The sequence below is a fragment of the Oncorhynchus mykiss genome, chromosome 7 (genome assembly GCF_013265735.2).
Source record: "Oncorhynchus mykiss isolate Arlee chromosome 7, USDA_OmykA_1.1, whole genome shotgun sequence".
NCBI lineage: Eukaryota > Metazoa > Chordata > Actinopteri > Salmoniformes > Salmonidae > Oncorhynchus > Oncorhynchus mykiss.
In genome coordinates, this window is record NC_048571.1 from 34,130,917 (window position 1) to 34,275,095 (window position 144,179).

A 144,179-nucleotide genomic window follows, 5' to 3' on the forward strand; every position below is an offset into this window, starting at 1 on the left:
GAAGTTTAAGCACCGCACTTTTTCACTCCATCCTTGCTGTGTGTGTGTGAGAGAGCTTTTCTTTGACATCTGTTGGGAGAAATGACTGATTTACAGTTCAGGAGGGTTACCTAGTCACACATATGAAGTTTTGGAGAGATGTGACTTTTTTAACCCTACAAAACAGACAGTATGACCCAATTAAAGGCACTTCCGGTTGGCACAGGAAGCTATAAGTAAACACATGTCTTGACTGAGGTAGCCTCTTACAGAATCCTGAGTTTTAAGTCTTTAACCTCTTTGATCTCTAGGGGCGCTATTTCATTTTTGGATAAAAAACGTTCCCGTTTTAAGCGCGATATTTTGTCACGAAAAGATGCTCGACTATGCATATTCTTGACAGTTTTTGAAAGAAAACACTCTGAAGTTTCAGAATCTGCAAAGATATTGTCTGTAAGTGCCCCAGAACTCATTCTACAGGCGAAACCAAGATGATGCGTCAACCAGGAAATGAGCAGATTTCTGAAGCTCTGTTTTCCATTGTCTCCTTATATGGCTGTGATTGCGCAAGGAATGAGCCTACACTTTCTGTCGTTCCCCCAAAGTGTTAGCAGCATTGTGACGTATTTGTAGGCATATCATTGGAAGATTGACCATAAGAGACTACATTTTCCAAGTGTCCGCCTGGTGTCCTGCGTGGAATTCGGTGCGCAATTGCCAGCTGCTTGTACTTTTCCATTTGATTGAGGGGAGAAACCATGCTTCCAAGAACGATATATCAATGAAGAGATATGTGAAAAACACCTTGAGGATTGATTCTAAACAACGTTTGCCATGTTTTCAGTCGATATTATGGAGTTAATTTGGAAAAAAGTTTGCGTTTTGAGGACTGAATTTTCGGTTTTTTTTGGTAGCCGAATGTGATGTATAAAACGGAGCTATTTCTAATACACAAAGAATCTTTTTGGAAAAACTGAGCATCTGCTATCTAACTGAGAGTATCCTCATTGAAAACATCAGAAGTTCTTCAAAGGTAAATGATTTTATTTGAAGGCTTCTATGTTTTTGTTGAAATGTTGCGTGCTAATGCTAACGCAAAATGCTACGCTAGCTAGCTACTTTTACACAAATTATTGTTTTCCTATGGTTGAGAAGCATATTTTGAAAATCTGAGATGACAGTGTTGTTTACAAAAGGCTAAGCTTGAGAGATGGCATATTTATTTCATTTCATTTGCGATTTTCATGAATAGTTAACGTTGCGTTATGGTAATGAGCTTGAGTCTGTATTCCTGATACCGGATCCGGGATGGGGAGATCAGAGAGGTTAAGTTAAGAATTGACTGATCTACACAGGGTTGAATGCAGTGATTTTCATAATGACATTTTATGCGTTTCAAAACACTTTCAGGGTGAATTTAACCACTTCCTGTTGGTCCAGGAAGCTTAGAATCGACACAGGTAGACCTCATAGTGGCCTGATGGACTGTCATCGATGACAGGTTCATACGGCATTCATAACCCACATAGGCTTCAGGTTGAATTTCGGGGTGCAGGCAATGTATTCCTATGGGGAGAGAAGTCAATGCAAACTGTTTAGGGTTAATGCCACACGGTCGAGGTTAGGCTTGCACGGATCGGGAGGACCTTAGGAACGTACCTGAGGTCGAATTGTGCTTCTCACCCTAACGGTTCTCTCACTGTCACCCAAAAGCAAATGACATTGAGGGCCAGGCTTCATTTTGGCCTTCTTTTTTTCAAGGTCGCTGCACTCAGAGCGAGCTACTGTAAAGCGGGGCGTCTCGTTGAACTCGGCACAGTCTGGAGTCTATGGTGATGCCATTTTTTGTGTTGATTTCAGAATGCCATTTTGGGGATGGTCCCTCTCCGTTTAAACATATTGCAAATGTACAAAAGTCAACTAGCAAGTCAGTGTCCATCAGTCAATTAGATGTCATTCTGACACCAAACTGATATCAATTGACACCAAACCCACTTTTTCCAACTCATTTAGAAGCCAACTATCACATATGTCAGAGCAGGCCCATAATTCACAGCGCCTTCAGTTTAAAACATAATAAAAACGTAAAACACATAGTTACGTTCTAGCTGCGGGTCCAGTTCGAACATTATGTGTAGGCCTATGTGAGGCGACCCCGAATCCCGAGTTTTGGCTCGATAGGTCCTTCGGTGCCCAAGCAAAACCCTAATTGGTGCTGAAAATCCACTTTTTTCCATGCCTTGCTATGGGGTCCTTGAATGAGCTATCGGACAGAAACATTGGGGTCCGTCTCTATGGGCCGAGCCGGTTTCAATGCACCTAGTCTTGCGTCTCTGAGACTTTTCTAAATGTCGTCATTTTCGTAATGGTCAAAATGAATTGAAGTCATTGCAAATGTACGAGGCTGTTTCTCGGTCTGAGAACCTTCTAGAGCCACGTAACTCACCACGCACTATCGACCTGAGGTCTAGAACAGGTTTCTAACGTTTCAGAACTCTAGGTCGGACGGTACTTTTTTAGCTCGAACAAAGCTAACTATTGCAGGCACTGTCTGTCTCTACGCACCCCAATACGTCCCTCCTTCCAAGTTGTGTGTCTGTGTGATTTAGTTTTCCTTTGAAATGTTATGGGAAAAATGACTGATTTACAGTTCATGGGGGTTGCCTAATCACACATATGAAGTTTTGGAAAGATGTGACTTTTTTAACCCTTCGAAACAGCCCCTGTGACACCAATTATGGCACTTCCGGTTGGCACAGGAAGCTATAAGTCAACACATATCCTCATTGGGGTATGCTTTTACAGAATCCTGAGTTTTAAGTCCTTACGTTAAGAACTGACTGATTTACACAGGGTTGAATGCACTATGTCTATCAAACTGCAGGCATTGTACGGATATACACTTTTAGGGTGATTTTAACCACTTGCGGAATCGACACAGGTAGACCTCATAGTGGCCTGATGGACTGTCATCGATGACAGGTTCATACGGCATTCATAACCCACATAGGCTTCAGGTTGAATTTCGGGGTGCAGGCAATGTATTCCTATGGGGAGAGAAGTCATTGTAATCTGTGAGATCAAAAAAACCTGTTTTACTGTTAAGGGTTAATGCAACACGGTCAAGGTTAGGCTTACACGGATCAGGAGGACCTTAGGAACGTACCTGAGGTCGAATTGTGCTTCTCACCCTAACGGTTCTCTCACTGTCACCCAAAAGCAAATGACGTTGTGGGGCAGGCTTCATTTTGGGCCTACTTTTCTAATGGTCGCTGCGCTTAGACCGAGCGAGCTACGGTCAAGCGGGATATCTCGATGAACTCTGCACGGCCTAGGGATTATGGTAATGCCATTGCCTGCTCTCTGTGTCTTTAAGCACCGCACTTTTTTCACTCCATCCTTGCTGTGTGTGTGTGAGAGAGCTTTTCTTTGACATCTGTTGCGAGAAATTACTGATTTACAGTTCAGGAGGGTTACCTAGTCACACATATGAAGTTTTGGAGAGATGTGACTTTTTTAACCCTACAAAACAGACAGTGTGACCCAATTAAAGGCACTTCCGGTTGGCACAGGAAGCTATAGGTAAACACATGTCTTGACTGAGGAAGCCTCTTACAGAATCCTGAGTTTTAAGTCTTTAAGTTAAGAATTGACTGATCTACACAGGGTTGAATGCAGTGATTTTCATAATGACATTTTATGTGTTTCAAAACACTTTTAGGGTGAATTTAAACACTTCCGGTTGGTCCAGGAAGCTTAGAATCGACACAGGTAGACCTCATAGTGGCCTGATGGACTTTCATCAATGACAGGTTCATACAGCATTCATAACCCACATAGGCTTCCGGTTGAATTTAGGGGTGCAGGCAATGTATTCCTATGGGGAGAGAAGTCAATGCAAACTGTTTGAAGTAAACACCTACTTTTAACTGTTAAGGGTTAATGCCACACGGTCGAGGTTAGGCTTGCACGGATCGGGAGGACCTTAGGAACGTACCTGAGGTCGAATTGTGCTTCTCACCCTAACGGTTCTCTCACTGTCACCCAAAAGCAAATGACATTGAGGGCCAGGCTTCATTTTGGCCTTCTTTTTTTCAAGGTCGCTGCACTCAGAGCGAGCTACGGTCAAGCGGGGCGTCTCGTTGAACTCGGCACAGTCTGGAGTCTATGGTGATGCCATTTTTTGTGTTGATTTCAGAATGCCATTTTGGGGATGGTCCCTCTCCGTTTAAACATATTGCAAATGTACAAAAGTCAACTAGCAAGTCAGTGTCCATCAGTCAATTAGATGTCATTCTGACACCAAACTGATATCAATTGACACCAAACCCACTTTTTCCAACTCATTTAGAAGCCAACTATCACATATGTCAGAGCAGGCCCATAATTCACAGCGCCTTCAGTTTAAAACATAATAAAAACGTAAAACACATAGTTACGTTCTAGCTGCGGGTCCACATTATGTGTAGGCCTATGTGAGGCGACCCCGAATCCCGAGTTTTGGCTCGATAGGTCCTTCGGTGCCCAAGCAAAACCCTAATTGGTGCTGAAAATCCACTTTTTTCCATGCCTTGCTATGGGGTCCTTGAATGAGCTATCGGACAGAAACGTTGGGGTCCGTCTCTATGGGCCGAGCCGGTTTCAATGCACCTAGTCTTGCGTCTCTGAGACTTTTCTAAATGTCGTCATTTTCGTAATGGTCAAAATGAATTGAAGTCATTGCAAATGTACGAGGCTGTTTCTCGGTCCGAGAACCTTCTAGAGCCACGTAACTCACCACGCACTATCGACCTGAGGTCTAGAACAGGTTTCTAACGTTTCAGAACTCTAGGTCGGACGGTTCTTTTTTAGCTCGAACAAAGCTAACTATTGCAGGCACTGTCTGTCTCTACGCACCCCAATACGTCCCTCCTTCCAAGTTGTGTGTCTGTGTGATTTAGTTTTCCTTTGAAATTTTATGGGAAAAATGACTGATTTACAGTTCATGGTGGTTGAATAATCACACATATGAAGTTTTGGAAAGATGTGACTTTTTTAACCCTTTCGAAACAGCCCCTGTGACACCAATTATGGCACTTCCGGTTGGCACAGGAAGCTATAAGTCAACACATATCCTCATTGGGGTATGCTTTTACAGAATCCTGAGTTTTAAGTCCTTACGTTAAGAACTGACTGATTTACACAGGGTTGAATGAGCTATGTCTATCAAACTGCAGGCATTGTATGGATATACACTTTTAGGGTGATTTTAACCACTTCCGGTTGGTCCAGGAAGCTTAGAATCGACACAGGTAGACCTCATAGTGGCCTGATGGACTGTCATCGATGACAGGTTCATACGGCATTCATAACCCACATAGGCTTCAGGTTGAATTTCGGGGTGCAGGCAATGTATTCCTATGGGGAGAGAAGTCATTGTAATCTGTGAGATCAAAAAACCCTGTTTTACTGTTAAGGGTTAATGCAACACGGTCAAGGTTAGGCTTACACGGATCAGGAGGACCTTAGGAACGTACCTGAGGTCGAATTGTGCTTCTCACCCTAACGGTTCTCTCACTGTCACCCAAAAGCAAATGACGTTGTGGGGCAGGCTTCATTTTGGGCCTACTTTTCTAATGGTCGCTGCGCTTAGACCGAGCGAGCTACGGTCAAGCGGGATATCTCGATGAACTCTGCACGGCCTAGGGATTATGGTAATGCCATTGCCTGCTCTCTGTGTCTTTAAGCACCGCACTTTTTTCACTCCATCCTTGCTGTGTGTGTGTGAGAGAGCTTTTCTTTGACATCTGTTGCGAGAAATTACTGATTTACAGTTCAGGAGGGTTACCTAGTCACACATATGAAGTTTTGGAGAGATGTGACTTTTTTAACCCTACAAAACAGACAGTGTGACCCAATTAAAGGCACTTCCGGTTGGCACAGGAAGCTATAGGTAAACACATGTCTTGACTGAGGAAGCCTCTTACAGAATCCTGAGTTTTAAGTCTTTAAGTTAAGAATTGACTGATCTACACAGGGTTGAATGCAGTGATTTTCATAATGACATTTTATGTGTTTCAAAACACTTTTAGGGTGAATTTAAACACTTCCGGTTGGTCCAGGAAGCTTAGAATCGACACAGGTAGACCTCATAGTGGCCTGATGGACTTTCATCAATGACAGGTTCATACAGCATTCATAACCCACATAGGCTTCCGGTTGAATTTAGGGGTGCAGGCAATGTATTCCTATGGGGAGAGAAGTCAATGCAAACTGTTTGAAGTAAACACCTACTTTTAACTGTTAAGGGTTAATGCCACACGGTCGAGGTTAGGCTTGCACGGATCGGGAGGACCTTAGGAACGTACCTGAGGTCGAATTGTGCTTCTCACCCTAACGGTTCTCTCACTGTCACCCAAAAGCAAATGACATTGAGGGCCAGGCTTCATTTTGGCCTTCTTTTTTTCAAGGTCGCTGCACTCAGAGCGAGCTACGGTCAAGCGGGGCGTCTCGTTGAACTCGGCACAGTCTGGAGTCTATGGTGATGCCATTTTTTGTGTTGATTTCAGAATGCCATTTTGGGGATGGTCCCTCTCCGTTTAAACATATTGCAAATGTACAAAAGTCAACTAGCAAGTCAGTGTCCATCAGTCAATTAGATGTCATTCTGACACCAAACTGATATCAATTGACACCAAACCCACTTTTTCCAACTCATTTAGAAGCCAACTATCACATATGTCAGAGCAGGCCCATAATTCACAGCGCCTTCAGTTTAAAACATAATAAAAACGTAAAACACATAGTTACGTTCTAGCTGCGGGTCCACATTATGTGTAGGCCTATGTGAGGCGACCCCGAATCCCGAGTTTTGGCTCGATAGGTCCTTCGGTGCCCAAGCAAAACCCTAATTGGTGCTGAAAATCCACTTTTTTCCATGCCTTGCTATGGGGTCCTTGAATGAGCTATCGGACAGAAACGTTGGGGTCCGTCTCTATGGGCCGAGCCGGTTTCAATGCACCTAGTCTTGCGTCTCTGAGACTTTTCTAAATGTCGTCATTTTCGTAATGGTCAAAATGAATTGAAGTCATTGCAAATGTACGAGGCTGTTTCTCGGTCCGAGAACCTTCTAGAGCCACGTAACTCACCACGCACTATCGACCTGAGGTCTAGAACAGGTTTCTAACGTTTCAGAACTCTAGGTCGGACGGTTCTTTTTTAGCTCGAACAAAGCTAACTATTGCAGGCACTGTCTGTCTCTACGCACCCCAATACGTCCCTCCTTCCAAGTTGTGTGTCTGTGTGATTTAGTTTTCCTTTGAAATTTTATGGGAAAAATGACTGATTTACAGTTCATGGTGGTTGAATAATCACACATATGAAGTTTTGGAAAGATGTGACTTTTTTAACCCTTTCGAAACAGCCCCTGTGACACCAATTATGGCACTTCCGGTTGGCACAGGAAGCTATAAGTCAACACATATCCTCATTGGGGTATGCTTTTACAGAATCCTGAGTTTTAAGTCCTTACGTTAAGAACTGACTGATTTACACAGGGTTGAATGAGCTATGTCTATCAAACTGCAGGCATTGTATGGATATACACTTTTAGGGTGATTTTAACCACTTCCGGTTGGTCCAGGAAGCTTAGAATCGACACAGGTAGACCTCATAGTGGCCTGATGGACTGTCATCGATGACAGGTTCATACGGCATTCATAACCCACATAGGCTTCAGGTTGAATTTCGGGGTGCAGGCAATGTATTCCTATGGGGAGAGAAGTCATTGTAATCTGTGAGATCAAAAAACCCTGTTTTACTGTTAAGGGTTAATGCAACACGGTCAAGGTTAGGCTTACACGGATCAGGAGGACCTTAGGAACGTACCTGAGGTCGAATTGTGCTTCTCACCCTAACGGTTCTCTCACTGTCACCCAAAAGCAAATGACGTTGTGGGGCAGGCTTCATTTTGGGCCTACTTTTCTAATGGTCGCTGCGCTTAGACCGAGCGAGCCACGGTCAAGCGGGATATCTCGATGAACTCTGCACGGCCTAGGGATTATGGTAATGCCATTGCCTGCTCTCTGTGTCTTTAAGCACCGCACTTTTTCACTCCATCCTTGCTGTGTGTGTGTGAGAGAGCTTTTCTTTGACATCTGTTGGGAGAAATGACTGATTTACAGTTCAGGAGGGTTACCTAGTCACACATATGAAGTTTTGGAGAGATGTGACTTTTTTAACCCTACAAAACAGACAGTGTGACCCAATTAAAGGCACTTCCGGTTGGCACAGGAAGCTATAAGTAAACACATGTCTTGACTGAGGTAGCCTCTTACAGAATCCTGAGTTTTAAGTCTTTAAGTTAAGAATTGACTGATCTACACAGGGTTGAATGCAGTGATTTTCATAATGACATTTTATGTGTTTCAAAACACTTTTAGGGTGAATTTAACCACTTCCGGTTGGTCCAGGAAGCTTAGAATCGACACAGGTAGACCTCATAGTGGCCTGATGGACTGTCATCGATGACAGGTTCATACAGCATTCATAACCCACATAGGCTTCCGGTTGAATTTAGGGGTGCAGGCAATGTATTCCTATGGGGAGAGAAGTCAATGCAAACTGTTTAGGGTTAATGCCACACGGTCGAGGTTAGGCTTGCACGGATCGGGAGGACCTTAGGAACGTACCTGAGGTCGAATTGTGCTTCTCACCCTAACGGTTCTCTCACTGTCACCCAAAAGCAAATGACATTGAGGGCCAGGCTTCATTTTGGCCTTCTTTTTTTCAAGGTCGCTGCACTCAGAGCGAGCTACGGTCAAGCGGGGCGTCTCCTTGAACTCGGCACAGTCTGGAGTCTATGGTGATGCCATTTTTTGTGTTGATTTCAGAATGCCATTTTGGGGATGGTCCCTCTCCGTTTAAACATATTGCAAATGAACAAAAGTCAACTAGCAAGTCAGTGTCCATCAGTCAATTAGATGTCATTCTGACACCAAACTGATATCAATTGACACCAAACCCACTTTTTCCAACTCATTTAGAAGCCAACTATCACATATGTCAGAGCAGGCCCATAATTCACAGCGCCTTCAGTTTAAAACATAATAAAAACGTAAAACACATAGTTACGTTCTAGCTGCGGGTCCAGTTCGAACATTATGTGTAGGCCTATGTGAGGCGACCCCGAATCCCGAGTTTTGGCTCGATAGGTCCTTCGGTGCCCAAGCAAAACCCTAATTGGTGCTGAAAATCCACTTTTTTCCATGCCTTGCTATGGGGTCCTTGAATGAGCTATCGGACAGAAACATTGGGGTCCGTCTCTATGGGCCGAGCCGGTTTCAATGCACCTAGTCTTGCGTCTCTGAGACTTTTCTAAATGTCGTCATTTTCGTAATGGTCAAAATGAATTGAAGTCATTGCAAATGTACGAGGCTGTTTCTCGGTCTGAGAACCTTCTAGAGCCACGTAACTCACCACGCACTATCGACCTGAGGTCTAGAACAGGTTTCTAACGTTTCAGAACTCTAGGTCGGACGGTACTTTTTTAGCTCGAACAAAGCTAACTATTGCAGGCACTGTCTGTCTCTACGCACCCCAATACGTCCCTCCTTCCAAGTTGTGTGTCTGTGTGATTTAGTTTTCCTTTGAAATGTTATGGGAAAAATGACTGATTTACAGTTCATGGGGGTTGCCTAATCACACATATGAAGTTTTGGAAAGATGTGACTTTTTTAACCCTTCGAAACAGCCCCTGTGACACCAATTATGGCACTTCCGGTTGGCACAGGAAGCTATAAGTCAACACATATCCTCATTGGGGTATGCTTTTACAGAATCCTGAGTTTTAAGTCCTTACGTTAAGAACTGACTGATTTACACAGGGTTGAATGCACTATGTCTATCAAACTGCAGGCATTGTACGGATATACACTTTTAGGGTGATTTTAACCACTTGCGGAATCGACACAGGTAGACCTCATAGTGGCCTGATGGACTGTCATCGATGACAGGTTCATACGGCATTCATAACCCACATAGGCTTCAGGTTGAATTTCGGGGTGCAGGCAATGTATTCCTATGGGGAGAGAAGTCATTGTAATCTGTGAGATCAAAAAAACCTGTTTTACTGTTAAGGGTTAATGCAACACGGTCAAGGTTAGGCTTACACGGATCAGGAGGACCTTAGGAACGTACCTGAGGTCGAATTGTGCTTCTCACCCTAACGGTTCTCTCACTGTCACCCAAAAGCAAATGACGTTGTGGGGCAGGCTTCATTTTGGGCCTACTTTTCTAATGGTCGCTGCGCTTAGACCGAGCGAGCTACGGTCAAGCGGGATATCTCGATGAACTCTGCACGGCCTAGGGATTATGGTAATGCCATTGCCTGCTCTCTGTGTCTTTAAGCACCGCACTTTTTTCACTCCATCCTTGCTGTGTGTGTGTGAGAGAGCTTTTCTTTGACATCTGTTGCGAGAAATTACTGATTTACAGTTCAGGAGGGTTACCTAGTCACACATATGAAGTTTTGGAGAGATGTGACTTTTTTAACCCTACAAAACAGACAGTGTGACCCAATTAAAGGCACTTCCGGTTGGCACAGGAAGCTATAGGTAAACACATGTCTTGACTGAGGTAGCCTCTTACAGAATCCTGAGTTTTAAGTCTTTAAGTTAAGAATTGACTGATCTACACAGGGTTGAATGCAGTGATTTTCATAATGACATTTTATGTGTTTCAAAACACTTTTAGGGTGAATTTAAACACTTCCGGTTGGTCCAGGAAGCTTAGAATCGACACAGGTAGACCTCATAGTGGCCTGATGGACTTTCATCAATGACAGGTTCATACAGCATTCATAACCCACATAGGCTTCCGGTTGAATTTAGAGGTGCAGGCAATGTATTCCTATGGGGAGAGAAGTCAATGCAAACTGTTTGAAGTAAACACCTACTTTTAACTGTTAAGGGTTAATGCCACACGGTCGAGGTTAGGCTTGCACGGATCGGGAGGACCTTAGGAACGTACCTGAGGTCGAATTGTGCTTCTCACCCTAACGGTTCTCTCACTGTCACCCAAAAGCAAATGACATTGAGGGCCAGGCTTCATTTTGGCCTTCTTTTTTTCAAGGTCGCTGCACTCAGAGCGAGCTACGGTCAAGCGGGGCGTCTCGTTGAACTCGGCACAGTCTGGAGTCTATGGTGATGCCATTTTTTGTGTTGATTTCAGAATGCCATTTTGGGGATGGTCCCTCTCCGTTTAAACATATTGCAAATGTACAAAAGTCAACTAGCAAGTCAGTGTCCATCAGTCAATTAGATGTCATTCTGACACCAAACTGATATCAATTGACACCAAACCCACTTTTTCCAACTCATTTAGAAGCCAACTATCACATATGTCAGAGCAGGCCCATAATTCACAGCGCCTTCAGTTTAAAACATAATAAAAACGTAAAACACATAGTTACGTTCTAGCTGCGGGTCCACATTATGTGTAGGCCTATGTGAGGCGACCCCGAATCCCGAGTTTTGGCTCGATCGGTCCTTCGGTGCCCGAGCAAAACCCTAATTGGTGCTGAAAATCCACTTTTTTCCATGCCTTGCTATGGGGTCCTTGAATGAGCTATCGGACAGAAACGTTGGGGTCCGTCTCTATGGGCCGAGCCGGTTTCAATGCACCTAGTCTTGCGTCTCTGAGACTTTTCTAAATGTCGTCTTTTTCGTAATGGTCAAAATGAATTGAAGTCATTGCAAATGTACGAGGCTGTTTCTCGGTCCGAGAACCTTCTAGAGCCACGTAACTCACCACGCACTATCGACCTGAGGTCTAGAACAGGTTTCTAACGTTTCAGAACTCTAGGTCGGACGGTTCTTTTTTAGCTCGAACAAAGCTAACTATTGCAGGCACTGTCTGTCTCTACGCACCCCAATACGTCCCTCCTTCCAAGTTGTGTGTCTGTGTGATTTAGTTTTCCTTTGAAATTTTATGGGAAAAATGACTGATTTACAGTTCATGGGGGTTGCCTAATCACACATATGAAGTTTTGGAAAGATGTGACTTTTTTAACCCTTCGAAACAGCCCGTGACACCAATTATGGCACTTCCGGTTGGCAGAGGAAGCTATAAGTCAACACATATCCTCATTGGGGTATGCTTTTACAGAATCCTGAGTTTTAAGTCCTTACGTTAAGAACTGACTGATTTACACAGGGTTGAATGCACTATGTCTATCAAACTGCAGGCATTGTATGGTTATACACTTTTAGGGTGATTTTAACCACTTCCGGTTGGTCCAGGAAGCTTAGAATCGACACAGGTAGACCTCATAGTGGCCTGATGGACTGTCATCGATGACAGGTTCATACGGCATTCATAACCCACATAGGCTTCAGGTTGAATTTCGGGGTGCAGGCAATGTATTCCTATGGGGAGAGAAGTCATTGTAATCTGTGAGATCAAAAAACCATGTTTTACTGTTAAGGGTTAATGCCACACGGTCAAGGTTAGGCTTGCACGGATCAGGAGGACCTTAGGAACGTACCTGAGGTCGAATTGTGCTTCTCACCCTAACGGTTCTCTCACTGTCACCCAAAAGCAAATGACGTTGTGGGGCAGGCTTCATTTTGGGCCTACTTTTCTAATGGTCGCTGCGCTTAGACCGAGCGAGCTACGGTCAAGCGGGATATCTCGATGAACTCTGCACGGCCTAGGGATTATGGTAATGCCATTGCCTGCTCTCTGTGTCTTTAAGCACCGCACTTTTTTCACTCCATCCTTGCTGTGTGTGTGTGAGAGAGCTTTTCTTTGACATCTGTTGGGAGAAATGACTGATTTACAGTTCAGGAGGGTTACCTAGTCACACATATGAAGTTTTGGAGAGATGTGACTTTTTTAACCCTACAAAACAGACAGTGTGACCCAATTAAAGGCACTTCCGGTTGGCACAGGAAGCTATAAGTAAACACATGTCTTGACTGAGGTAGCCTCTTACAGAATCCTGAGTTTTAAGTCTTTAAGTTAAGAATTGACTGATCTACACAGGGTTGAATGCAGTGGTTTTCATAATGACATTTTATGCGTTTCAAAACACTTTTAGGGTGAATTTAACCACTTCCGGTTGGTCCAGGAAGCTTAGAATCGACACAGGTAGACCTCATAGTGGCCTGATGGACTGTCATCGATGACAGGTTCATACAGCATTCATAACCCACATAGGCTTCCGGTTGAATTTAGGGGTGCAGGCAATGTATTCCTATGGGGAGAGAAGTCAATGCAAACTGTTTGAAGTAAACACCTACTTTTAACTGTTAAGGGTTAATGCCACACGGTCGAGGTTAGGCTTGCACGGATCGGGAGGACCTTAGGAACGTACCTGAGGTCGAATTGTGCTTCTCACCCTAACGGTTCTCTCACTGTCACCCAAAAGCAAATGACGTTGTGGGGCAGGCTTAATTTTGGGCCTACTTTTCTAATGGTCGCTGCGCTTAGACCGAGCGAGCTACGGTCAAGCGGGATATCTCGATGAACTCTGCACGGCCTAGGGATTATGGTAATGCCATTGCCTGCTCTCTGTGTCTTTAAGCACCGCACTTTTTTCACTCCATCCTTGCTGTGTGTGTGTGAGAGAGCTTTTCTTTGACATCTGTTGGGAGAAATGACTGATTTACAGTTCAGGAGGGTTACCTAGTCACACATATGAAGTTTTGGAGAGATGTGACTTTTTTAACCCTACAAAACAGACAGTATGACCCAATTAAAGGCACTTCCGGTTGGCACAGGAAGCTATAAGTAAACACATGTCTTGACTGAGGTAGCCTCTTACAGAATCCTGAGTTTTAAGTCTTTAACCTCTTTGATCTCTAGGGGCGCTATTTCATTTTTGGATAAAAAACGTTCCCGTTTTAAGCGCGATATTTTGTCACGAAAAGATGCTCGACTATGCATATTCTTGACAGTTTTTGAAAGAAAACACTCTGAAGTTTCAGAATCTGCAAAGATATTGTCTGTATGTGCCCCAGAACTCATTCTACAGGCGAAACCAAGATGATGCGTCAACCAGGAAATGAGCAGATTTCTGAAGCTCTGTTTTCCATTGTCTCCTTATATGGCTGTGATTGCGCAAGGAATGAGCCTACACTTTCTGTCGTTCCCCCAAAGTGTTAGCAGCATTGTGACGTATTTGTAGGCATATCATTGGAAGATTGACCATAAGAGACTACATTTTCCAAGTGTCCGCCTGGTGTCCTGCGTGGAATTCGGTGCGCAATTGCCAGCTGCTTGTACTTTTCCATTTGATTGAGGGGAGAAACCATGCTTCCAAGAACGATATATCAATGAAGAGATATGTGAAAAACACCTTGAGGATTGATTCTAAACAACGTTTGCCATGTTTTCAGTCGATATTATGGAGTTAATTTGGAAAAAAGTTTGCGTTTTGAGGACTGAATTTTCGGGTTTTTTTGGTAGCCGAATGTGATGTATAAAACGGAGCTATTTCTAATACACAAAGAATCTTTTTGGAAAAACTGAGCATCTGCTATCTAACTGAGAGTATCCTCATTGAAAACATCAGAAGTTCTTCAAAGGTAAATTATTTTATTTGAAGGCTTTTATGTTTTTGTTGAAATGTTGCGTGCTGGATGCTAACGCTAATGCTAATGCTAAATGCTACGCTAGCTAGCTACTTTTACACAAATTATTGTTTTTCTATGGTTGAGAAGCATATTTTGAAAATCTGAGATGACAGTGTTGTTTACAAAAGGCTAAGCTTGAGAGATTGCATATTTATTTCATTTCATTTGCGATTTTCATGAATAGTTAACGTTGCGTTATGGTAATGAGCTTGAGTCTGTATTCCTGATACCGGATCCGGGATGGGGAGATCAGAGAGGTTAAGTTAAGAATTGACTGATCTACACAGGGTTGAATGCAGTGATTTTCATAATGACATTTTATGCGTTTCAAAACACTTTTAGAGTGAATTTAACCACTTCCGGTTGGTCCAGGAAGCTTAGAATCGACACAGGTAGACCATAGTGGCCTGATGGACTGTCATCGATGACAGGTTCATACGGCATTCATAACCCACATAGGCTTCAGGTTGAATTTCGGGGTGCAGGCAATGTATTCCTATGGGGAGAGAAGTCAATGCAAACTGTTTGAAGTAAACACCTACTTTTAACTGTTTAGGGTTAATGCCACATGGTCAAGGTTAGGCTTGCACGGATCGGGAGGACCTTAGGAACGTACATGAGGTCGAATTGTGCTTCTCACCCTAACGGTTATCTCACTGTCACCCAAAAGCAGAAGGTGAACAGCAAGCGAAATCCCAAGAAAAACCTGGTCACAAAAACCACAGAAAAGTATTAATCCGCCAGTCTCTGAGTTGTTTATTGCAAGCAAAAATATATAGCAGGGAGCTTGCAGTTCCTACAACTTCCACACGATGTCGCCAAAAACGTCATTTTCATTGACAAAAATTCTTTGTGTAATGACAAATAGATCCTTCATTTCGTCCAGCATACAGGAATCGATTTTTGAAGAGACAAAGGACAACGTTTTCTTGAGTAGCTGCTATTGAATACAGATCGCCCAGTGATCAATTTGATCGATTATTAACGTTTACAAATACCTAAAGTTGGGTTACAAAAGTAGGTTGAAGTGTTTTGTCAAAGAATATAGGCAACTTATATAATTTTAAAAAATGACGTTGCGTTTTGGAACGGAGCTTTTCCTGAACCAGACAGGCTATACAAATGGATATTTTGGGCATACATGGACGGATTTAATCGGGAAAAAGACCCAATTGTGATGTTTATGGAACATATAGGAGTGCCAACAAAGAATATCATCAAAGGTAATGAATGTTTTATATTTTATTTCTGCGTTTTGTGTAGCGCCGGCTACGCTAATTCTTTCGTTTACGTCCCCTTCAGGTATTTTGGGGTGTTGCATGCTATCAGATAATAGCTTCTCATGCTTTCGCCGAAAATCATTTAAAAAATCTGACTTGTTGGCTAGATTCACAATGAGTGTAGCTTTAATTCAATACCCTGCATGTGTGTTTTAATGAACGTTTGAGTTTTAACGAGTACATTTAGCATTTAGCGTAGCGCATTTGCATTTCCAGGTGTCTAGATGAGACATCTGCTTCGCAGGTAGGAGCAAGAAGTTTAAGAATTTTTTCACTCCATCCTTGCTGTGTGTGTGTGAGAGAGCTTTTCTTTGACATCTGTTGGGAGAAATGACTGATTTACAGTTCAGGAGGGTTACCTAGTCACACATATGCAGTTTTGGAGAGATGTGACTTTTTTAACCCTTCAAAACAGACAGTGTGACCCAATTAAAGGCACTTCGGGTTGGCACAGGAAGCTATAAGTAAACACATGTCTTGACTGAGGTAGCCTCTTACAGAATCCTGAGTTTTAAGTCTTTAAGTTAAGAATTGACTGATCTACACAGGGTTGAATGCAGTGATTTTCATAATGACAGGTTATGTGTTTCAAAACACTTTTAGGGTGAATTTAACCACTTCCGGTTGGTCCAGAAAGCTTAGAATCGACACAGGTAGACCTCATAGTGGCCTGATGGACTGTCATCGATGACAGGTTCATACAGCATTCATAACCCACATAGGCTTCCGGTTGAATTTCGGGGTGCAGGCAATGTATTCCTATGGGGAGAGAAGTCAATGCAAACTGTTTGAAGTAAACACCTACTTTTAACTGTTTAGGGTTAATGCCACACGGTCGAGGTTAGGCTTGCACGGATCGGGAGGACCTTAGGAACGTACCTGAGGTCGAATTGTGCTTCTCACCCTAACGGTTCTCTCACTGTCACCCAAAAGCAAATGACATTGAGGGCCAGGCTTCATTTTGGCCTTCTTTTTTTCAAGGTCGCTGCACTCAGAGCGAGCTACGGTCAAGCGGGGCGTCTCGTTGAACTCGGCACAGTCTGGAGTCTATGGTGATGCCATTTTTTGTGTTGATTTCAGAATGCCATTTTGGGGATGGTCCCTCTCCGTTTAAACATATTGCAAATGTACAAAAGTCAACTAGCAAGTCAGTGTCCATCAGTCAATTAGATGTCATTCTGACACCAAACTGATATCAATTGACACCAAACCCACTTTTTCCAACTCATTTAGAAGCCAACTATCACATATGTCAGAGCAGGCCCATAATTCACAGCGCCTTCAGTTTAAAACATAATAAAAACGTAAAACACATAGTTACGTTCTAGCTGCGGGTCCAGTTCGAACGTTATGTGTAGGCCTATGTGAGGCGACCCCGAATCCCGGCTCGATAGGTCCTTCGGTGCCCGAGCAAAACCCTAATTGGTGCTGAAAATCCACTTTTTTCCATGCCTTGCTATGGGGTCCTTGAATGAGCTATCGGACAGAAACGTTGGGGTCCGTCTCTATGGGCCGAGCCGGTTTCAATGCACCTAGTCTTGCGTCTCTGAGACTTTTCTAAATGTCGTCTTTTTCGTAATGGTCAAAATGAATTGAAGTCATTGCAAATGTACGAGGCTGTTTCTCGGTCCGAGAACCTTCTAGAGCCACGTAACTCACCACGCACTATCGACCTGAGGTCTAGAACAGGTTTCTAACGTTTCAGAACTCTAGGTCGGACGGTTCTTTTTTAGCTCGAACAAAGCTAACTATTGCAGGAACTGTCTGTCTCTACGCACCCCAATACGTCCCTCCTTCCAAGTTGTGTGTCTGTGTGATTTAGTTTTCCTTTGAAATTTTATGGGAAAAATGACTGATTTACAGTTCATGGGGGTTGCCTAATCACACATATGAAGTTTTGGAAAGATGTTACTTTTTTAACCCTTCGAAACAGCCCCTGTGACACCAATTATGGCACTTCCGGTTGGCAGAGGAAGCTATAAGTCAACACATATCCTCATTGGGGTATGCTTTTACAGAATCCTGAGTTTTAAGTCCTTACGTTAAGAACTGACTGATTTACACAGGGTTGAATGCACTATGTCTATCAAACTGCAGGCATTGTATGGTTATACACTTTTAGGGTGATTTTAACCACTTCCGGTTGGTCCAGGAAGCTTAGAATCGACACAGGTAGACCTCATAGTGGCCTGATGGACTGTCATCGATGACAGGTTCATACGGCATTCATAACCCACATAGGCTTCAGGTTGAATTTCGGGGTGCAGGCAATGTATTCCTATGGGGAGAGAAGTCATTGTAATCTGTGAGATCAAAAAACCATGTTTTACTGTTAAGGGTTAATGCCACACGGTCAAGGTTAGGCTTGCACGGATCAGGAGGACCTTAGGAACGTACCTGAGGTCGAATTGTGCTTCTCACCCTAACGGTTCTCTCACTGTCACCCAAAAGCAAATGACGTTGTGGGGCAGGCTTCATTTTGGGCCTACTTTTCTAATGGTCGCTGCGCTTAGACCGAGCGAGCTACGGTCAAGCGGGATATCTCGATGAACTCTGCACGGCCTAGGGATTATGGTAATGCCATTGCCTGCTCTCTGTGTCTTTAAGCACCGCACTTTTTTAACTCCATCCTTGCTGTGTGTGTGTGAGAGAGCTTTTCTTTGACATCTGTTGGGAGAAATGACTGATTTACAGTTCAGGAGGGTTACCTAGTCACACATATGAAGTTTTGGAAAGATGTGACTTTTTTTAACCCTTCGAAACAGCCCCTGTGACACCAATTATGGCACTTCCGGTTGGCACAGGAAGCTATAAGTCAACACATATCCTCATTGGGGTATGCTTTTACAGAATCCTGAGTTTTAAGTCCTTACATACATAAGGGAACATTTCGGCATTTCGTGTATGATCAGTGAGAAAGTCCATATTGCAAATGTACGGTCCCTTACCCGACGTCCGAAATCGTTTGTAAAATTCGCGGTCGGCGTCGGGACGTGCGGTAGGGCCGGACCTACCGGGAAGTCGTCGAATGAACTTTGTCGGACTTTCGGTTCCCGTTTTTAAAAAAAAACAAGTTTCGGACCGTTTTTTCCGCCGTCCCGGACACTCCCACCAGATGGCATACGGAATCATATGGCAATTTGGCAAAACATCACGAATCGCGACGGGGCCTTATCTCAAAAACTGAAAATATTTCGAAGCCGAAACTTGGCGAGCGTAGGTTTGGCTCAAGGGGCAGTTGGCCCCGAACGGGATGGCGTCTAGGCCTCGACGGTTTTTGAGCTACGGCCATTTTTCTGGGATTAAAGGCTTAAAATGGAAGTAGAGAAATTATTTTTCCACTTCGGGTCAAAGCCAAGGAGCCTCCGGTGTCAATAAAAAAAGAACCAGCCATTTATCTATCGTCATTTAAGAGAAACGGAACAATGACAAATTGGTGATGGTCACAAATAGGCGTTTTTTTTTTTCAACGGTTACAGATCCAGTTGCAGGGTGTTCATACAAATCTTTTTAAAGTGTGCTGCGGAGCTCTGCGACATTTCTGTGATTTTCTATGATTTTCTGAAATAACACAATAACCGACCATTAGAATAGTAGGCCCAAAATGAAGCCTGCCCCACAATGTCATTTGCTTTTGAGTGACAGTGAGAGAACCGTTAGGGTGAGAAGAAAAATTCCACCACATGAATGTTCCTAAGGTCCTCCCGATCTCAACAAGCCTAACCTTGACCGTGTGGCATTAACCCTTCACAGTAAAACAGGGTTTTTTGATCTCACAGATTACAGTTTCATCTCTCCCCATAGGAATACATTGCCTGCACCCCTAATTTCAACCTGAGGCCTATGTGGGTTATGAATGCCGTATGAACCTGTCTTCGGTACCAGTCCATCAGGCCACTATGAGGTCTACCTGTGTTGATTCTAAGCTTCGTGGACCAACCGGAAGTGGTTCAAATGCCCCTAAAAGTGTTTACCCATACACTGCATGCAGTTTGATAGACATAGTGCATTCAACCCTGTGTAGATCAGTCAATTCTAAACGTAAGGACTTAAAACTCAGGATTCTGTAACAGCATACCCCAATGAGGATATGTGGTGACTTATAGCTTCCTGTGCCAACCGGAAGTGCCATAATTGGTGTCTCAGGGGCTGTTTCGAAGGGTTAAAAAATTCAGATCTGTCCAAAACTTCATATATGTGATTAGGCAACCCCCATGAACTGTAAATCAGTCATTTTTCCCAAAAAAAATCAAAGGAAAAAAAAATTGCACTAAAACACAACTTGGATGGAGGGACGTATTGGGGTGCGTAGAGACAGACAGTGGCTGCAATAGTTAGCTTTGTTCGAGCTAAAAAAGAACGGTCGGACCTAGAGTTCCGAAACTTTAGAAACCTGTTCTAGACCTCCGGGCCATGGTGCGTGGCGAGTTACGTGGCTCTAGACGGTTCTCGGACCGAGAAACAGCCTCGTACATTCGCAATAACTTCAATTCATTTTTGCATCACGAAAATGACGACGTTTAGAAAAGTCTCAGAGACGCAAGGCTAGGTGCGTTGAAACCGGCTCGGCCCATAGAGACGGACCCCAAAGTTTCTGTCCGATAGCTCGTTCAAGGACCCCGTAGCAAGGCATGGAAATAAGTGGATTTTCAGCACCAATTAGGGTTTTTCTCGGACACCAAATGACCTATCGAGCCGAAACTCGGGATTCGGGGTCGCCTCACATAGGACTTCACATAATGTCCGAACTGGACCCGCAGCTAGAACGTAACTATGTGTTTTACCTTTTTATTAGGTTTTCAACTGAAGGCGCTGTGAATTATGGGACTGCTCTGACATATGTGATAGTTGGCTACTAAATGAGTAGGAAAAAGTGGGTTTGGTGTCAATTGATATCCATTTGGTGTCATAATGACATCTAATTGACTGATGGACACTGACATGCTAGTTGACTTTTGTACATTTGCAATATGTTTAAACGGAGAGGGACCATCCCCAAAATGGCATTCTGAAATCAACACAAAAAATGGCATCACCATAGTCTCCAGACTGTTCTGAGTTCAACGAGCTATCCCGCTTGACCGTAGCTCGCTCGGTCTAGGCGCAGCGACCATTACAATAGTAGGCCCAAAATGAAGCCTGCACCACAATGTCATTTGCTTTTGGGTGACAGTGAGAGAACCGTTAGAGTGAGAAGAAAAATTCCACCACATGAATGTTCCTAAGGTCCTCCCGATCTGAACAAGCCTAACCTTGACCGTGTGGCATTAACCCTTCACAGTAAAACAGTGTTTTTTGATCTCACAGATTACAGTGTCATCTCTCCCCATAGGAATACATTGCCTGCACCCCTAATTTCAACCTGAGGCCTATGTGGGTTATGAATGCCGTATGAACCTGTCTTCGGTACCAGTCCATCAGGCCACTATGAGGTCTACCTGTGTTGATTCTAAGCTTCCTGGACCAACCGGAAGTGGTTAAAATGCCCCTAAAAGTGTTTACCCATACACTGCATGCAGTTTGATAGACATAGTGCATTCAACCCTGTGTAGATCAGTCAATTCTTAACGTAAGGACTTAAAACTCAGGATTCTGTAACAGCATACCCCAATGAGGATATGTGTTGATTTATAACTTCCTGTGCCAACCGGAAGTGCCATAATTGGTGTCTCAGGGGCTGTTTCGAAGGGTTAAAAAAATCTGATCTTTCCAAAACTTCATATGTGTGATTAGGCAACCCCCATGAACTGTAAATCAGTCATTTTTCCCAAAAAAAATCAAAGGAAAAAAAAATTGCACTAAAACACAACTTGGATGGAGGGACGTATTGGGGTGCGTAGAGACAGACAGTGGCTCCAATAGTTAGCTTTGTTGGAGCTAAAAAAGAACCGTCGGACCTAGAGTTCCGAAACTTTAGAAACCTGTTCTAGACCTCCCGTAGATGGTGCGTGGTGAGTTACGTGGCTCTAGAAGGTTCTCGGACCGAGAAACAGCCTCGTACATTTGAAATAACTTCAATTCATTTTTGCATCACGAAAATGACGACATTTAGAAATGTCCCAGAGTCGCAAGACTAGGTGCATTGCGAACGTCTCGGCCCATATAGACAGACCCCAACGTTTCTGTCCGATATCTCATTCAAGGACCCCGTAGCAAGTCATGGAAAATAGTGGATTTTCAGCACCAATTAGGGTTTTTCTCGGACACCAAATGACCTATCGAGCCGAAACTTGGGATTCGGGGTCTCCTCAGCTAGGCCAACACATAACATAAGAAATGGACCCGCAGCTAGAACGTAACTACGTGTTTTATGGTTTTTTTATGGTTTGTACCGAAGGCGTTGTGAATTTTGGGCCAGCTCTGAAGTATGTAATAGTTGGCTACTAAACGAGTTGGAAAAAGTGGGTTTGGTGTCAGTTTGTATCAGTTTGGTGGTCAGAATGATATCAAATTGACTGATGGACTCTTGTCCACTTGACTCTTGTACATTTGCAATATGATTCTATAGTGAAAAAACATCACCAAAAGCGACATTCTGAAATCAACCCAAACGAGCGATTGAGATGACCCAGAATCACTGCAAAGCCATCCCGAGTTCATCGGGCCAGTCAATTTCACATTCCTGCAGGATTTTTATAGCATGACAAATTCGTGATGGTACCTGCCCATTAAAACATATTCCAAATGCACAGTGACTTTGAAAAAGTAAGAAACAAAAAAAAATACATCTAAAATTTTTTGAGCATGACAAATTCGTGATGGTACCTGCCCATTGAAACATATTGCAAATGCACAGTGACTTTGAAAAAGTAAGGAAACATAAACAAATTCGATAAACAAATTCGTGATGGTACCTGCCCATTAAAACATATTCCAAATGCACAGTGACTTTGAAAAAGTAAGAAACAAAAAAAAATACATCTAAAAAATTTTGAGCATGACAAATTCGTGATGGTACCTGCCCATTGAAACATATTGCAAATGCACAGTGACTTTGAAAAAGTAAGGAAACATAAACAAATTCGATAAACAAATTCGTGATGGTACCTGCCCATTAAAACATATTCCAAATGCACAGTGACTTTGAAAAAGTAAGGAAACAAAAAAAAATACATCTAAAAAATTTTGAGCATGACAAATTCGTGATGGTACCTGCCCATTGAAACATATTGCAAATGCACAGTGACTTTGAAAAAGTAAGGAAACATAAACAAATTCGATAAAAAAATTCGTGATGGTACCTGCCCATTAAAACATATTCCAAATGCACAGTGACTTTGAAAAAGTAAGAAACAAAAAAAAATACATCTAAAAAATTTTGAGCATGACAAATTCGTGATGGTACCTGCCCATTGAAACATATTGCAAATGCACAGTGACTTTGAAAAAGTAAGGAAACAAAAAAAAATACATCTAAAAAATTTTGAGCATGACAAATTCGTGATGGTACCTGCCCATTGAAACATATTGCAAATGCACAGTGACTTTGAAAAAGTAAGGAAACATAAACAAATTCGATAAACAAATTCGTGATGGTACCTGCCCATTAAAACATATTGCAAATGCACAGTGACTTTGAAAAAGTAAGGAAACAAAAAAAAATACATCTAAAAAATTTTGAGCATGACAAATTCGTGATGGTACCTGCCCATTGAAACATATTGCAAATGCACAGTGACTTTGAAAAAGTAAGGAAACAAAAAAAAATACATCTAAAAAATTTTGAGCATGACAAATTCGTGATGGTACCTGCCCATTGAAACATATTGCAAATGCACAGTGACTTTGAAAAAGTAAGGAAACATAAACAAATTCGATAAACAAATTCGTGATGGTACCTGCCCATTAAAACATATTCCAAATGCACAGTGACTTTGAAAAAGTAAGAAACAAAAAAAATACATCTAAAAAATTTTGAGCATGACAAATTCGTGATGGTACCTGCCCATTGAAACATATTGCAAATGCACAGTGACTTTGAAAAAGTAAGGAAACATAAACAAATTCGATAAACAAATTCGTGATGGTACCTGCCCATTAAAACATATTCCAAATGCACAGTGACTTTGAAAAAGTAAGAAACAAAAAAAAATACATCTAAAAAATTTTGAGCATGACAAATTCGTGATGGTACCTGCCCATTGAAACATATTGCAAATGCACAGTGACTTTGAAAAAGTAAGGAAACATAAACAAATTCGATAAACAAATTCGTGATGGTACCTGCCCATTAAAACATATTGCAAATGCACAGTGACTTTGAAAAAGTAAGGAAACATAAACAAAAAAACATCCCAAAAAATGTTGGGTAACCAGCTGCATGTTTTAGATCACAAGCTTGAATTTTGAGCATGACAAATTCGTGATGGTACCTGCCCATTAAAACATATTGCAAATGCACAGTGACTTTGAAAAAGTAAGGAAACATAAACAAAAAAACATCCCAAAAATTTTTTGGGGGGTTACCAGTTGCATATTTTAGATCACCAGGTGCACATTTCAGGTCACCAGGTGCACATTTCAGATCACCAGGTGCACGGAGGAAAATATTTACTTTTGACTTTGACTTTTGACTTCCTATGACATCATATTGCAAATGGAGAAAACATATGCCTTATGCACAAGTAAAACAAAAATAAATATGTAATACAAGTTGACCAAGGTATAGTTTGAGCAAAGTAAAGTTTGAATTTTGAGCATGACAAATTCGTGATGGTACCTGCCCATTAAAACATATTGCAAATGCACAGTGACTTTGAAAAAGTAAGGAAACATAAACAAAAAAACATCCCAAAATTTTTTTTTTGGGTTACCAGTTGCATATTTTAGATCACCAGGTGCACATTTCAGGTCACCAGGTGCACATTTCAGATCACCAGGTGCACGGAGGAAAATATTTACTTTTGACTTTGACTTTTGACTTCCTATGACATCATATTGCAAATGGAGAAAACATATGCCTTATGCACAAGTAAAACAAAAATAAATATGTAATACAAGTTGACCAAGGTATAGTTTGAGCAAAGTAAAGTTTGAATTTTGAGCATGACAAATTCGTGATGGTACCTGCCCATTAAAACATATTGCAAATGCACAGTGACTTTGAAAAAGTAAGGAAACATAAACAAAAAAACATCCCAAAATTTTTTTTTTGGGTTACCAGTTGCATATTTTAGATCACCAGGTGCACATTTCAGGTCACCAGGTGCACATTTCAGATCACCAGGTGCACGGAGGAAAATATTTACTTTTGACTTTGACTTTTGACTTCCTATGACATCATATTGCAAATGGAGAAAACATATGCCTTATGCACAAGTAAAACAAAAAGAAATATGTAATACAAGTTGACCAAGGTATAGTTTGAGCAAAGTAAAGTTTGAATTTTGAGCATGACAAATTCGTGATGGTATCTGCCCATTAAAACATATTGCAAATGCACAGTGACTTTGAAAAAGTAAGGAAACATAAACAAAAAAAATCAAAAACATTTTGTTGCACATTTTAGATCATCAGTTGCACGGAGGAAAATCGTTACTTTTGACTTTGACTTTTGACTTCCTATGACATCATATTGCAAATGGAGAAAACATATGCCTTATGCACAAGTAAAAAAAATATGATAATAAAGCATGACTAAAGTATGTTGATAAAGTTCTTATACATGTGTTATTGACACAAAAATCGAAAGAATTTTGAAAAAAGGTCCAGAAAGCACTTTTTTAAGGATGTATGAAGTTTTTTACCAAATTTTGACATTTTTGACTTTTGACTTTTGACTTCCTATGAAATCATATTCCAAATGGAGAAAACATATGCCTTATGCACAAGTAAAAAAAAATATATATATATATGATAATAAAGTATGACTAAAGTATGTTGATAAAGTTCTTATACATGTGTAATTGACACAAAAATCGAAAGAATTTTGAAAAAAGGTCCAGAAAGCACTTTTTTAAGGATGTGTGAAGTTTTTTACCAAATTTTGACATTTTTGACTTTTGACTTTTGACTTCCTATGAAATCATATTGCAAATGGACAAAACATATGCCTTATGCGCATGTACTTAAAAAATATATATATATGATGACAAAAGTATACTCATACAGTTCTTACACATGTGTAATTGACAAAAAACTCGAAAGAATTTCGAAAAAAGGTCCAGAAAGCACTTTTTTAAGGGTTTTTAAGTTTTTTTTAAAAAATGTCATTTTTCAAAATTTGGCTTTTGGATGTTGACTTGGGTGCCATTTGCAATATGAAATGCCCCGGTGGAACGCACACGCCCCCTATTGGAATTTTGAAGTGTTACAATTGGCAATTGCCATATGGCATTTGCAATATACTTTGCATGAATCAACGCCAAATTGGGTGGTATTGGCCATCGTGTACATGGTTTGTCCAATGCCAATATACCGCCATTTGATTTTGTCCAAATCAGGGGGGTATTCCCTTACTTTAAAACCTGTTAAGGATATGGCAGATTTATGCCCCCTTTGGAGGAATTGGGTACCCCTAGTAAACTGAAAAAAAAATCTGTCAAAGATTGCTAATATATGCATATAATAATAATTATTGGATAGAAAACACTCTAAAGCTTCTAAAACGGTTGGAATTATGTCTGTAAGTATAGCAGAACTCACAGGGCAGGCATTCTTCCAAACTAGTTTTTGTGGTCATGAAAGTTGGAGCAACTTTGACGTCATCGTCCCCACCCTTCCCAACCAGTTATGATTCTGGGGAGACTTTCTATGTCTTCCACTAGATGTCCTCATTCAGTAGAGCTTTTAATCGTTCAAATCCCGCGAGAATTGGCCATATGGGAGTGATTTGAGTAAGTGCCGCGAGAAAAAACCTGTGCGTTAGGGCGCAAATTGGTCACAGCCATTCCTTTGTTCCAGTACTCAGAAAAAGGACCAGACGATGACCGGTTGAATTGAAATTTGTTTTGTGTGTTTAAAACATCATAAAGCTTGCTTCTGCACTTAGTTTGACCTGTTTAGTCGACATATAATATGTAATTTGGAAGTTTTGATGCGCAACTTTTCCGGACCAGAGGACATTTTGGGTGCATTTCAGCTGATGTTATTAGCAGTAGCTAATACAAAGACGCAAGACTTGAAACCAAACGATGTATTGGGTAAGTATGAAGCCTTCCAGAACATTCTGAACGAAGACCATCGAAGGTAAGGGAATATTTATGCTGAAATCTGTGTTTCTGTTGACTCCAACATTACGGAGAAATGTAGCTTGTATCTGAGCGCCGTCTCAGAATATTGAATAGTGTGCGATTTCTGTAACGTTAAAAAGAAATGTAACAAAGCGACTGCATAAAGAAGCAGTGTATCTTTCTAACTATATGTAGAACATGTATATTTAGTCAAAGTTTATGATGTCTATTTACGTTATCTTGCCGCGCTACCTAGATTTCCTGCGGACATTTTTGAGTAATTTCTGAACATGAACTCAATGTAAATTGACATTTATGGATATAAATGGCATATTATTGAAAAAAAAAAATGTACTGTGTAACATGTCCTATTACTGTCATCTGATGAAGATTTTCAAAAGGTTAGTGAATGATTTATTTTTTAATCCTGCGTTTGTTGATTGCATGTTTTGGCTATTCAAATGAGCTGTGTCTGGTGGTGGTTTGACATATATATGTGCTATGTTTTCGCCGTAAAACATTTTAGAAATCTGACTTGCTGGCTAGATGAACAAGGTGTTTATCTTTCATTTGAGCTATTGGACTTGTTAATGTGTGGAGGTTAAATATTTCTAAGAATATTTTTGCGTTCCATGCGCCACCGTTCCAGCTGAACGTGGGAGGGTAGAGTCCCAAATGGGAACCAATATCTTTAAGACTGACTGACTAACTGACTGATTTACAAAGGGTTGAATGCACTATGTCTATCAAACTGCAGGCATTGTATGGATATACACTTTTAGGGTGATTTTAACCACTTCCGGTTGGTCCAGGAAGCTTAGAATCGACACAGGTAGACCTCATAGTGGCCTGATGGACTGTCATCGATGACAGGTTCATACGGCATTCATAACCCACATAGGCTTCAGGTTGAATTTCGGGGTGCAGGCAATGTATTCCTATGGGGAGAGAAGTCATTGTAATCTGTGAGATCAAAAAACCCTGTTTTACTGTTAAGGGTTAATGCCACACGGTCAAGGTTAGGCTTGCACGGATCAGGAGGACCTTAGGAACGTACCTGAGGTCGAATTGTGCTTCTCACCCTAACGGTTCTCTCACTGTCACCCAAAAGCAAATGACGTTGTGGGGCAGGCTTAATTTTGGGCCTACTTTGCTAATGGTCGCTGCGCTTAGACCGAGCGAGCTACGGTCAAGCGGGATATCTCGATGAACTCTGCACGGCCTAGGGATTATGGTAATGCCATTGCCTGCTCTCTGTGTCTTTAAGCACCGCACTTTTTTCACTCCATCCTTGCTGTGTGTGTGTGTGTGAGAGAGCTTTTCTTTGACATCTGTTGGGAGAAATGACTGATTTACAGTTCAGGAGGGTTACCTAGTCACACATATGAAGTTTTGGAGAGATGTGACTTTTTTAACCCTTCAAAACAGACAGTGTGACCCAAATAAAGGCACTTCCGGTTGGCACAGGAAGCTATAAGTAAACACATGTCTTGACTGAGGTAGCCTCTTACAGAATCCTGAGTTTTAAGTCTTTAAGTTAAGAATTGACTGATCTACATAGGGTTGAATGCAGTGATTTTCATAATGACAGGTTATGTGTTTCAAAACACTTTTAGGGTGAATTTAACCACTTCCGGTTGGTCCAGGAAGCTTAGAATCGACACAGGTAGACCTCATAGTGGCCTAATGGACTGTCATCGATGACAGGTTCATACAGCATTCATAACCCACATAGGCTTCCGGTTGAATTTAGGGGTGCAGGCAATGTATTCCTATGGGGAGAGAAGTCAATGCAAACTGTTTGAAGTAAACACCTACTTTTAACTGTTACGGGTTAATGCCACACGGTCGAGGTTAGGCTTGCACGGATCGGGAGGACCTTAGGAACGTACCTGAGGTCGAATTGTGCTTCTCACCCTAACGGTTCTCTCACTGTCACCCAAAAGCAAATGACATTGAGGGCCAGGCTTCATTTTGGCCTTCTTTTTTTCAAGGTCGCTGCACTCAGAGCGAGCTACGGTCAAGCGGGGCGTCTCGTTGAACTCGGCACAGTCTGGAGTCTATGGTGATGCCATTTTTTGTGTTGATTTCAGAATGCCATTTTGGGGATGGTCCCTCTCCGTTTAAACATATTGCAAATGTACAAAAGTCAACTAGCAAGTCAGTGTCCATCAGTCAATTAGATGTCATTCTGACACCAAACTGATATCAATTGACACCAAACCCACTTTTTCCAACTCATTTAGAAGCCAACTATCACATATGTCAGAGCAGGCCCATAATTCACAGCGCCTTCAGTTTAAAACATAATAAAAACGTAAAACACAGTTACGTTCTAGCTGCGGGTCCAGTTCGAACATTATGTGTAGGCCTATGTGAGGCGACCCCGAATCCCGAGTTTTGGCTCGATCGGTCCTTCGGTGCCCGAGCAAAACCCTAATTGGTGCTGAAAATCCACTTTTTTCCATGCCTTGCTATGGGGTCCTTGAATGAGCTATCGGACAGAAACGTTGGGGTCCGTCTCTATGGGCCGAGCCGGTTTCAATGCACCTAGTCTTGCGTCTCTGAGACTTTTCTAAATGTCGTCATTTTCGTAATGGTCAAAATGAATTGAAGTCACTTTGACGTCATCGCCCCCACCCTTCCCAACCAGTTATGATTCTGGGGAGACTTTCTATGTCTTCCACTAGATTTCCTCATTCAGTAGAGCTTTTAATCGTTCAAATCCCGCGAGAATTGGCCATATGGGAGTGATTTGAGTAAGTGCCGCGAGAAAAAACCTGTGCGTTAGGGCGCAAATTGGTCACAGCCATTCCTTTGTTCCAGTACTCAGAAAAAGGACCAGACGATGACCGGTTGAATTGAAATTTGTTTTGTGTGTTTAAAACATCATAAAGCTTGCTTCTGCACTTAGTTTGACCTGTTTAGTCGACATATAATATGTAATTTTCATTGTAATCTGTGAGATCAAAAAACCCTGTTTTACTGTTAAGGGTTAATGCCACACGGTCAAGGTTAGGCTTGCACGGATCAGGAGGACCTTAGGAACGTACCTGAGGTCGAATTGTGCTTCTCACCCTAACGGTTCTCTCACTGTCACCCAAAAGCAAATGACGTTGTGGGGCAGGCTTAATTTTGGGCCTACTTTGCTAATGGTCGCTGCGCTTAGACCGAGCGAGCTACGGTCAAGCGGGATATCTCAATGAACTCTGCACGGCCTAGGGATTATGGTAATGCCATTGCCTGCTCTCTGTGTCTTTAAGCACCACACTTTTTTCACTCCATCCTTGCTGTGTGTGTGTGTGAGTGTATGGAGAGCACAGCAGAAGGATGCTGCCATCATGGCGATCCACAAGAGTCTGTCTGAAGAAGACTCCAAGAGTCGCTTCAATGATAAGTATAGCATAATTCAGGATAAAGTGTATCGAAAAACTCCAAGATGGCCACTCATGGGATTGGCATGATAAGCTTGGATTATCTGGTCACACAATGTAGAGGGAATGAAGACGCGATAATGGGTGCTGTGTATTCCATCCCCTCTTGGAGTTTTTCGATACACTTTATCCTGAATTATGCTATACTTATCATTGAAGCGACTCTTGGAGTCTTCTTCAGACAGACTCTTGTGGATCGCCATGATGGCAGCATCCTTCTGCTGTGCTCTCCATACACTCTCATCATCCAGAGGAAAGGAATCATCCAGACATTTAGCGGTAGTATAGGTACTGCACAAGGGAGGACAAACATTGGCAGTCTCTGTAATCCGAGAAAGGGCATCTGGTACAACGTTCAGTTTTCCTTTGCGATACTCAATGATGAAGTCAAACTTCTGCAGTCTGATAGACCAGCGAATAAGACGGCTGTTGGTCTTGCCTGATGCCAGAACCCACTGCAGAGCAGCGTGGTCTGTGACAACGGTGAAGATCTTTGCCTCCAAGTAGTAGCTCCATTTCTCCAAAGCCCAGACCACAGCGAGGCATTCCCTTTCAGTCGTTGAATAATTCCTCTCGGCTGAATTAAGGGTGCGACTTGCATAGGCAAGAACTTCTTCTGTTCCAAGTCCTGTTTGTTGAGCCAAGACTGCTCCAAGTCCTGTTTGACTTGCATCCGTGTACACAATGAAATGAGCATTCAGGTTAGGATGTCCAAGCACTGGAGGAGTAATTAGACTGTTTTTGAGTGCTTCAAATGCACCTTGGCATGCAGGGGTCCATTGGAATTTCACACCTTTCTTCTTAAGGTGATTGAGGGGTTCGGCTATCTTTGAAAAGTCAGGCACAAACCTGTGGTACCATCCAGCCATACCCAGAAACCGCTGAACAGCCTTGAGGGATGTGGGAATTGGGAATTCCTGCACGGCTGCAACTTTGGCTGGATCTGCATGGATACCTTCAGCATTAACCACATGACCAAGGAACTTGAGTTCTGGCAGACAGAAACGACACTTCTTCAAGTTCAAGGTCAAACCTGCAGCCTTTAGTCTGTCGAAGACGGACTGAATGTCTTGCAGATGTTCCGCGACAGAGGAGGAGTAGATTATGATGTCATCCAGATACACAAGACAATTTCTACCCCTCAGATCTCCCAGGACAGTCTCCATCAACCTTTGGAAGGTTGCTGGAGCATTCTTCAAACCAAAAGGCATGACTTTGAAGGAGTACAAACCAGCAGGGGTGACAAAGGCAGTCTTGTCCTGACTAGCGGGATCCATTGACACCTGCCAATAGCCACTGTTCAGATCCAGATTACTAAAGATGGATGCTCCTGCCAGAGATTCCAGTATGTCATTTATGTTTGGTAGAGGGTAGGCATCACTTTCTGTTATGGCATTCGGCTTCCTGTAGTCCACACAGAATCGATATCCACCATCTTTCTTAGGAATCAGGACAACCGGAGAAGCCCATCCGGAAAAAGAAGGTTCCACAATTCCATTCTCCAACATGCTTTTGAGCTGTTCATTGAGAATGGCCAGTTTGGCGGGGGACAGCCTGTAGGGACGCTGCTTAATAGGGACCTCATGCCGGGTATAGATTTTGTGTTTGAAGACGGTTGTACGGCCGAGTGTAAGAGTACAGACCTCACTGTTCACGTACAACATCTGGGATAGCTGCCACCTTTCATCATCCGAAAGACATGCCTGTTGCACTGCTTGTTTGATGTAGAAATCAGCATCAGGTTTGCTTTTGCTCTCTGATAGAAGGCGGTAATCAGGGTGATAGTTGGGTTCTCAGACTTCACTGATGGAACATGTTTTTGTCTTTGTCTCTTTATATTTTCTCTGTCTCTGACTTGACCTTGTCCGGACTCTGCATAATGTAGCAGGCTCCAACCTGAAATCAGTGCATTACCAGGTTGAAATGGATGAGGCTGAGAATAGTCAGAGTGCAGCCGATAGGAGGGTTCGGACATCGAGATGGTCAGTCCACTGAAGAACAGGAAGTCTAGGCCAAGGACTACAGCAAATGCAAGGCTTGAATCTGCAAGAATTGCCACAGGAAGGTTAATAGTCTCTCCATGCAGTTGTATTATTATACTAATCCAGCCCAAGGGAGTGGTAGGTTCTCCATTGGCCAAGTACAATGGTCCCTCCTCCCATGTTCGTAGCTCCTCATGAGGTAATGCCATGTTCTGCCACAGGGCCTCTTGCATCAGGGTGTAAGATGCCCCTGTGTCGATTATGGCCTTCCCTCTCCAGTTCCTAACAGTCAGAGGAACCAATAGTTGTTGCGGAATAGGAATAAGACCGCTAGCTGTGCTGTCTAAAGGCTTCATGGTGGGCATTAAGGCTGACCCAATTGTATGCAAGCCACCACACCTGTCTAGACTTTCAGTCTTCGGTCCTTTCCGACCTTTTCCTGAATCCTGACGCTGGACATAGAGCGGGCAAGAATCTGGAGGATGTTGAACTTTACACCTCCAACACATAACTGGACTTTTGTCCTGGATCTTGGGTACAAATATCTGAGACGGTTTAGCCCCAGGAGAGTTATTGGTATACTGGGATGAGGGAACCGGGTTTTTAGTTTGGAGGTGGCGCTTCCAGTCCTTCTCAAACTGAGTCCCAAGACGCACCAGATCATCCACATTTTGCACACGTTCTCGAAGTTGACTAGCAAGGCGGGGAACCATGTTCTTAAGAAGGAGTTTGACCATCTCCTGCTCAGTAATGTCAGCCTTCCATCTTCTACATAGAACTCGATAGGAGAAGGCAAAGTCCCGTATTGGCTCTGCTTCACCCTGGACTCTGTTACGAACACATTCCGCCAGTTCATCCCCATAGTCCTCTGAGAGGAAGGCTAAGAGGAATATTTTTTGAAACTCCTCCCAGGTTGACACATGTTCACGGGCTATCTCCCACCAGTCTCTTGCTGTACCATGGAGAACACTGCGGAGGGTGGCCAGAACCTCCAAGTCAGTAAGGGGCCGGATAGAAAGAAAATCATTACACTTAGATAAGAAAAACAGTGGATCAACATCATCTTCTGGGCTGCCAAAAGTGGGGAAAAGTAGTTTGATAGGGAGGGAGCGCTCTAGAGGAGGCATGACAGTGGCAGCGGGAGTTCTGTTGTTTAACAGTATCTTCAGAGGGGTTTTTGTAGTACTACCTGTTCCTATTACCTTACTGGCCAAGCCAGTGGCAGAGGTAAAACCTGAGGGCGGTGCAGAAGATTTGTCCAGAAGGGAAAAGCACTGCATTACCTCCTGGTGCAGCCCTTCCAGTTGAAGGTCTGTGGCCTTCTGTGCTTTTTCCATCTCATTAACGGTGTCCTTTTGAGTCTGTTCAATCAAAAATCGTAGTTCCCCTGTGAGAGAGTTCTTCATGTCCTCCATAACTTCCTTCAGATAAGAACACACTCCCTTCACAACAGAGGCTGACTCCTCTGCTCTCCGTTTTTGTTCGTCCTCAAGAAAGAGTATGACTTGATGATGGTTAGTTTCCATTTGTGTTTTGAACCGGTGCAGTTTTCCTTGAATATCCTGCTTCAGAGAATCTTGTAAATATTTCTGTCTCTGAACAATTTGTTGTTGGTTTTCCTCCATTTGACAGGGAAGGTAATCCAACCTCCTCTGCATATCTGTCTGATGAGCCTCCACACATTCACTGAGTTTGCGAATGGCATTCTCCTGCATTGTCAAACTATGATTGGTGTGTGTCCATTGATGTTCCAGTTGTCCAGGGATCACAGAGACACCTCTCCCAGTCTCTCTGGACAGGGTAACCGGAAGGGTTTGAGGGGAGGGTAATGGTGGAGATGTTATAGGTGAGCCAGAAACCTGGGGATTAGGGTCAGTGCTATCCAACTCCATTAGTTCATTAAGTCCTTCCACAATGAAAGAATCCCGAACATGATTACCATCAGGTGTGTCCACATTGACACAGTATGGGGTTCCAACAAAAGACATGATTCAACCTTGTGTGGATGGTGTCATGGGTGTTTCTCTTCAAGTCCCTGTTTGGGCGCCAATTCTGTAGCGGTATTTATTAGAGAGGGGTAAATAAAGCTTTTGTTCGGGCGCCAGGCAGGTATTAACCATGCCGAAAGGAAAAGAGTAGAATAGAGAGAACCACTACCAGACCCACACACATCAGCAGAAGAGACTGCCTAGAGTGTAGCCTGTTTACCAGATAGCCAGTGGAGAGAAAAGAGAATACACACCATATAAAACCCACATCACAGCACAGGGGTAACCCAAACACGAATACCTCATACAATAATACTAATACTAATAATGGCAGAGCAATTCAACAGCAACTTCATACAAGAACGAACCCAGTCATCAACATAGGATTTGCAATAATCTGTATTATTGTCTAGTGGATGAGTGCAGAGGGTATGAATGTGGGGGGGGTGTTCATCGACACAACAAAGGCCTTAAAAATGTCCAGTCTTCTCGGCCACATGTCATTAGTACATCTCAATACAGTTTACATAACAATACCCAACTTGCAAGCAACCTCCCTTTTAACTAAAATGTCCAAATACTTCTGGCAGGGCAATAATAGTCCAGCTCTAATGAACTTCAATAGGAAGTGCATTGGAAAAATAGAGAGTCTGTTTCAGGGTAAAGCACTGGAACGATAGAGGGAAGAGAAAAAGAGAAAGAGAACAAGAGAGGTCTTAGCTGTGGTCTTCAGGCGTGCAGGTGTACTGTCTGACTGTCCGATGGTTTGTATGTTAAAGCTTCGCAACAATGTTGCTACTAATCCATGCGATCCATAACGGGCGTGGTCCCAAACAAAAACAACCACGACCTAGAGCGATTACACCGATGATTGAGTTAAATACTCTATAAACTACACACGCTGAAAACAAACAAAACTTCTGCAGCACAGCACACACAATCAAACTGTCGCGCCACCAAAGAGCCCCTCCCCAAAGAGCTGAACGAGCTCTCTTTATATTCTTCTTCCTTACTGCTCATGCGCTCTTAAAGTGGCAGTGCACGGTGAAGGCTCTGTGCAGATTTCGCCACAACACACACACACACAGCAAGGATGGAGTGAAAAAAGTGTGGTGCTTAAAGACACAGAGAGCAGGCAATGGCATTACCATAATCCCTAGGCCGTGCAGAGTTCATCGAGATATCCCGCTTGACCGTAGCTCGCTCGGTCTAAGCGCAGCGACCATTAGCAAAGTAGGCCCAAAATTAAGCCTGCCCCACAACGTCATTTGCTTTTGGGTGACAGTGAGAGAACCGTTAGGGTGAGAAGCACAATTCGACCTCAGGTACATTCCTAAGGTCCTCCTGATCCGTGCAAGCCTAACCTTGACCGTGTGGCATTAACCCTTAACAGTAAAACAGGGTTTTTTGATCTCACAGATTACAATGACTTCTCTCCCCATAGGAATACATTGCCTGCACCCCGAAATTCAACCTGAAGCCTATGTGGGTTATGAATGCCGTATGAACCTGTCATCGATGACAGTCCATCAGGCCACTATGAGGTCTACCTGTGTCGATTCTAAGCTTCCTGGACCAACCGGAAGTGGTTAAAATCACCCTAAAAGTGTATATCCATACAATGCCTGCAGTTTGATAGACATAGTGCATTCAACCCTGTGTAAATCAGTCAGTTAGTCAGTCAGTCTTAAAGATATTGGTTCCCATTTGGGACTCTACCCTCCCACGTTCAGCTGGAACGGTGGCGCATGGAAAGCAAAAATATTCTTAGAAATATTTAACCTCCACACATTAACAAGTCCAATAGCTCAAATTAAAGATAAACACCTTGTTCATCTAGCCAGTCAGATTTCTAAAATGTTTTACGGCGAAAACATAGCACATATATATGTCAAACCACCACCAGACACAGCTCATTTGAATAGCCAAAACATGCAATCAACAAACGCAGGATTAAAAAATAAATCATTCACTAACCTTTTGAAAATCTTCATCAGATGACAGTAATAGGACATGTTACACAGTACATTTTTTTTCTCAATAATATGCCATTTATATCCATAAATGTCAATTTACATTGAGTTCATGTTCAGAAATTACTCAAAAATGTCCGCAGGAAATCTAGGTAGCGCGGCAAGATAACGTAAATAGACATCATAAACTTTGACTAAATATACATGTTCTACATATAGTTAGAAAGATACACTGCTTCTTTATGCAGTCGCTTTGTTACATTTCTTTTTAACGTTACAGAAATCGCACACTATTCAATATTCTGAGACGGCGCTCAGATACAAGCTACATTTCTCCGTAATGTTGGAGTCAACAGAAACACAGATTTCAGCATAAATATTCCCTTACCTTCGATGGTCTTCGTTCAGAATGTTCTGGAAGGCTTCATACTTACCCAATACATCGTTTGGTTTCAAGTCTTGCGTCTTTGTATTAGCTACTGCTAATAACATCAGCTGAAATGCACCCAAAATGTCCTCTGGTCCGGAAAAGTTGCGCATCAAAACTTCCAAATTACATATTATATGTCGACTAAACAGGTCAAACTAAGTGCAGAAGCAAGCTTTATGATGTTTTAAACACACAAAACAAATTTCAATTCAACCGGTCATCGTCTGGTCCTTTTTCTGAGTACTGGAACAAAGGAATGGCTGTGACCAATTTGCGCCCTAACGCACAGGTTTTTTCTCGCGGCACTTACTCAAATCACTCCCATATGGCCAATTCTCGCGGGATTTGAACGATTAAAAGCTCTACTGAATGAGGACATCTAGTGGAAGACATAGAAAGTCTCCCCAGAATCATAACTGGTTGGGAAGAGTGGGGGCGACGACGTCAAAGTTGCTCCAACTTTCATGACCACAAAAACTAGTTTGGAAGAATGCCTGCCCTGTGAGTTCTGCTATACTTACAGACATAATTCCAACGGTTTTAGAAGCTTTAGAGTGTTTTCTATCCAATAATTATTATTATTATATGCATATATTAGCAATTTTTGACAGATTTTTTTTTCAGTTTACTAGGGGTACCCAATTCCTCCAAAGGGGGCATAAATCTGCCATATCCTTAACAGGTTTTAACGTAAGGACTTAAAACTCAGGATTCTGTAAAAGCATACCCCAATGAGGATATGTGTTGACTTATAGCTTCCTGTGCCAACCGGAAGTGCCATAATTGGTGTCACAGGGGCTGTTTCGAAGGGTTAAAAAAGTCACATATTTCCAAAACTTCATATGTGTGATTAGGCAACCCCCATGAACTGTAAATCAGCCATTTTTCCCCTCCTATCGGCTGCACTCTGACTATTCTCAGCCTCATCCATTTCAACCTGGTAATGCACTGATTTCAGGTTGGAGCCTGCTACATTATGCAGAGTCCGGACAAGGTCAAGTCAGAGACAGAGAAAATATAAAGAGACAAAGACAAAAACATGTTCCATCAGTGAAGTCTGAGAACCCAACTATCACCCTGATTACCGCCGTACCCCCCCTTCTATCAGAGAGCAAAAGCAAACCTGATGCTGATTTCTACATCAAACAAGCGGTGCAACAGGCATGTCTGTCGGATGATGAAAGGTGGCAGCTATCCCAGATGTTGGACGTGAACAGTGAGGTCTGTACTCTTACACTCGGCCGTACAACCGTCTTCAAACACAAAATCTATACCCGGCATGAGGTCCCTATTAAGCAGCGTCCCTACAGGCTGTCCCCCGCCAAACTGGCCATTCTCAATGAACAGCTCAAAAGCATGTTGGAGAATGGAATTGTGGAACCTTCTTTTTCCGGATGGGCTTCTCCGGTTGTCCTGATTCCTAAGAAAGATGGTGGATATCGATTCTGTGTGGACTACAGGAAGCCGAATGCCATAACAGAAAGTGATGCCTACCCTCTACCAAACATAAATGACATACTGGAATCTCTGGCAGGAGCATCCATCTTTAGTAATCTGGATCTGAACAGTGGCTATTGGCAGGTGTCAATGGATCCCGCTAGTCAGGACAAGACTGCCTTTGTCACCCCTGCTGGTTTGTACTCCTTCAAAGTCATGCCTTTTGGTTTGAAGAATGCTCCAGCAACCTTCCAAAGGTTGATGGAGACTGTCCTGGGAGATCTGAGGGGTAGAAATTGTCTTGTGTATCTGGATGACATCATAATCTACTCCTCCTCTGTCGCGGAACATCTGCAAGACATTCAGTCCGTCTTCGACAGACTAAAGGCTGCAGGTTTGACCTTGAACTTGAAGAAGTGTCGTTTCTGTCTGCCAGAACTCAAGTTCCTTGGTCATGTGGTTAATGCTGAAGGTATCCATGCAGATCCAGCCAAAGTTGCAGCCGTGCAGGAATTCCCAATTCCCACATCCCTCAAGGCTGTTCAGCGGTTTCTGGGTATGGCTGGATGGTACCACAGGTTTGTGCCTGACTTTTCAAAGGTAGCCGAACCCCTCAATCACCTTAAGAAGAAAGGTGTGAAATTCCAATGGACCCCTGCATGCCAAGGTGCATTTGAAGCACTCAAAAACAGTCTAATTACTCCTCCAGTGCTTGGACATCCTAACCTGAATGCTCATTTCATTGTGTACACGGATGCAAGTCAAACAGGACTTGGAGCAGTCTTGGCTCAACAAACAGGACTTGGAACAGAAGAAGTTCTTGCCTATGCAAGTCGCACCCTTAATTCAGCCGAGAGGAATTATTCAACGACTGAAAGGGAATGCCTCGCTGTGGTCTGGGCTTTGGAGAAATGGAGCTACTACTTGGAGGCAAAGATCTTCACCGTTGTCACAGACCACGCTGCTCTGCAGTGGGTTCTGGCATCAGGCAAGACCAACAGCCGTCTTATTCGCTGGTCTATCAGACTGCAGAAGTTTGACTTCATCATTGAGTATCGCAAAGGAAAACTGAACGTTGTACCAGATGCCCTTTCTCGGATTACAGAGACTGCCAATGTTTGTCCTCCCTTGTGCAGTACCTATACTACCGCTAAATGTCTGGATGATTCCTTTCCTCTGGATGATGAGTGTATGGAGAGCACAGCAGAAGGATGCTGCCATCATGGCGATCCACAAGAGTCTGTCTGAAGAAGACTCCAAGAGTCGCTTCAATGATAAGTATAGCATAATTCAGGATAAAGTGTATCGAAAAACTCCAAGAGGGGATGGAATACACAGCACCCATTATCGCGTCTTCATTCCCTCTACATTGTGTGACCAGATAATCCAAGCTTATCATGCCAATCCCATGAGTGGCCATCTTGGAGTTTTTAAAACTTATCGAAGACTACAAGAGGTGTTTTACTGGCCAGGCATGTGGGTTGATACCCGGAAGTTTGTACAGCAGTGTGAAGTCTGCCAGAAATACAAACCAGACATTGGCAGACCTGCCGGGAAAATGCAGCAGACCGTGGTGAACCATCCAAATGAAATGTTGGGAATTGACCTCATGGGACCTTTTCCTCCCAGCCGGGGGACACGGAATGAATTTTTATTGGTGGTAGTGGACTACTACACACACTGGGTGGAGTTGTTTCCCCTCCGCAAAGCCACTGCATCAGCCATTGCTCTAATTCTGCGAAGGGAGGTTTTTACCAGATTCGGAATTCCGGACCAAATCCTCTCGGACCGAGGTCCGCAGTTCATATCAGGAATATACAAAGAGCTCTGTACCTACTGGGGTGTAATTGCCAAGTTGACCACAGCCTACCATCCTCAGACCAACCTGACCGAGAGGGTAAACCGAACCCTGAAGGGGATGATTGCTTCATTCGTGGGGGATCAGCACACAAGGTGGGATCAGCATCTTCCAGAATTTCGCTTTGCACTGAACTCTGCCGTGCAGGAGACTTCTGGGGTCACTCCCGCCGAACTCCACCTGGGAAGACCACTAAAAGGACCGATGGACAGGGTCTTGCAAAGTTCGTATGTTTCACCTGACTGCCCAGCGTTTGATGCCGTACAACACCACCACACCTTGCTAGCCAGAGTGGAGGCCAGCAAAACCAAAGCCAAACAACGACAGCTGAGAAACTATGACAAACATAGACGAGACGTGTGTTTTCCACCCCAGTCTCGTGTCTGGGTACGTTCACATCATCTGTCAAAGGCATCTAAGAAGTTCACTGCCAAGCTAGCTTCGAGATGGAAAGGTCCATACCGTGTAGTGCAGCAGTTGGGACCAGTGAACTACTTGGTCTGTTTGGAGGACACTGGGGAAGATGTCAGGACAGTGCATGTTGTTGACCTAAAGCCCTGCTACCCTACGGCAGAAGAGCTGGATCGCAGGCAAAAGCAACACCTGCAGGACCTCTTCGTGGAGGACTCTGATGAGGAGGACTTCCCTGGTTTTGTGTAGCAGGAACATGAACCTGTCAAAGCCTGCATCCTCTCTGTTTCTACAGGCATTGTTTTTTCATGGGGGGAGGAGTGTGGCGAAATCTGCACAGAGCCTTCACCGTGCACTGCCACTTTAAGAGCGCATGAGCAGTAAGGAAGAAGAATATAAAGAGAGCTCGTTCAGCTCTTTGGGGAGGGGCTCTTTGGTGGCGCGACAGTTTGATTGTGTGTGCTGTGCTGCAGAAGTTTTGTTTGTTTTCAGCGTGTGTAGTTTATAGAGTATTTAACTCAATCATCGGTGTAATCGCTCTAGGTCGTGGTTGTTTTTGTTTGGGACCACGCCCGTTATGGATCGCATGGATTAGTAGCAACATTGTTGCGAAGCTTTAACATACAAACCATCGGACAGTCAGACAGTACACCTGCACGCCTGAAGACCACAGCTAAGACCTCTCTTGTTCTCTTTTTCTCTTCCCTCTATCGTTCCAGTGCTTTACCCTGAAACAGACTCTCTATTTTTCCAATGCACTTCCTATTGAAGTTCATTAGAGCTGGACTATTATTGCCCTGCCAGAAGTATTTGGACATTTTAGTTAAAAGGGAGGTTGCTTGCAAGTTGGGTATTGTTATGTAAACTGTATTGAGATGTACTAATGACATGTGGCCGAGAAGACTGGACATTTTTAAGGCCTTTGTTGTGTCGATGAACACCCCCCCCACATTCATACCCTCTGCACTCATCCACTAGACAATAATACAGATTATTGCAAATCCTATGTTGATGACTGGGTTCGTTCTTGTATGAAGTTGCTGTTGAATTGCTCTGCCATTATTAGTATTAGTATTATTGTATGAGGTATTCGTGTTTGGGTTACCCCTGTGCTGTGATGTGGGTTTTATATGGTGTGTATTCTCTTTTCTCTCCACTGGCTATCTGGTAAACAGGCTACACTCTAGGCAGTCTCTTCTGCTGATGTGTGTGGGTCTGGTAGTGGTTCTCTCTATTCTACTCTTTTCCTTTCGGCATGGTTAATACCTGCCTGGCGCCCGAACAAAAGCTTTCTTTACCCCTCTCTAATAAATACCGTTACAGTGTGAGAGAGCTTTTCTTTGACATCTGTTGGGAGAAATGACTGATTTACAGTTCAGGAGGGTTACCTAGTCACACATATGAAGTTTTGGAGAGATGTGACTTTTTTTTAACCCTACAAAACAGACAGTGTGACCCAATTAAAGGCACTTCCGGTTGGCACAGGAAGCTATAAGTAAACACATGTCTTTTAAGTCTTTAAGTTAAGAATTGACTGATCTACACAGGGTTGAATGCAGTGATTTTCATAATGACAGGTTATGTGTTTCAAAACACTTTTAGGGTGAATTTAACCACTTCCGGTTGGTCCAGGAAGCTTAGAATCGACACAGGTAGACCTCATAGTGGCCTGATGGACTGTCATCGATGACAGGTTCATACAGCATTCATAACCCACATAGGCTTCTGGTTGAATTTAGGGGTGCAGGCAATGTATTCCTATGGGGAGAGAAGTCAATGCAAACTGTTTGAAGTAAACACCTACTTTTAACTGTTACGGGTTAATGCCACAGGGTCGAGGTTAGGCTTGCACGGATCGGGAGGACCTTAGGAACGTACCTGAGGTCGAATTGTGCTTCTCACCCTAACGGTTCTCTCACTGTCACCCAAAAGCAAATGACATTGAGGGCCAGGCTTCATTTTGGCCTTCTTTTCACGGTCGCTGCACTCAGAGCGAGCTACGGTCAAGCGGGGCGTCTCGTTGAACTCGGCACAGTCTGGAGTCTATGGTGATGCCATTTTTTGTGTTGATTTCAGAATGCCATTTTGGGGATGTTCCCTCTCCGTTTAAACATATTGCAAATGTACAAAAGTCAACTAGCAAGTCAGTGTCCATCAGTCAATTAGATGTCATTCTGACACCAAACTGATATCAATTGACACCAAACCCACTTTTTCCAACTCATTTAGAAGCCAACTATCACATATGTCAGAGCAGGCCCATAATTCACAGCGCCTTCAGTTTAAAACATAATAAAAACGTAAAACACATAGTTACGTTCTAGCTGCGGGTCCAGTTCGAACATTATGTGTAGGCCTATGTGAGGCGACCCCGAATCCCGAGTTTTGGCTCGATAGGTCCTTCGGTGCCCGAGCAAAACCCTAATTGGTGCTGAAAATCCACTTTTTTCCATGCCTTGCTATGGGGTCCTTGAATGAGCTATCGGACAGAAACGTTGGGGTCCGTCTCTATGGGCCGAGCCGGTTTCAATGCACCTAGTCTTGCGTCTCTGAGACTTTTCTAAATGTCGTCATTTTCGTAATGGTCAAAATGAATTGAAGTCATTGCAAATGTACGAGGCTGTTTCTCGGTCCGAGAACCTTCTAGAGCCACGTAACTCACCACGCACTATCGACCTGAGGTCTAGAACAGGTTTCTAACGTTTCAGAACTCTAGGTCGGACGGTTCTTTTTTAGCTCGAACAAAGTTAACTATTGCAGGCACTGTCTGTCTCTACGCACCCCAATACGTCCCTCATTCCAAGTTGTGTGTCTGTGTGATTTAGTTTTCCTTTGAAATTTTATGGGAAAAATGACTGATTTACAGTTCATGGGGGTTGCCTAATCACACATATGAAGTTTTGGAAAGATGTGACTTTTTTAACCCTTCGAAACAGCCCCTGTGACACCAATTATGGCACTTCCGGTTGGCACAGGAAGCTATAAGTCAACACATATCCTCATTGGGGTATGATTTTACAGAATCCTGAGTTTTAAGTCCTTACGTTAAGAACTGACTGATTTACACAGGGTTGAATGCACTATGTCTATCAAACTGCAGGCATTGTATGGATATACACTTTTAGGGTGATTTTAACCACTTCCGGTTGGTCCAGGAAGCTTAGAATCGACACAGGTAGACCTCATAGTGGCCTGATGGACTGTCATCGATGACAGGTTCATACGCCATTCATAACCCACATAGGCTTCAGGTTGAATTTCGGGGTGCAGGCAATGTATTCCTATGGGGAGAGAAGTCATTGTAATCTGTGAGATCAAAAAACCCTGTTTTACTGTTAAGGGTTAATGCCACACGGTCAAGGTTAGGCTTGCACGGATCAGGAGGACCTTAGGAACGTACCTGAGGTCGAATTGTGCTTCTCACCCTAACGGTTCTCTCACCCAAAAGCAAATGACGTTGTGGGGCAGGCTTAATTTTGGGCCTACTTTTCTAATGGTCGCTGCGCTTAGACCGAGCGAGCTACGGTCAAGCGGGATATCTCGATGAACTCTGCACGGCCTAGGGATTATGGTAATGCCTGCTCTCTGTGTCTTTAAGCACCGCACTTTTTCACTCCATCCTTGCTGTGTGTGTGTGAGAGAGCTTTTCTTTGACATCTGTTGGGAGAAATGACTGATTTACAGTTCAGGAGGGTTACCTAGTCACACATATGAAGTTTTGGAGAGATGTGACTTTTTTAACCCTACAAAACAGACAGAATGACCCAATTAAAGGCACTTCCGGTTGGCACAGGAAGCTATAAGTAAACACATGTCTTGACTGAGGTAGCCTCTTACAGAATCCTGAGTTTTAAGTCTTTAACCTCTTTGATCTCTAGGGGCGCTATTTCATTTTTGGATAAAAAACGTTCCCGTTTTAAGCGCGATATTATGTCACGAAAAGATGCTCGACTATGCATATTCTTGACAGTTTTGAAAGAAAACACTCTGAAGTTTCAGAATCTGCAAAGATATTGTCTGTAAGTGCCCCAGAACTCATTCTACAGGTGAAACCAAGATGATGCGTCAACCAGGAAATGAGCAGATTTCTGAAGCTCTGTTTTCCATTGTCTCCTTATATGGCTGTGATTGCGCAAGGAATGAGCCTACACTTTCTGTCGTTCCCCCAAAGTGTTAGCAGCATTGTGACGTATTTGTAGGCATATCATTGGAAGATTGACCATAAGAGACTACATTTTCCAAGTGTCCGCCTGGTGTCCTGCGTGGAATTCGGTGCGCAATTGCCAGCTGCTTGTACTTTTCCATTTGATTGAGGGGAGAAACCATGCTTCCAAGAACGATATATCAATGAAGAGATATGTGAAAAACACCTTGAGGATTGATTCGAAACAACGTTTGCCATGTTTTCAGTCGATATTATGGAGTTAATTTGGAAAAAAGTTCGCGTTTTGAGGACTGAATTTTCGTTTTTTTTTGGTAGCCAAATGTGATGTATAAAACGGAGCTATTTCTAATACACAAATAATATTTTTTGAAAAACTGATCATCTGCTATCCAACTGAGAGTATCCTCATTGAAAACATCAGAAGTTCTTCAAAGGTAAATGATTTTATTTGAAGGCTTTTATGTTTTTGTTGAAATGTTGCGTGCTGGATGCTAACGCTAATGCTAATGCTAAATGCTACGCTAGCTAGCTACTTTTACACAAATTATTGTTTTCCTATGGTTGAGAAGCATATTTTGAAAATCTGAGATGACAGTGTTGTTTACAAAAGGCTAAGCTTGAGAGATGGCATATTTATTTCATTTCATTTGCGATTTTCATGAATAGTTAACGTTGCGTTATGGTAATGAGCTTGAGTCTGTATTCCTGATACCGGATCCGGGATGGGGAGATCAGAGAGGTTAAGTTAAGAATTGACTGATCTACACAGGGTTGAATGCAGTGATTTTCATAATGACATTTTATGCGTTTCAAAACACTTTTAGGGTGAATTTAACCACTTCCGGTTGGTCCAGGAAGCTTAGAATCGACACAGGTAGACCTCATAGTGGCCTGATGGACTGTCATCGATGACAGGTTCATACGGCATTCATAACCCACATAGGCTTCAGGTTGAATTTCGGGGTGCAGGCAATGTATTCCTATGGGGAGAGAAGTCATTGTAATCTGTGAGATCAAAAAACCCTGTTTTACTGTTAAGGGTTAATGCCACACGGTCAAGGTTAGGCTTGCACGGATCAGGAGGACCTTAGGAACGTACCTGAGGTCGAATTGTGCTTCTCACCCTAACGGTTCTCTCACTGTCACCCAAAAGCAAATGACGTTGTGGGGCAGGCTTCATTTTGGGCCTACTTTTCTAATGGTCGCTGCGCTTAGACCGAGCGAGCTACGGTCAAGCGGGATATCTCGATGAACTCTGCACGGCCTAGGGATTATGGTAATGCCATTGCCTGCTCTCTGTGTCTTTACGCACCGCACTTTTTTCACCTCATCCTTGCTGTGTGTGTGTGAGAGAGCTTTTCTTTGACATCTGTTGGGAGAAATGACTGATTTACAGTTCAGGAGGGTTACCTAGTCACACATATGAAGTTTTGGAGAGATGTGACTTTTTTAACCCTTCAAAACAGACAGTGTGACCCAATTAAAGGCACTTCCGGTTGGCACAGGAAGCTATAAGTAAACACATGTCTTGACTGAGGTAGCCTCTTACAGAATCCTGAGTTTTAAGTCTTTAAGTTAAGAATTGACTGATCTACACAGGGTTGAATGCAGTGATTTTCATAATGACAGGTTATGTGTTTCAAAACACTTTTAGGGTGAATTTAACCACTTCCGGTTGGTCCAGGAAGCTTAGAATCGACACAGGTAGACCTCATAGTGGCCTGATGGACTGTCATCGATGACAGGTTCATACAGCATTCATAACCCACATAGGCTTCCGGTTGAATTTAGGGGTGCAGGCAATGTATTCCTATGGGGATTGAAGTCGATGCAAACTGTTTGAAGTAAACACCTACTTTTAACTGTTTAGGGTTAATGCCACACGGTCGAGGTTAGGCTTGCACGGATCGGGAGGACCTTAGGAACGTACCTGAGGTCGAATTGTGCTTCTCACCCTAACGGTTCTCTCACTGTCAGCCAAAAGCAAATGACATTGAGGGCCAGGCTTCATTTTGGCCTTCTATTTTTCAAGGTCGCTGCACTCAGAGCGAGCTACGGTCAAGCGGGGCGTCTCCTTGAACTCGGCACAGTCTGGAGTCTATGGTGATGCCATTTTTTGTGTTGATTTCAGAATGCCATTTTGGGGATGGTCCCTCTCCGTTTAAACATATTGCAAATGTACAAAAGTCAACTAGCAAGTCAGTGTCCATCAGTCAATTAGATGTCATTCTGACACCAAACTGATATCAATTGACACCAAACCCACTTTTTCCAACTCATTTAGAAGCCAACTATCACATATGTCAGAGCAGGCCCATAATTCACAGCGCCTTCAGTTTAAAACATAATAAAAACGTAAAACACATAGTTACGTTCTAGCTGCGGGTCCAGTTCGAACATTATGTGTAGGCCTATGTGAGGAGACCCCGAATCCCGAGTTTTGGCTCGATAGGTCCTTCGGTGCCCAAGCAAAACCCTAATTGGTGCTGAAAATCCACTTTTGCCGGTTTCAATGCACCTAGTCTTGCGTCTCTGAGACTTTTCTAAATGTCGTCATTTTCGTAATGGTCAAAATGAATTGAAGTCATTGCAAATGTACGAGGCTGTTTCTCGGTCCGAGAACCTTCTAGAGCCACGTAACTCACCACGCACTATCGACCTGAGGTCTAGAACAGGTTTCTAACGTTTCAGAACTCTAGGTCGGACGGTTCTTTTTTAGCTCGAACAAAGCTAACTATTGCAGGCACTGTCTGTCTCTACGCACCCCAATACGTCCCTCCTTCCAAGTTGTGTGTCTGTGTGATTTAGTTTTCCTTTGAAATTTTATGGGAAAAATGACTGATTTACAGTTCATGGGGGTTGCCTAATCACACATATGAAGTTTTGGAAAGATGTGACTTTTTTAACCCTTCGAAACAGCCCCTGTGACACCAATTATGGCACTTCCGGTTGGCACAGGAAGCTATAAGTCAACACATATCCTCATTGGGGTATGATTTTACAGAATCCTGAGTTTTAAGTCCTTACGTTAAGAACTGACTGATTTACACAGGGTTGAATGCACTATGTCTATCAAACTGCAGGCATTGTATGGATATACACTTTTAGGGTGATTTTAACCACTTCCGGTTGGTCCAGGAAGCTTAGAATCGACACAGGTAGACCTCATAGTGGCCTGATGGACTGTCATCGATGACAGGTTCATACGGCATTCATAACCCACATAGGCTTCAGGTTGAATTTCGGGGTGCAGGCAATGTATTCCTATGGGGAGAGAAGTCATTGTAATCTGTGAGATCAAAAAACCCTGTTTTACTGTTAAGGGTTAATGCCACACGGTCAAGGTTAGGCTTGCACGGATCAGGAGGACCTTAGGAACGTACCTGAGGTCGAATTGTGCTTCTCACCCTAACGGTTCTCTCACCCAAAAGCAAATGACGTTGTGGGGCAGGCTTAATTTTGGGCCTACTTTTCTAATGGTCGCTGCGCTTAGACCGAGCGAGCTACGGTCAAGCGGGATATCTCGATGAACTCTGCACGGCCTAGGGATTATGGTAATGCCTGCTCTCTGTGTCTTTAAGCACCGCACTTTTTCACTCCATCCTTGCTGTGTGTGTGTGAGAGAGCTTTTCTTTGACATCTGTTGGGAGAAATGACTGATTTACAGTTCAGGAGGGTTACCTAGTCACACATATGAAGTTTTGGAGAGATGTGACTTTTTTAACCCTACAAAACAGACAGAATGACCCAATTAAAGGCACTTCCGGTTGGCACAGGAAGCTATAAGTAAACACATGTCTTGACTGAGGTAGCCTCTTACAGAATCCTGAGTTTTAAGTCTTTAACCTCTTTGATCTCTAGGGGCGCTATTTCATATTTGGATAAAAAACGTTCCCGTTTTAAGCGCGATATTTTGTCACGAAAAGATGCTCGACTATGCATATTCTTGACAGTTTTGAAAGAAAACACTCTGAAGTTTCAGAATCTGCAAAGATATTGTCTGTAAGTGCCCCAGAACTCATTCTACAGGTGAAACCAAGATGATGCGTCAACCAGGAAATGAGCAGATTTCTGAAGCTCTGTTTTCCATTGTCTCCTTATATGGCTGTGATTGCGCAAGGAATGAGCCTACACTTTCTGTCGTTCCCCCAAAGTGTTAGCAGCATTGTGACGTATTTGTAGGCATATCATTGGAAGATTGACCATAAGAGACTACATTTTCCAAGTGTCCGCCTGGTGTCCTGCGTGGAATTCGGTGCGCAATTGCCAGCTGCTTGTACTTTTCCATTTGATTGAGGTGAGAAACCATGCTTCCAAGAACGATATATCAATGAAGAGATATGTGAAAAACACCTTGAGGATTGATTCGAAACAACGTTTGTCATGTTTTCAGTCGATATTATGGAGTTAATTTGGAAAAAAGTTCGCGTTTTGAGGACTGAATTTTCGTTTTTTTTTGGTAGCCAAATGTGATGTATAAAACGGAGCTATTTCTAATACACAAATAATATTTTTTGAAAAACTGATCATCTGCTATCCAACTGAGAGTATCCTCATTGAAAACATCAGAAGTTCTTCAAAGGTAAATGATTTTATTTGAAGGCTTTTATGTTTTTGTTGAAATGTTGCGTGCTGGATGCTAACGCTAATGCTAATGCTAAATGCTACGCTAGCTAGCTACTTTTACACAAATTATTGTTTTCCTATGGTTGAGAAGCATATTTTGAAAATCTGAGATGACAGTGTTGTTTACAAAAGGCTAAGCTTGAGAGATGGCATATTTATTTCATTTCATTTGCGATTTTCATGAATAGTTAACGTTGCGTTATGGTAATGAGCTTGAGTCTGTATTCCTGATACCGGATCCGGGATGGGGAGATCAGAGAGGTTAAGTTAAGAATTGACTGATCTACACAGGGTTGAATGCAGTGATTTTCATAATGACATTTTATGTGTTTCAAAACACTTTTAGGGTGAATTTAACCACTTCCGGTTGGTCCAGGAAGCTTAGAATCGACACAGGTAGACCTCATAGTGGCCTGATGGACTGTCATCGATGACAGGTTCATACGGCATTCATAACCCACATAGGCTTCAGGTTGAATTTCGGGGTGCAGGCAATGTATTCCTATGGGGAGAGAAGTCATTGTAATCTGTGAGATCAAAAAACCCTGTTTTACTGTTAAGGGTTAATGCCACACGGTCAAGGTTAGGCTTGCACGGATCAGGAGGACCTTAGGAACGTACCTGAGGTCGAATTGTGCTTCTCACCCTAACGGTTCTCTCACTGTCACCCAAAAGCAAATGACGTTGTGGGGCAGGCTTCATTTTGGGCCTACTTTTCTAATGGTCGCTGCGCTTAGACCGAGCGAGCTACGGTCAAGCGGGATATCTCGATGAACTCTGCACGGCCTAGGGATTATGGTAATGCCATTGCCTGCTCTCTGTGTCTTTACGCACCGCACTTTTTTCACCTCATCCTTGCTGTGTGTGTGTGAGAGAGCTTTTCTTTGACATCTGTTGGGAGAAATGACTGATTTACAGTTCAGGAGGGTTACCTAGTCACACATATGAAGTTTTGGAGAGATGTGACTTTTTTAACCCTTCAAAACAGACAGTGTGACCCAATTAAAGGCACTTCCGGTTGGCACAGGAAGCTATAAGTAAACACATGTCTTGACTGAGGTAGCCTCTTACAGAATCCTGAGTTTTAAGTCTTTAAGTTAAGAATTGACTGATCTACACAGGGTTGAATGCAGTGATTTTCATAATGACAGGTTATGTGTTTCAAAACACTTTTAGGGTGAATTTAACCACTTCCGGTTGGTCCAGGAAGCTTAGAATCGACACAGGTAGACCTCATAGTGGCCTGATGGACTGTCATCGATGACAGGTTCATACGGCATTCATAACCCACATAGGCTTCCGGTTGAATTTAGGGGTGCAGGCAATGTATTCCTATGGGGAGAGAAGTCAATGCAAACTGTTTGAAGTAAACACCTACTTTTAACTGTTTAGGGTTAATGCCACACGGTCGAGGTTAGGCTTGCACGGATCGGGAGGACCTTAGGAACGTACCTGAGGTCGAATTGTGCTTCTCACCCTAACGGTTCTCTCACTGTCACCCCAAAAGCAGAAGGTGAACAGCAAGCGAAATCCCAAGAAAAACCTGGTCACAAAAACCACAGAAAAGTATTAATCCGCCAGTCTCTGAGTTGTTTATTGCAAGCAAAAATATATAGCAGGGAGCTTGCAGTTCCTACAACTTCCACACGATGTCGCCAAAAACGTCATTTTCATTGACAAATATCCTTTGTGTAATGACAAATAGATCCTTCATTTCGTCCAGCATACAGGAATCGATTTTTGAAAAGAGGACAACGTTTTCTTGAGTAGCTGCTATTGAATACAGATCGCCCAGTGATCAATTTGATCGATTATTAACGTTTACAAATACCTAAAGTTGGGTTACAAAAGTAGGTTGAAGTGTTTTGTCAAAGAATATAGGCAACTTATATAATTTTAAAAAATGACGTTGCGTTTTGGAACGGAGCTTTTCCTGAACCAGACAGGCTATACAAATGGATATTTTGGGCATACATGGACGGATTTAATCGGGAAAAAGACCCAATTGTGATGTTTATGGAACATATAGGAGTGCCAACAAAGAATATCATCAAAGGTAATGAATGTTTTATATTTTATTTCTGCGTTTTGTGTAGCGCCGGCTACGCTAATTCTTTTGTTTACGTCCCCTTCAGGTATTTTGGGGTGTTGCATGCTATCAGATAATAGCTTCTCATGCTTTCACCGAAAATCGTTTTTAAAATCTGACTTGTTGGCTAGATTCACAACGAGTGTAGCTTTAATTCAATACCCTGCATGTGTGTTTTAATGAACGTTTGAGTTTTAACGAGTACATTTAGCATTTAGCGTAGCGCATTTGCATTTCCAGGTGTCTAGATGAGACATCTGCGTCTCAGGTAGGAGCAAGAAGTTTAAGCACCGCACTTTTTCACTCCATCCTTGCTGTGTGTGTGTGAGAGAGCTTTTCTTTGACATCTGTTGGGAGGAATGACTGATTTACAGTTCAGGAGGGTTACCTAGTCACACATATGAAGTTTTGGAGAGATGTGACTTTTTAACCCTTCAAAACAGACAGTGTGACCCAATTAAAGGCACTTCCGGTTGGCACAGGAAGCTATAAGTAAACACATGTCTTGACTGAGGTAGCCTCTTACAGAATCCTGAGTTTTAAGTCTTTAAGTTAAGAATTGACTGATCTACACAGGGTTGAATGCAGTGATTTTCATAATGACAGGTTATGTGTTTCAAAACACTTTTAGGGTGAATTTAACCACTTCCGGTTGGTCCAGGAAGCTTAGAATCGACACAGGTAGACCTCATAGTGGCCTGATGGACTGTCATCGATGACAGGTTCATACAGCATTCATAACCCACATAGGCTTCCGGTTGAATTTAGGGGTGCAGGCAATGTATTCCTATGGGGAGAGAAGTCAATGCAAACTGTTTGAAGTAAACACCTACTTTTAACTGTTAAGGGTTAATGCCACACGGTCGAGGTTAGGCTTGCACGGATCGGGAGGACTTTAGGAACGTACCTGAGGTCGAATTGTGCTTCTCACCCTAACGGTTCTCTCACTGTCACCCAAAAGCAAATGACGTTGTGGGGCAGGCTTAATTTTGGGCCTACTTTGCTAATGGTCGCTGCGCTTAGACCGAGCGAGCTACGGTCAAGCGGGATATCTCGATGAACTCTGCACGGCCTAGGGATTATGGTAATGCCATTGCCTGCTCTCTGTGTCTTTAAGCACCACACTTTTTTCACTCCATCCTTGCTGTGTGTGTGTGTTGTGGCGAAATCTGCACAGAGCCTTCACCGTGCACTGCCACTTTAAGAGCGCATGAGCAGTAAGGAAGAAGAATATAAAGAGAGCTCGTTCAGCTCTTTGGGGAGGGGCTCTTTGGTGGCGCGACAGTTTGATTGTGTGTGCTGTGCTGCAGAAGTTTTGTTTGTTTTCAGCGTGTGTAGTTTATAGAGTATTTAACTCAATCATCGGTGTAATCGCTCTAGGTCGTGGTTGTTTTTGTTTGGGACCACGCCCGTTATGGATCGCATGGATTAGTAGCAACATTGTTGCGAAGCTTTAACATACAAACCATCGGACAGTCAGACAGTACACCTGCACGCCTGAAGACCACAGCTAAGACCTCTCTTGTTCTCTTTCTCTTTTTCTCTTCCCTCTATCGTTCCAGTGCTTTACCCTGAAACAGACTCTCTATTTTTCCAATGCACTTCCTATTGAAGTTCATTAGAGCTGGACTATTATTGCCCTGCCAGAAGTATTTGGACATTTTAGTTAAAAGGGAGGTTGCTTGCAAGTTGGGTATTGTTATGTAAACTGTATTGAGATGTACTAATGACATGTGGCCGAGAAGACTGGACATTTTTAAGGCCTTTGTTGTGTCGATGAACACCCCCCCCCCACATTCATACCCTCTGCACTCATCCACTAGACAATAATACAGATTATTGCAAATCCTATGTTGATGACTGGGTTCGTTCTTGTATGAAGTTGCTGTTGAATTGCTCTGCCATTATTAGTATTAGTATTATTGTATGAGGTATTCGTGTTTGGGTTACCCCTGTGCTGTGATGTGGGTTTTATATGGTGTGTATTCTCTTTTCTCTCCACTGGCTATCTGGTAAACAGGCTACACTCTAGGCAGTCTCTTCTGCTGATGTGTGTGGGTCTGGTAGTGGTTCTCTCTATTCTACTCTTTTCCTTTCGGCATGGTTAATACCTGCCTGGCGCCCGAACAAAAGCTTTCTTTACCCCTCTCTAATAAATACCGTTACAGTGTGAGAGAGCTTTTCTTTGACATCTGTTGGGAGAAATGACTGATTTACAGTTCAGGAGGGTTACCTAGTCACACATATGAAGTTTTGGAGAGATGTGACTTTTTTTTAACCCTACAAAACAGACAGTGTGACCCAATTAAAGGCACTTCCGGTTGGCACAGGAAGCTATAAGTAAACACATGTCTTGACTGAGGTAGCCTCTTACAGAATCCTGAGTTTTAAGTCTTTAAGTTAAGAATTGACTGATCTACACAGGGTTGAATGCAGTGATTTTCATAATGACAGGTTATGTGTTTCAAAACACTTTTAGGGTGAATTTAACCACTTCCGGTTGGTCCAGGAAGCTTAGAATCGACACAGGTAGACCTCATAGTGGCCTGATGGACTGTCATCGATGACAGGTTCATACGGCATTCATAACCCACATAGGCTTCCGGTTGAATTTAGGGGTGCAGGCAATGTATTCCTATGGGGAGAGAAGTCAATGCAAACTGTTTGAAGTAAACACCTACTTTTAACTGTTTAGGGTTAATGCCACACGGTCGAGGTTAGGCTTGCACGGATCGGGAGGACCTTAGGAACGTACCTGAGGTCGAATTGTGCTTCTCACCCTAACGGTTCTCTCACTGTCACCCCAAAAGCAGAAGGTGAACAGCAAGCGAAATCCCAAGAAAAACCTGGTCACAAAAACCACAGAAAAGTATTAATCCGCCAGTCTCTGAGTTGTTTATTGCAAGCAAAAATATATAGCAGGGAGCTTGCAGTTCCTACAACTTTCACACGATGTCGCCAAAAACGTCATTTTCATTGACAAATATCCTTTGTGTAATGACAAATAGATCCTTCATTTCGTCCAGCATACAGGAATCGATTTTTGAAAAGAGGACAACGTTTTCTTGAGTAGCTGCTATTGAATACAGATCGCCCAGTGATCAATTTGATCGATTATTAACGTTTACAAATACCTAAAGTTGGGTTACAAAAGTAGGTTGAAGTGTTTTGTCAAAGAATATAGGCAACTTATATAATTTTAAAAAATGACGTTGCGTTTTGGAACGGAGCTTTTCCTGAACCAGACAGGCTATACAAATGGATATTTTGGGCATACATGGACGGATTTAATCGGGAAAAAGACCCAATTGTGATGTTTATGGAACATATAGGAGTGCCAACAAAGAATATCATCAAAGGTAATGAATGTTTTATATTTTATTTCTGCGTTTTGTGTAGCGCCGGCTACGCTAATTCTTTTGTTTACGTCCCCTTCAGGTATTTTGGGGTGTTGCATGCTATCAGATAATAGCTTCTCATGCTTTCACCGAAAATCGTTTTTAAAATCTGACTTGTTGGCTAGATTCACAACGAGTGTAGCTTTAATTCAATACCCTGCATGTGTGTTTTAATGAACGTTTGAGTTTTAACGAGTACATTTAGCATTTAGCGTAGCGCATTTGCATTTCCAGGTGTCTAGATGAGACATCTGCGTCTCAGGTAGGAGCAAGAAGTTTAAGCACCGCACTTTTTCACTCCATCCTTGCTGTGTGTGTGTGAGAGAGCTTTTCTTTGACATCTGTTGGGAGGAATGACTGATTTACAGTTCAGGAGGGTTACCTAGTCACACATATGAAGTTTTGGAGAGATGTGACTTTTTAACCCTTCAAAACAGACAGTGTGACCCAATTAAAGGCACTTCCGGTTGGCACAGGAAGCTATAAGTAAACACATGTCTTGACTGAGGTAGCCTCTTACAGAATCCTGAGTTTTAAGTCTTTAAGTTAAGAATTGACTGATCTACACAGGGTTGAATGCAGTGATTTTCATAATGACAGGTTATGTGTTTCAAAACACTTTTAGGGTGAATTTAACCACTTCCGGTTGGTCCAGGAAGCTTAGAATCGACACAGGTAGACCTCATAGTGGCCTGATGGACTGTCATCGATGACAGGTTCATACAGCATTCATAACCCACATAGGCTTCCGGTTGAATTTAGGGGTGCAGGCAATGTATTCCTATGGGGAGAGAAGTCAATGCAAACTGTTTGAAGTAAACACCTACTTTTAACTGTTAAGGGTTAATGCCACACGGTCGAGGTTAGGCTTGCACGGATCGGGAGGACTTTAGGAACGTACCTGAGGTCGAATTGTGCTTCTCACCCTAACGGTTCTCTCACTGTCACCCAAAAGCAAATGACGTTGTGGGGCAGGCTTAATTTTGGGCCTACTTTGCTAATGGTCGCTGCGCTTAGACCGAGCGAGCTACGGTCAAGCGGGATATCTCGATGAACTCTGCACGGCCTAGGGATTATGGTAATGCCATTGCCTGCTCTCTGTGTCTTTAAGCACCACACTTTTTTCACTCCATCCTTGCTGTGTGTGTGTGTTGTGGCGAAATCTGCACAGAGCCTTCACCGTGCACTGCCACTTTAAGAGCGCATGAGCAGTAAGGAAGAAGAATATAAAGAGAGCTCGTTCAGCTCTTTGGGGAGGGGCTCTTTGGTGGCGCGACAGTTTGATTGTGTGTGCTGTGCTGCAGAAGTTTTGTTTGTTTTCAGCGTGTGTAGTTTATAGAGTATTTAACTCAATCATCGGTGTAATCGCTCTAGGTCGTGGTTGTTTTTGTTTGGGACCACGCCCGTTATGGATCGCATGGATTAGTAGCAACATTGTTGCGAAGCTTTAACATACAAACCATCGGACAGTCAGACAGTACACCTGCACGCCTGAAGACCACAGCTAAGACCTCTCTTGTTCTCTTTCTCTTTTTCTCTTCCCTCTATCGTTCCAGTGCTTTACCCTGAAACAGACTCTCTATTTTTCCAATGCACTTCCTATTGAAGTTCATTAGAGCTGGACTATTATTGCCCTGCCAGAAGTATTTGGACATTTTAGTTAAAAGGGAGGTTGCTTGCAAGTTGGGTATTGTTATGTAAACTGTATTGAGATGTACTAATGACATGTGGCCGAGAAGACTGGACATTTTTAAGGCCTTTGTTGTGTCGATGAACACCCCCCCCCACATTCATACCCTCTGCACTCATCCACTAGACAATAATACAGATTATTGCAAATCCTATGTTGATGACTGGGTTCGTTCTTGTATGAAGTTGCTGTTGAATTGCTCTGCCATTATTAGTATTAGTATTATTGTATGAGGTATTCGTGTTTGGGTTACCCCTGTGCTGTGATGTGGGTTTTATATGGTGTGTATTCTCTTTTCTCTCCACTGGCTATCTGGTAAACAGGCTACACTCTAGGCAGTCTCTTCTGCTGATGTGTGTGGGTCTGGTAGTGGTTCTCTCTATTCTACTCTTTTCCTTTCGGCATGGTTAATACCTGCCTGGCGCCCGAACAAAAGCTTTCTTTACCCCTCTCTAATAAATACCGTTACAGTGTGAGAGAGCTTTTCTTTGACATCTGTTGGGAGAAATGACTGATTTACAGTTCAGGAGGGTTACCTAGTCACACATATGAAGTTTTGGAGAGATGTGACTTTTTTTTAACCCTACAAAACAGACAGTGTGACCCAATTAAAGGCACTTCCGGTTGGCACAGGAAGCTATAAGTAAACACATGTCTTGACTGAGGTAGCCTCTTACAGAATCCTGAGTTTTAAGTCTTTAAGTTAAGAATTGACTGATCTACACAGGGTTGAATGCAGTGATTTTCATAATGACAGGTTATGTGTTTCAAAACACTTTTAGGGTGAATTTAACCACTTCCGGTTGGTCCAGGAAGCTTAGAATCGACACAGGTAGACCTCATAGTGGCCTGATGGACTGTCATCGATGACAGGTTCATACGGCATTCATAACCCACATAGGCTTCCGGTTGAATTTAGGGGTGCAGGCAATGTATTCCTATGGGGAGAGAAGTCAATGCAAACTGTTTGAAGTAAACACCTACTTTTAACTGTTTAGGGTTAATGCCACACGGTCGAGGTTAGGCTTGCACGGATCGGGAGGACCTTAGGAACGTACCTGAGGTCGAATTGTGCTTCTCACCCTAACGGTTCTCTCACTGTCACCCCAAAAGCAGAAGGTGAACAGCAAGCGAAATCCCAAGAAAAACCTGGTCACAAAAACCACAGAAAAGTATTAATCCGCCAGTCTCTGAGTTGTTTATTGCAAGCAAAAATATATAGCAGGGAGCTTGCAGTTCCTACAACTTTCACACGATGTCGCCAAAAACGTCATTTTCATTGACAAATATCCTTTGTGTAATGACAAATAGATCCTTCATTTCGTCCAGCATACAGGAATCGATTTTTGAAAAGAGGACAACGTTTTCTTGAGTAGCTGCTATTGAATACAGATCGCCCAGTGATCAATTTGATCGATTATTAACGTTTACAAATACCTAAAGTTGGGTTACAAAAGTAGGTTGAAGTGTTTTGTCAAAGAATATAGGCAACTTATATAATTTTAAAAAATGACGTTGCGTTTTGGAACGGAGCTTTTCCTGAACCAGACAGGCTATACAAATGGATATTTTGGGCATACATGGACGGATTTAATCGGGAAAAAGACCCAATTGTGATGTTTATGGAACATATAGGAGTGCCAACAAAGAATATCATCAAAGGTAATGAATGTTTTATATTTTATTTCTGCGTTTTGTGTAGCGCCGGCTACGCTAATTCTTTTGTTTACGTCCCCTTCAGGTATTTTGGGGTGTTGCATGCTATCAGATAATAGCTTCTCATGCTTTCACCGAAAATCGTTTTTAAAATCTGACTTGTTGGCTAGATTCACAACGAGTGTAGCTTTAATTCAATACCCTGCATGTGTGTTTTAATGAACGTTTGAGTTTTAACGAGTACATTTAGCATTTAGCGTAGCGCATTTGCATTTCCAGGTGTCTAGATGAGACATCTGCGTCTCAGGTAGGAGCAAGAAGTTTAAGCACCGCACTTTTTCACTCCATCCTTGCTGTGTGTGTGTGAGAGAGCTTTTCTTTGACATCTGTTGGGAGGAATGACTGATTTACAGTTCAGGAGGGTTACCTAGTCACACATATGAAGTTTTGGAGAGATGTGACTTTTTAACCCTTCAAAACAGACAGTGTGACCCAATTAAAGGCACTTCCGGTTGGCACAGGAAGCTATAAGTAAACACATGTCTTGACTGAGGTAGCCTCTTACAGAATCCTGAGTTTTAAGTCTTTAAGTTAAGAATTGACTGATCTACACAGGGTTGAATGCAGTGATTTTCATAATGACAGGTTATGTGTTTCAAAACACTTTTAGGGTGAATTTAACCACTTCCGGTTGGTCCAGGAAGCTTAGAATCGACACAGGTAGACCTCATAGTGGCCTGATGGACTGTCATCGATGACAGGTTCATACAGCATTCATAACCCACATAGGCTTCCGGTTGAATTTAGGGGTGCAGGCAATGTATTCCTATGGGGAGAGAAGTCAATGCAAACTGTTTGAAGTAAACACCTACTTTTAACTGTTAAGGGTTAATGCCACACGGTCGAGGTTAGGCTTGCACGGATCGGGAGGACTTTAGGAACGTACCTGAGGTCGAATTGTGCTTCTCACCCTAACGGTTCTCTCACTGTCACCCAAAAGCAAATGACGTTGTGGGGCAGGCTTAATTTTGGGCCTACTTTGCTAATGGTCGCTGCGCTTAGACCGAGCGAGCTACGGTCAAGCGGGATATCTCGATGAACTCTGCACGGCCTAGGGATTATGGTAATGCCATTGCCTGCTCTCTGTGTCTTTAAGCACCACACTTTTTTCACTCCATCCTTGCTGTGTGTGTGTGTTGTGGCGAAATCTGCACAGAGCCTTCACCGTGCACTGCCACTTTAAGAGCGCATGAGCAGTAAGGAAGAAGAATATAAAGAGAGCTCGTTCAGCTCTTTGGGGAGGGGCTCTTTGGTGGCGCGACAGTTTGATTGTGTGTGCTGTGCTGCAGAAGTTTTGTTTGTTTTCAGCGTGTGTAGTTTATAGAGTATTTAACTCAATCATCGGTGTAATCGCTCTAGGTCGTGGTTGTTTTTGTTTGGGACCACGCCCGTTATGGATCGCATGGATTAGTAGCAACATTGTTGCGAAGCTTTAACATACAAACCATCGGACAGTCAGACAGTACACCTGCACGCCTGAAGACCACAGCTAAGACCTCTCTTGTTCTCTTTCTCTTTTTCTCTTCCCTCTATCGTTCCAGTGCTTTACCCTGAAACAGACTCTCTATTTTTCCAATGCACTTCCTATTGAAGTTCATTAGAGCTGGACTATTATTGCCCTGCCAGAAGTATTTGGACATTTTAGTTAAAAGGGAGGTTGCTTGCAAGTTGGGTATTGTTATGTAAACTGTATTGAGATGTACTAATGACATGTGGCCGAGAAGACTGGACATTTTTAAGGCCTTTGTTGTGTCGATGAACACCCCCCCCACATTCATACCCTCTGCACTCATCCACTAGACAATAATACAGATTATTGCAAATCCTATGTTGATGACTGGGTTCGTTCTTGTATGAAGTTGCTGTTGAATTGCTCTGCCATTATTAGTATTAGTATTATTGTATGAGGTATTCGTGTTTGGGTTACCCCTGTGCTGTGATGTGGGTTTTATATGGTGTGTATTCTCTTTTCTCTCCACTGGCTATCTGGTAAACAGGCTACACTCTAGGCAGTCTCTTCTGCTGATGTGTGTGGGTCTGGTAGTGGTTCTCTCTATTCTACTCTTTTCCTTTCGGCATGGTTAATACCTGCCTGGCGCCCGAACAAAAGCTTTCTTTACCCCTCTCTAATAAATACCGTTACAGTGTGAGAGAGCTTTTCTTTGACATCTGTTGGGAGAAATGACTGATTTACAGTTCAGGAGGGTTACCTAGTCACACATATGAAGTTTTGGAGAGATGTGACTTTTTTTTAACCCTACAAAACAGACAGTGTGACCCAATTAAAGGCACTTCCGGTTGGCACAGGAAGCTATAAGTAAACACATGTCTTTTAAGTCTTTAAGTTAAGAATTGACTGATCTACACAGGGTTGAATGCAGTGATTTTCATAATGACAGGTTATGTGTTTCAAAACACTTTTAGGGTGAATTTAACCACTTCCGGTTGGTCCAGGAAGCTTAGAATCGACACAGGTAGACCTCATAGTGGCCTGATGGACTGTCATCGATGACAGGTTCATACAGCATTCATAACCCACATAGGCTTCTGGTTGAATTTAGGGGTGCAGGCAATGTATTCCTATGGGGAGAGAAGTCAATGCAAACTGTTTGAAGTAAACACCTACTTTTAACTGTTACGGGTTAATGCCACAGGGTCGAGGTTAGGCTTGCACGGATCGGGAGGACCTTAGGAACGTACCTGAGGTCGAATTGTGCTTCTCACCCTAACGGTTCTCTCACTGTCACCCAAAAGCAAATGACATTGAGGGCCAGGCTTCATTTTGGCCTTTTTTTCACGGTCGCTGCACTCAGAGCGAGCTACGGTCAAGCGGGGCGTCTCGTTGAACTCGGCACAGTCTGGAGTCTATGGTGATGCCATTTTTTGTGTTGATTTCAGAATGCCATTTTGGGGATGTTCCCTCTCCGTTTAAACATATTGCAAATGTACAAAAGTCAACTAGCAAGTCAGTGTCCATCAGTCAATTAGATGTCATTCTGACACCAAACTGATATCAATTGACACCAAACCCACTTTTTCCAACTCATTTAGAAGCCAACTATCACATATGTCAGAGCAGGCCCATAATTCACAGCGCCTTCAGTTTAAAACATAATAAAAACGTAAAACACATAGTTACGTTCTAGCTGCGGGTCCAGTTCGAACATTATGTGTAGGCCTATGTGAGGCGACCCCGAATCCCGAGTTTTGGCTCGATAGGTCCTTCGGTGCCCGAGCAAAACCCTAATTGGTGCTGAAAATCCACTTTTTTCCATGCCTTGCTATGGGGTCCTTGAATGAGCTATCGGACAGAAACGTTGGGGTCCGTCTCTATGGGCCGAGCCGGTTTCAATGCACCTAGTCTTGCGTCTCTGAGACTTTTCTAAATGTCGTCATTTTCGTAATGGTCAAAATGAATTGAAGTCATTGCAAATGTACGAGGCTGTTTCTCGGTCCGAGAACCTTCTAGAGCCACGTAACTCACCACGCACTATCGACCTGAGGTCTAGAACAGGTTTCTAACGTTTCAGAACTCTAGGTCGGACGGTTCTTTTTTAGCTCGAACAAAGTTAACTATTGCAGGCACTGTCTGTCTCTACGCACCCCAATACGTCCCTCATTCCAAGTTGTGTGTCTGTGTGATTTAGTTTTCCTTTGAAATTTTATGGGAAAAATGACTGATTTACAGTTCATGGGGGTTGCCTAATCACACATATGAAGTTTTGGAAAGATGTGACTTTTTTAACCCTTCGAAACAGCCCCTGTGACACCAATTATGGCACTTCCGGTTGGCACAGGAAGCTATAAGTCAACACATGTCTTGACTGAGGTAGCCTCTTACAGAATCCTGAGTTTTAAGTCTTTAAGTTACGAATTGACTGATCTACACAGGGTTGAATGCAGTGATTTTCATAATGACAGGTTATGTGTTTCAAAACACTTTTAGGGTGAATTTAACCACTTCCGGTTGGTCCAGGAAGCTTAGAATCGACACAGGTAGACCTCATAGTGGCCTGATGGACTGTCATCGATGACAGGTTCATACGGCATTCATAACCCACATAGGCTTCCGGTTGAATTTAGGGGTGCAGGCAATGTATTCCTATGGGGAGAGAAGTCAATGCAAACTGTTTGAAGTAAACACCTACTTTTAACTGTTTAGGGTTAATGCCACACGGTCGAGGTTAGGCTTGCACGGATCGGGAGGACCTTAGGAACGTACCTGAGGTCGAATTGTGCTTCTCACCCTAACGGTTCTCTCACTGTCACCCCAAAAGCAGAAGGTGAACAGCAAGCGAAATCCCAAGAAAAACCTGGTCACAAAAACCACAGAAAAGTATTAATCCGCCAGTCTCTGAGTTGTTTATTGCAAGCAAAAATATATAGCAGGGAGCTTGCAGTTCCTACAACTTCCACACGATGTCGCCAAAAACGTCATTTTCATTGACAAATATCCTTTGTGTAATGACAAATAGATCCTTCATTTCGTCCAGCATACAGGAATCGATTTTTGAAAAGAGGACAACGTTTTCTTGAGTAGCTGCTATTGAATACAGATCGCCCAGTGATCAATTTGATCGATTATTAACGTTTACAAATACCTAAAGTTGGGTTACAAAAGTAGGTTGAAGTGTTTTGTCAAAGAATATATGCAACTTATATAATTTTAAAAAATGACGTTGCGTTTTGGAACGGAGCTTTTCCTGAACCAGACAGGCTATACAAATGGATATTTTGGGCATACATGGACGGATTTAATCGGGAAAAAGACCCAATTGTGATGTTTATGGAACATATAGGAGTGCCAACAAAGAATATCATCAAAGGTAATGAATGTTTTATATTTTATTTCTGCGTTTTGTGTAGCGCCGGCTACGCTAATTCTTTTGTTTACGTCCCCTTCAGGTATTTTGGGGTGTTGCATGCTATCAGATAATAGCTTCTCATGCTTTCACCGAAAATCGTTTTTAAAATCTGACTTGTTGGCTAGATTCACAACGAGTGTAGCTTTAATTCAATACCCTGCATGTGTGTTTTAATGAACGTTTGAGTTTTAACGAGTACATTTAGCATTTAGCGTAGCGCATTTGCATTTCCAGGTGTCTAGATGAGACATCTGCGTCTCAGGTAGGAGCAAGAAGTTTAAGCACCGCACTTTTTCACTCCATCCTTGCTGTGTGTGTGTGAGAGAGCTTTTCTTTGACATCTGTTGGGAGGAATGACTGATTTACAGTTCAGGAGGGTTACCTAGTCACACATATGAAGTTTTGGAGAGATGTGACTTTTTAACCCTTCAAAACAGACAGTGTGACCCAATTAAAGGCACTTCCGGTTGGCACAGGAAGCTATAAGTAAACACATGTCTTGACTGAGGTAGCCTCTTACAGAATCCTGAGTTTTAAGTCTTTAAGTTAAGAATTGACTGATCTACACAGGGTTGAATGCAGTGATTTTCATAATGACAGGTTATGTGTTTCAAAACACTTTTAGGGTGAATTTAACCACTTCCGGTTGGTCCAGGAAGCTTAGAATCGACACAGGTAGACCTCATAGTGGCCTGATGGACTGTCATCGATGACAGGTTCATACAGCATTCATAACCCACATAGGCTTCCGGTTGAATTTAGGGGTGCAGGCAATGTATTCCTATGGGGAGAGAAGTCAATGCAAACTGTTTGAAGTAAACACCTACTTTTAACTGTTAAGGGTTAATGCCACACGGTCGAGGTTAGGCTTGCACGGATCGGGAGGACTTTAGGAACGTACCTGAGGTCGAATTGTGCTTCTCACCCTAACGGTTCTCTCACTGTCACCCAAAAGCAAATGACGTTGTGGGGCAGGCTTAATTTTGGGCCTACTTTGCTAATGGTCGCTGCGCTTAGACCGAGCGAGCTACGGTCAAGCGGGATATCTCGATGAACTCTGCACGGCCTAGGGATTATGGTAATGCCATTGCCTGCTCTCTGTGTCTTTAAGCACCACACTTTTTTCACTCCATCCTTGCTGTGTGTGTGTGTTGTGGCGAAATCTGCACAGAGCCTTCACCGTGCACTGCCACTTTAAGAGCGCATGAGCAGTAAGGAAGAAGAATATAAAGAGAGCTCGTTCAGCTCTTTGGGGAGGGGCTCTTTGGTGGCGCGACAGTTTGATTGTGTGTGCTGTGCTGCAGAAGTTTTGTTTGTTTTCAGCGTGTGTAGTTTATAGAGTATTTAACTCAATCATCGGTGTAATCGCTCTAGGTCGTGGTTGTTTTTGTTTGGGACCACGCCCGTTATGGATCGCATGGATTAGTAGCAACATTGTTGCGAAGCTTTAACATACAAACCATCGGACAGTCAGACAGTACACCTGCACGCCTGAAGACCACAGCTAAGACCTCTCTTGTTCTCTTTCTCTTTTTCTCTTCCCTCTATCGTTCCAGTGCTTTACCCTGAAACAGACTCTCTATTTTTCCAATGCACTTCCTATTGAAGTTCATTAGAGCTGGACTATTATTGCCCTGCCAGAAGTATTTGGACATTTTAGTTAAAAGGGAGGTTGCTTGCAAGTTGGGTATTGTTATGTAAACTGTATTGAGATGTACTAATGACATGTGGCCGAGAAGACTGGACATTTTTAAGGCCTTTGTTGTGTCGATGAACACCCCCCCCCACATTCATACCCTCTGCACTCATCCACTAGACAATAATACAGATTATTGCAAATCCTATGTTGATGACTGGGTTCGTTCTTGTATGAAGTTGCTGTTGAATTGCTCTGCCATTATTAGTATTAGTATTATTGTATGAGGTATTCGTGTTTGGGTTACCCCTGTGCTGTGATGTGGGTTTTATATGGTGTGTATTCTCTTTTCTCTCCACTGGCTATCTGGTAAACAGGCTACACTCTAGGCAGTCTCTTCTGCTGATGTGTGTGGGTCTGGTAGTGGTTCTCTCTATTCTACTCTTTTCCTTTCGGCATGGTTAATACCTGCCTGGCGCCCGAACAAAAGCTTTCTTTACCCCTCTCTAATAAATACCGTTACAGTGTGAGAGAGCTTTTCTTTGACATCTGTTGGGAGAAATGACTGATTTACAGTTCAGGAGGGTTACCTAGTCACACATATGAAGTTTTGGAGAGATGTGACTTTTTTTTAACCCTACAAAACAGACAGTGTGACCCAATTAAAGGCACTTCCGGTTGGCACAGGAAGCTATAAGTAAACACATGTCTTTTAAGTCTTTAAGTTAAGAATTGACTGATCTACACAGGGTTGAATGCAGTGATTTTCATAATGACAGGTTATGTGTTTCAAAACACTTTTAGGGTGAATTTAACCACTTCCGGTTGGTCCAGGAAGCTTAGAATCGACACAGGTAGACCTCATAGTGGCCTGATGGACTGTCATCGATGACAGGTTCATACAGCATTCATAACCCACATAGGCTTCTGGTTGAATTTAGGGGTGCAGGCAATGTATTCCTATGGGGAGAGAAGTCAATGCAAACTGTTTGAAGTAAACACCTACTTTTAACTGTTACGGGTTAATGCCACAGGGTCGAGGTTAGGCTTGCACGGATCGGGAGGACCTTAGGAACGTACCTGAGGTCGAATTGTGCTTCTCACCCTAACGGTTCTCTCACTGTCACCCAAAAGCAAATGACATTGAGGGCCAGGCTTCATTTTGGCCTTTTTTTCACGGTCGCTGCACTCAGAGCGAGCTACGGTCAAGCGGGGCGTCTCGTTGAACTCGGCACAGTCTGGAGTCTATGGTGATGCCATTTTTTGTGTTGATTTCAGAATGCCATTTTGGGGATGTTCCCTCTCCGTTTAAACATATTGCAAATGTACAAAAGTCAACTAGCAAGTCAGTGTCCATCAGTCAATTAGATGTCATTCTGACACCAAACTGATATCAATTGACACCAAACCCACTTTTTCCAACTCATTTAGAAGCCAACTATCACATATGTCAGAGCAGGCCCATAATTCACAGCGCCTTCAGTTTAAAACATAATAAAAACGTAAAACACATAGTTACGTTCTAGCTGCGGGTCCAGTTCGAACATTATGTGTAGGCCTATGTGAGGCGACCCCGAATCCCGAGTTTTGGCTCGATAGGTCCTTCGGTGCCCGAGCAAAACCCTAATTGGTGCTGAAAATCCACTTTTTTCCATGCCTTGCTATGGGGTCCTTGAATGAGCTATCGGACAGAAACGTTGGGGTCCGTCTCTATGGGCCGAGCCGGTTTCAATGCACCTAGTCTTGCGTCTCTGAGACTTTTCTAAATGTCGTCATTTTCGTAATGGTCAAAATGAATTGAAGTCATTGCAAATGTACGAGGCTGTTTCTCGGTCCGAGAACCTTCTAGAGCCACGTAACTCACCACGCACTATCGACCTGAGGTCTAGAACAGGTTTCTAACGTTTCAGAACTCTAGGTCGGACGGTTCTTTTTTAGCTCGAACAAAGTTAACTATTGCAGGCACTGTCTGTCTCTACGCACCCCAATACGTCCCTCATTCCAAGTTGTGTGTCTGTGTGATTTAGTTTTCCTTTGAAATTTTATGGGAAAAATGACTGATTTACAGTTCATGGGGGTTGCCTAATCACACATATGAAGTTTTGGAAAGATGTGACTTTTTTAACCCTTCGAAACAGCCCCTGTGACACCAATTATGGCACTTCCGGTTGGCACAGGAAGCTATAAGTCAACACATGTCTTGACTGAGGTAGCCTCTTACAGAATCCTGAGTTTTAAGTCTTTAAGTTACGAATTGACTGATCTACACAGGGTTGAATGCAGTGATTTTCATAATGACAGGTTATGTGTTTCAAAACACTTTTAGGGTGAATTTAACCACTTCCGGTTGGTCCAGGAAGCTTAGAATCGACACAGGTAGACCTCATAGTGGCCTGATGGACTGTCATCGATGACAGGTTCATACGGCATTCATAACCCACATAGGCTTCAGGTTGAATTTCGGGGTGCAGGCAATGTATTCCTATGGGGAGAGAAGTCATTGTAATCTGTGAGATCAAAAAACCCTGTTTTACTGTTAAGGGTTAATGCCACACGGTCAAGGTTAGGCTTGCACGGATCAGGAGGACCTTAGGAACGTACCTGAGGTCGAATTGTGCTTCTCACCCTAACGGTTCTCTCACCCAAAAGCAAATGACGTTGTGGGGCAGGCTTAATTTTGGGCCTACTTTTCTAATGGTCGCTGCGCTTAGACCGAGCGAGCTACGGTCAAGCGGGATATCTCGATGAACTCTGCACGGCCTAGGGATTATGGTAATGCCTGCTCTCTGTGTCTTTAAGCACCGCACTTTTTCACTCCATCCTTGCTGTGTGTGTGTGAGAGAGCTTTTCTTTGACATCTGTTGGGAGAAATGACTGATTTACAGTTCAGGAGGGTTACCTAGTCACACATATGAAGTTTTGGAGAGATGTGACTTTTTTAACCCTACAAAACAGACAGAATGACCCAATTAAAGGCACTTCCGGTTGGCACAGGAAGCTATAAGTAAACACATGTCTTGACTGAGGTAGCCTCTTACAGAATCCTGAGTTTTAAGTCTTTAACCTCTTTGATCTCTAGGGGCGCTATTTCATTTTTGGATAAAAAACGTTCCCGTTTTAAGCGCGATATTTTGTCACGAAAAGATGCTCGACTATGCATATTCTTGACAGTTTTGAAAGAAAACACTCTGAAGTTTCAGAATCTGCAAAGATATTGTCTGTAAGTGCCCCAGAACTCATTCTACAGGTGAAACCAAGATGATGCGTCAACCAGGAAATGAGCAGATTTCTGAAGCTCTGTTTTCCATTGTCTCCTTATATGGCTGTGATTGCGCAAGGAATGAGCCTACACTTTCTGTCGTTCCCCCAAAGTGTTAGCAGCATTGTGACGTATTTGTAGGCATATCATTGGAAGATTGACCATAAGAGACTACATTTTCCAAGTGTCCGCCTGGTGTCCTGCGTGGAATTCGGTGCGCAATTGCCAGCTGCTTGTACTTTTCCATTTGATTGAGGGGAGAAACCATGCTTCCAAGAACGATATATCAATGAAGAGATATGTGAAAAACACCTTGAGGATTGATTCGAAACAACGTTTGCCATGTTTTCAGTCGATATTATGGAGTTAATTTGGAAAAAAGTTCGCGTTTTGAGGACTGAATTTTCGTTTTTTTTTGGTAGCCAAATGTGATGTATAAAACGGAGCTATTTCTAATACACAAATAATATTTTTTGAAAAACTGATCATCTGCTATCCAACTGAGAGTATCCTCATTGAAAACATCAGAAGTTCTTCAAAGGTAAATGATTTTATTTGAAGGCTTTTATGTTTTTGTTGAAATGTTGCGTGCTGGATGCTAACGCTAATGCTAAATGCTACGCTAGCTAGCTACTTTTACACAAATTATTGTTTTCCTATGGTTGAGAAGCATATTTTGAAAATCTGAGATGACAGTGTTGTTTACAAAAGGCTAAGCTTGAGAGATGGCATATTTATTTCATTTCATTTGCGATTTTCATGAATAGTTAACGTTGCGTTATGGTAATGAGCTTGAGTCTGTATTCCTGATACCGGATCCGGGATGGGGAGATCAGAGAGGTTAAGTTAAGAATTGACTGATCTACACAGGGTTGAATGCAGTGATTTTCATAATGACATTTTATGCGTTTCAAAACACTTTTAGGGTGAATTTAACCACTTCCGGTTGGTCCAGGAAGCTTAGAATCGACACAGGTAGACCTCATAGTGGCCTGATGGACTGTCATCGATGACAGGTTCATACGGCATTCATAACCCACATAGGCTTCAGGTTGAATTTCGGGGTGCAGGCAATGTATTCCTATGGGGAGAGAAGTCATTGTAATCTGTGAGATCAAAAAACCCTGTTTTACTGTTAAGGGTTAATGCCACACGGTCAAGGTTAGGCTTGCACGGATCAGGAGGACCTTAGGAACGTACCTGAGGTCGAATTGTGCTTCTCACCCTAACGGTTCTCTCACTGTCACCCAAAAGCAAATGACGTTGTGGGGCAGGCTTCATTTTGGGCCTACTTTTCTAATGGTCGCTGCGCTTAGACCGAGCGAGCTACGGTCAAGCGGGATATCTCGATGAACTCTGCACGGCCTAGGGATTATGGTAATGCCATTGCCTGCTCTCTGTGTCTTTACGCACCGCACTTTTTTCACCTCATCCTTGCTGTGTGTGTGTGAGAGAGCTTTTCTTTGACATCTGTTGGGAGAAATGACTGATTTACAGTTCAGGAGGGTTACCTAGTCACACATATGAAGTTTTGGAGAGATGTGACTTTTTTAACCCTTCAAAACAGACAGTGTGACCCAATTAAAGGCACTTCCGGTTGGCACAGGAAGCTATAAGTAAACACATGTCTTGACTGAGGTAGCCTCTTACAGAATCCTGAGTTTTAAGTCTTTAAGTTAAGAATTGACTGATCTACACAGGGTTGAATGCAGTGATTTTCATAATGACAGGTTATGTGTTTCAAAACACTTTTAGGGTGAATTTAACCACTTCCGGTTGGTCCAGGAAGCTTAGAATCGACACAGGTAGACCTCATAGTGGCCTGATGGACTGTCATCGATGACAGGTTCATACAGCATTCATAACCCACATAGGCTTCCGGTTGAATTTAGGGGTGCAGGCAATGTATTCCTATGGGGATTGAAGTCGATGCAAACTGTTTGAAGTAAACACCTACTTTTAACTGTTTAGGGTTAATGCCACACGGTCGAGGTTAGGCTTGCACGGATCGGGAGGACCTTAGGAACGTACCTGAGGTCGAATTGTGCTTCTCACCCTAACGGTTCTCTCACTGTCAGCCAAAAGCAAATGACATTGAGGGCCAGGCTTCATTTTGGCCTTCTATTTTTCAAGGTCGCTGCACTCAGAGCGAGCTACGGTCAAGCGGGGCGTCTCCTTGAACTCGGCACAGTCTGGAGTCTATGGTGATGCCATTTTTTGTGTTGATTTCAGAATGCCATTTTGGGGATGGTCCCTCTCCGTTTAAACATATTGCAAATGTACAAAAGTCAACTAGCAAGTCAGTGTCCATCAGTCAATTAGATGTCATTCTGACACCAAACTGATATCAATTGACACCAAACCCACTTTTTCCAACTCATTTAGAAGCCAACTATCACATATGTCAGAGCAGGCCCATAATTCACAGCGCCTTCAGTTTAAAACATAATAAAAACGTAAAACACATAGTTACGTTCTAGCTGCGGGTCCAGTTCGAACATTATGTGTAGGCCTATGTGAGGAGACCCCGAATCCCGAGTTTTGGCTCGATAGGTCCTTCGGTGCCCAAGCAAAACCCTAATTGGTGCTGAAAATCCACTTTTGCCGGTTTCAATGCACCTAGTCTTGCGTCTCTGAGACTTTTCTAAATGTCGTCATTTTCGTAATGGTCAAAATGAATTGAAGTCATTGCAAATGTACGAGGCTGTTTCTCGGTCCGAGAACCTTCTAGAGCCACGTAACTCACCACGCACTATCGACCTGAGGTCTAGAACAGGTTTCTAACGTTTCAGAACTCTAGGTCGGACGGTTCTTTTTTAGCTCGAACAAAGCTAACTATTGCAGGCACTGTCTGTCTCTACGCACCCCAATACGTCCCTCCTTCCAAGTTGTGTGTCTGTGTGATTTAGTTTTCCTTTGAAATTTTATGGGAAAAATGACTGATTTACAGTTCATGGGGGTTGCCTAATCACACATATGAAGTTTTGGAAAGATGTGACTTTTTTAACCCTTCGAAACAGCCCCTGTGACACCAATTATGGCACTTCCGGTTGGCACAGGAAGCTATAAGTCAACACATATCCTCATTGGGGTATGCTTTTATAGAATCCTGAGTTTTAAGTCCTTACGTTAAGAACTGAGTGATTTACACAGGGTTGAATGCACTATGTCTATCAAACTGCAGGCATTGTATGGATATACACTTTTAGAGTGATTTTAACCACTTCCGGTTGGTCCAGGAAGCTTAGAATCGACACAGGTAGACCTCATAGTGGCCTGATGGACTGTCATCGATGACAGGTTCATACGGCATTCATAACCCACATAGGCTTCAGGTTGAATTTCGGGGTGCAGGCAATGTATTCCTATGGGGAGAGAAGTCATTGTAATCTGTGAGATCAAAAAACCCTGTTTTACTGTTAAGGGTTAATGCAACACGGTCAAGGTTAGGCTTACACGGATCAGGAGGACCTTAGGAACGTACCTGAGGTCGAATTGTGCTTCTCACCCTAACGGTTCTCTCACTGTCACCCAAAAGCAAATTACGTTGTGGGGCAGGCTTCATTTTGGGCCTACTTTTCTAATGGTCGCTGCGCTTAGACCGAGCGAGCTACGGTCAAGCGGGATATCTCGATGAACTCTGCACGGCCTAGGGATTATGGTAATGCCATTGCCTGCTCTCTGTGTCTTTAAGCACCGCACTTTTTTCACCCCATCCTTGCTGTGTGTGTGTGAGAGAGCTTTTCTTTGACATCTGTTGGGAGAAATTACTGATTTACAGTTCAGGAGGGTTACCTAGTCACACATATGAAGTTTTGGAGAGATGTGACTTTTTAACCCTTCAAAACAGACAGTGTGACCCAATTAAAGGCACTTCCGGTTGGCACAGGAAGCTATAAGTAAACACATGTCTTGACTGAGGTAGCCTCTTACAGAATCCTGAGTTTTAAGTCTTTAAGTTAAGAATTGACTGATCTACACAGGGTTGAATGCAGTGATTTTCATAATGACAGGTTATGTGTTTCAAAACACTTTTAGGGTGAATTTAACCACTTCCGGTTGGTCCAGGAAGCTTAGAATCGACACAGGTAGACCTCATAGTGGCCTGATGGACTTTCATCAATGACAGGTTCATACAGCATTCATAACCCACATAGGCTTCCGGTTGAATTTAGGGGTGCAGGCAATGTATTCCTATGGGGAGAGAAGTCAATGCAAACTGTTTGAAGTAAACACCTACTTTTAACTGTTTAGGGTTAATGCCACACGGTCGAGGTTAGGCTTGCACGGATCGGGAGGACTTTAGGAACGTACCTGAGGTCGAATTGTGCTTCTCACCCTAACGGTTCTCTCACTGTCACCCAAAAGCAGAAGGTGAACAGCAAGCGAAATCCCAAGAAAAACCTGGTCACAAAAACCACAGAAAAGTATTAATCCGCCAGTCTCTGAGTTGTTTATTGCAAGCAAAAATATATAGCAGGGAGCTTGCAGTTCCTACAACTTCCACACGATGTCGCCAAAAACGTCATTTTCATTGACTAAAATCCTTTGTGTAATGACAAATAGATCCTTCATTTCGTCCAGCATACAGGAATCGATTTTTGAAGAGAGACAAAGGACAACGTTTTCTTGAGTAGCTGCTATTGAATACAGATCGCCCAGTGATCAATTTGATCGATTATTAACGTTTACAAATACCTAAAGTTGGCTTACAAAAGTAGGTTGAAGTGTTTTGTCAAAGAATATAGGCAACTTATATAATTTTAAAAAATGACGTTGCGTTTTGGAACGGAGCTTTTCCTGAACCAGACAGGCTATACAAATGGATATTTTGGGCATTCATGGACGGATTTAATCGGGAAAAGACCCAATTGTGATGTTTATGGAACATATAGGAGTGCCAACAAAGAATATCATCAAAGGTAATGAATGTTTTATATTTTATTTCTGCGTTTTGCGTAGCGCCGGCTACGCTAATTATTTTGTTTACGTTCCCTTCAGGTATTTTGGGGTGTTGCATGCTATCAGATAATAGCTTCTCATGCTTTCGCCGAAAAGCATTTTAAAAATCTGACTTGTTGGCTAGATTCACAACGAGTGTAGCTTTAATTCAATACCCTGCATGTGTGTTTTAATGAACGTTTGAGTTTTAACGAGTACATTTAGCATTTAGCGTAGCGCATTTGCATTTCCAGGTGTCTAGATGAGACATCTGCGTCTCAGGTAGGAGCAAGAAGTTTAAGCACCGCACTTTTTCACTCCATCCTTGCTGTGTGTGTGTGAGAGAGCTTTTCTTTGACATCTGTTGGGAGGAATGACTGATTTACAGTTCAGGAGGGTTACCTAGTCACACATATGAAGTTTTGGAGAGATGTGACTTTTTAACCCTTCAAAACAGACAGTGTGACCCAATTAAAGGCACTTCCGGTTGGCACAGGAAGCTATAAGTAAACACATGTCTTGACTGAGGTAGCCTCTTACAGAATCCTGAGTTTTAAGTCTTTAAGTTAAGAATTGACTGATCTACACAGGGTTGAATGCAGTGATTTTCATAATGACAGGTTATGTGTTTCAAAACACTTTTAGGGTGAATTTAACCACTTCCGGTTGGTCCAGGAAGCTTAGAATCGACACAGGTAGACCTCATAGTGGCCTGATGGACTGTCATCGATGACAGGTTCATACAGCATTCATAACCCACATAGGCTTCCGGTTGAATTTAGGGGTGCAGGCAATGTATTCCTATGGGGAGAGAAGTCAATGCAAACTGTTTAGGGTTAATGCCACACGGTCGAGGTTAGGCTTGCACGGATCGGGAGGACCTTAGGAACGTACCTGAGGTCGAATTGTGCTTCTCACCCTAACGGTTCTCTCACTGTCACCCAAAAGCAAATGACATTGAGGGCCAGGCTTCATTTTGGCCTTCTTTTTTTCAAGGTCGCTGCACTCAGAGCGAGCTACGGTCAAGCGGGGCGTCTCGTTGAACTCGGCACAGTCTGGAGTCTATGGTGATGCCATTTTTTGTGTTGATTTCAGAATGCCATTTTGGGGATGGTCCCTCTCCGTTTAAACATATTGCAAATGTACAAAAGTCAACTAGCAAGTCAGTGTCCATCAGTCAATTAGATGTCATTCTGACACCAAACTGATATCAATTGACACCAAACCCACTTTTTCCAACTCATTTAGAAGCCAACTATCACATATGTCAGAGCAGGCCCATAATTCACAGCGCCTTCAGTTTAAAACATAATAAAAACGTAAAACACATAGTTACGTTCTAGCTGCGGGTCCAGTTCGAACGTTATGTGTAGGCCTATGTGAGGCGACCCCGAATCCCGAGTTTTGGCTCGATAGGTCCTTCGGTGCCCGAGCAAAACCCTAATTGGTGCTGAAAATCCACTTTTTTCCATGCCTTGCTATGGGGTCCTTGAATGAGCTATCGGACAGAAACGTTGGGGTCCGTCTCTATGGGCCGAGCCGGTTTCAATGCACCTAGTCTTGCGTCTCTGAGACTTTTCTAAATGTCGTCTTTTTCGTAATGGTCAAAATGAATTGAAGTCATTGCAAATGTACGAGGCTGTTTCTCGGTCCGAGAACCTTCTAGAGCCACGTAACTCACCACGCACTATCGACCTGAGGTCTAGAACAGGTTTCTAACGTTTCAGAACTCTAGGTCGGACGGTTCTTTTTTAGCTCGAACAAAGCTAACTATTGCAGGCACTGTCTGTCTCTACGCACCCCAATACGTCCCTCCTTCCAAGTTGTGTGTCTGTGTGATTTAGTTTTCCTTTGAAATTTTATGGGAAAAATGACTGATTTACAGTTCATGGGGGTTGCCTAATCACACATATGAAGTTTTGGAAAGATGTGACTTTTTTAACCCTTCGAAACAGCCCCTGTGACACCAATTATGGCACTTCCGGTTGGCACAGGAAGCTATAAGTCAACACATATCCTCATTGGGGTATGCTTTTACAGAATCCTGAGTTTTAAGTCCTTACGTTAAGAACTGACTGATTTACACAGGGTTGAATGCACTATGTCTATCAAACTGCAGGCATTGTACGGGTATACACTTTTAGGGTGATTTTAACCACTTGCGGTTGGTCCAGGAAGCTTAGAATCGACACAGGTAGACCTCATAGTGGCCTGATGGACTGTCATCGATGACAGGTTCATACGGCATTCATAACCCACATAGGCTTCAGGTTGAATTTCGGGTGCAGGCAATGTATTCCTATGGGGAGAGAAGTCATTGTAATCTGTGAGATCAAAAAAACCTGTTTTACTGTTAAGGGTTAATGCCACACGGTCAAGGTTAGGCTTGCACGGATCGGGAGGACCTTAGGAACGTACCTGAGGTCGAATTGTGCTTCTCACCCTAACGGTTCTCTCACTGTCACCCAAAAGCAAATGACGTTGTGGGGCAGGCTTCATTTTGGGCCTACTTTTCTAATGGTCCCTGCGCTTAGACCGAGCGAGCTACGGTCAAGCGGGATATCTCGATGAACTCTGCACGGCCTAGGGATTATGGTAATGCCATTGCCTGCTCTCTGTGTCTTTAAGCACCGCACTTTTTCACTCCATCCTTGCTGTGTGTGTGTGAGAGAGCTTTTCTTTGACATCTGTTGGGAGAAATGACTGATGTACAGTTCAGGAGGGTTACCTAGTCACACATATGAAGTTTTGGAGAGATGTGACTTTTTAACCCTTCAAAACTTCCGGTTGGCACAGGAAGCTATAAGTAAACACATGTCTTGACTGAGGTAGCCTCTTACAGAATCCTGAGTTTTAAGTCTTTAAGTTAAGAATTGACTGATCTACACAGGGTTGAATGCAGTGATTTTCATAATGACAGGTTATGTGTTTCAAAACACTTTTAGGGTGAATTTAACCACTTCCGGTTGGTCCAGGAAGCTTAGAATCGACACAGGTAGACCTCATAGTGGCCTGATGGACTGTCATCGATGACAGGTTCATACAGCATTCATAACCCACATAGGCTTCCGGTTGAATTTAGGGGTGCAGGCAATGTATTCCTATGGGGAGAGAAGTCAATGCAAACTGTTTAGGGTTAATGCCACACGGTCGAGGTTAGGCTTGCACGGATCGGGAGGACCTTAGGAACGTACCTGAGGTCGAATTGTGCTTCTCACCCTAACGGTTCTCTCACTGTCACCCAAAAGCAAATGACATTGAGGGCCAGGCTTCATTTTGGCCTTCTTTTTTTCAAGGTCGCTGCACTCAGAGCGAGCTACGGTCAAGCGGGGCGTCTCGTTGAACTCGGCACAGTCTGGAGTCTATGGTGATGCCATTTTTTGTGTTGATTTCAGAATGCCATTTTGGGGATGGTCCCTCTCCGTTTAAACATATTGCAAATGTACAAAAGTCAACTAGCAAGTCAGTGTCCATCAGTCAATTAGATGTCATTCTGACACCAAACTGATATCAATTGACACCAAACCCACTTTTTCCAACTCATTTAGAAGCCAACTATCACATATGTCAGAGCAGGCCCATAATTCACAGCGCCTTCAGTTTAAAACATAATAAAAACGTAAAACACATAGTTACGTTCTAGCTGCGGGTCCAGTTCGAACGTTATGTGTAGGCCTATGTGAGGCGACCCCGAATCCCGAGTTTTGGCTCGATAGGTCCTTCGGTGCCCGAGCAAAACCCTAATTGGTGCTGAAAATCCACTTTTTTCCATGCCTTGCTATGGGGTCCTTGAATGAGCTATCGGACAGAAACGTTGGGGTCCGTCTCTATGGGCCGAGCCGGTTTCAATGCACCTAGTCTTGCGTCTCTGAGACTTTTCTAAATGTCGTCTTTTTCGTAATGGTCAAAATGAATTGAAGTCATTGCAAATGTACGAGGCTGTTTCTCGGTCCGAGAACCTTCTAGAGCCACGTAACTCACCACGCACTATCGACCTGAGGTCTAGAACAGGTTTCTAACGTTTCAGAACTCTAGGTCGGACGGTTCTTTTTTAGCTCGAACAAAGCTAACTATTGCAGGCACTGTCTGTCTCTACGCACCCCAATACGTCCCTCCTTCCAAGTTGTGTGTCTGTGTGATTTAGTTTTCCTTTGAAATTTTATGGGAAAAATGACTGATTTACAGTTCATGGGGGTTGCCTAATCACACATATGAAGTTTTGGAAAGATGTGACTTTTTTAACCCTTCGAAACAGCCCCTGTGACACCAATTATGGCACTTCCGGTTGGCACAGGAAGCTATAAGTCAACACATATCCTCATTGGGGTATGCTTTTACAGAATCCTGAGTTTTAAGTCCTTACGTTAAGAACTGACTGATTTACACAGGGTTGAATGCACTATGTCTATCAAACTGCAGGCATTGTACGGGTATACACTTTTAGGGTGATTTTAACCACTTGCGGTTGGTCCAGGAAGCTTAGAATCGACACAGGTAGACCTCATAGTGGCCTGATGGACTGTCATCGATGACAGGTTCATACGGCATTCATAACCCACATAGGCTTCAGGTTGAATTTCGGGGTGCAGGCAATGTATTCCTATGGGGAGAGAAGTCATTGTAATCTGTGAGATCAAAAAAACCTGTTTTACTGTTAAGGGTTAATGCAACACGGTCAAGGTTAGGCTTACACGGATCAGGAGGACCTTAGGAACGTACCTGAGGTCGAATTGTGCTTCTCACCCTAACGGTTCTCTCACTGTCACCCAAAAGCAAATGACGTTGTGGGGCAGGGTTGAATGCAGGGTGAATTTAAACACTTCCGGTTGGTCCAGGAAGCTTAGAATCGACACAGGTAGACCTCATAGTGGCCTGATGGACTTTCATCAATGACAGGTTCATACAGCATTCATAACCCACATAGGCTTCCGGTTGAATTTAGGGGTGCAGGCAATGTATTCCTATGGGGAGAGAAGTCAATGCAAACTGTTTGAAGTAAACACCTACTTTTAACTGTTAAGGGTTAATGCCACACGGTCGAGGTTAGGCTTGCACGGATCGGGAGGACCTTAGGAACGTACCTGAGGTCGAATTGTGCTTCTCACCCTAACGGTTCTCTCACTGTCACCCAAAAGCAAATGACATTGAGGGCCAGGCTTCATTTTGGCCTTCTTTTTTTCAAGGTCGCTGCACTCAGAGCGAGCTACGGTCAAGCGGGGCGTCTCGTTGAACTCGGCACAGTCTGGAGTCTATGGTGATGCCATTTTTTGTGTTGATTTCAGAATGCCATTTTGGGGATGGTCCCTCTCCGTTTAAACATATTGCAAATGTACAAAAGTCAACTAGCAAGTCAGTGTCCATCAGTCAATTAGATGTCATTCTGACACCAAACTGATATCAATTGACACCAAACCCACTTTTTCCAACTCATTTAGAAGCCAACTATCACATATGTCAGAGCAGGCCCATAATTCACAGCGCCTTCAGTTTAAAACATAATAAAAACGTAAAACACATAGTTACGTTCTAGCTGCGGGTCCAGTTCGAACGTTATGTGTAGGCCTATGTGAGGCGACCCCGAATCCCGAGTTTTGGCTCGATAGGTCCTTCGGTGCCCGAGCAAAACCCTAATTGGTGCTGAAAATCCACTTTTTTCCATGCCTTGCTATGGGGTCCTTGAATGAGCTATCGGACAGAAACGTTGGGGTCCGTCTCTATGGGCCGAGCCGGTTTCAATGCACCTAGTCTTGCGTCTCTGAGACTTTTCTAAATGTCGTCTTTTTCGTAATGGTCAAAATGAATTGAAGTCATTGCAAATGTACGAGGCTGTTTCTCGGTCCGAGAACCTTCTAGAGCCACGTAACTCACCACGCACTATCGACCTGAGGTCTAGAACAGGTTTCTAACGTTTCAGAACTCTAGGTCGGACGGTTCTTTTTTAGCTCGAACAAAGCTAACTATTGCAGGCACTGTCTGTCTCTACGCACCCCAATACGTCCCTCCTTCCAAGTTGTGTGTCTGTGTGATTTAGTTTTCCTTTGAAATTTTATGGGAAAAATGACTGATTTACAGTTCATGGGGGTTGCCTAATCACACATATGAAGTTTTGGAAAGATGTGACTTTTTTAACCCTTCGAAACAGCCCCTGTGACACCAATTATGGCACTTCCGGTTGGCAGAGGAAGCTATAAGTCAACACATATCCTCATTGGGGTATGCTTTTACAGAATCCTGAGTTTTAAGTCTTTACGTTAAGAACTGACTGATTTACACAGGGTTGAATGCACTATGTCTATCAAACTGCAGGCATTGTATGGTTATACACTTTTAGGGTGATTTTAACCACTTCCGGTTGGTCCAGGAAGCTTAGAATCGACACAGGTAGACCTCATAGTGGCCTGATGGACTGTCATCGATGACAGGTTCATACGGCATTCATAACCCACATAGGCTTCAGGTTGAATTTCGGGGTGCAGGCAATGTATTCCTATGGGGAGAGAAGTCATTGTAATCTGTGAGATCAAAAAACCATGTTTTACTGTTAAGGGTTAATGCCACACGGTCAAGGTTAGGCTTGCACGGATCAGGAGGACCTTAGGAACGTACCTGAGGTCGAATTGTGCTTCTCACCCTAACGGTTCTCTCACTGTCACCCAAAAGCAAATGACGTTGTGGGGCAGGCTTCATTTTGGGCCTACTTTTCTAATGGTCGCTGCGCTTAGACCGAGCGAGCTACGGTCAAGCGGGATATCTCGATGAACTCTGCACGGCCTAGGGATTATGGTAATGCCATTGCCTGCTCTCTGTGTCTTTAAGCACCGCACTTTTTTCACTCCATCCTTGCTGTGTGTGTGTGTGAGAGCTTTTCTTTGACATCTGTTGGGAGAAATGACTGATTTACAGTTCAGGAGGGTTACCTAGTCACACATATGAAGTTTTGGAGAGATGTGACTTTTTTAACCCTACAAAACAGACAGTATGACCCAATTAAAGGCACTTCCGGTTGGCACAGGAAGCTATAAGTAAACACATGTCTTGACTGAGGTAGCCTCTTACAGAATCCTGAGTTTTAAGTCTTTAACCTCTTTGATCTCTAGGGGCGCTATTTCATTTTTGGATAAAAAACGTTCCCGTTTTAAGCGCGATATTTTGTCACGAAAAGATGCTCGACTATGCATATTCTTGACAGTTTTTGAAAGAAAACACTCTGAAGTTTCAGAATCTGCAAAGATATTGTCTGTATGTGCCCCAGAACTCATTCTACAGGCGAAACCAAGATGATGCGTCAACCAGGAAATGAGCAGATTTCTGAAGCTCTGTTTTCCATTGTCTCCTTATATGGCTGTGATTGCGCAAGGAATGAGCCTACACTTTCTGTCGTTCCCCCAAAGTGTTAGCAGCATTGTGACGTATTTGTAGGCATATCATTGGAAGATTGACCATAAGAGACTACATTTTCCAAGTGTCCGCCTGGTGTCCTGCGTGGAATTCGGTGCGCAATTGCCAGCTGCTTGTACTTTTCCATTTGATTGAGGGGAGAAACCATGCTTCCAAGAACGATATATCAATGAAGAGATATGTGAAAAACACCTTGAGGATTGATTCTAAACAACGTTTGCCATGTTTTCAGTCGATATTATGGAGTTAATTTGGAAAAAAGTTTGTGTTTTGAGGACTGAATTTTCGTTTTTTTTTGGTAGCCAAATGTGATGTATAAAACGGAGCTATTTCTAATACACAAAGAATCTTTTTGGAAAAACTGAGCATCTGCTATCTAACTGAGAGTATCCTCATTGAAAACATCAGAAGTTCTTCAAAGGTAAATGATTTTATTTGAAGGCTTTTATGTTTTTGTTGAAATGTTGCGTGCTGGATGCTAATGCTAAATGCTACGCTAGCTAGCTACTTTTACACAAATTATTGTTTTCCTATGGTTGAGAAGCATATTTTGAAAATCTGAGATGACAGTGTTGTTTACAAAAGGCTAAGCTTGAGAGATGGCATATTTATTTCATTTCATTTAAGCTTTTCATGAATAGTTAACGTTGCGTTATGGTAATGAGCTTGAGTCTGTATTCCTGATACCGGATCCGGGATGGGGAGATCAGAGAGGTTAAGTTAAGAATTGACTGATCTACACAGGGTTGAATGCAGTGATTTTCATAATGACATTTTATGCGTTTCAAAACACTTTTAGAGTGAATTTAACCACTTCCGGTTGGTCCAGGAAGCTTAGAATCGACACAGGTAGACCATAGTGGCCTGATGGACTGTCATCGATGACAGGTTCATACGGCATTCATAACCCACATAGGCTTCAGGTTGAATTTCGGGGTGCAGGCAATGTATTCCTATAGGGAGAGAAGTCATTGTAATCTGTGAGATCAAAAAACCCTGTTTTACTGTTAAGGGTTAATGCAACACGGTCAAGGTTAGGCTTACACGGATCAGGAGGACCTTAGGAACGTACCTGAGGTCGAATTGTGCTTCTCACCCTAACGGTTCTCTCACTGTCACCCAAAAGCAAATGACGTTGTGGGGCAGGCTTCATTTTGGGCCTACTTTTCTAATGGTCGCTGCGCTTAGACCGAGCGAGCTACGGTCAAGCGGGATATCTCGATGAACTCTGCACGGCCTAGGGATTATGGTAATGCCATTGCCTGCTCTCTGTGTCTTTAAGCACCGCACTTTTTTCACTCCATCCTTGCTGTGTGTGTGTGTGAGAGCTTTTCTTTGACATCTGTTGGGAGAAATGACTGATTTACAGTTCAGGAGGGTTACCTAGTCACACATATGAAGTTTTGGAGAGATGTGACTTTTTTAACCCTACAAAACAGACAGTATGACCCAATTAAAGGCACTTCCGGTTGGCACAGGAAGCTATAAGTAAACACATGTCTTGACTGAGGTAGCCTCTTACAGAATCCTGAGTTTTAAGTCTTTAAGTTAAGAATTGACTGATCTACACAGGGTTGAATGCAGTGATTTTCATAATGACAGGTTATGTGTTTCAAAACACTTTTAGGGTGAATTTAACCACTTCCGGTTGGTCCAGGAAGCTTAGAATCGACACAGGTAGACCTCATAGTGGCCTGATGGACTGTCATCGATGACAGGTTCATACAGCATTCATAACCCACATAGGCTTCCGGTTGAATTTAGGGGTGCAGGCAATGTATTCCTATGGGGAGAGAAGTCAATGCAAACTGTTTAGGGTTAATGCCACACGGTCGAGGTTAGGCTTGCACGGATCGGGAGGACCTTAGGAACGTACCTGAGGTCGAATTGTGCTTCTCACCCTAACGGTTCTCTCACTGTCACCCAAAAGCAAATGACATTGAGGGCCAGGCTTCATTTTGGCCTTCTTTTTTTCAAGGTCGCTGCACTCAGAGCGAGCTACGGTCAAGCGGGGCGTCTCGTTGAACTCGGCACAGTCTGGAGTCTATGGTGATGCCATTTTTTGTGTTGATTTCAGAATGCCATTTTGGGGATGGTCCCTCTCCGTTTAAACATATTGCAAATGTACAAAAGTCAACTAGCAAGTCAGTGTCCATCAGTCAATTAGATGTCATTCTGACACCAAACTGATATCAATTGACACCAAACCCACTTTTTCCAACTCATTTAGAAGCCAACTATCACATATGTCAGAGCAGGCCCATAATTCACAGCGCCTTCAGTTTAAAACATAATAAAAACGTAAAACACATAGTTACGTTCTAGCTGCGGGTCCAGTTCGAACGTTATGTGTAGGCCTATGTGAGGCGACCCCGAATCCCGAGTTTTGGCTCGATAGGTCCTTCGGTGCCCGAGCAAAACCCTAATTGGTGCTGAAAATCCACTTTTTTCCATGCCTTGCTATGGGGTCCTTGAATGAGCTATCGGACAGAAACGTTGGGGTCCGTCTCTATGGGCCGAGCCGGTTTCAATGCACCTAGTCTTGCGTCTCTGAGACTTTTCTAAATGTCGTCTTTTTCGTAATGGTCAAAATGAATTGAAGTCATTGCAAATGTACGAGGCTGTTTCTCGGTCCGAGAACCTTCTAGAGCCACGTAACTCACCACGCACTATCGACCTGAGGTCTAGAACAGGTTTCTAACGTTTCAGAACTCTAGGTCGGACGGTTCTTTTTTAGCTCGAACAAAGCTAACTATTGCAGGCACTGTCTGTCTCTACGCACCCCAATACGTCCCTCCTTCCAAGTTGTGTGTCTGTGTGATTTAGTTTTCCTTTGAAATTTTATGGGAAAAATGACTGATTTACAGTTCATGGGGGTTGCCTAATCACACATATGAAGTTTTGGAAAGATGTGACTTTTTTAACCCTTCGAAACAGCCCCTGTGACACCAATTATGGCACTTCCGGTTGGCACAGGAAGCTATAAGTCAACACATATCCTCATTGGGGTATGCTTTTACAGAATCCTGAGTTTTAAGTCCTTACGTTAAGAACTGACTGATTTACACAGGGTTGAATGCACTATGTCTATCAAACTGCAGGCATTGTACGGGTATACACTTTTAGGGTGATTTTAACCACTTGCGGTTGGTCCAGGAAGCTTAGAATCGACACAGGTAGACCTCATAGTGGCCTGATGGACTGTCATCGATGACAGGTTCATACGGCATTCATAACCCACATAGGCTTCAGGTTGAATTTCGGGTGCAGGCAATGTATTCCTATGGGGAGAGAAGTCATTGTAATCTGTGAGATCAAAAAAACCTGTTTTACTGTTAAGGGTTAATGCCACACGGTCAAGGTTAGGCTTGCACGGATCGGGAGGACCTTAGGAACGTACCTGAGGTCGAATTGTGCTTCTCACCCTAACGGTTCTCTCACTGTCACCCAAAAGCAAATGACGTTGTGGGGCAGGCTTCATTTTGGGCCTACTTTTCTAATGGTCCCTGCGCTTAGACCGAGCGAGCTACGGTCAAGCGGGATATCTCGATGAACTCTGCACGGCCTAGGGATTATGGTAATGCCATTGCCTGCTCTCTGTGTCTTTAAGCACCGCACTTTTTCACTCCATCCTTGCTGTGTGTGTGTGAGAGAGCTTTTCTTTGACATCTGTTGGGAGAAATGACTGATGTACAGTTCAGGAGGGTTACCTAGTCACACATATGAAGTTTTGGAGAGATGTGACTTTTTAACCCTTCAAAACTTCCGGTTGGCACAGGAAGCTATAAGTAAACACATGTCTTGACTGAGGTAGCCTCTTACAGAATCCTGAGTTTTAAGTCTTTAAGTTAAGAATTGACTGATCTACACAGGGTTGAATGCAGTGATTTTCATAATGACAGGTTATGTGTTTCAAAACACTTTTAGGGTGAATTTAACCACTTCCGGTTGGTCCAGGAAGCTTAGAATCGACACAGGTAGACCTCATAGTGGCCTGATGGACTGTCATCGATGACAGGTTCATACAGCATTCATAACCCACATAGGCTTCCGGTTGAATTTAGGGGTGCAGGCAATGTATTCCTATGGGGAGAGAAGTCAATGCAAACTGTTTAGGGTTAATGCCACACGGTCGAGGTTAGGCTTGCACGGATCGGGAGGACCTTAGGAACGTACCTGAGGTCGAATTGTGCTTCTCACCCTAACGGTTCTCTCACTGTCACCCAAAAGCAAATGACATTGAGGGCCAGGCTTCATTTTGGCCTTCTTTTTTTCAAGGTCGCTGCACTCAGAGCGAGCTACGGTCAAGCGGGGCGTCTCGTTGAACTCGGCACAGTCTGGAGTCTATGGTGATGCCATTTTTTGTGTTGATTTCAGAATGCCATTTTGGGGATGGTCCCTCTCCGTTTAAACATATTGCAAATGTACAAAAGTCAACTAGCAAGTCAGTGTCCATCAGTCAATTAGATGTCATTCTGACACCAAACTGATATCAATTGACACCAAACCCACTTTTTCCAACTCATTTAGAAGCCAACTATCACATATGTCAGAGCAGGCCCATAATTCACAGCGCCTTCAGTTTAAAACATAATAAAAACGTAAAACACATAGTTACGTTCTAGCTGCGGGTCCAGTTCGAACGTTATGTGTAGGCCTATGTGAGGCGACCCCGAATCCCGAGTTTTGGCTCGATAGGTCCTTCGGTGCCCGAGCAAAACCCTAATTGGTGCTGAAAATCCACTTTTTTCCATGCCTTGCTATGGGGTCCTTGAATGAGCTATCGGACAGAAACGTTGGGGTCCGTCTCTATGGGCCGAGCCGGTTTCAATGCACCTAGTCTTGCGTCTCTGAGACTTTTCTAAATGTCGTCTTTTTCGTAATGGTCAAAATGAATTGAAGTCATTGCAAATGTACGAGGCTGTTTCTCGGTCCGAGAACCTTCTAGAGCCACGTAACTCACCACGCACTATCGACCTGAGGTCTAGAACAGGTTTCTAACGTTTCAGAACTCTAGGTCGGACGGTTCTTTTTTAGCTCGAACAAAGCTAACTATTGCAGGCACTGTCTGTCTCTACGCACCCCAATACGTCCCTCCTTCCAAGTTGTGTGTCTGTGTGATTTAGTTTTCCTTTGAAATTTTATGGGAAAAATGACTGATTTACAGTTCATGGGGGTTGCCTAATCACACATATGAAGTTTTGGAAAGATGTGACTTTTTTAACCCTTCGAAACAGCCCCTGTGACACCAATTATGGCACTTCCGGTTGGCACAGGAAGCTATAAGTCAACACATATCCTCATTGGGGTATGCTTTTACAGAATCCTGAGTTTTAAGTCCTTACGTTAAGAACTGACTGATTTACACAGGGTTGAATGCACTATGTCTATCAAACTGCAGGCATTGTACGGGTATACACTTTTAGGGTGATTTTAACCACTTGCGGTTGGTCCAGGAAGCTTAGAATCGACACAGGTAGACCTCATAGTGGCCTGATGGACTGTCATCGATGACAGGTTCATACGGCATTCATAACCCACATAGGCTTCAGGTTGAATTTCGGGGTGCAGGCAATGTATTCCTATGGGGAGAGAAGTCATTGTAATCTGTGAGATCAAAAAAACCTGTTTTACTGTTAAGGGTTAATGCAACACGGTCAAGGTTAGGCTTACACGGATCAGGAGGACCTTAGGAACGTACCTGAGGTCGAATTGTGCTTCTCACCCTAACGGTTCTCTCACTGTCACCCAAAAGCAAATGACGTTGTGGGGCAGGGTTGAATGCAGGGTGAATTTAAACACTTCCGGTTGGTCCAGGAAGCTTAGAATCGACACAGGTAGACCTCATAGTGGCCTGATGGACTTTCATCAATGACAGGTTCATACAGCATTCATAACCCACATAGGCTTCCGGTTGAATTTAGGGGTGCAGGCAATGTATTCCTATGGGGAGAGAAGTCAATGCAAACTGTTTGAAGTAAACACCTACTTTTAACTGTTAAGGGTTAATGCCACACGGTCGAGGTTAGGCTTGCACGGATCGGGAGGACCTTAGGAACGTACCTGAGGTCGAATTGTGCTTCTCACCCTAACGGTTCTCTCACTGTCACCCAAAAGCAAATGACATTGAGGGCCAGGCTTCATTTTGGCCTTCTTTTTTTCAAGGTCGCTGCACTCAGAGCGAGCTACGGTCAAGCGGGGCGTCTCGTTGAACTCGGCACAGTCTGGAGTCTATGGTGATGCCATTTTTTGTGTTGATTTCAGAATGCCATTTTGGGGATGGTCCCTCTCCGTTTAAACATATTGCAAATGTACAAAAGTCAACTAGCAAGTCAGTGTCCATCAGTCAATTAGATGTCATTCTGACACCAAACTGATATCAATTGACACCAAACCCACTTTTTCCAACTCATTTAGAAGCCAACTATCACATATGTCAGAGCAGGCCCATAATTCACAGCGCCTTCAGTTTAAAACATAATAAAAACGTAAAACACATAGTTACGTTCTAGCTGCGGGTCCAGTTCGAACGTTATGTGTAGGCCTATGTGAGGCGACCCCGAATCCCGAGTTTTGGCTCGATAGGTCCTTCGGTGCCCGAGCAAAACCCTAATTGGTGCTGAAAATCCACTTTTTTCCATGCCTTGCTATGGGGTCCTTGAATGAGCTATCGGACAGAAACGTTGGGGTCCGTCTCTATGGGCCGAGCCGGTTTCAATGCACCTAGTCTTGCGTCTCTGAGACTTTTCTAAATGTCGTCTTTTTCGTAATGGTCAAAATGAATTGAAGTCATTGCAAATGTACGAGGCTGTTTCTCGGTCCGAGAACCTTCTAGAGCCACGTAACTCACCACGCACTATCGACCTGAGGTCTAGAACAGGTTTCTAACGTTTCAGAACTCTAGGTCGGACGGTTCTTTTTTAGCTCGAACAAAGCTAACTATTGCAGGCACTGTCTGTCTCTACGCACCCCAATACGTCCCTCCTTCCAAGTTGTGTGTCTGTGTGATTTAGTTTTCCTTTGAAATTTTATGGGAAAAATGACTGATTTACAGTTCATGGGGGTTGCCTAATCACACATATGAAGTTTTGGAAAGATGTGACTTTTTTAACCCTTCGAAACAGCCCCTGTGACACCAATTATGGCACTTCCGGTTGGCAGAGGAAGCTATAAGTCAACACATATCCTCATTGGGGTATGCTTTTACAGAATCCTGAGTTTTAAGTCTTTACGTTAAGAACTGACTGATTTACACAGGGTTGAATGCACTATGTCTATCAAACTGCAGGCATTGTATGGTTATACACTTTTAGGGTGATTTTAACCACTTCCGGTTGGTCCAGGAAGCTTAGAATCGACACAGGTAGACCTCATAGTGGCCTGATGGACTGTCATCGATGACAGGTTCATACGGCATTCATAACCCACATAGGCTTCAGGTTGAATTTCGGGGTGCAGGCAATGTATTCCTATGGGGAGAGAAGTCATTGTAATCTGTGAGATCAAAAAACCATGTTTTACTGTTAAGGGTTAATGCCACACGGTCAAGGTTAGGCTTGCACGGATCAGGAGGACCTTAGGAACGTACCTGAGGTCGAATTGTGCTTCTCACCCTAACGGTTCTCTCACTGTCACCCAAAAGCAAATGACGTTGTGGGGCAGGCTTCATTTTGGGCCTACTTTTCTAATGGTCGCTGCGCTTAGACCGAGCGAGCTACGGTCAAGCGGGATATCTCGATGAACTCTGCACGGCCTAGGGATTATGGTAATGCCATTGCCTGCTCTCTGTGTCTTTAAGCACCGCACTTTTTTCACTCCATCCTTGCTGTGTGTGTGTGTGAGAGCTTTTCTTTGACATCTGTTGGGAGAAATGACTGATTTACAGTTCAGGAGGGTTACCTAGTCACACATATGAAGTTTTGGAGAGATGTGACTTTTTTAACCCTACAAAACAGACAGTATGACCCAATTAAAGGCACTTCCGGTTGGCACAGGAAGCTATAAGTAAACACATGTCTTGACTGAGGTAGCCTCTTACAGAATCCTGAGTTTTAAGTCTTTAACCTCTTTGATCTCTAGGGGCGCTATTTCATTTTTGGATAAAAAACGTTCCCGTTTTAAGCGCGATATTTTGTCACGAAAAGATGCTCGACTATGCATATTCTTGACAGTTTTTGAAAGAAAACACTCTGAAGTTTCAGAATCTGCAAAGATATTGTCTGTATGTGCCCCAGAACTCATTCTACAGGCGAAACCAAGATGATGCGTCAACCAGGAAATGAGCAGATTTCTGAAGCTCTGTTTTCCATTGTCTCCTTATATGGCTGTGATTGCGCAAGGAATGAGCCTACACTTTCTGTCGTTCCCCCAAAGTGTTAGCAGCATTGTGACGTATTTGTAGGCATATCATTGGAAGATTGACCATAAGAGACTACATTTTCCAAGTGTCCGCCTGGTGTCCTGCGTGGAATTCGGTGCGCAATTGCCAGCTGCTTGTACTTTTCCATTTGATTGAGGGGAGAAACCATGCTTCCAAGAACGATATATCAATGAAGAGATATGTGAAAAACACCTTGAGGATTGATTCTAAACAACGTTTGCCATGTTTTCAGTCGATATTATGGAGTTAATTTGGAAAAAAGTTTGTGTTTTGAGGACTGAATTTTCGTTTTTTTTTGGTAGCCAAATGTGATGTATAAAACGGAGCTATTTCTAATACACAAAGAATCTTTTTGGAAAAACTGAGCATCTGCTATCTAACTGAGAGTATCCTCATTGAAAACATCAGAAGTTCTTCAAAGGTAAATGATTTTATTTGAAGGCTTTTATGTTTTTGTTGAAATGTTGCGTGCTGGATGCTAATGCTAAATGCTACGCTAGCTAGCTACTTTTACACAAATTATTGTTTTCCTATGGTTGAGAAGCATATTTTGAAAATCTGAGATGACAGTGTTGTTTACAAAAGGCTAAGCTTGAGAGATGGCATATTTATTTCATTTCATTTAAGCTTTTCATGAATAGTTAACGTTGCGTTATGGTAATGAGCTTGAGTCTGTATTCCTGATACCGGATCCGGGATGGGGAGATCAGAGAGGTTAAGTTAAGAATTGACTGATCTACACAGGGTTGAATGCAGTGATTTTCATAATGACATTTTATGCGTTTCAAAACACTTTTAGAGTGAATTTAACCACTTCCGGTTGGTCCAGGAAGCTTAGAATCGACACAGGTAGACCATAGTGGCCTGATGGACTGTCATCGATGACAGGTTCATACGGCATTCATAACCCACATAGGCTTCAGGTTGAATTTCGGGGTGCAGGCAATGTATTCCTATAGGGAGAGAAGTCATTGTAATCTGTGAGATCAAAAAACCCTGTTTTACTGTTAAGGGTTAATGCAACACGGTCAAGGTTAGGCTTACACGGATCAGGAGGACCTTAGGAACGTACCTGAGGTCGAATTGTGCTTCTCACCCTAACGGTTCTCTCACTGTCACCCAAAAGCAAATGACGTTGTGGGGCAGGCTTCATTTTGGGCCTACTTTTCTAATGGTCGCTGCGCTTAGACCGAGCGAGCTACGGTCAAGCGGGATATCTCGATGAACTCTGCACGGCCTAGGGATTATGGTAATGCCATTGCCTGCTCTCTGTGTCTTTAAGCACCGCACTTTTTTCACTCCATCCTTGCTGTGTGTGTGTGTGAGAGCTTTTCTTTGACATCTGTTGGGAGAAATGACTGATTTACAGTTCAGGAGGGTTACCTAGTCACACATATGAAGTTTTGGAGAGATGTGACTTTTTTAACCCTACAAAACAGACAGTATGACCCAATTAAAGGCACTTCCGGTTGGCACAGGAAGCTATAAGTAAACACATGTCTTGACTGAGGTAGCCTCTTACAGAATCCTGAGTTTTAAGTCTTTAACCTCTTTGATCTCTAGGGGCGCTATTTCATTTTTGGATAAAAAACGTTCCCGTTTTAAGCGCGATATTTTGTCACGAAAAGATGCTCGACTATGCATATTCTTGACAGTTTTTGAAAGAAAACACTCTGAAGTTTCAGAATCTGCAAAGATATTGTCTGTATGTGCCCCAGAACTCATTCTACAGGCGAAACCAAGATGATGCGTCAACCAGGAAATGAGCAGATTTCTGAAGCTCTGTTTTCCATTGTCTCCTTATATGGCTGTGATTGCGCAAGGAATGAGCCTACACTTTCTGTCGTTCCCCCAAAGTGTTAGCAGCATTGTGACGTATTTGTAGGCATATCATTGGAAGATTGACCATAAGAGACTACATTTTCCAAGTGTCCGCCTGGTGTCCTGCGTGGAATTCGGTGCGCAATTGCCAGCTGCTTGTACTTTTCCATTTGATTGAGGGGAGAAACCATGCTTCCAAGAACGATATATCAATGAAGAGATATGTGAAAAACACCTTGAGGATTGATTCTAAACAACGTTTGCCATGTTTTCAGTCGATATTATGGAGTTAATTTGGAAAAAAGTTTGCGTTTTGAGGACTGAATTTTCGTTTTTTTTTGGTAGCCAAATGTGATGTATAAAACGGAGCTATTTCTAATACACAAAGAATCTTTTTGGAAAAACTGAGCATCTGCTATCTAACTGAGAGTATCCTCATTGAAAACATCAGAAGTTCTTCAAAGGTAAATGATTTTATTTGAAGGCTTTTATGTTTTTGTTGAAATGTTGCGTGCTGGATGCTAACGCTAATGCTAAATGCTACGCTAGCTAGCTACTTTTACACAAATTATTGTTTTCCTATGGTTGAGAAGCATATTTTGAAAATCTGAGATGACAGTGTTGTTTACAAAAGGCTAAGCTTGAGAGATGGCATATTTATTTCATTTCATTTAAGATTTTCATGAATAGTTAACGTTGCGTTATGGTAATGAGCTTGAGTCTGTATTCCTGATACCGGATCCGGGATGGGGAGATCAGAGAGGTTAAGTTAAGAATTGACTGATCTACACAGGGTTGAAATGCAGTGATTTTCATAATGACATTTTATGCGTTTCAAAACACTTTTAGAGTGAATTTAACCACTTCCGGTTGGTCCAGGAAGCTTAGAATCGACACAGGTAGACCTCATAGTGGCCTGATGGACTGTCATCGATGACAGGTTCATACGGCATTCATAACCCACATAGGCTTCAGGTTGAATTTCGGGGTGCAGGCAATGTATTCCTATGGGGAGAGAAGTCAATGCAAACTGTTTGAAGTAAACACCTACTTTTAACTGTTTAGGGTTAATGCCACACGGTCAAGGTTAGGCTTGCACGGATCGGGAGGACCTTAGGAACGTACCTGAGGTCGAATTGTGCTTCTCACCCTAACGGTTATCTCACTGTCACCCAAAAGCAGAAGGTGAACAGCAAGCGAAATCCCAAGAAAAACCTGGTCACAAAAACCACAGAAAAGTATTAATCCGCCAGTCTCTGAGTTGTTTATTGCAAGCAAAAATATATAGCAGGGAGCTTGCAGTTCCTACAACTTCCACACGATGTCGCCAAAAACGTCATTTTCATTGACAAAAATTATTTGTGTAATGACAAATAGATCCTTCATTTCGTCCAGCATACAGGAATCGATTTTTGAAGAGACAAAGGACAACGTTTTCTTGAGTAGCTGCTATTGAATACAGATCGCCCAGTGATCAATTTGATCGATTATTAACGTTTACAAATACCTAAAGTTGGGTTACAAAAGTAGGTTGAAGTGTTTTGTCAAAGAATATAGGCAACTTATATAATTTTTAAAAATGACGTTGCGTTTTGGAACGGAGCTTTTCCTGAACCAGACAGGCTATACAAATGGATATTTTGGGCATACATGGACGGATTTAATCGGGAAAAATACCCAATTGTGATGTTTATGGAACACATAGGAGTGCCAACAAAGAATATCATCAAAGGTAATGAATGTTTTATATTTTATTTCTGCGTTTTGTGTAGCGCCGGCTACGCTAATTCTTTCGTTTACGTCCCCTTCAGGTATTTTGGGGTGTTGCATGCTATCAGATAATAGCTTCTCATGCTTTCGCCGAAAATCATTTAAAAAATCTGACTTGTTGGCTAGATTCACAATGAGTGTAGCTTTAATTCAATACCCTGCATGTGTGTTTTAATGAACGTTTGAGTTTTAACGAGTACATTTAGCGTAGCGCATTTGCATTTCCAGGTGTCTAGATGAGACATCTGCTTCGCAGGTAGGAGCAAGAAGTTTAAGAATTTTTTCACTCCATCCTTGCTGTGTGTGTGTGAGAGAGCTTTTCTTTGACATCTGTTGGGAGAAATGACTGATTTACAGTTCAGGAGGGTTACCTAGTCACACATATGCAGTTTTGGAGAGATGTGACTTTTTTAACCCTTCAAAACAGACAGTGTGACCCAATTAAAGGCACTTCCGGTTGGCACAGGAAGCTATAAGTAAACACATGTCTTGACTGAGGTAGCCTCTTACAGAATCCTGAGTTTTAAGTCTTTAAGTTAAGAATTGACTGATCTACACAGGGTTGAATGCAGTGATTTTCATAATGACAGGTTATGTGTTTCAAAACACTTTTAGGGTGAATTTAACCACTTCCGGTTGGTCCAGGAAGCTTAGAATCGACACAGGTAGACCTCATAGTGGCCTGATGGACTGTCATCGATGACAGGTTCATACAGCATTCATAACCCACATAGGCTTCCGGTTGAATTTCGGGGTGCAGGCAATGTATTCCTATGGGGAGAGAAGTCAATGCAAACTGTTTGAAGTAAACACCTACTTTTAACTGTTTAGGGTTAATGCCACACGGTCGAGGTTAGGCTTGCACGGATCGGGAGGACCTTAGGAACGTACCTGAGGTCGAATTGTGCTTCTCACCCTAACGGTTCTCTCACTGTCACCCAAAAGCAAATGACATTGAGGGCCAGGCTTCATTTTGGCCTTCTTTTTTTCAAGGTCGCTGCACTCAGAGCGAGCTACGGTCAAGCGGGGCGTCTCGTTGAACTCGGCACAGTCTGGAGTCTATGGTGATGCCATTTTTTGTGTTGATTTCAGAATGCCATTTTGGGGATGGTCCCTCTCCGTTTAAACATATTGCAAATGTACAAAAGTCAACTAGCAAGTCAGTGTCCATCAGTCAATTAGATGTCATTCTGACACCAAACTGATATCAATTGACACCAAACCCACTTTTTCCAACTCATTTAGAAGCCAACTATCACATATGTCAGAGCAGGCCCATAATTCACAGCGCCTTCAGTTTAAAACATAATAAAAACGTAAAACACATAGTTACGTTCTAGCTGCGGGTCCAGTTCGAACGTTATGTGTAGGCCTATGTGAGGCGACCCCGAATCCCGAGTTTTGGCTCGATAGGTCCTTCGGTGCCCGAGCAAAACCCTAATTGGTGCTGAAAATCCACTTTTTTCCATGCCTTGCTATGGGGTCCTTGAATGAGCTATCGGACAGAAACGTTGGGGTCCGTCTCTATGGGCCGAGCCGGTTTCAATGCACCTAGTCTTGCGTCTCTGAGACTTTTCTAAATGTCGTCTTTTTCGTAATGGTCAAAATGAATTTTTTATTTATTTTATTTTACCTTTATTTAACCAGGCAAGTCAGTTAAGAACAAATTCTTATTTTCAATGACGGCCTGGGAACAGTGGGTTAACTGCCTGTTCAGGGGCAGAACGACAGATTTGTACCTTGTCAGCTCGGGGGTTTGAACTCGCAACCTTCCAGTTACTAGTCCAACGCTCTAACCACTAGGCTACCCTGCCGCCCCAATTGAAGTCATTGCAAATGTACGAGGCTGTTTCTCGGTCCGAGAACCTTCTAGAGCCACGTAACTCACCACGCACTATCGACCTGAGGTCTAGAACAGGTTTCTAACGTTTCAGAACTCTAGGTCGGACGGTTCTTTTTTAGCTCGAACAAAGCTAACTATTGCAGGAACTGTCTGTCTCTACGCACCCCAATACGTCCCTCCTTCCAAGTTGTGTGTCTGTGTGATTTAGTTTTCCTTTGAAATTTTATGGGAAAAATGACTGATTTACAGTTCATGGGGGTTGCCTAATCACACATATGAAGTTTTGGAAAGATGTGACTTTTTTAACCCTTCGAAACAGCCCCTGTGACACCAATTATGGCACTTCCGGTTGGCAGAGGAAGCTATAAGTCAACACATATCCTCATTGGGGTATGCTTTTACAGAATCCTGAGTTTTAAGTCCTTACGTTAAGAACTGACTGATTTACACAGGGTTGAATGCACTATGTCTATCAAACTGCAGGCATTGTATGGTTATACACTTTTAGGGTGATTTTAACCACTTCCGGTTGGTCCAGGAAGCTTAGAATCGACACAGGTAGACCTCATAGTGGCCTGATGGACTGTCATCGATGACAGGTTCATACGGCATTCATAACCCACATAGGCTTCAGGTTGAATTTCGGGGTGCAGGCAATGTATTCCTATGGGGAGAGAAGTCATTAATCTGTGAGATCAAAAAACCATGTTTTACTGTTAAGGGTTAATGCCACACGGTCAAGGTTAGGCTTGCACGGATCAGGAGGACCTTAGGAACGTACCTGAGGTCGAATTGTGCTTCTCACCCTAACGGTTCTCTCACTGTCACCCAAAAGCATATGACGTTGTGGGGCAGGCTTCATTTTGGGCCTACTTTTCTAATGGTCGCTGCGCTTAGACCGAGCGAGCTACGGTCAAGCGGGATATCTCGATGAACTCTGCACGGCCTAGGGATTATGGTAATGCCATTGCCTGCTCTCTGTGTCTTTAAGCACCGCACTTTTTTCACTCCATCCTTGCTGTGTGTGTGTGTGAGAGCTTTTCTTTGACATCTGTTGGGAGAAATGACTGATTTACAGTTCAGGAGGGTTACCTAGTCACACATATGAAGTTTTGGAGAGATGTGACTTTTTTAACCCTACAAAACAGACAGTATGACCCAATTAAAGGCACTTCCGGTTGGCACAGGAAGCTATAAGTAAACACATGTCTTGACTGAGGTAGCCTCTTACAGAATCCTGAGTTTTAAGTCTTTAACCTCTTTGATCTCTAGGGGCGCTATTTCATTTTTGGATAAAAAACGTTCCCGTTTTAAGCGCGATATTTTGTCACGAAAAGATGCTCGACTATGCATATTCTTGACAGTTTTTGAAAGAAAACACTCTGAAGTTTCAGAATCTGCAAAGATATTGTCTGTAAGTGCCCCAGAACTCATTCTACAGGCGAAACCAAGATGATGCGTCAACCAGGAAATGAGCAGATTTCTGAAGCTCTGTTTTCCATTGTCTCCTTATATGGCTGTGATTGCGCAAGGAATGAGCCTACACTTTCTGTCGTTCCCCCAAAGTGTTAGCAGCATTGTGACGTATTTGTAGGCATATCATTGGAAGATTGACCATAAGAGACTACATTTTCCAAGTGTCCGCCTGGTGTCCTGCGTGGAATTTGGTGCGCAATTGCCAGCTGCTTGTACTTTTCCATTTGATTGAGGGGAGAAACCATGCTTCCAAGAACGATATATCAATGAAGAGATATGTGAAAAACACCTTGAGGATTGATTCTAAACAACGTTTGCCATGTTTTCAGTCGATATTATGGAGTTAATTTGGAAAAAAGTTTGCGTTTTGAGGACTGAATTTTCGTTTTTTTTTGGTAGCCAAATGTGATGTATAAAACGGAGCTATTTCTAATACACAAAGAATCTTTTTGGAAAAACTGAGCATCTGCTATCTAACTGAGAGTATCCTCATTGAAAACATCAGAAGTTCTTCAAAGGTAAATGATTTTATTTGAAGGCTTTTATGTTTTTGTTGAAATGTTGCGTGCTGGATGCTAACGCTAATGCTAAATGCTACGCTAGCTAGCTACTTTTACACAAATTATTGTTTTCCTATGGTTGAGAAGCATATTTTGAAAATCTGAGATGACAGTGTTGTTTACAAAAGGCTAAGCTTGAGAGATGGCATATTTATTTCATTTCATTTAAGATTTTCATGAATAGTTAACGTTGCGTTATGGTAATGAGCTTGAGTCTGTATTCCTGATACCGGATCCGGGATGGGGAGATCAGAGAGGTTAAGTTAAGAATTGACTGATCTACACAGGGTTGAAATGCAGTGATTTTCATAATGACATTTTATGCGTTTCAAAACACTTTTAGAGTGAATTTAACCACTTCCGGTTGGTCCAGGAAGCTTAGAATCGACACAGGTAGACCTCATAGTGGCCTGATGGACTGTCATCGATGACAGGTTCATACGGCATTCATAACCCACATAGGCTTCAGGTTGAATTTCGGGGTGCAGGCAATGTATTCCTATGGGGAGAGAAGTCAATGCAAACTGTTTGAAGTAAACACCTACTTTTAACTGTTTAGGGTTAATGCCACACGGTCAAGGTTAGGCTTGCACGGATCGGGAGGACCTTAGGAACGTACCTGAGGTCGAATTGTGCTTCTCACCCTAACGGTTATCTCACTGTCACCCAAAAGCAGAAGGTGAACAGCAAGCGAAATCCCAAGAAAAACCTGGTCACAAAAACCACAGAAAAGTATTAATCCGCCAGTCTCTGAGTTGTTTATTGCAAGCAAAAATATATAGCAGGGAGCTTGCAGTTCCTACAACTTCCACACGATGTCGCCAAAAACGTCATTTTCATTGACAAAAATTATTTGTGTAATGACAAATAGATCCTTCATTTCGTCCAGCATACAGGAATCGATTTTTGAAGAGACAAAGGACAACGTTTTCTTGAGTAGCTGCTATTGAATACAGATCGCCCAGTGATCAATTTGATCGATTATTAACGTTTACAAATACCTAAAGTTGGGTTACAAAAGTAGGTTGAAGTGTTTTGTCAAAGAATATAGGCAACTTATATAATTTTTAAAAATGACGTTGCGTTTTGGAACGGAGCTTTTCCTGAACCAGACAGGCTATACAAATGGATATTTTGGGCATACATGGACGGATTTAATCGGGAAAAATACCCAATTGTGATGTTTATGGAACACATAGGAGTGCCAACAAAGAATATCATCAAAGGTAATGAATGTTTTATATTTTATTTCTGCGTTTTGTGTAGCGCCGGCTACGCTAATTCTTTCGTTTACGTCCCCTTCAGGTATTTTGGGGTGTTGCATGCTATCAGATAATAGCTTCTCATGCTTTCGCCGAAAATCATTTAAAAAATCTGACTTGTTGGCTAGATTCACAATGAGTGTAGCTTTAATTCAATACCCTGCATGTGTGTTTTAATGAACGTTTGAGTTTTAACGAGTACATTTAGCGTAGCGCATTTGCATTTCCAGGTGTCTAGATGAGACATCTGCTTCGCAGGTAGGAGCAAGAAGTTTAAGAATTTTTTCACTCCATCCTTGCTGTGTGTGTGTGAGAGAGCTTTTCTTTGACATCTGTTGGGAGAAATGACTGATTTACAGTTCAGGAGGGTTACCTAGTCACACATATGCAGTTTTGGAGAGATGTGACTTTTTTAACCCTTCAAAACAGACAGTGTGACCCAATTAAAGGCACTTCCGGTTGGCACAGGAAGCTATAAGTAAACACATGTCTTGACTGAGGTAGCCTCTTACAGAATCCTGAGTTTTAAGTCTTTAAGTTAAGAATTGACTGATCTACACAGGGTTGAATGCAGTGATTTTCATAATGACAGGTTATGTGTTTCAAAACACTTTTAGGGTGAATTTAACCACTTCCGGTTGGTCCAGGAAGCTTAGAATCGACACAGGTAGACCTCATAGTGGCCTGATGGACTGTCATCGATGACAGGTTCATACAGCATTCATAACCCACATAGGCTTCCGGTTGAATTTCGGGGTGCAGGCAATGTATTCCTATGGGGAGAGAAGTCAATGCAAACTGTTTGAAGTAAACACCTACTTTTAACTGTTTAGGGTTAATGCCACACGGTCGAGGTTAGGCTTGCACGGATCGGGAGGACCTTAGGAACGTACCTGAGGTCGAATTGTGCTTCTCACCCTAACGGTTCTCTCACTGTCACCCAAAAGCAAATGACATTGAGGGCCAGGCTTCATTTTGGCCTTCTTTTTTTCAAGGTCGCTGCACTCAGAGCGAGCTACGGTCAAGCGGGGCGTCTCGTTGAACTCGGCACAGTCTGGAGTCTATGGTGATGCCATTTTTTGTGTTGATTTCAGAATGCCATTTTGGGGATGGTCCCTCTCCGTTTAAACATATTGCAAATGTACAAAAGTCAACTAGCAAGTCAGTGTCCATCAGTCAATTAGATGTCATTCTGACACCAAACTGATATCAATTGACACCAAACCCACTTTTTCCAACTCATTTAGAAGCCAACTATCACATATGTCAGAGCAGGCCCATAATTCACAGCGCCTTCAGTTTAAAACATAATAAAAACGTAAAACACATAGTTACGTTCTAGCTGCGGGTCCAGTTCGAACGTTATGTGTAGGCCTATGTGAGGCGACCCCGAATCCCGAGTTTTGGCTCGATAGGTCCTTCGGTGCCCGAGCAAAACCCTAATTGGTGCTGAAAATCCACTTTTTTCCATGCCTTGCTATGGGGTCCTTGAATGAGCTATCGGACAGAAACGTTGGGGTCCGTCTCTATGGGCCGAGCCGGTTTCAATGCACCTAGTCTTGCGTCTCTGAGACTTTTCTAAATGTCGTCTTTTTCGTAATGGTCAAAATGAATTGAAGTCATTGCAAATGTACGAGGCTGTTTCTCGGTCCGAGAACCTTCTAGAGCCACGTAACTCACCACGCACTATCGACCTGAGGTCTAGAACAGGTTTCTAACGTTTCAGAACTCTAGGTCGGACGGTTCTTTTTTAGCTCGAACAAAGCTAACTATTGCAGGAACTGTCTGTCTCTACGCACCCCAATACGTCCCTCCTTCCAAGTTGTGTGTCTGTGTGATTTAGTTTTCCTTTGAAATTTTATGGGAAAAATGACTGATTTACAGTTCATGGGGGTTGCCTAATCACACATATGAAGTTTTGGAAAGATGTGACTTTTTTAACCCTTCGAAACAGCCCCTGTGACACCAATTATGGCACTTCCGGTTGGCAGAGGAAGCTATAAGTCAACACATATCCTCATTGGGGTATGCTTTTACAGAATCCTGAGTTTTAAGTCCTTACGTTAAGAACTGACTGATTTACACAGGGTTGAATGCACTATGTCTATCAAACTGCAGGCATTGTATGGTTATACACTTTTAGGGTGATTTTAACCACTTCCGGTTGGTCCAGGAAGCTTAGAATCGACACAGGTAGACCTCATAGTGGCCTGATGGACTGTCATCGATGACAGGTTCATACGGCATTCATAACCCACATAGGCTTCAGGTTGAATTTCGGGGTGCAGGCAATGTATTCCTATGGGGAGAGAAGTCATTGTAATCTGTGAGATCAAAAAACCATGTTTTACTGTTAAGGGTTAATGCCACACGGTCAAGGTTAGGCTTGCACGGATCAGGAGGACCTTAGGAACGTACCTGAGGTCGAATTGTGCTTCTCACCCTAACGGTTCTCTCACTGTCACCCAAAAGCAAATGACGTTGTGGGGCAGGCTTCATTTTGGGCCTACTTTTCTAATGGTCGCTGCGCTTAGACCGAGCGAGCTACGGTCAAGCGGGATATCTCGATGAACTCTGCACGGCCTAGGGATTATGGTAATGCCATTGCCTGCTCTCTGTGTCTTTAAGCACCGCACTTTTTTCACTCCATCCTTGCTGTGTGTGTGTGTGAGAGCTTTTCTTTGACATCTGTTGGGAGAAATGACTGATTTACAGTTCAGGAGGGTTACCTAGTCACACATATGAAGTTTTGGAGAGATGTGACTTTTTTAACCCTACAAAACAGACAGTATGACCCATTAAAGGCACTTCCGGTTGGCACAGGAAGCTATAAGTAAACACATGTCTTGACTGAGGTAGCCTCTTACAGAATCCTGAGTTTTAAGTCTTTAACCTCTTTGATCTCTAGGGGCGCTATTTCATTTTTGGATAAAAAACGTTCCCGTTTTAAGCGCGATATTTTGTCACGAAAAGATGCTCGACTATGCATATTCTTGACAGTTTTTGAAAGAAAACACTCTGAAGTTTCAGAATCTGCAAAGATATTGTCTGTAAGTGCCCCAGAACTCATTCTACAGGCGAAACCAAGATGATGCGTCAACCAGGAAATGAGCAGATTTCTGAAGCTCTGTTTTCCATTGTCTCCTTATATGGCTGTGATTGCGCAAGGAATGAGCCTACACTTTCTGTCGTTCCCCCAAAGTGTTAGCAGCATTGTGACGTATTTGTAGGCATATCATTGGAAGATTGACCATAAGAGACTACATTTTCCAAGTGTCCGCCTGGTGTCCTGCGTGGAATTCGGTGCGCAATTGCCAGCTGCTTGTACTTTTCCATTTGATTGAGGGGAGAAACTATGCTTCCAAGAATGATATATCAATGAAGAGATATGTGAAAAACACCTTGAGGATTGATTCTAAACAACGTTTGCCATGTTTTCAGTCGATATTATGGAGTTAATTTGGAAAAAAGTTCGCGTTTTGAGGACTGAATTTTCGTTTTTTTTTGGTAGCCAAATGTGATGTATAAAACGGAGCTATTTCTAATACACAAAGAATCTTTTTGGAAAAACTGAGCATCTGCTATCTAACTGAGAGTATCCTCATTGAAAACATCAGAAGTTCTTCAAAGGTAAATGATTTTATTTGAAGGCTTTTATGTTTTTGTTGAAATGTTGCGTGCTGGATGCTAATGCTAACGCTAAATGCTACGCTAGCTAGCTACTTTTACACAAATTATTGTTTTCCTATGGTTGAGAAGCATATTTTGAAAATCTGAGATGACAGTGTTGTTTACAAAAGGCTAAGCTTGAGAGATGGCATATTTATTTCATTTCATTTGCGATTTTCATGAATAGTTAACGTTGCGTTATGGTAATGAGCTTGAGTCTGTATTCCTGATACCGGATCCGGGATGGGGAGATCAGAGAGGTTAAGTTAAGAATTGACTGATCTACACAGGGTTGAATGCAGTGATTTTCATAATGACATTTTATGCGTTTCAAAACACTTTCAGGGTGAATTTAACCACTTCCGGTTGGTCCAGGAAGCTTAGAATCGACACAGGTAGACCTCATAGTGGCCTGATGGACTGTCATCGATGACAGGTTCATACGGCATTCATAACCCACATAGGCTTCAGGTTGAATTTCGGGGTGCAGGCAATGTATTCCTATGGGGAGAGAAGTCATTGTAATCTGTGAGATCAAAAAACCCTGTTCTACTGTTAAGGGTTAATGCAACACGGTCAAGGTTAGGCTTACACGGATCAGGAGGACCTTAGGAACGTACCTGAGGTCGAATTGTGCTTCTCACCCTAACGGTTCTCTCACTGTCACCCAAAAGCAAATGACGTTGTGGGGCAGGCTTCATTTTGGGCCTACTTTTCTAATGGTCGCTGCGCTTAGACCGAGCGAGCTACGGTCAAGCGGGATATCTCGATGAACTCTGCACGGCCTAGGGATTATGGTAATGCCATTGCCTGCTCTCTGTGTCTTTAAGCACCGCACTTTTTTCACTCCATCCTTGCTGTGTGTGTGTGAGAGAGCTTTTCTTTGACATCTGTTGGGAGAAATGACTGATTTACAGTTCAGGAGGGTTACCTAGTCACACACATGAAGTTTTGGAGAGATGTGACTTTTTTAACCCTACAAAACAGACAGTATGACCCAATTAAAGGCACTTCCGGTTGGCACAGGAAGCTATAAGTAAACACATGTCTTGACTGAGGTAGCCTCTTACAGAATCCTGAGTTTTAAGTCTTTAACCTCTTTGATCTCTAGGGGCGCTATTTCATTTTTGGATAAAAAACGTTCCCGTTTTAAGCGCGATATTTTGTCACGAAAAGATGCTCGACTATGTATATTCTTGACAGTTTTTGAAAGAAAACACTCTAAAGTTTCAGAATCTGCAAAGATATTGTCTGTATGTGCCCCAGAACTCATTCTACAGGCGAAACCAAGATGATGCGTCAACCAGGAAATGAGCAGATTTCTGAAGCTCTGTTTTCCATTGTCTCCTTATATGGCTGTGATTGCGCAAGGAATGAGCCTACACTTTCTGTCGTTCCCCCAAAGTGTTAGCAGCATTGTGACGTATTTGTAGGCATATCATTGGAAGATTGACCATAAGAGACTACATTTTCCAAGTGTCCGCCTGGTGTTCTGCGTGGAATTTGGTGCGCAATTGCCAGCTGCTTGTACTTTTCCATTTGATTGAGGGGAGAAACCATGCTTCCAAGAACGATATATCAATGAAGAGATATGTGAAAAACACCTTGAGGATTGATTCTAAACAACGTTTGCCATGTTTTCAGTCGATATTATGGAGTTAATTTGGAAAAAAGTTCGCGTTTTGAGGACTGAATTTTCGTTTTTTTTTGGTAGCCAAATGTGATGTATAAAACGGAGCTATTTCTAATACACAAAGAATCTTTTTGGAAAAACTGAGCATCTGCTATCTAACTGAGAGTATCCTCATTGAAAACATCAGAAGTTCTTCAAAGGTAAATGATTTTATTTGAAGGCTTTTATGTTTTTGTTGAAATGTTGCGTGCTGGATGCTAATGCTAACGCTAAATGCTACGCTAGCTAGCTACTTTTACACAAATTATTGTTTTCCTATGGTTGAGAAGCATATTTTGAAAATCTGAGATGACAGTGTTGTTTACAAAAGGCTAAGCTTGAGAGATGGCATATTTATTTCATTTCATTTGCGATTTTCATGAATAGTTAACGTTGCGTTATGGTAATGAGCTTGAGTCTGTATTCCTGATACCGGATCCGGGATGGGGAGATCAGAGAGGTTAAGTTAAGAATTGACTGATCTACACAGGGTTGAATGCAGTGATTTTCATAATGACATTTTATGCGTTTCAAAACACTTTCAGGGTGAATTTAACCACTTCCGGTTGGTCCAGGAAGCTTAGAATCGACACAGGTAGACCTCATAGTGGCCTGATGGACTGTCATCGATGACAGGTTCATACGGCATTCATAACCCACATAGGCTTCAGGTTGAATTTCGGGGTGCAGGCAATGTATTCCTATGGGGAGAGAAGTCATTGTAATCTGTGAGATCAAAAAACCCTGTTCTACTGTTAAGGGTTAATGCAACACGGTCAAGGTTAGGCTTACACGGATCAGGAGGACCTTAGGAACGTACCTGAGGTCGAATTGTGCTTCTCACCCTAACGGTTCTCTCACTGTCACCCAAAAGCAAATGACGTTGTGGGGCAGGCTTCATTTTGGGCCTACTTTTCTAATGGTCGCTGCGCTTAGACCGAGCGAGCTACGGTCAAGCGGGATATCTCGATGAACTCTGCACGGCCTAGGGATTATGGTAATGCCATTGCCTGCTCTCTGTGTCTTTAAGCACCGCACTTTTTTCACTCCATCCTTGCTGTGTGTGTGTGAGAGAGCTTTTCTTTGACATCTGTTGGGAGAAATGACTGATTTACAGTTCAGGAGGGTTACCTAGTCACACACATGAAGTTTTGGAGAGATGTGACTTTTTTAACCCTACAAAACAGACAGTATGACCCAATTAAAGGCACTTCCGGTTGGCACAGGAAGCTATAAGTAAACACATGTCTTGACTGAGGTAGCCTCTTACAGAATCCTGAGTTTTAAGTCTTTAACCTCTTTGATCTCTAGGGGCGCTATTTCATTTTTGGATAAAAAACGTTCCCGTTTTAAGCGCGATATTTTGTCACGAAAAGATGCTCGACTATGTATATTCTTGACAGTTTTTGAAAGAAAACACTCTAAAGTTTCAGAATCTGCAAAGATATTGTCTGTATGTGCCCCAGAACTCATTCTACAGGCGAAACCAAGATGATGCGTCAACCAGGAAATGAGCAGATTTCTGAAGCTCTGTTTTCCATTGTCTCCTTATATGGCTGTGATTGCGCAAGGAATGAGCCTACACTTTCTGTCGTTCCCCCAAAGTGTTAGCAGCATTGTGACGTATTTGTAGGCATATCATTGGAAGATTGACCATAAGAGACTACATTTTCCAAGTGTCCGCCTGGTGTTCTGCGTGGAATTTGGTGCGCAATTGCCAGCTGCTTGTACTTTTCCATTTGATTGAGGGGAGAAACCATGCTTCCAAGAACGATATATCAATGAAGAGATATGTGAAAAACACCTTGAGGATTGATTCTAAACAACGTTTGCCATGTTTTCAGTCGATATTATGGAGTTAATTTGGAAAAAAGTTTGCGTTTTGAGGACTGAATTTTCGGTTTTTTTTGGTAGCCAAATGTGATGTATAAAACGGAGCTATTTCTAATACACAAAGAATCTTTTTGGAAAAACTGAGCATCTGCTATCTAACTGAGAGTATCCTCATTGAAAACATCAGAAGTTCTTCAAAGGTAAATGATTTTATTTGAAGGCTTTTATGTTTTTGTTGAAATGTTGCGTGCTGGATGCTAATGCTAACGCTAAATGCTACGCTAGCTAGCTACTTTTACACAAATTATTGTTTTCCTATGGTTGAGAAGCATATTTTGAAAATCTGAGATGACAGTGTTGTTTACAAAAGGCTAAGCTTGAGAGATGGCATATTTATTTCATTTCATTTGCGATTTTCATGAATAGTTAACGTTGCGTTATGGTAATGAGCTTGAGTCTGTATTCCTGATACCGGATCCGGGATGGGGAGATCAGAGAGGTTAAGTTAAGAATTGACTGATCTACACAGGGTTGAATGCAGTGATTTTCATAATGACATTTTATGCGTTTCAAAACACTTTCAGGGTGAATTTAACCACTTCCGGTTGGTCCAGGAAGCTTAGAATCGACACAGGTAGACCTCATAGTGGCCTGATGGACTGTCATCGATGACAGGTTCATACGGCATTCATAACCCACATAGGCTTCAGGTTGAATTTCGGGGTGCAGGCAATGTATTCCTATGGGGAGAGAAGTCATTGTAATCTGTGAGATCAAAAAACCCTGTTCTACTGTTAAGGGTTAATGCAACACGGTCAAGGTTAGGCTTACACGGATCAGGAGGACCTTAGGAACGTACCTGAGGTCGAATTGTGCTTCTCACCCTAACGGTTCTCTCACTGTCACCCAAAAGCAAATGACGTTGTGGGGCAGGCTTCATTTTGGGCCTACTTTTCTAATGGTCGCTGCGCTTAGACCGAGCGAGCTACGGTCAAGCGGGATATCTCGATGAACTCTGCACGGCCTAGGGATTATGGTAATGCCATTGCCTGCTCTCTGTGTCTTTAAGCACCGCACTTTTTTCACTCCATCCTTGCTGTGTGTGTGTGAGAGAGCTTTTCTTTGACATCTGTTGGGAGAAATGACTGATTTACAGTTCAGGAGGGTTACCTAGTCACACACATGAAGTTTTGGAGAGATGTGACTTTTTTAACCCTACAAAACAGACAGTATGACCCAATTAAAGGCACTTCCGGTTGGCACAGGAAGCTATAAGTAAACACATGTCTTGACTGAGGTAGCCTCTTACAGAATCCTGAGTTTTAAGTCTTTAAGTTAAGAATTGACTGATCTACACAGGGTTGAATGCAGTGATTTTCATAATGACAGGTTATGTGTTTCAAAACACTTTTAGGGTGAATTTAACCACTTCCGGTTGGTCCAGGAAGCTTAGAATCGACACAGGTAGACCTCATAGTGGCCTGATGGACTGTCATCGATGACAGGTTCATACAGCATTCATAACCCACATAGGCTTCCGGTTGAATTTAGGGGTGCAGGCAATGTATTCCTATGGGGATTGAAGTCGATGCAAACTGTTTGAAGTAAACACCTACTTTTAACTGTTTAGGGTTAATGCCACACGGTCGAGGTTAGGCTTGCACGGATCGGGAGGACCTTAGGAACGTACCTGAGGTCGAATTGTGCTTCTCACCCTAACGGTTCTCTCACTGTCAGCCAAAAGCAAATGACATTGAGGGCCAGGCTTCATTTTGGCCTTCTATTTTTCAAGGTCGCTGCACTCAGAGCGAGCTACGGTCAAGCGGGGCGTCTCCTTGAACTCGGCACAGTCTGGAGTCTATGGTGATGCCATTTTTTGTGTTGATTTCAGAATGCCATTTTGGGGATGGTCCCTCTCCGTTTAAACATATTGCAAATGTACAAAAGTCAACTAGCAAGTCAGTGTCCATCAGTCAATTAGATGTCATTCTGACACCAAACTGATATCAATTGACACCAAACCCACTTTTTCCAACTCATTTAGAAGCCAACTATCACATATGTCAGAGCAGGCCCATAATTCACAGCGCCTTCAGTTTAAAACATAATAAAAACGTAAAACACATAGTTACGTTCTAGCTGCGGGTCCAGTTCGAACATTATGTGTAGGCCTATGTGAGGAGACCCCGAATCCCGAGTTTTGGCTCGATAGGTCCTTCGGTGCCCAAGCAAAACCCTAATTGGTGCTGAAAATCCACTTTTGCCGGTTTCAATGCACCTAGTCTTGCGTCTCTGAGACTTTTCTAAATGTCGTCATTTTCGTAATGGTCAAAATGAATTGAAGTCATTGCAAATGTACGAGGCTGTTTCTCGGTCCGAGAACCTTCTAGAGCCACGTAACTCACCACGCACTATCGACCTGAGGTCTAGAACAGGTTTCTAACGTTTCAGAACTCTAGGTCGGACGGTTCTTTTTTAGCTCGAACAAAGCTAACTATTGCAGGCACTGTCTGTCTCTACGCACCCCAATACGTCCCTCCTTCCAAGTTGTGTGTCTGTGTGATTTAGTTTTCCTTTGAAATTTTATGGGAAAAATGACTGATTTACAGTTCATGGGGGTTGCCTAATCACACATATGAAGTTTTGGAAAGATGTGACTTTTTTAACCCTTCGAAACAGCCCCTGTGACACCAATTATGGCACTTCCGGTTGGCACAGGAAGCTATAAGTCAACACATATCCTCATTGGGGTATGCTTTTATAGAATCCTGAGTTTTAAGTCCTTACGTTAAGAACTGAGTGATTTACACAGGGTTGAATGCACTATGTCTATCAAACTGCAGGCATTGTATGGATATACACTTTTAGAGTGATTTTAACCACTTCCGGTTGGTCCAGGAAGCTTAGAATCGACACAGGTAGACCTCATAGTGGCCTGATGGACTGTCATCGATGACAGGTTCATACGGCATTCATAACCCACATAGGCTTCAGGTTGAATTTCGGGGTGCAGGCAATGTATTCCTATGGGGAGAGAAGTCATTGTAATCTGTGAGATCAAAAAACCCTGTTTTACTGTTAAGGGTTAATGCAACACGGTCAAGGTTAGGCTTACACGGATCAGGAGGACCTTAGGAACGTACCTGAGGTCGAATTGTGCTTCTCACCCTAACGGTTCTCTCACTGTCACCCAAAAGCAAATTACGTTGTGGGGCAGGCTTCATTTTGGGCCTACTTTTCTAATGGTCGCTGCGCTTAGACCGAGCGAGCTACGGTCAAGCGGGATATCTCGATGAACTCTGCACGGCCTAGGGATTATGGTAATGCCATTGCCTGCTCTCTGTGTCTTTACGCACCGCACTTTTTTCACCTCATCCTTGCTGTGTGTGTGTGAGAGAGCTTTTCTTTGACATCTGTTGGGAGAAATGACTGATTTACAGTTCAGGAGGGTTACCTAGTCACACACATGAAGTTTTGGAGAGATGTGACTTTTTTAACCCTACAAAACAGACAGTGTGACCCAATTAAAGGCACTTCCGGTTGGCACAGGAAGCTATAAGTAAACACATGTCTTGACTGAGGTAGCCTCTTACAGAATCCTGAGTTTTAAGTCTTTAAGTTAAGAATTGACTGATCTACACAGGGTTGAATGCAGTGATTTTCATAATGACAGGTTATGTGTTTCAAAACACTTTTAGGGTGAATTTAACCACTTCCGGTTGGTCCAGGAAGCTTAGAATCGACACAGGTAGACCTCATAGTGGCCTGATGGACTGTCATCGATGACAGGTTCATACAGCATTCATAACCCACATAGGCTTCCGGTTGAATTTAGGGGTGCAGGCAATGTATTCCTATGGGGATTGAAGTCGATGCAAACTGTTTGAAGTAAACACCTACTTTTAACTGTTTAGGGTTAATGCCACACGGTCGAGGTTAGGCTTGCACGGATCGGGAGGACCTTAGGAACGTACCTGAGGTCGAATTGTGCTTCTCACCCTAACGGTTCTCTCACTGTCAGCCAAAAGCAAATGACATTGAGGGCCAGGCTTCATTTTGGCCTTCTATTTTTCAAGGTCGCTGCACTCAGAGCGAGCTACGGTCAAGCGGGGCGTCTCCTTGAACTCGGCACAGTCTGGAGTCTATGGTGATGCCATTTTTTGTGTTGATTTCAGAATGCCATTTTGGGGATGGTCCCTCTCCGTTTAAACATATTGCAAATGTACAAAAGTCAACTAGCAAGTCAGTGTCCATCAGTCAATTAGATGTCATTCTGACACCAAACTGATATCAATTGACACCAAACCCACTTTTTCCAACTCATTTAGAAGCCAACTATCACATATGTCAGAGCAGGCCCATAATTCACAGCGCCTTCAGTTTAAAACATAATAAAAACGTAAAACACATAGTTACGTTCTAGCTGCGGGTCCAGTTCGAACATTATGTGTAGGCCTATGTGAGGAGACCCCGAATCCCGAGTTTTGGCTCGATAGGTCCTTCGGTGCCCAAGCAAAACCCTAATTGGTGCTGAAAATCCACTTTTGCCGGTTTCAATGCACCTAGTCTTGCGTCTCTGAGACTTTTCTAAATGTCGTCATTTTCGTAATGGTCAAAATGAATTGAAGTCATTGCAAATGTACGAGGCTGTTTCTCGGTCCGAGAACCTTCTAGAGCCACGTAACTCACCACGCACTATCGACCTGAGGTCTAGAACAGGTTTCTAACGTTTCAGAACTCTAGGTCGGACGGTTCTTTTTTAGCTCGAACAAAGCTAACTATTGCAGGCACTGTCTGTCTCTACGCACCCCAATACGTCCCTCCTTCCAAGTTGTGTGTCTGTGTGATTTAGTTTTCCTTTGAAATTTTATGGGAAAAATGACTGATTTACAGTTCATGGGGGTTGCCTAATCACACATATGAAGTTTTGGAAAGATGTGACTTTTTTAACCCTTCGAAACAGCCCCTGTGACACCAATTATGGCACTTCCGGTTGGCACAGGAAGCTATAAGTCAACACATATCCTCATTGGGGTATGCTTTTATAGAATCCTGAGTTTTAAGTCCTTACGTTAAGAACTGAGTGATTTACACAGGGTTGAATGCACTATGTCTATCAAACTGCAGGCATTGTATGGATATACACTTTTAGAGTGATTTTAACCACTTCCGGTTGGTCCAGGAAGCTTAGAATCGACACAGGTAGACCTCATAGTGGCCTGATGGACTGTCATCGATGACAGGTTCATACGGCATTCATAACCCACATAGGCTTCAGGTTGAATTTCGGGGTGCAGGCAATGTATTCCTATGGGGAGAGAAGTCATTGTAATCTGTGAGATCAAAAAACCCTGTTTTACTGTTAAGGGTTAATGCAACACGGTCAAGGTTAGGCTTACACGGATCAGGAGGACCTTAGGAACGTACCTGAGGTCGAATTGTGCTTCTCACCCTAACGGTTCTCTCACTGTCACCCAAAAGCAAATTACGTTGTGGGGCAGGCTTCATTTTGGGCCTACTTTTCTAATGGTCGCTGCGCTTAGACCGAGCGAGCTACGGTCAAGCGGGATATCTCGATGAACTCTGCACGGCCTAGGGATTATGGTAATGCCATTGCCTGCTCTCTGTGTCTTTACGCACCGCACTTTTTTCACCTCATCCTTGCTGTGTGTGTGTGAGAGAGCTTTTCTTTGACATCTGTTGGGAGAAATGACTGATTTACAGTTCAGGAGGGTTACCTAGTCACACATATGAAGTTTTGGAGAGATGTGACTTTTTTAACCCTTCAAAACAGACAGTGTGACCCAATTAAAGGCACTTCCGGTTGGCACAGGAAGCTATAAGTAAACACATGTCTTGACTGAGGTAGCCTCTTACAGAATCCTGAGTTTTAAGTCTTTAAGTTAAGAATTGACTGATCTACACAGGGTTGAATGCAGTGATTTTCATAATGACAGGTTATGTGTTTCAAAACACTTTTAGGGTGAATTTAACCACTTCCGGTTGGTCCAGGAAGCTTAGAATCGACACAGGTAGACCTCATAGTGGCCTGATGGACTGTCATCGATGACAGGTTCATACAGCATTCATAACCCACATAGGCTTCCGGTTGAATTTAGGGGTGCAGGCAATGTATTCCTATGGGGATTGAAGTCGATGCAAACTGTTTGAAGTAAACACCTACTTTTAACTGTTTAGGGTTAATGCCACACGGTCGAGGTTAGGCTTGCACGGATCGGGAGGACCTTAGGAACGTACCTGAGGTCGAATTGTGCTTCTCACCCTAACGGTTCTCTCACTGTCAGCCAAAAGCAAATGACATTGAGGGCCAGGCTTCATTTTGGCCTTCTATTTTTCAAGGTCGCTGCACTCAGAGCGAGCTACGGTCAAGCGGGGCGTCTCCTTGAACTCGGCACAGTCTGGAGTCTATGGTGATGCCATTTTTTGTGTTGATTTCAGAATGCCATTTTGGGGATGGTCCCTCTCCGTTTAAACATATTGCAAATGTACAAAAGTCAACTAGCAAGTCAGTGTCCATCAGTCAATTAGATGTCATTCTGACACCAAACTGATATCAATTGACACCAAACCCACTTTTTCCAACTCATTTAGAAGCCAACTATCACATATGTCAGAGCAGGCCCATAATTCACAGCGCCTTCAGTTTAAAACATAATAAAAACGTAAAACACATAGTTACGTTCTAGCTGCGGGTCCAGTTCGAACATTATGTGTAGGCCTATGTGAGGAGACCCCGAATCCCGAGTTTTGGCTCGATAGGTCCTTCGGTGCCCAAGCAAAACCCTAATTGGTGCTGAAAATCCACTTTTGCCGGTTTCAATGCACCTAGTCTTGCGTCTCTGAGACTTTTCTAAATGTCGTCATTTTCGTAATGGTCAAAATGAATTGAAGTCATTGCAAATGTACGAGGCTGTTTCTCGGTCCGAGAACCTTCTAGAGCCACGTAACTCACCACGCACTATCGACCTGAGGTCTAGAACAGGTTTCTAACGTTTCAGAACTCTAGGTCGGACGGTTCTTTTTTAGCTCGAACAAAGCTAACTATTGCAGGCACTGTCTGTCTCTACGCACCCCAATACGTCCCTCCTTCCAAGTTGTGTGTCTGTGTGATTTAGTTTTCCTTTGAAATTTTATGGGAAAAATGACTGATTTACAGTTCATGGGGGTTGCCTAATCACACATATGAAGTTTTGGAAAGATGTGACTTTTTTAACCCTTCGAAACAGCCCCTGTGACACCAATTATGGCACTTCCGGTTGGCACAGGAAGCTATAAGTCAACACATATCCTCATTGGGGTATGCTTTTATAGAATCCTGAGTTTTAAGTCCTTACGTTAAGAACTGAGTGATTTACACAGGGTTGAATGCACTATGTCTATCAAACTGCAGGCATTGTATGGATATACACTTTTAGAGTGATTTTAACCACTTCCGGTTGGTCCAGGAAGCTTAGAATCGACACAGGTAGACCTCATAGTGGCCTGATGGACTGTCATCGATGACAGGTTCATACGGCATTCATAACCCACATAGGCTTCAGGTTGAATTTCGGGGTGCAGGCAATGTATTCCTATGGGGAGAGAAGTCATTGTAATCTGTGAGATCAAAAAACCCTGTTTTACTGTTAAGGGTTAATGCAACACGGTCAAGGTTAGGCTTACACGGATCAGGAGGACCTTAGGAACGTACCTGAGGTCGAATTGTGCTTCTCACCCTAACGGTTCTCTCACTGTCACCCAAAAGCAAATTACGTTGTGGGGCAGGCTTCATTTTGGGCCTACTTTTCTAATGGTCGCTGCGCTTAGACCGAGCGAGCTACGGTCAAGCGGGATATCTCGATGAACTCTGCACGGCCTAGGGATTATGGTAATGCCATTGCCTGCTCTCTGTGTCTTTAAGCACCGCACTTTTTTCACTCCATCCTTGCTGTGTGTGTGTGAGAGAGCTTTTCTTTGACATCTGTTGGGAGAAATTACTGATTTACAGTTCAGGAGGGTTACCTAGTCACACATATGAAGTTTTGGAGAGATGTGACTTTTAACCCTTCAAAACAGACAGTGTGACCCAATTAAAGGCACTTCCGGTTGGCACAGGAAGCTATAAGTAAACACATGTCTTGACTGAGGTAGCCTCTTACAGAATCCTGAGTTTTAAGTCTTTAAGTTAAGAATTGACTGATCTACACAGGGTTGAATGCAGTGATTTTCATAATGACAGGTTATGTGTTTCAAAACACTTTTAGGGTGAATTTAACCACTTCCGGTTGGTCCAGGAAGCTTAGAATCGACACAGGTAGACCTCATAGTGGCCTGATGGACTGTCATCGATGACAGGTTCATACAGCATTCATAACCCACATAGGCTTCCGGTTGAATTTAGGGGTGCAGGCAATGTATTCCTATGGGGATTGAAGTCGATGCAAACTGTTTGAAGTAAACACCTACTTTTAACTGTTTAGGGTTAATGCCACACGGTCGAGGTTAGGCTTGCACGGATCGGGAGGACCTTAGGAACGTACCTGAGGTCGAATTGTGCTTCTCACCCTAACGGTTCTCTCACTGTCAGCCAAAAGCAAATGACATTGAGGGCCAGGCTTCATTTTGGCCTTCTATTTTTCAAGGTCGCTGCACTCAGAGCGAGCTACGGTCAAGCGGGGCGTCTCCTTGAACTCGGCACAGTCTGGAGTCTATGGTGATGCCATTTTTTGTGTTGATTTCAGAATGCCATTTTGGGGATGGTCCCTCTCCGTTTAAACATATTGCAAATGTACAAAAGTCAACTAGCAAGTCAGTGTCCATCAGTCAATTAGATGTCATTCTGACACCAAACTGATATCAATTGACACCAAACCCACTTTTTCCAACTCATTTAGAAGCCAACTATCACATATGTCAGAGCAGGCCCATAATTCACAGCGCCTTCAGTTTAAAACATAATAAAAACGTAAAACACATAGTTACGTTCTAGCTGCGGGTCCAGTTCGAACATTATGTGTAGGCCTATGTGAGGAGACCCCGAATCCCGAGTTTTGGCTCGATAGGTCCTTCGGTGCCCAAGCAAAACCCTAATTGGTGCTGAAAATCCACTTTTGCCGGTTTCAATGCACCTAGTCTTGCGTCTCTGAGACTTTTCTAAATGTCGTCATTTTCGTAATGGTCAAAATGAATTGAAGTCATTGCAAATGTACGAGGCTGTTTCTCGGTCCGAGAACCTTCTAGAGCCACGTAACTCACCACGCACTATCGACCTGAGGTCTAGAACAGGTTTCTAACGTTTCAGAACTCTAGGTCGGACGGTTCTTTTTTAGCTCGAACAAAGCTAACTATTGCAGGCACTGTCTGTCTCTACGCACCCCAATACGTCCCTCCTTCCAAGTTGTGTGTCTGTGTGATTTAGTTTTCCTTTGAAATTTTATGGGAAAAATGACTGATTTACAGTTCATGGGGGTTGCCTAATCACACATATGAAGTTTTGGAAAGATGTGACTTTTTTAACCCTTCGAAACAGCCCCTGTGACACCAATTATGGCACTTCCGGTTGGCACAGGAAGCTATAAGTCAACACATATCCTCATTGGGGTATGCTTTTATAGAATCCTGAGTCCTGAATCCTTACGTTAAGAACTGAGTGATTTACACAGGGTTGAATGCACTATGTCTATCAAACTGCAGGCATTGTATGGATATACACTTTTAGAGTGATTTTAACCACTTCCGGTTGGTCCAGGAAGCTTAGAATCGACACAGGTAGACCTCATAGTGGCCTGATGGACTGTCATCGATGACAGGTTCATACGGCATTCATAACCCACATAGGCTTCAGGTTGAATTTCGGGGTGCAGGCAATGTATTCCTATGGGGAGAGAAGTCATTGTAATCTGTGAGATCAAAAAACCCTGTTTTACTGTTAAGGGTTAATGCAACACGGTCAAGGTTAGGCTTACACGGATCAGGAGGACCTTAGGAACGTACCTGAGGTCGAATTGTGCTTCTCACCCTAACGGTTCTCTCACTGTCACCCAAAAGCAAATTACGTTGTGGGGCAGGCTTCATTTTGGGCCTACTTTTCTAATGGTCGCTGCGCTTAGACCGAGCGAGCTACGGTCAAGCGGGATATCTCGATGAACTCTGCACGGCCTAGGGATTATGGTAATGCCATTGCCTGCTCTCTGTGTCTTTAAGCACCGCACTTTTTTCACTCCATCCTTGCTGTGTGTGTGTGAGAGAGCTTTTCTTTGACATCTGTTGGGAGGAATGACTGATTTACAGTTCAGGAGGGTTACCTAGTCACACATATGAAGTTTTGGAGAGATGTGACTTTTTAACCCTTCAAAACAGACAGTGTGACCCAATTAAAGGCACTTCCGGTTGGCACAGGAAGCTATAAGTAAACACATGTCTTGACTGAGGTAGCCTCTTACAGAATCCTGAGTTTTAAGTCTTTAAGTTAAGAATTGACTGATCTACACAGGGTTGAATGCAGTGATTTTCATAATGACAGGTTATGTGTTTCAAAACACTTTTAGGGTGAATTTAACCACTTCCGGTTGGTCCAGGAAGCTTAGAATCGACACAGGTAGACCTCATAGTGGCCTGATGGACTGTCATCGATGACAGGTTCATACAGCATTCATAACCCACATAGGCTTCCGGTTGAATTTAGGGGTGCAGGCAATGTATTCCTATGGGGAGAGAAGTCAATGCAAACTGTTTGAAGTAAACACCTACTTTTAACTGTTAAGGGTTAATGCCACACGGTCAAGGTTAGGCTTGCACGGATCGGGAGGACTTTAGGAACGTACCTGAGGTCGAATTGTGCTTCTCACCCTAACGGTTCTCTCACTGTCACCCAAAAGCAGAAGGTGAACAGCAAGCGAAATCCCAAGAAAAACCTGGTCACAAAAACCACAGAAAAGTATTAATCCGCCAGTCTCTGAGTTGTTTATTGCAAGCAAAAATATATAGCAGGGAGCTTGCAGTTCCTACAACTTCCACACGATGTCGCCAAAAACGTCATTTTCATTGACTAAAATCCTTTGTGTAATGACAAATAGATCCTTCATTTCGTCCAGCATACAGGAATCGATTTTTGAAGAGAGACAAAGGACAACGTTTTCTTGAGTAGCTGCTATTGAATACAGATCGCCCAGTGATCAATTTGATCGATTATTAACGTTTACAAATACCTAAAGTTGGCTTACAAAAGTAGGTTGAAGTGTTTTGTCAAAGAATATAGGCAACTTATATAATTTTAAAAAATGACGTTGCGTTTTGGAACGGAGCTTTTCCTGAACCAGACAGGCTATACAAATGGATATTTTGGGCATTCATGGACGGATTTAATCGGGAAAAAGACCCAATTGTGATGTTTATGGAACATATAGGAGTGCCAACAAAGAATATCATCAAAGGTAATTAATGTTTTATATTTTATTTCTGTGTTTTGCGTAGCGCCGGCTACGCTAATTATTTTGTTTACGTTCCCTTCAGGTATTTTGGGGTGTTGCATGCTATCAGATAATAGCTTCTCATGCTTTCGCCGAAAAGCATTTTAAAAATCTGACTTGTTGGCTAGATTCACAACGAGTGTAGCTTTAATTCAATACCCTGCATGTGTGTTTTAATGAACGTTTGAGTTTTAACGAGTACATTTAGCATTTAGCGTAGTGCATTTGCATTTCCAGGTGTCTAGATGAGACATCTGCGTCTCAGGTAGGAGCAAGAAGTTTAAGCACCGCACTTTTTCACTCCATCCTTGCTGTGTGTGTGTGAGAGAGCTTTTCTTTGACATCTGTTGGGAGAAATGACTGATTTACAGTTCAGGAGGGTTACCTAGTCACACATATGAAGTTTTGGAGAGATGTGACTTTTTTAACCCTTCAAAACATTCAGTGTGACCCAATTAAAGGCACTTCCGGTTGGCACAGGAAGCTATAAGTAAACACATGTCTTGACTGAGGTAGCCTCTTACAGAATCCTGAGTTTTAAGTCTTTAAGTTACGAATTGACTGATCTACACAGGGTTGAATGCAGTGATTTTCATAATGACAGGTTATGTGTTTCAAAACACTTTTAGGGTGAATTTAACCACTTCCGGTTGGTCCAGGAAGCTTAGAATCGACACAGGTAGACCTCATAGTGGCCTGATGGACTGTCATCGATGACAGGTTCATACAGCATTCATAACCCACATAGGCTTCCGGTTGAATTTAGGGGTGCAGGCAATGTATTCCTATGGGGAGAGAAGTCAATGCAAACTGTTTGAAGTAAACACCTACTTTTAACTGTTTAGGGTTAATGCCACACGGTCGAGGTTAGGCTTGCACGGATCGGGAGGACCTTAGGAACGTACCTGAGGTCGAATTGTGCTTCTCACCCTAACGGTTCTCTCACTGTCACCCAAAAGCAAATGACATTGAGGGCCAGGCTTCATTTTGGCCTTCTTTTTTTCAAGGTCGCTGCACTCAGAGCGAGCTACGGTCAAGCGGGGCGTCTCGTTGAACTCGGCACAGTCTGGAGTCTATGGTGATGCCATTTTTTGTGTTGATTTCAGAATGCCATTTTGGGGATGGTCCCTCTCCGTTTAAACATATTGCAAATGTACAAAAGTCAACTAGCAAGTCAGTGTCCATCAGTCAATTAGATGTCATTCTGACACCAAACTGATATCAATTGACACCAAACCCACTTTTTCCAACTCATTTAGAAGCCAACTATCACATATGTCAGAGCAGGCCCATAATTCACAGCGCCTTCAGTTTAAAACATAATAAAAACGTAAAACACATAGTTACGTTCTAGCTGCGGGTCCAGTTCGAACATTATGTGTAGGCCTATGTGAGGCGACCCCGAATCCCGAGTTTTGGCTCGATAGGTCCTTCGAGCAAAACCCTAATTGGTGCTGAAAATCCACTTTTTTCCATGCCTTGCTATGGGGTCCTTGAATGAGCTATCGGACAGAAACGTTGGGGTCCGTCTCTATGGGCCGAGCCGGTTTCAATGCACCTAGTCTTGCGTCTCTGAGACTTTTCTAAATGTCGTCTTTTTCGTAATGGTCAAAATGAATTGAAGTCATTGCAAATGTACGAGGCTGTTTCTCGGTCCGAGAACCTTCTAGAGCCACGTAACTCACCACGCACTATCGACCTGAGGTCTAGAACAGGTTTCTAACGTTTCAGAACTCTAGGTCGGACGGTTCTTTTTTAGCTCGAACAAAGCTAACTATTGCAGGCACTGTCTGTCTCTACGCACCCCAATACGTCCCTCCTTCCAAGTTGTGTGTCTGTGTGATTTAGTTTTCCTTTGAAATTTTATGGGAAAAATGACTGATTTACAGTTCATGGGGGTTGCCTAATCACACATATGAAGTTTTGGAAAGATGTGACTTTTTTAACCCTTCGAAACAGCCCCTGTGACACCAATTATGGCACTTCCGGTTGGCAGAGGAAGCTATAAGTCAACACATATCCTCATTGGGGTATGCTTTTACAGAATCCTGAGTTTTTAAGTCTTTACGTTAAGAACTGACTGATTTACACAGGGTTGAATGCACTATGTCTATCAAACTGCAGGCATTGTATGGTTATACACTTTTAGGGTGATTTTAACCACTTCCGGTTGGTCCAGGAAGCTTAGAATCGACACAGGTAGACCTCATAGTGGCCTGATGGACTGTCATCGATGACAGGTTCATACGGCATTCATAACCCACATAGGCTTCAGGTTGAATTTCGGGGTGCAGGCAATGTATTCCTATGGGGAGAGAAGTCATTGTAATCTGTGAGATCAAAAAACCCTGTTCTACTGTTAAGGGTTAATGCAACACGGTCAAGGTTAGGCTTACACGGATCAGGAGGACCTTAGGAACGTACCTGAGGTCGAATTGTGCTTCTCACCCTAACGGTTCTCTCACTGTCACCCAAAAGCAAATGACGTTGTGGGGCAGGCTTCATTTTGGGCCTACTTTTCTAATGGTCGCTGCGCTTAGACCGAGCGAGCTACGGTCAAGCGGGATATCTCGATGAACTCTGCACGGCCTAGGGATTATGGTAATGCCATTGCCTGCTCTCTGTGTCTTTAAGCACCGCACTTTTTTCACTCCATCCTTGCTGTGTGTGTGTGAGAGAGCTTTTCTTTGACATCTGTTGGGAGAAATGACTGATTTACAGTTCAGGAGGGTTACCTAGTCACACACATGAAGTTTTGGAGAGATGTGACTTTTTTAACCCTACAAAACAGACAGTATGACCCAATTAAAGGCACTTCCGGTTGGCACAGGAAGCTATAAGTAAACACATGTCTTGACTGAGGTAGCCTCTTACAGAATCCTGAGTTTTAAGTCTTTAAGTTAAGAATTGACTGATCTACACAGGGTTGAATGCAGTGATTTTCATAATGACAGGTTATGTGTTTCAAAACACTTTTAGGGTGAATTTAACCACTTCCGGTTGGTCCAGGAAGCTTAGAATCGACACAGGTAGACCTCATAGTGGCCTGATGGACTGTCATCGATGACAGGTTCATACAGCATTCATAACCCACATAGGCTTCCGGTTGAATTTAGGGGTGCAGGCAATGTATTCCTATGGGGATTGAAGTCGATGCAAACTGTTTGAAGTAAACACCTACTTTTAACTGTTTAGGGTTAATGCCACACGGTCGAGGTTAGGCTTGCACGGATCGGGAGGACCTTAGGAACGTACCTGAGGTCGAATTGTGCTTCTCACCCTAACGGTTCTCTCACTGTCAGCCAAAAGCAAATGACATTGAGGGCCAGGCTTCATTTTGGCCTTCTATTTTTCAAGGTCGCTGCACTCAGAGCGAGCTACGGTCAAGCGGGGCGTCTCCTTGAACTCGGCACAGTCTGGAGTCTATGGTGATGCCATTTTTTGTGTTGATTTCAGAATGCCATTTTGGGGATGGTCCCTCTCCGTTTAAACATATTGCAAATGTACAAAAGTCAACTAGCAAGTCAGTGTCCATCAGTCAATTAGATGTCATTCTGACACCAAACTGATATCAATTGACACCAAACCCACTTTTTCCAACTCATTTAGAAGCCAACTATCACATATGTCAGAGCAGGCCCATAATTCACAGCGCCTTCAGTTTAAAACATAATAAAAACGTAAAACACATAGTTACGTTCTAGCTGCGGGTCCAGTTCGAACATTATGTGTAGGCCTATGTGAGGAGACCCCGAATCCCGAGTTTTGGCTCGATAGGTCCTTCGGTGCCCAAGCAAAACCCTAATTGGTGCTGAAAATCCACTTTTGCCGGTTTCAATGCACCTAGTCTTGCGTCTCTGAGACTTTTCTAAATGTCGTCATTTTCGTAATGGTCAAAATGAATTGAAGTCATTGCAAATGTACGAGGCTGTTTCTCGGTCCGAGAACCTTCTAGAGCCACGTAACTCACCACGCACTATCGACCTGAGGTCTAGAACAGGTTTCTAACGTTTCAGAACTCTAGGTCGGACGGTTCTTTTTTAGCTCGAACAAAGCTAACTATTGCAGGCACTGTCTGTCTCTACGCACCCCAATACGTCCCTCCTTCCAAGTTGTGTGTCTGTGTGATTTAGTTTTCCTTTGAAATTTTATGGGAAAAATGACTGATTTACAGTTCATGGGGGTTGCCTAATCACACATATGAAGTTTTGGAAAGATGTGACTTTTTTAACCCTTCGAAACAGCCCCTGTGACACCAATTATGGCACTTCCGGTTGGCACAGGAAGCTATAAGTCAACACATATCCTCATTGGGGTATGCTTTTATAGAATCCTGAGTTTTAAGTCCTTACGTTAAGAACTGAGTGATTTACACAGGGTTGAATGCACTATGTCTATCAAACTGCAGGCATTGTATGGATATACACTTTTAGAGTGATTTTAACCACTTCCGGTTGGTCCAGGAAGCTTAGAATCGACACAGGTAGACCTCATAGTGGCCTGATGGACTGTCATCGATGACAGGTTCATACGGCATTCATAACCCACATAGGCTTCAGGTTGAATTTCGGGGTGCAGGCAATGTATTCCTATGGGGAGAGAAGTCATTGTAATCTGTGAGATCAAAAAACCCTGTTTTACTGTTAAGGGTTAATGCAACACGGTCAAGGTTAGGCTTACACGGATCAGGAGGACCTTAGGAACGTACCTGAGGTCGAATTGTGCTTCTCACCCTAACGGTTCTCTCACTGTCACCCAAAAGCAAATTACGTTGTGGGGCAGGCTTCATTTTGGGCCTACTTTTCTAATGGTCGCTGCGCTTAGACCGAGCGAGCTACGGTCAAGCGGGATATCTCGATGAACTCTGCACGGCCTAGGGATTATGGTAATGCCATTGCCTGCTCTCTGTGTCTTTACGCACCGCACTTTTTTCACCTCATCCTTGCTGTGTGTGTGTGAGAGAGCTTTTCTTTGACATCTGTTGGGAGAAATGACTGATTTACAGTTCAGGAGGGTTACCTAGTCACACACATGAAGTTTTGGAGAGATGTGACTTTTTTAACCCTACAAAACAGACAGTGTGACCCAATTAAAGGCACTTCCGGTTGGCACAGGAAGCTATAAGTAAACACATGTCTTGACTGAGGTAGCCTCTTACAGAATCCTGAGTTTTAAGTCTTTAAGTTAAGAATTGACTGATCTACACAGGGTTGAATGCAGTGATTTTCATAATGACAGGTTATGTGTTTCAAAACACTTTTAGGGTGAATTTAACCACTTCCGGTTGGTCCAGGAAGCTTAGAATCGACACAGGTAGACCTCATAGTGGCCTGATGGACTGTCATCGATGACAGGTTCATACAGCATTCATAACCCACATAGGCTTCCGGTTGAATTTAGGGGTGCAGGCAATGTATTCCTATGGGGATTGAAGTCGATGCAAACTGTTTGAAGTAAACACCTACTTTTAACTGTTTAGGGTTAATGCCACACGGTCGAGGTTAGGCTTGCACGGATCGGGAGGACCTTAGGAACGTACCTGAGGTCGAATTGTGCTTCTCACCCTAACGGTTCTCTCACTGTCAGCCAAAAGCAAATGACATTGAGGGCCAGGCTTCATTTTGGCCTTCTATTTTTCAAGGTCGCTGCACTCAGAGCGAGCTACGGTCAAGCGGGGCGTCTCCTTGAACTCGGCACAGTCTGGAGTCTATGGTGATGCCATTTTTTGTGTTGATTTCAGAATGCCATTTTGGGGATGGTCCCTCTCCGTTTAAACATATTGCAAATGTACAAAAGTCAACTAGCAAGTCAGTGTCCATCAGTCAATTAGATGTCATTCTGACACCAAACTGATATCAATTGACACCAAACCCACTTTTTCCAACTCATTTAGAAGCCAACTATCACATATGTCAGAGCAGGCCCATAATTCACAGCGCCTTCAGTTTAAAACATAATAAAAACGTAAAACACATAGTTACGTTCTAGCTGCGGGTCCAGTTCGAACATTATGTGTAGGCCTATGTGAGGAGACCCCGAATCCCGAGTTTTGGCTCGATAGGTCCTTCGGTGCCCAAGCAAAACCCTAATTGGTGCTGAAAATCCACTTTTGCCGGTTTCAATGCACCTAGTCTTGCGTCTCTGAGACTTTTCTAAATGTCGTCATTTTCGTAATGGTCAAAATGAATTGAAGTCATTGCAAATGTACGAGGCTGTTTCTCGGTCCGAGAACCTTCTAGAGCCACGTAACTCACCACGCACTATCGACCTGAGGTCTAGAACAGGTTTCTAACGTTTCAGAACTCTAGGTCGGACGGTTCTTTTTTAGCTCGAACAAAGCTAACTATTGCAGGCACTGTCTGTCTCTACGCACCCCAATACGTCCCTCCTTCCAAGTTGTGTGTCTGTGTGATTTAGTTTTCCTTTGAAATTTTATGGGAAAAATGACTGATTTACAGTTCATGGGGGTTGCCTAATCACACATATGAAGTTTTGGAAAGATGTGACTTTTTTAACCCTTCGAAACAGCCCCTGTGACACCAATTATGGCACTTCCGGTTGGCACAGGAAGCTATAAGTCAACACATATCCTCATTGGGGTATGCTTTTATAGAATCCTGAGTTTTAAGTCCTTACGTTAAGAACTGAGTGATTTACACAGGGTTGAATGCACTATGTCTATCAAACTGCAGGCATTGTATGGATATACACTTTTAGAGTGATTTTAACCACTTCCGGTTGGTCCAGGAAGCTTAGAATCGACACAGGTAGACCTCATAGTGGCCTGATGGACTGTCATCGATGACAGGTTCATACGGCATTCATAACCCACATAGGCTTCAGGTTGAATTTCGGGGTGCAGGCAATGTATTCCTATGGGGAGAGAAGTCATTGTAATCTGTGAGATCAAAAAACCCTGTTTTACTGTTAAGGGTTAATGCAACACGGTCAAGGTTAGGCTTACACGGATCAGGAGGACCTTAGGAACGTACCTGAGGTCGAATTGTGCTTCTCACCCTAACGGTTCTCTCACTGTCACCCAAAAGCAAATTACGTTGTGGGGCAGGCTTCATTTTGGGCCTACTTTTCTAATGGTCGCTGCGCTTAGACCGAGCGAGCTACGGTCAAGCGGGATATCTCGATGAACTCTGCACGGCCTAGGGATTATGGTAATGCCATTGCCTGCTCTCTGTGTCTTTACGCACCGCACTTTTTTCACCTCATCCTTGCTGTGTGTGTGTGAGAGAGCTTTTCTTTGACATCTGTTGGGAGAAATGACTGATTTACAGTTCAGGAGGGTTACCTAGTCACACATATGAAGTTTTGGAGAGATGTGACTTTTTAACCCTTCAAAACAGACAGTGTGACCCAATTAAAGGCACTTCCGGTTGGCACAGGAAGCTATAAGTAAACACATGTCTTGACTGAGGTAGCCTCTTACAGAATCCTGAGTTTTAAGTCTTTAAGTTAAGAATTGACTGATCTACACAGGGTTGAATGCAGTGATTTTCATAATGACAGGTTATGTGTTTCAAAACACTTTTAGGGTGAATTTAACCACTTCCGGTTGGTCCAGGAAGCTTAGAATCGACACAGGTAGACCTCATAGTGGCCTGATGGACTGTCATCGATGACAGGTTCATACAGCATTCATAACCCACATAGGCTTCCGGTTGAATTTAGGGGTGCAGGCAATGTATTCCTATGGGGATTGAAGTCGATGCAAACTGTTTGAAGTAAACACCTACTTTTAACTGTTTAGGGTTAATGCCACACGGTCGAGGTTAGGCTTGCACGGATCGGGAGGACCTTAGGAACGTACCTGAGGTCGAATTGTGCTTCTCACCCTAACGGTTCTCTCACTGTCAGCCAAAAGCAAATGACATTGAGGGCCAGGCTTCATTTTGGCCTTCTATTTTTCAAGGTCGCTGCACTCAGAGCGAGCTACGGTCAAGCGGGGCGTCTCCTTGAACTCGGCACAGTCTGGAGTCTATGGTGATGCCATTTTTTGTGTTGATTTCAGAATGCCATTTTGGGGATGGTCCCTCTCCGTTTAAACATATTGCAAATGTACAAAAGTCAACTAGCAAGTCAGTGTCCATCAGTCAATTAGATGTCATTCTGACACCAAACTGATATCAATTGACACCAAACCCACTTTTTCCAACTCATTTAGAAGCCAACTATCACATATGTCAGAGCAGGCCCATAATTCACAGCGCCTTCAGTTTAAAACATAATAAAAACGTAAAACACATAGTTACGTTCTAGCTGCGGGTCCAGTTCGAACATTATGTGTAGGCCTATGTGAGGAGACCCCGAATCCCGAGTTTTGGCTCGATAGGTCCTTCGGTGCCCAAGCAAAACCCTAATTGGTGCTGAAAATCCACTTTTGCCGGTTTCAATGCACCTAGTCTTGCGTCTCTGAGACTTTTCTAAATGTCGTCATTTTCGTAATGGTCAAAATGAATTGAAGTCATTGCAAATGTACGAGGCTGTTTCTCGGTCCGAGAACCTTCTAGAGCCACGTAACTCACCACGCACTATCGACCTGAGGTCTAGAACAGGTTTCTAACGTTTCAGAACTCTAGGTCGGACGGTTCTTTTTTAGCTCGAACAAAGCTAACTATTGCAGGCACTGTCTGTCTCTACGCACCCCAATACGTCCCTCCTTCCAAGTTGTGTGTCTGTGTGATTTAGTTTTCCTTTGAAATTTTATGGGAAAAATGACTGATTTACAGTTCATGGGGGTTGCCTAATCACACATATGAAGTTTTGGAAAGATGTGACTTTTTTAACCCTTCGAAACAGCCCCTGTGACACCAATTATGGCACTTCCGGTTGGCACAGGAAGCTATAAGTCAACACATATCCTCATTGGGGTATGCTTTTATAGAATCCTGAGTTTTAAGTCCTTACGTTAAGAACTGAGTGATTTACACAGGGTTGAATGCACTATGTCTATCAAACTGCAGGCATTGTATGGATATACACTTTTAGAGTGATTTTAACCACTTCCGGTTGGTCCAGGAAGCTTAGAATCGACACAGGTAGACCTCATAGTGGCCTGATGGACTGTCATCGATGACAGGTTCATACGGCATTCATAACCCACATAGGCTTCAGGTTGAATTTCGGGGTGCAGGCAATGTATTCCTATGGGGAGAGAAGTCATTGTAATCTGTGAGATCAAAAAACCCTGTTTTACTGTTAAGGGTTAATGCAACACGGTCAAGGTTAGGCTTACACGGATCAGGAGGACCTTAGGAACGTACCTGAGGTCGAATTGTGCTTCTCACCCTAACGGTTCTCTCACTGTCACCCAAAAGCAAATTACGTTGTGGGGCAGGCTTCATTTTGGGCCTACTTTTCTAATGGTCGCTGCGCTTAGACCGAGCGAGCTACGGTCAAGCGGGATATCTCGATGAACTCTGCACGGCCTAGGGATTATGGTAATGCCATTGCCTGCTCTCTGTGTCTTTAAGCACCGCACTTTTTTCACTCCATCCTTGCTGTGTGTGTGTGAGAGAGCTTTTCTTTGACATCTGTTGGGAGAAATTACTGATTTACAGTTCAGGAGGGTTACCTAGTCACACATATGAAGTTTTGGAGAGATGTGACTTTTAACCCTTCAAAACAGACAGTGTGACCCAATTAAAGGCACTTCCGGTTGGCACAGGAAGCTATAAGTAAACACATGTCTTGACTGAGGTAGCCTCTTACAGAATCCTGAGTTTTAAGTCTTTAAGTTAAGAATTGACTGATCTACACAGGGTTGAATGCAGTGATTTTCATAATGACAGGTTATGTGTTTCAAAACACTTTTAGGGTGAATTTAACCACTTCCGGTTGGTCCAGGAAGCTTAGAATCGACACAGGTAGACCTCATAGTGGCCTGATGGACTGTCATCGATGACAGGTTCATACAGCATTCATAACCCACATAGGCTTCCGGTTGAATTTAGGGGTGCAGGCAATGTATTCCTATGGGGATTGAAGTCGATGCAAACTGTTTGAAGTAAACACCTACTTTTAACTGTTTAGGGTTAATGCCACACGGTCGAGGTTAGGCTTGCACGGATCGGGAGGACCTTAGGAACGTACCTGAGGTCGAATTGTGCTTCTCACCCTAACGGTTCTCTCACTGTCAGCCAAAAGCAAATGACATTGAGGGCCAGGCTTCATTTTGGCCTTCTATTTTTCAAGGTCGCTGCACTCAGAGCGAGCTACGGTCAAGCGGGGCGTCTCCTTGAACTCGGCACAGTCTGGAGTCTATGGTGATGCCATTTTTTGTGTTGATTTCAGAATGCCATTTTGGGGATGGTCCCTCTCCGTTTAAACATATTGCAAATGTACAAAAGTCAACTAGCAAGTCAGTGTCCATCAGTCAATTAGATGTCATTCTGACACCAAACTGATATCAATTGACACCAAACCCACTTTTTCCAACTCATTTAGAAGCCAACTATCACATATGTCAGAGCAGGCCCATAATTCACAGCGCCTTCAGTTTAAAACATAATAAAAACGTAAAACACATAGTTACGTTCTAGCTGCGGGTCCAGTTCGAACATTATGTGTAGGCCTATGTGAGGAGACCCCGAATCCCGAGTTTTGGCTCGATAGGTCCTTCGGTGCCCAAGCAAAACCCTAATTGGTGCTGAAAATCCACTTTTGCCGGTTTCAATGCACCTAGTCTTGCGTCTCTGAGACTTTTCTAAATGTCGTCATTTTCGTAATGGTCAAAATGAATTGAAGTCATTGCAAATGTACGAGGCTGTTTCTCGGTCCGAGAACCTTCTAGAGCCACGTAACTCACCACGCACTATCGACCTGAGGTCTAGAACAGGTTTCTAACGTTTCAGAACTCTAGGTCGGACGGTTCTTTTTTAGCTCGAACAAAGCTAACTATTGCAGGCACTGTCTGTCTCTACGCACCCCAATACGTCCCTCCTTCCAAGTTGTGTGTCTGTGTGATTTAGTTTTCCTTTGAAATTTTATGGGAAAAATGACTGATTTACAGTTCATGGGGGTTGCCTAATCACACATATGAAGTTTTGGAAAGATGTGACTTTTTTAACCCTTCGAAACAGCCCCTGTGACACCAATTATGGCACTTCCGGTTGGCACAGGAAGCTATAAGTCAACACATATCCTCATTGGGGTATGCTTTTATAGAATCCTGAGTCCTGAATCCTTACGTTAAGAACTGAGTGATTTACACAGGGTTGAATGCACTATGTCTATCAAACTGCAGGCATTGTATGGATATACACTTTTAGAGTGATTTTAACCACTTCCGGTTGGTCCAGGAAGCTTAGAATCGACACAGGTAGACCTCATAGTGGCCTGATGGACTGTCATCGATGACAGGTTCATACGGCATTCATAACCCACATAGGCTTCAGGTTGAATTTCGGGGTGCAGGCAATGTATTCCTATGGGGAGAGAAGTCATTGTAATCTGTGAGATCAAAAAACCCTGTTTTACTGTTAAGGGTTAATGCAACACGGTCAAGGTTAGGCTTACACGGATCAGGAGGACCTTAGGAACGTACCTGAGGTCGAATTGTGCTTCTCACCCTAACGGTTCTCTCACTGTCACCCAAAAGCAAATTACGTTGTGGGGCAGGCTTCATTTTGGGCCTACTTTTCTAATGGTCGCTGCGCTTAGACCGAGCGAGCTACGGTCAAGCGGGATATCTCGATGAACTCTGCACGGCCTAGGGATTATGGTAATGCCATTGCCTGCTCTCTGTGTCTTTAAGCACCGCACTTTTTTCACTCCATCCTTGCTGTGTGTGTGTGAGAGAGCTTTTCTTTGACATCTGTTGGGAGGAATGACTGATTTACAGTTCAGGAGGGTTACCTAGTCACACATATGAAGTTTTGGAGAGATGTGACTTTTTAACCCTTCAAAACAGACAGTGTGACCCAATTAAAGGCACTTCCGGTTGGCACAGGAAGCTATAAGTAAACACATGTCTTGACTGAGGTAGCCTCTTACAGAATCCTGAGTTTTAAGTCTTTAAGTTAAGAATTGACTGATCTACACAGGGTTGAATGCAGTGATTTTCATAATGACAGGTTATGTGTTTCAAAACACTTTTAGGGTGAATTTAACCACTTCCGGTTGGTCCAGGAAGCTTAGAATCGACACAGGTAGACCTCATAGTGGCCTGATGGACTGTCATCGATGACAGGTTCATACAGCATTCATAACCCACATAGGCTTCCGGTTGAATTTAGGGGTGCAGGCAATGTATTCCTATGGGGAGAGAAGTCAATGCAAACTGTTTGAAGTAAACACCTACTTTTAACTGTTAAGGGTTAATGCCACACGGTCAAGGTTAGGCTTGCACGGATCGGGAGGACTTTAGGAACGTACCTGAGGTCGAATTGTGCTTCTCACCCTAACGGTTCTCTCACTGTCACCCAAAAGCAGAAGGTGAACAGCAAGCGAAATCCCAAGAAAAACCTGGTCACAAAAACCACAGAAAAGTATTAATCCGCCAGTCTCTGAGTTGTTTATTGCAAGCAAAAATATATAGCAGGGAGCTTGCAGTTCCTACAACTTCCACACGATGTCGCCAAAAACGTCATTTTCATTGACTAAAATCCTTTGTGTAATGACAAATAGATCCTTCATTTCGTCCAGCATACAGGAATCGATTTTTGAAGAGAGACAAAGGACAACGTTTTCTTGAGTAGCTGCTATTGAATACAGATCGCCCAGTGATCAATTTGATCGATTATTAACGTTTACAAATACCTAAAGTTGGCTTACAAAAGTAGGTTGAAGTGTTTTGTCAAAGAATATAGGCAACTTATATAATTTTAAAAAATGACGTTGCGTTTTGGAACGGAGCTTTTCCTGAACCAGACAGGCTATACAAATGGATATTTTGGGCATTCATGGACGGATTTAATCGGGAAAAAGACCCAATTGTGATGTTTATGGAACATATAGGAGTGCCAACAAAGAATATCATCAAAGGTAATTAATGTTTTATATTTTATTTCTGTGTTTTGCGTAGCGCCGGCTACGCTAATTATTTTGTTTACGTTCCCTTCAGGTATTTTGGGGTGTTGCATGCTATCAGATAATAGCTTCTCATGCTTTCGCCGAAAAGCATTTTAAAAATCTGACTTGTTGGCTAGATTCACAACGAGTGTAGCTTTAATTCAATACCCTGCATGTGTGTTTTAATGAACGTTTGAGTTTTAACGAGTACATTTAGCATTTAGCGTAGTGCATTTGCATTTCCAGGTGTCTAGATGAGACATCTGCGTCTCAGGTAGGAGCAAGAAGTTTAAGCACCGCACTTTTTCACTCCATCCTTGCTGTGTGTGTGTGAGAGAGCTTTTCTTTGACATCTGTTGGGAGAAATGACTGATTTACAGTTCAGGAGGGTTACCTAGTCACACATATGAAGTTTTGGAGAGATGTGACTTTTTTAACCCTTCAAAACATTCAGTGTGACCCAATTAAAGGCACTTCCGGTTGGCACAGGAAGCTATAAGTAAACACATGTCTTGACTGAGGTAGCCTCTTACAGAATCCTGAGTTTTAAGTCTTTAAGTTACGAATTGACTGATCTACACAGGGTTGAATGCAGTGATTTTCATAATGACAGGTTATGTGTTTCAAAACACTTTTAGGGTGAATTTAACCACTTCCGGTTGGTCCAGGAAGCTTAGAATCGACACAGGTAGACCTCATAGTGGCCTGATGGACTGTCATCGATGACAGGTTCATACAGCATTCATAACCCACATAGGCTTCCGGTTGAATTTAGGGGTGCAGGCAATGTATTCCTATGGGGAGAGAAGTCAATGCAAACTGTTTGAAGTAAACACCTACTTTTAACTGTTTAGGGTTAATGCCACACGGTCGAGGTTAGGCTTGCACGGATCGGGAGGACCTTAGGAACGTACCTGAGGTCGAATTGTGCTTCTCACCCTAACGGTTCTCTCACTGTCACCCAAAAGCAAATGACATTGAGGGCCAGGCTTCATTTTGGCCTTCTTTTTTCAAGGTCGCTGCACTCAGAGCGAGCTACGGTCAAGCGGGGCGTCTCGTTGAACTCGGCACAGTCTGGAGTCTATGGTGATGCCATTTTTTGTGTTGATTTCAGAATGCCATTTTGGGGATGGTCCCTCTCCGTTTAAACATATTGCAAATGTACAAAAGTCAACTAGCAAGTCAGTGTCCATCAGTCAATTAGATGTCATTCTGACACCAAACTGATATCAATTGACACCAAACCCACTTTTTCCAACTCATTTAGAAGCCAACTATCACATATGTCAGAGCAGGCCCATAATTCACAGCGCCTTCAGTTTAAAACATAATAAAAACGTAAAACACATAGTTACGTTCTAGCTGCGGGTCCAGTTCGAACATTATGTGTAGGCCTATGTGAGGCGACCCCGAATCCCGAGTTTTGGCTCGATAGGTCCTTCGAGCAAAACCCTAATTGGTGCTGAAAATCCACTTTTTTCCATGCCTTGCTATGGGGTCCTTGAATGAGCTATCGGACAGAAACGTTGGGGTCCGTCTCTATGGGCCGAGCCGGTTTCAATGCACCTAGTCTTGCGTCTCTGAGACTTTTCTAAATGTCGTCTTTTTCGTAATGGTCAAAATGAATTGAAGTCATTGCAAATGTACGAGGCTGTTTCTCGGTCCGAGAACCTTCTAGAGCCACGTAACTCACCACGCACTATCGACCTGAGGTCTAGAACAGGTTTCTAACGTTTCAGAACTCTAGGTCGGACGGTTCTTTTTTAGCTCGAACAAAGCTAACTATTGCAGGCACTGTCTGTCTCTACGCACCCCAATACGTCCCTCCTTCCAAGTTGTGTGTCTGTGTGATTTAGTTTTCCTTTGAAATTTTATGGGAAAAATGACTGATTTACAGTTCATGGGGGTTGCCTAATCACACATATGAAGTTTTGGAAAGATGTGACTTTTTTAACCCTTCGAAACAGCCCCTGTGACACCAATTATGGCACTTCCGGTTGGCAGAGGAAGCTATAAGTCAACACATATCCTCATTGGGGTATGCTTTTACAGAATCCTGAGTTTTTAAGTCTTTACGTTAAGAACTGACTGATTTACACAGGGTTGAATGCACTATGTCTATCAAACTGCAGGCATTGTATGGTTATACACTTTTAGGGTGATTTTAACCACTTCCGGTTGGTCCAGGAAGCTTAGAATCGACACAGGTAGACCTCATAGTGGCCTGATGGACTGTCATCGATGACAGGTTCATACGGCATTCATAACCCACATAGGCTTCAGGTTGAATTTCGGGGTGCAGGCAATGTATTCCTATGGGGAGAGAAGTCATTGTAATCTGTGAGATCAAAAAACCATGTTTTACTGTTAAGGGTTAATGCCACACGGTCAAGGTTAGGCTTGCACGGATCAGGAGGACCTTAGGAACGTACCTGAGGTCGAATTGTGCTTCTCACCCTAACGGTTCTCTCACTGTCACCCAAAAGCAAATGACGTTGTGGGGCAGGCTTCATTTTGGGCCTACTTTTCTAATGGTCGCTGCGCTTAGACCGAGCGAGCTACGGTCAAGCGGGATATCTCGATGAACTCTGCACGGCCTAGGGATTATGGTAATGCCATTGCCTGCTCTCTGTGTCTTTAAGCACCGCACTTTTTTCACTCCATCCTTGCTGTGTGTGTGTGAGAGAGCTTTTCTTTGACATCTGTTGGGAGAAATGACTGATTTACAGTTCAGGAGGGTTACCTAGTCACAGATATGAAGTTTTGGAGAGATGTGACTTTTTTAACCCTACAAAACAGACAGTATGACCCAATTAAAGGCACTTCCGGTTGGCACAGGAAGCTATAAGTAAACACATGTCTTGACTGAGGTAGCCTCTTACAGAATCCTGAGTTTTAAGTCTTTAACCTCTTTGATCTCTAAGGGCGCTATTTCATTTTTGGATAAAAAACGTTCCCGTTTTAAGCGCGATATTTTGTCACGAAAAGATGCTCGACTATGCATATTCTTGACAGTTTTTGAAAGAAAACACTCTGAAGTTTCAGAATCTGCAAAGATATTGTCTGTATGTGCCCCAGAACTCATTCTACAGGCGAAACCAAGATGATGCGTCAACCAGGAAATGAGCAGATTTCTGAAGCTCTGTTTTCCATTGTCTCCTTATATGGCTGTGATTGCGCAAGGAATGAGCCTACACTTTCTGTCGTTCCCCCAAAGTGTTAGCAGCATTGTGACGTATTTGTAGGCATATCATTGGAAGATTGACCATAAGAGACTACATTTTCCAAGTGTCCGCCTGGTGTCCTGCGTGGAATTCGGTGCGCAATTGCCAACTGCTTGTACTTTTCCATTTGATTGAGGGGAGAAACCATGCTTCCAAGAACGATATATCAATGAAGAGATATGTGAAAAACACCTTGAGGATTGATTCTAAACAACGTTTGCCATGTTTTCAGTCGATATTATGGAGTTAATTTGGAAAAAAGTTTGCGTTTTGAGGACTGAATTTTCGTTTTTTTTTGGTAGCCAAATGTGATGTATAAAACGGAGCTATTTCTAATACACAAAGAATCTTTTTGGAAAAACTGAGCATCTGCTATCTAACTGAGAGTATCCTCATTGAAAACATCAGAAGTTCTTCAAAGGTAAATGATTTTATTTGAAGGCTTTTATGTTTTTGTTAAAAAGTTGCGTGCTGGATGCTAACGCTAATGCTAATGCTAAATGCTACGCTAGCTAGCTACTTTTACACAAATTATTGTTTTCCTATGGTTGAGAAGCATATTTTGAAAATCTGAGATGACAGTGTTGTTTACAAAAGGCTAAGCTTGAGAGATGGCATATTTATTTCATTTCATTTAAGATTTTCATGAATAGTTAACGTTGCGTTATGGTAATGAGCTTGAGTCTGTATTCCTGATACCGGATCCGGGATGGGGAGATCAGAGAGGTTAAGTTAAGAATTGACTGATCTACACAGGGTTGAATGCAGTGATTTTCATAATGACATTTTATGCGTTTCAAAACACTTTTAGAGTGAATTTAACCACTTCCGGTTGGTCCAGGAAGCTTAGAATCGACACAGGTAGACCTCATAGTGGCCTGATGGACTGTCATCGATGACAGGTTCATACGGCATTCATAACCCACATAGGCTTCAGGTTGAATTTCGGGGTGCAGGCAATGTATTCCTATGGGGAGAGAAGTCAATGCAAACTGTTTGAAGTAAACACCTACTTTTAACTGTTTAGGGTTAATGCCACACGGTCAAGGTTAGGCTTGCACGGATCGGGAGGACCTTAGGAACGTACCTGAGGTCGAATTGTGCTTCTCACCCTAACGGTTATCTCACTGTCACCCAAAAGCAGAAGGTGAACAGCAAGCGAAATCCCAAGAAAAACCTGGTCACAAAAACCACAGAAAAGTATTAATCCGCCAGTCTCTGAGTTGTTTATTGCAAGCAAAAATATATAGCAGGGAGCTTGCAGTTCCTACAACTTCCACACGATGTCGCCAAAAACGTCATTTTCATTGACTAAAATCCTTTGTGTAATGACAAATAGATCCTTCATTTCGTCCAGCATACAGGAATCGATTTTTGAAGAGACAAAGGACAACGTTTTCTTGAGTAGCTGCTATTGAATACAGATCGCCCAGTGATCAATTTGATCGATTATTAACGTTTACAAATACCTAAAGTTGGGTTACAAAAGTAGGTTGAAGTGTTTTGTCAAAGAATATAGGCAACTTTTAAAATTTTAAAAAATGACGTTGCGTTTTGGAACGGAGCTTTTCCTGAACCAGACAGGCTATACAAATGGATATTTTGGGCATACATGGACGGATTTAATCGGGAAAAAGACCCAATTGTGATGTTTATGGAACATATAGGAGTGCCAACAAAGAATATCATCAAAGGTAATGAATGTTTTATATTTTATTTCTGCGTTTTGTGTAGCGCCGGCTACGCTAATTCTTTCGTTTACGTCCCCTTCAGGTATTTTGGGGTGTTGCATGCTATCAGATAATAGCTTCTCATGCTTTCGCCGAAAATCATTTAAAAAATCTGACTTGTTGGCTAGATTCACAATGAGTGTAGCTTTAATTCAATACCCTGCATGTGTGTTTTAATGAACGTTTGAGTTTTAACGAGTACATTTAGCGTAGCGCATTTGCATTTCCAGGTGTCTAGATGAGACATCTGCTTCGCAGGTAGGAGCAAGAAGTTTAAGAATTTTTTCACTCCATCCTTGCTGTGTGTGTGTGAGAGAGCTTTTCTTTGACATCTGTTGGGAGAAATGACTGATTTACAGTTCAGGAGGGTTACCTAGTCACACATATGCAGTTTTGGAGAGATGTGACTTTTTTAACCCTTCAAAACAGACAGTGTGACCCAATTAAAGGCACTTCCGGTTGGCACAGGAAGCTATAAGTAAACACATGTCTTGACTGAGGTAGCCTCTTACAGAATCCTGAGTTTTAAGTCTTTAAGTTAAGAATTGACTGATCTACACAGGGTTGAATGCAGTGATTTTCATAATGACAGGTTATGTGTTTCAAAACACTTTTAGGGTGAATTTAACCACTTCCGGTTGGTCCAGGAAGCTTAGAATCGACACAGGTAGACCTCATAGTGGCCTGATGGACTGTCATCGATGACAGGTTCATACGGCATTCATAACCCACATAGGCTTCAGGTTGAATTTCGGGGTGCAGGCAATGTATTCCTATGGGGAGAGAAGTCATTGTAATCTGTGAGATCAAAAAACCATGTTTTACTGTTAAGGGTTAATGCCACACGGTCAAGGTTAGGCTTGCACGGATCGGGAGGACCTTAGGAACGTACCTGAGGTCGAATTGTGCTTCTCACCCTAACGGTTCTCTCACTGTCACCCAAAAGCAAATGACATTGAGGGCCAGGCTTCATTTTGGCCTTCTTTTTTTCAAGGTCGCTGCACTCAGAGCGAGCTACGGTCAAGCGGGGCGTCTCGTTGAACTCGGCACAGTCTGGAGTCTATGGTGATGCCATTTTTTGTGTTGATTTCAGAATGCCATTTTGGGGATGGTCCCTCTCCGTTTAAACATATTGCAAATGTACAAAAGTCAACTAGCAAGTCAGTGTCCATCAGTCAATTAGATGTCATTCTGACACCAAACTGATATCAATTGACACCAAACCCACTTTTTCCAACTCATTTAGAAGCCAACTATCACATATGTCAGAGCAGGCCCATAATTCACAGCGCCTTCAGTTTAAAACATAATAAAAACGTAAAACACATAGTTACGTTCTAGCTGCGGGTCCAGTTCGAACGTTATGTGTAGGCCTATGTGAGGCGACCCCGAATCCCGAGTTTTGGCTCGATAGGTCCTTCGGTGCCCGAGCAAAACCCTAATTGGTGCTGAAAATCCACTTTTTTCCATGCCTTGCTATGGGGTCCTTGAATGAGCTATCGGACAGAAACGTTGGGGTCCGTCTCTATGGGCCGAGCCGGTTTCAATGCACCTAGTCTTGCGTCTCTGAGACTTTTCTAAATGTCGTCTTTTTCGTAATGGTCAAAATGAATTGAAGTCATTGCAAATGTACGAGGCTGTTTCTCGGTCCGAGAACCTTCTAGAGCCACGTAACTCACCACGCACTATCGACCTGAGGTCTAGAACAGGTTTCTAACGTTTCAGAACTCTAGGTCGGACGGTTCTTTTTTAGCTCGAACAAAGCTAACTATTGCAGGAACTGTCTGTCTCTACGCACCCCAATACGTCCCTCCTTCCAAGTTGTGTGTCTGTGTGATTTAGTTTTCCTTTGAAATTTTATGGGAAAAATGACTGATTTACAGTTCATGGGGGTTGCCTAATCACACATATGAAGTTTTAGAAAGATGTGACTTTTTTAACCCTTCGAAACAGCCCCTGTGACACCAATTATGGCACTTCCGGTTGGCAGAGGAAGCTATAAGTCAACACATATCCTCATTGGGGTATGCTTTTACAGAATCCTGAGTTTTAAGTCCTTACGTTAAGAACTGACTGATTTACACAGGGTTGAATGCACTATGTCTATCAAACTGCAGGCATTGTATGGTTATACACTTTTAGGGTGATTTTAACCACTTCCGGTTGGTCCAGGAAGCTTAGAATCGACACAGGTAGACCTCATAGTGGCCTGATGGACTGTCATCGATGACAGGTTCATACGGCATTCATAACCCACATAGGCTTCAGGTTGAATTTCGGGGTGCAGGCAATGTATTCCTATGGGGAGAGAAGTCATTGTAATCTGTGAGATCAAAAAACCATGTTTTACTGTTAAGGGTTAATGCCACACGGTCAAGGTTAGGCTTGCACGGATCAGGAGGACCTTAGGAACGTACCTGAGGTCGAATTGTGCTTCTCACCCTAACGGTTCTCTCACTGTCACCCAAAAGCAAATGACGTTGTGGGGCAGGCTTCATTTTGGGCCTACTTTTCTAATGGTCGCTGCGCTTAGACCGAGCGAGCTACGGTCAAGCGGGATATCTCGATGAACTCTGCACGGCCTAGGGATTATGGTAATGCCATTGCCTGCTCTCTGTGTCTTTAAGCACCGCACTTTTTTCACTCCATCCTTGCTGTGTGTGTGTGTGAGAGCTTTTCTTTGACATCTGTTGGGAGAAATGACTGATTTACAGTTCAGGAGGGTTACCTAGTCACACATATGAAGTTTTGGAGAGATGTGACTTTTTTAACCCTACAAAACAGACAGTATGACCCAATTAAAGGCACTTCCGGTTGGCACAGGAAGCTATAAGTAAACACATGTCTTGACTGAGGTAGCCTCTTACAGAATCCTGAGTTTTAAGTCTTTAACCTCTTTGATCTCTAGGGGCGCTATTTCATTTTTGGATAAAAAACGTTCCCGTTTTAAGCGCGATATTTTGTCACGAAAAGATGCTCGACTATGCATATTCTTGACAGTTTTTGAAAGAAAACACTCTGAAGTTTCAGAATCTGCAAAGATATTGTCTGTATGTGCCCCAGAACTCATTCTACAGGCGAAACCAAGATGATGCGTCAACCAGGAAATGAGCAGATTTCTGAAGCTCTGTTTTCCATTGTCTCCTTATATGGCTGTGATTGCGCAAGGAATGAGCCTACACTTTCTGTCGTTCCCCCAAAGTGTTAGCAGCATTGTGACGTATTTGTAGGCATATCATTGGAGGATTGACCATAAGAGACTACATTTTCCAAGTGTCCGCCTGGTGTCCTGCGTGGAATTCGGTGCGCAATTGCCAGCTGCTTGTACTTTTCCATTTGATTGAGGGGAGAAACTATGCTTCCAAGAATGATATATCAATGAAGAGATATGTGAAAAACACCTTGAGGATTGATTCTAAACAACGTTTGCCATGTTTTCAGTCGATATTATGGAGTTAATTTGGAAAAAAGTTCGCGTTTTGAGGACTGAATTTTCGTTTTTTTTTGGTAGCCAAATGTGATGTATAAAACGGAGCTATTTCTAATACACAAAGAATCTTTTTGGAAAAACTGAGCATCTGCTATCTAACTGAGAGTATCCTCATTGAAAACATCAGAAGTTCTTCAAAGGTAAATGATTTTATTTGAAGGCTTTTATGTTTTTGTTGAAATGTTGCGTGCTGGATGCTAATGCTAACGCTAAATGCTACGCTAGCTAGCTACTTTTACACAAATTATTGTTTTCCTATGGTTGAGAAGCATATTTTGAAAATCTGAGATGACAGTGTTGTTTACAAAAGGCTAAGCTTGAGAGATGGCATATTTATTTCATTTCATTTGCGATTTTCATGAATAGTTAACGTTGCGTTATGGTAATGAGCTTGAGTCTGTATTCCTGATACCGGATCCGGGATGGGGAGATCAGAGAGGTTAAGTTAAGAATTGACTGATCTACACAGGGTTGAATGCAGTGATTTTCATAATGACATTTTATGCGTTTCAAAACACTTTCAGGGTGAATTTAACCACTTCCGGTTGGTCCAGGAAGCTTAGAATCGACACAGGTAGACCTCATAGTGGCCTGATGGACTGTCATCGATGACAGGTTCATACGGCATTCATAACCCACATAGGCTTCAGGTTGAATTTCGGGGTGCAGGCAATGTATTCCTATGGGGAGAGAAGTCATTGTAATCTGTGAGATCAAAAAACCCTGTTCTACTGTTAAGGGTTAATGCAACACGGTCAAGGTTAGGCTTACACGGATCAGGAGGACCTTAGGAACGTACCTGAGGTCGAATTGTGCTTCTCACCCTAACGGTTCTCTCACTGTCACCCAAAAGCAAATGACGTTGTGGGGCAGGCTTCATTTTGGGCCTACTTTTCTAATGGTCGCTGCGCTTAGACCGAGCGAGCTACGGTCAAGCGGGATATCTCGATGAACTCTGCACGGCCTAGGGATTATGGTAATGCCATTGCCTGCTCTCTGTGTCTTTAAGCACCGCACTTTTTTCACTCCATCCTTGCTGTGTGTGTGTGAGAGAGCTTTTCTTTGACATCTGTTGGGAGAAATGACTGATTTACAGTTCAGGAGGGTTACCTAGTCACACACATGAAGTTTTGGAGAGATGTGACTTTTTAACCCTACAAAACAGACAGTATGACCCAATTAAAGGCACTTCCGGTTGGCACAGGAAGCTATAAGTAAACACATGTCTTGACTGAGGTAGCCTCTTACAGAATCCTGAGTTTTAAGTCTTTAAGTTAAGAATTGACTGATCTACACAGGGTTGAATGCAGTGATTTTCATAATGACAGGTTATGTGTTTCAAAACACTTTTAGGGTGAATTTAACCACTTCCGGTTGGTCCAGGAAGCTTAGAATCGACACAGGTAGACCTCATAGTGGCCTGATGGACTGTCATCGATGACAGGTTCATACAGCATTCATAACCCACATAGGCTTCCGGTTGAATTTAGGGGTGCAGGCAATGTATTCCTATGGGGATTGAAGTCGATGCAAACTGTTTGAAGTAAACACCTACTTTTAACTGTTTAGGGTTAATGCCACACGGTCGAGGTTAGGCTTGCACGGATCGGGAGGACCTTAGGAACGTACCTGAGGTCGAATTGTGCTTCTCACCCTAACGGTTCTCTCACTGTCAGCCAAAAGCAAATGACATTGAGGGCCAGGCTTCATTTTGGCCTTCTATTTTTCAAGGTCGCTGCACTCAGAGCGAGCTACGGTCAAGCGGGGCGTCTCCTTGAACTCGGCACAGTCTGGAGTCTATGGTGATGCCATTTTTTGTGTTGATTTCAGAATGCCATTTTGGGGATGGTCCCTCTCCGTTTAAACATATTGCAAATGTACAAAAGTCAACTAGCAAGTCAGTGTCCATCAGTCAATTAGATGTCATTCTGACACCAAACTGATATCAATTGACACCAAACCCACTTTTTCCAACTCATTTAGAAGCCAACTATCACATATGTCAGAGCAGGCCCATAATTCACAGCGCCTTCAGTTTAAAACATAATAAAAACGTAAAACACATAGTTACGTTCTAGCTGCGGGTCCAGTTCGAACATTATGTGTAGGCCTATGTGAGGAGACCCCGAATCCCGAGTTTTGGCTCGATAGGTCCTTCGGTGCCCAAGCAAAACCCTAATTGGTGCTGAAAATCCACTTTTGCCGGTTTCAATGCACCTAGTCTTGCGTCTCTGAGACTTTTCTAAATGTCGTCATTTTCGTAATGGTCAAAATGAATTGAAGTCATTGCAAATGTACGAGGCTGTTTCTCGGTCCGAGAACCTTCTAGAGCCACGTAACTCACCACGCACTATCGACCTGAGGTCTAGAACAGGTTTCTAACGTTTCAGAACTCTAGGTCGGACGGTTCTTTTTAGCTCGAACAAAGCTAACTATTGCAGGCACTGTCTGTCTCTACGCACCCCAATACGTCCCTCCTTCCAAGTTGTGTGTCTGTGTGATTTAGTTTTCCTTTGAAATTTTATGGGAAAAATGACTGATTTACAGTTCATGGGGGTTGCCTAATCACACATATGAAGTTTTGGAAAGATGTGACTTTTTTAACCCTTCGAAACAGCCCCTGTGACACCAATTATGGCACTTCCGGTTGGCACAGGAAGCTATAAGTCAACACATATCCTCATTGGGGTATGCTTTTATAGAATCCTGAGTTTTAAGTCCTTACGTTAAGAACTGAGTGATTTACACAGGGTTGAATGCACTATGTCTATCAAACTGCAGGCATTGTATGGATATACACTTTTAGAGTGATTTTAACCACTTCCGGTTGGTCCAGGAAGCTTAGAATCGACACAGGTAGACCTCATAGTGGCCTGATGGACTGTCATCGATGACAGGTTCATACGGCATTCATAACCCACATAGGCTTCAGGTTGAATTTCGGGGTGCAGGCAATGTATTCCTATGGGGAGAGAAGTCATTGTAATCTGTGAGATCAAAAAACCCTGTTTTACTGTTAAGGGTTAATGCAACACGGTCAAGGTTAGGCTTACACGGATCAGGAGGACCTTAGGAACGTACCTGAGGTCGAATTGTGCTTCTCACCCTAACGGTTCTCTCACTGTCACCCAAAAGCAAATTACGTTGTGGGGCAGGCTTCATTTTGGGCCTACTTTTCTAATGGTCGCTGCGCTTAGACCGAGCGAGCTACGGTCAAGCGGGATATCTCGATGAACTCTGCACGGCCTAGGGATTATGGTAATGCCATTGCCTGCTCTCTGTGTCTTTACGCACCGCACTTTTTTCACCTCATCCTTGCTGTGTGTGTGTGAGAGAGCTTTTCTTTGACATCTGTTGGGAGAAATGACTGATTTACAGTTCAGGAGGGTTACCTAGTCACACACATGAAGTTTTGGAGAGATGTGACTTTTTTAACCCTACAAAACAGACAGTGTGACCCAATTAAAGGCACTTCCGGTTGGCACAGGAAGCTATAAGTAAACACATGTCTTGACTGAGGTAGCCTCTTACAGAATCCTGAGTTTTAAGTCTTTAAGTTAAGAATTGACTGATCTACACAGGGTTGAATGCAGTGATTTTCATAATGACAGGTTATGTGTTTCAAAAACACTTTTAGGGTGAATTTAACCACTTCCGGTTGGTCCAGGAAGCTTAGAATCGACACAGGTAGACCTCATAGTGGCCTGATGGACTGTCATCGATGACAGGTTCATACAGCATTCATAACCCACATAGGCTTCCGGTTGAATTTAGGGGTGCAGGCAATGTATTCCTATGGGGATTGAAGTCGATGCAAACTGTTTGAAGTAAACACCTACTTTTAACTGTTTAGGGTTAATGCCACACGGTCGAGGTTAGGCTTGCACGGATCGGGAGGACCTTAGGAACGTACCTGAGGTCGAATTGTGCTTCTCACCCTAACGGTTCTCTCACTGTCAGCCAAAAGCAAATGACATTGAGGGCCAGGCTTCATTTTGGCCTTCTATTTTTCAAGGTCGCTGCACTCAGAGCGAGCTACGGTCAAGCGGGGCGTCTCCTTGAACTCGGCACAGTCTGGAGTCTATGGTGATGCCATTTTTTGTGTTGATTTCAGAATGCCATTTTGGGGATGGTCCCTCTCCGTTTAAACATATTGCAAATGTACAAAAGTCAACTAGCAAGTCAGTGTCCATCAGTCAATTAGATGTCATTCTGACACCAAACTGATATCAATTGACACCAAACCCACTTTTTCCAACTCATTTAGAAGCCAACTATCACATATGTCAGAGCAGGCCCATAATTCACAGCGCCTTCAGTTTAAAACATAATAAAAACGTAAAACACATAGTTACGTTCTAGCTGCGGGTCCAGTTCGAACATTATGTGTAGGCCTATGTGAGGAGACCCCGAATCCCGAGTTTTGGCTCGATAGGTCCTTCGGTGCCCAAGCAAAACCCTAATTGGTGCTGAAAATCCACTTTTGCCGGTTTCAATGCACCTAGTCTTGCGTCTCTGAGACTTTTCTAAATGTCGTCATTTTCGTAATGGTCAAAATGAATTGAAGTCATTGCAAATGTACGAGGCTGTTTCTCGGTCCGAGAACCTTCTAGAGCCACGTAACTCACCACGCACTATCGACCTGAGGTCTAGAACAGGTTTCTAACGTTTCAGAACTCTAGGTCGGACGGTTCTTTTTTAGCTCGAACAAAGCTAACTATTGCAGGCACTGTCTGTCTCTACGCACCCCAATACGTCCCTCCTTCCAAGTTGTGTGTCTGTGTGATTTAGTTTTCCTTTGAAATTTTATGGGAAAAATGACTGATTTACAGTTCATGGGGGTTGCCTAATCACACATATGAAGTTTTGGAAAGATGTGACTTTTTTAACCCTTCGAAACAGCCCCTGTGACACCAATTATGGCACTTCCGGTTGGCACAGGAAGCTATAAGTCAACACATATCCTCATTGGGGTATGCTTTTATAGAATCCTGAGTTTTAAGTCCTTACGTTAAGAACTGAGTGATTTACACAGGGTTGAATGCACTATGTCTATCAAACTGCAGGCATTGTATGGATATACACTTTAGAGTGATTTTAACCACTTCCGGTTGGTCCAGGAAGCTTAGAATCGACACAGGTAGACCTCATAGTGGCCTGATGGACTGTCATCGATGACAGGTTCATACGGCATTCATAACCCACATAGGCTTCAGGTTGAATTTCGGGGTGCAGGCAATGTATTCCTATGGGGAGAGAAGTCATTGTAATCTGTGAGATCAAAAAAACCCTGTTTTACTGTTAAGGGTTAATGCAACACGGTCAAGGTTAGGCTTACACGGATCAGGAGGACCTTAGGAACGTACCTGAGGTCGAATTGTGCTTCTCACCCTAACGGTTCTCTCACTGTCACCCAAAAGCAAATTACGTTGTGGGGCAGGCTTCATTTTGGGCCTACTTTTCTAATGGTCGCTGCGCTTAGACCGAGCGAGCTACGGTCAAGCGGGATATCTCGATGAACTCTGCACGGCCTAGGGATTATGGTAATGCCATTGCCTGCTCTCTGTGTCTTTACGCACCGCACTTTTTTCACCTCATCCTTGCTGTGTGTGTGTGAGAGAGCTTTTCTTTGACATCTGTTGGGAGAAATGACTGATTTACAGTTCAGGAGGGTTACCTAGTCACACACATGAAGTTTTGGAGAGATGTGACTTTTTTAACCCTACAAAACAGACAGTGTGACCCAATTAAAGGCACTTCCGGTTGGCACAGGAAGCTATAAGTAAACACATGTCTTGACTGAGGTAGCCTCTTACAGAATCCTGAGTTTTAAGTCTTTAAGTTAAGAATTGACTGATCTACACAGGGTTGAATGCAGTGATTTTCATAATGACAGGTTATGTGTTTCAAAACACTTTAGGGTGAATTTAACCACTTCCGGTTGGTCCAGGAAGCTTAGAATCGACACAGGTAGACCTCATAGTGGCCTGATGGACTGTCATCGATGACAGGTTCATACAGCATTCATAACCCACATAGGCTTCCGGTTGAATTTAGGGGTGCAGGCAATGTATTCCTATGGGGATTGAAGTCGATGCAAACTGTTTGAAGTAAACACCTACTTTTAAACTGTTTAGGGTTAATGCCACACGGTCGAGGTTAGGCTTGCACGGATCGGGAGGACCTTAGGAACGTACCTGAGGTCGAATTGTGCTTCTCACCCTAACGGTTCTCTCACTGTCAGCCAAAAGCAAATGACATTGAGGGCCAGGCTTCATTTTGGCCTTCTATTTTTCAAGGTCGCTGCACTCAGAGCGAGCTACGGTCAAGCGGGGCGTCTCCTTGAACTCGGCACAGTCTGGAGTCTATGGTGATGCCATTTTTTGTGTTGATTTCAGAATGCCATTTTGGGGATGGTCCCTCTCCGTTTAAACATATTGCAAATGTACAAAAGTCAACTAGCAAGTCAGTGTCCATCAGTCAATTAGATGTCATTCTGACACCAAACTGATATCAATTGACACCAAACCCACTTTTTCCAACTCATTTAGAAGCCAACTATCACATATGTCAGAGCAGGCCCATAATTCACAGCGCCTTCAGTTTAAAACATAATA